The sequence below is a fragment of the Bidens hawaiensis genome, unplaced genomic scaffold (assembly GCF_021521415.1).
Source record: "Bidens hawaiensis isolate Kalapana, Puna unplaced genomic scaffold, B.hawaiensis_p1.1 tig00024819_1, whole genome shotgun sequence".
In the NCBI taxonomy this organism is placed as follows: Eukaryota; Viridiplantae; Streptophyta; class Magnoliopsida; order Asterales; family Asteraceae; genus Bidens; species Bidens hawaiensis.
Genome location: NW_027493930.1, coordinates 98,461 through 242,639, shown reverse-complemented (window position 1 = coordinate 242,639; position 144,179 = coordinate 98,461).

Genomic DNA, 144,179 nt, shown 5'->3' with positions numbered 1-144,179 from the left:
ACCAGACCCTAATAACATCCGAGGATGAAGGGCACCAGACCCTAATAATATCCGAGAAAGAAGGGATCGGACCCTAATAAAGTCCGAGGAAGTAGGGCGAAATTGTCTTTAAAACATAGAGTTAGTTATGTATATATTAAATAAGTTAAAACATGAAAGTATGAAAGTTTGAAAGAATGTATGTATGTATGTATGCATGCATGCATGCATGTATGTATGCATATACGTACGTACGTATGTATGTATGTATGTATGTATGTATGCATGCATGCATGCATGCATGCATGTAGTATGTATGTATGTATGTATATATGTGTGAAAGATAAACACTTTAAGTATGTAATATGTATCTTCGGATACATATATGTGAGAAACCATGTACTGATCGATTACAAATCATTACATTAAGGATCTAGTCTTTGATATGATTACAATTAAGCTTGATTTTAACTGTGTGCACTGTGTGTGTTGTGAGAACAATTGGGCATAGTAATAGTACACAAGTGATAATAATTAGAACTGATAATTACTTCAATATTTTAAAGGGTATTTGTAGAAGATGACCTCTATCGTTACAGAAACCATAACGAATAAGCGTCATTCGCTATCATACGTTAACTCCTATGCATTATAGTAACGAATCAGCACATTCGTTCTTCTTATTTATTAAAATGACTAAGGAATGAACACGAATAAACATATGAGGACTCATTCATTATTAGCTACTGTAACGAATGAGCCTTACATTATAACGAATGTGCTTTACATTTACCAAAATACCCCTATACTTTACAAAAAACACAAAATACATTTAAACAAAGACCGAGACGTAGAAACATATATCAACAATATGTGCGTATGTGAATGCAATTTATGTTGCCTATTTAACTAGAACTCACTCAACTTAGCTAAATTGTATTATGCACACAGATAAATAGGATGAAGAAGCTAACTTGAGGGAGGCACATGGCATGGATTGAGTTGACTAGCATATAGCGAAGAAAACTTATGATGTTTTATGCTAAAACAATTTGGAAGTTTAAGGACAAGATTTTAATATTTTGAAATGAATGTTTGATGTTTTTATATTCCGCAAAAAGTTTTAATTCACTATGATATTTAGAAATTCGTTTATGAGTAAATCCAATGTTCAATGTATAGCACCGGGTTTGGGGCCTTAAATGGTTGTTTAAAAAAAATCATAGTTCGAGAAAAAATATCAAGAAGTCAACTTCTTGGACTCTTCAATATCTTGAGCCTTAAATTACACTCCACTTCATTCTCTCTCTATTTCTCAGCTTTATCTCTTCTTAAATAGATTACAAAACTCTCCCAAATCATCTCATTTTCTCCAGTAGCCTTCATCTATCTTGTCGCGAAATCTCCCCACTGGTCTAACTTAATTGCACCATGATTTAGACCTCCAATCGACTTCATCATCTTGTTTAAGATATTAATAAGCTAATGTTGGTTGAAACCCCAGGTGTAATTTGAGCTAATTAAATGACCTAAGGTCTGTCCAAAAGAATCAAGAGGTTTAGATGCATCATACGAAAGTTTGCATTCTTCTTCTTCTTCTTCTTCTTCAAAACCTTTATGCTAGAGAAAATCTTCTAAACTCTTGCTAGGTGCCTAGGTTTATAGTTCTTTATTCACATCCAAAACACACTCTTGAACAACACCCCCGACGACTGAACATCGACAATTTATGCGATAAAAACACATATAAGCCATAGCCATAATATTTGTTTGAAAACTTCCAGAAGTAATATTCTATAGTAGATATAAGTATAAACTAATCATTTGGAAGAATAATCACCTTGTTTTGGCATACGAGTTAATCAACTAAACCAAACGTTTACGCGATTTAACCCGAAATTGAACAAACCATGTATTTTTTATACCCATATTTTTGAATGACTTGTTTTCATAGTATATAACCTAATTATAATTGTACAAGCCATTCAAGTTATATATTATTTATTATAATTTGTTTTATTGCATTAGATATTTTATATACATATAACAAAATCCAAAATATAAAAATTTAAATATCTATATTTTTGTAGATTATCTAACATATAAAAATATATTTCAAAGAAAATTTGAGAAATATAATCTTTAACTTGTCCTTACACTTTTAACCGATTACTTAGTTAATGTAAAACATTCAAAAAGATAGTTTCTAAACTTTTTTACAAACCTTATGCTTTTCTAGTAACGTAAAGTACAAAATATCATTCCATGTATAAAATGATAATCTACGCGTTAGAATTGTGACTACGTGTTTAAAACGCAAAATTTATAGAAACCGACAAGACTTGCTTTTAAACATTTCATATTATTTAATCCTAATAATGTTTTACATAAATCATTCTATAGAAAACCTTATTTTACTATAAACCATATTTTCTTTTCGCAAGATAAACCCCAAACCTTATTAAATAAGAAAACTCTGTTACGACTCGTGTCGCAATATGCAACCATAATATTAAATAACATAAGAATATGAATAACCATAACCAACTTAGGTCACATGAACATATAATATGGATTATGGTACTTTTAGTGACACATTACATGTATTTAGGAATATCTATGAGTTGGAGCCGTTTCTCGCATAGCATATAAGATTCTTTAGTGTTATTATCTACACGCATACGGATAGAAAAATGTGAGTTCATGCACTACCCTTTTTCATAAATGTTTGGGTGTTGTAACATCCTAAAATGATTCTAGTATTAAATAAAGAAAGTTGCGTTTAGTTATCGAGTGTTAATAATTAATCTATGCTAAATAAAGAAAAGATCATGGATTGAGATTAAATAAGATGGATTAAAGGGTAATGGGCTTTAGGTCCATGGGCCTTGGGGAATATAAATATCCTCCTAAACAACCATAAAACCCTAAACCTCATTTCATTCCATCTAAATCTCTACACACTCCAAAACACACACACCACACACCACCGTATACACGGCCGAGAGAGACGAGAGGGGCTTGAGGCCAAACGAACATTAGTTGGTATTAGATCTTTATTACACGAGATCTAGAGTGCATAAACAAGTTAAACGAGATCCAAACGAGCACTAAAGGTATGTTCTTGACCCTTTAAAGTTTACGTTTTATTAGCGTTTAGCATTGAAACTTAGAACGAGAGTAGATCAGGTATAAACGAAACATAAAGTTGTAAACTTGATGATAAATACGAGTGTAATGAACCCGAAAATGAAAACGGCTCGGTTAATGAACCCTTAACACTAGCATTGAACGTTTTTGAACTTAAAGGTCCAAACTTTACGTGTTTTCGGGTCAAACCATATCCAAAAACGACCATAGGAATGACCGCGGGTTAGTCAAATACCATACCCATGGATTTCTCGGTAAAACGATGATGATTTTGGGGATTAAGGATGAACAGCGGCGGCTGCTGCACAACTTCGCCTACAAGCGAACTTCGCCTGTAAGCAAGTTCGCCTAACTGATAACTTCGCTGATTAACTAAGTTCGCTGGCCAACTTCGCTTGTTGACAAGTTCTCCTATGATTAACTTCGTTGGACCCCAAGTTCGCCCTGACAACTTCGCCTAGCATATGTTCGCCTAGGGTTAACTTCGCCGAACACTAATTTCGCCTATGCTTAAGTTCGCTAACGATAAGTTCGCTTATTGTTAAGTTCGCTTAATGATAAGTTCGCTGGAGTTAGCAAATGAGAAAATAAATTAAAAACCTAATGAAAAATGTGTTAAGACAGTTAATGGAAATAAAATTTTTTCAAGCTGACCTGGCAGCTCGATCCCAGCCAGGGGCTCTGCCCCTTGGACCCTGCTAGGGGCTGCCGCCCCTAGACCCCGCTGCCAAGGGCGCTACCCCCGAACCCCCGTTCGTTGTGGGTTATATAAAGATAGAAATACAACATGAGTAGTAGTAGTTAATTGATACATGTAAATATTATACAGTTAGCCGTGCACAGCTCAAGAAGGAAATAACGATTAACGGAGAGCGTAACAGGATTCAGGTGAGTTTCTAGCCCCACTTCTGTGTTATGTTTTCGGGGCTGTGTGCATACTCGATATGTTTGTTAATACACTTATCCTAAGTGATAAGTGTATGCATTATATGAATGATGTGAAATGTATGAATGATTGCTTGTTAGTACGTGAACGATCTTCGGATATTGCACGTACTGTCAGGTTGTAGTGTTACGTATAAGGTAAGTATAATGTATTTGCTTATATGTATGAATGCGATAAAGTTAACAAATGAAGGAAAGGCATGGTTGTATGGTAACGAATATCTGTGATGTTAGGGACCAGACCCTAATAATATCTGTGATGTTAGGACTAGACCCTAATAATATCTTTGATGTTAGGGACCAGACCCTTATAATATCTGTGATGTCAGGGACCAGACCCTTATAATATCTGTGAGGTTATAGGGCGAAAGGCTCTTTAAAACGTATGATTATGTATGTAAAGAAAGTATGAAGGTAAGAATGAAAGTATATGCACTTATGTGTGTATGAAAGAAAGTTAAGAGGTTAAGTATGAAATGTAAGAAGGTATTTTATGAGTATGTGATTAACTAGAACTCACTCAGCGTAGCTGAATTTTAGTATGCACGCAGGTGAGTAGAATGAGGCAGGTAGCTTGAGGAGGACACATGGCAGAGTTGGACGAAGCTGGCATCTGAAGATTTTGCTATGATGTTTTATTTTAAAAGACTATGTTTTGTTTTTAAATGACTATGAATGCTCGATAAGACAAGAATTATGGTTATGGAATCTAATGGTTTGAATGTTTTTAATGTTCCGCGAATGTTTTAATTAACTCTGATATTTAGAACTGCGTTTATGAGTAAATCCAACACGAAAGTAGGGCTACCGGTAACGGGGTCTTACAGGTGTATACATGTTTCTATATGTTTTTTAAACTAATGGTGTATTATTAATCATGACGAATTTAGTTTTCATAAACAATCTCTAACTTTGTAGCACAATCATTAACTCCCTTAGGGGTCACGCTATATATGGTTAGCATATGCGGAAGCCTCATGCACACAGTGGGCCTACATCACGGACGATCTCCCACTGAATGATATAATATGTATATTGTGACATATATCGGCATAATTTTGTATTTAATGTTGCATGCATACGTAAATTTGACTCATAACCAGTGTTGTAAAAGTTGGATTCCAAGGCCGACTAGTCGGTCCTCGAACCCCTACCTTAGAGACTCTTTCCAAGTTGGCATGGATTAGTCTGAGGCGGTCAAAGTCGATCAAAAGTTGGGAGAGGCGAGCTAGGCGGTTAAAACTCGGGCTTGGAATTTCTAAAAGTCGGTAAAAATTAAGAAAAAAAGTCGGGCTAGGCGGTCAAAAGTCGGGCTAGGCAGGCTAGGGTTCTCTAAAAGTCAGTTAAAAGTCATTCAAAAGTTCTCGAGTTAGCTAGAGTACCATTCTGACATGAATTATGCTTATTTTGACAAATATATAATATCCAAAAATTAATTTTCTTTATATTTACCATGTCCGGGTACTCCTAACTCCCAAGTCAACCGTCTAGGGTCAGCCTAACAACTTTTGCAACCTTGCCCACAACAATAAGGGGTATGGGTAATGGGTTTATATATTTTAGATTTTCACAAGTCGTGGACGCATGGTTAATTGTGAACTTGATTATTTTACACCATAATATATTGATCATTTTTAAATACAGGTTTTCATAACTTAAACTCATGAACTTGCCAACTTTTTAGTTGACCAAATTATTTTTAAGCATGTGTTCATGTACCTCTTCTTAAGATATGTGAATTTAGAGAATTAGACATGAGCTTGTTTGGAAGAGCTTTTAAAAACTTATACCAAACCATAAAGTCTAACCCAAAGAAGCCATGGTGGATAGTAGAGACAATCATCTAATTGGACTGTAGTTGAATTTCTAGCTTTGTACTTGTAATTCACATTCATTTGTAATTTGACCTAGTAGTTTAATATACATTTGTTACCTTATTTTAGCTATGTTTAGGTTATTATTCAGTCGTCACGTTCAGCCCCTTAGTCGAGTTTTGACAAAATGGTTAATCAAATGTAGTATCTTCTCATAATCTGTATTATAATCATCCTTATAATACAACATCAGAAAATAATTATTCTTATATTGAGTTTCATCGGAAGATCGATTATCATCTACAAATGTTATTTTCTTTGTACATTTTAATAACTTTTTATATTTATAATATATGTTATAAATTACAAAGTTCTAATATTTCATTTTCTTTTTGTTTAATGTTGTTTTATGAAGCGTCTTCCGGTTGAAGTTGGACGCCTTGTTAATCTTGGCTGGACATGGTTTGTTAAAGAAAAATCGAAAACCATCCCCTTTTCAAGCACTTCGAGCAAGGAAAATTGAACATCCTACTTTTGATAATAATAAATAAAAGAATTTCGTTTACTTAACAGTGTGTTATTATTTAGTTACGTTAAATAAACAATAAAAGAGTGTGGGCTTGGATAATAAAATGCGGAATAAGGGATGGTGATGGGCCTTAGGTCCATGGGCTTAATGGTATATAAACACCCTTAAACGTCACTAAAACCCTAAAACCCCCATTTAATTTCTCCAGACTCCATAACACACTCATAAAAACACACAAAACACTCTCATCATTTCAGACCTAGATCCGAGCTAAAGAAAGGTTGGATTTCGTGCTCAAGCGTCATCAAACAACAAGAAATTCCTCTAAAATCGTGTGTTGGTCCATATCCGAACCAAACCGAAACCCAAAAAGGTACGTTTTAGATTAAAGGTTAAGTTTTTGAGGTCGGGTTTCCCTAGGATTTGATACTAAGGCAAATAGAGCCTTATTATGAAAGAAAAATGTAAACTTAGACGTAAACAAGTTGTTTGGAATGAAACGAGACAAAACGAGTGACATTTGGACCATGTTAGAATGAGTAAACAGAGTTGTTATGACTTGGAACTCGTTTTATCAGTAAAACATGCATGATTGGATGTAAAGAAGATATTAAAATAGAAATATACGAAAAAATATGTTTGAATCGAGTTTTGGTAGAAAATCGATTAGTTTGGAAAGCGAATCAAACTGGGAGAACAAATCGAATATAAAGAAGGAATCGAATCGAACTAGAAAACGAATTATATCGTAATGGAAAACGAGTTGAATCGAATTGAAACTCAATTCGATTAGTTTGAAATCTCGATTTGATTGGTTTTAAAGCACGATCACATTGGTTTGAAAACTCGATTTGATTGGTTTGAAAACTCGATTTGATTGGTTTGAAAACTCGATTCGAATGGTTTGAAACTCGACTTGATTGGCTTAAACTTTAGCTTGACCCCATCCAGGGGCTTTTCCCCTTGGACCCTAATAGGGGCTTTGCCCCCCCCCCCCCCCCCCCCCCGGACCCCCGCTAGCTAGGGGTTTCACTAACATAGAAGTATGATATTGTTAGAGATAGTTAATTTACTTATACTTATTACACAGTTAGCCATGCACATCTAAGGAGGGGTATAACATTTACCTCAGAGAGAAACATGACACATGTGAGTTTCTAGCCCCATTTTCTTGTTATGTTTTCGGGGCTGTGTATACTATATGATTATTTAGTACACGTATCTTAAGTGGTAAGTGTATGATATGTGAATGTGTTATGAATGATATAGAAAAGGTTAAGAGTATGTATGAAAGTATCTAAATATAAATATAAAGAAAGGCATGTAGGGTTGTATGGTAAGAGGGTGACATACCCAAATAATATCTATGAAAGGAGGTTGGCAGGTCCTAATAATATATGTGAAAGGAGGGTGGTAGACCCTAATAATATCTGTGAAATGAGGGTGGCATACCATAATAATATAAGTGAGGTTATAGGGGGAAATGCTCTTTAAAACGTATAAGTATGTATGTAAAGAAGATAAAATATGAAAGTATGAAATAATGAAAGTATGAAACTAAGAATGAAGGTATATGCTTATGTGCGTACAAAAGAACGTAAAAAAGGTTAAGTATGTAGTATGTGAACTTAATGTATGCTGCCTGATTAGCAAGAATTCACTCAACGTAGCTGACTTTTAGTATTCACACAGGTAAATAGGTTAAAGGAGCTAGTTTGTGGATGGCACATGGTATGGACTGAGCGGATGACATCTAGAGAAGGAAGACATGATGTTTTAGTTTTAAGTTTTAGGTTGTGACAATTTGTGATGTTTTAAGACAAGTATCATATGGTTTGTAAGAAATGGCTGACTTTTAATATATCCGCGAAAAGTTTTAATTCACTCTGATATTTAGAACTGTGTTTATGAGTAAATTCAACGCTAAAGTAGGGCACCGGAACCGTGGCCTTACAAAAATGCTTCCTCGAGCAAGATATCCTATCCGAGTAGTATTATACTTCTAATATCTTCTAAGTGTTTTGGATCGCGCACAATGTTACTCTTAGCATGATTCCGTCTCAGGCATGTCTATAGGAACCGAGTATACTTACAATGTTCAAATTAACCAAAATGAAGATTAATATATTTGAGTAAGAAATTGCTCACTAATATTAACATATTTCAACAAAGTTTGGTGTGCTTGTGAATCATGAAGCTTGCTTGAGAGGAATAAGTGAAAGCTTAAAATATTCTAAGTATTTTGCTTGTGTTTCATTTATCTGTACTGACTTTTTTGTATTTTAATTAGTTTTGTTATTTATATTACCTATCTTCTGCTATTGTTCATTAATTAGAAAATATATGAAACATATAATCATCTAATTTATAATTGTTTAACAACATTATAATAAACGATATAATTAAGAAAATCAATCATTCATGATATTCCTAAAATATTAAAACATTCTTTCCCAATTTATGGTGATATTTATAGTATTAACTAAAAGTATACTAATAACCCATGTTGAGCTTCTAAGATTCTGTTAAACGTATAATCCTTACTAATTTAATTTTTTGTTTCAAACTAACCGAAATTTTAGTCAATTAATTGTTTTTATACTAATTAATGTTACTGTTGGATTTAGTATAATTAATTGACGTTAATTGTTTTTTAAAAACAAATATATATAATTGAAAGATCTAACAATAATATTAAAGCAATACAATGTTCACATGACATTCAACTAGGGCATCCACATATGATGCCACATAGATTTCATGTCACATATTACCTTTTTTATTAATATCAAATCACCCCTAACTACTATATAAATCTTAACATTCAACCCCTTAAATTCATTTCTCTCTCTCTCTCTCTCTCTCTCTCTCTCTCCCCGTCAATATACTATATATTATGCTTCAAGATGAATTCGTTTTCATTTAAGTCGTCCATTGCTTCGATTAGCCGGGCACAACATTCCTGTAAAGTATTTATTCGATATATCAGTCATTTTTATTTAAACTTATAATATTAGTTGTTGCTAACTTTTGAATCATATTTATATAATCAGATGATGATAGCTTTGATGTTGTTGATCTGGACGTGGTTGTTGTTATAATGACGATGACCATGTGAATAACAATTCTCTTGAAGTTCTTATTAAGGATCGTTTGGTAAGATATATTGCCATATCAAAAATTATTCGTTATTTTCAATGTCATTTCAATTTCTTTCCACTTTGTTTTTTGTATTCTTTTTAATTGTAATCTAATTTTACAATAATCTATATGGGTTCTACATCAAACTCCAAGATTCATTTAACATGTTGAAGGTTTTGAGATATACGAAAATATTGTTGATTTATTTTCTTATCAGAATTATTATGATAATTATTCCGATTACATCCATTGATAATTCTTATTGATTTGTTTTTTAATAATTCAGTATATCTAGCATTAACTTATTTTTAATAATTTTAGTTTATAGCTGCCCAACTTGGTAGATTGCATAATTGCATGGAAAAAGTATTTGAATGAGAGTATGTTGATTGTGTTTGTTTTGGTCATTATAAATGTATTTTAGTTATTAATTTTCTATCATTTGTTATTTTATGTAGCTTAGACAATTTATTTAAATTATTTTATTGTTATATGAAGAACAATCTTTATATTTTCTTTGTTATAATTTTTGAATCTTATCTTAAAAGTCTTACCAATTAGTTATTGAACTTCCAAAAAAAAAACGGAACGTTTTTTTATAATAGTATTACATTTATTTATTTTTGTTTTTAAAATCTGACATTGACCAATATTGCAACAATCTTTTGTAGTTTTAGTAATATTAAACCTCAATAAACTTTTCATCTTTAATATTTGACCATTAGTCGTTGAACTTCAAAAATAATGAAATGTTTTTTTATAATAATAATTACATTAATTTAATTCTGTTTTTAAAATTCAAAATTGACCAATATTGCAACAATCTATTGTAGTTATTAGTAGTATTAAATCTCAAAAAACTTTCATTTTTTTATATTTGACCAAATTTTAATGTATAATGGAAATTTTAAGAGAATTGTTATTTATGCTTTTGATTATACTCGAAAACACAAAGTGGATTATACTCGAAGTTCTTATTAAGGAAATTTTAAATAATTTGCTTTTGATTATACTCGAAAGTTGATATGTTTGGTATTAAAAACACATTAATTTATTTGACCAATTTAATATATGGTGTATTACTTATTTCAAATTTATATTTAAAAAATCTTAGATATTTACTATAATTGCTTATTTATTTTAAATATTCATCATCTTTAATTTTAATGATACATTCAATCATTTATACATTATACATTATATTGTTTCTATTTTTAAGAACCGAACTTGACAACTTTTTTTTACTTTTGAATATTCTCCAATCTCAATAAACTTTACATCTTTAATATTTGACAAATTTTTAATTAGGTATAAATGTCAAGAATTACCGTTTCATATAAATTATTTCGGCTAAATTAAAAAATAAATTAATAAACTAAATAGAAAATAAAAACTTTCCATCTTTTATTTTTGGGCAACTTTTAATTAGGCATAAATGCTAAGATTGATGCATAAAAATGAGAAAAAAAATTATTTAATGAAATTTATTATTAAATAAAGTAATGATGCTAAAGTCTTAAAAATAATTTCCTGATAACTAAAAAAGTTAATAGTATATTGTTTAGTTAGTAAACTTCTAAAAAAATGGAAAGTTTTTTATGATAATATTTCCATTTATTTATTTCTGTATTTAAAAACCGAAATTGACCACTCTTGCAACAATCTTTGTAGTTTTTAATAGTATTCAATGTCAAAAAAATTTTCATCTTTTATATTTGATCATTTTTTTATTAGCATAAATGACAAAATTAATGTATACTGAAAATTCAAATAATTTACTTTGTTATACTCAAAAGTTAATAAGTTTTGTATTAAATACACATTTATTTATTTGACCAATTTAATATGTTGTTTATTACTTATTTAAAATTAATATTTAAAAATCTTAGATATTTACTATAATTGCTTATTTATGCTAAATATTTATCATCTTTAATTTTAATGATACATTCAAATCATTTATATATCTATTTATTTAGGTTTTTAAGAACCGAATTTTAAACACTCTTTTGTAGTTTTTAATAGTCTCGGATCTCAATAACCTTTCCGTCTTTTATATTTGAACAATTTATAATTAGGCATAAATGTCAAGCTTTACCTATTTGTCTAAATTATGCTGGCTAAATTAAAAAATATACTACTAAACTAAATAATAAATAAAGACTTTCAATCTTTTATATCTGACCAATTTTTAATTAGACATAAATATCAAGATTAATGTATAAAATTAAAAAAAGAATTATCTAATGAAATTTATATTTAAATAAGGTAATGCTGCTAAAGTGTTGACAATAATTTCGTGATAATTAAAAAAAATTAATAGTATATTGTTTAGTTCGTGAGCTTCCAAAAAAAATGGAAAGTTTTTTATAATAATATTTACATTTATTTATTTCTGTTTTTTACAAAATCAAAATTGACTACTATTGCAACAATCTTTTGTAGTTTTTAATATTATTCAATGTCATAAATCTTTCCATCCTTTATATTGACCATTTTTAGTTAGCATAAATGACAAATTTAATGTATACTGGAAATTTAAATAATTTATTTTTGATTATACTACAAAGTTAATATGTTTTGTATTAGTTACACATTAATTTATTTGACCAATTAATGTGTTGTTCATTACTTATTTCAAGTATATATTTAAAAATCTTGCATATTCATTATAATTGCTTATTTATGCTAAATATTCATAATCTTTAATTTTAATGATACATTACAATCATTTATGCATTTATTTACATTTTTAAGAACCGAATTTGACAACTCTTTTATAGTTTTTAAATGTCTCCAATCTCAACAAAGTTTCCATCTTTTATACTTGAACAATTTTTAATTATGTATAAATGTCCAAATTAATGTGTATATAATGAAACTGAATTTAAATAAAGTAATGATGCTACTGAGTTTGAAACATAATTTATTCCAAATTATTGTCACTTTAATAAATTTTTAATTAGGGAATGACTTATATGTAATAAAATTTAAATTAACCAGTTTAGTTATAATTATTTTTATATTATTTTAATTATAATTAATTAGTGAAATTAGTATAATAAAACTTTATTTAACTTATTACATTTAACTAAAAGGTCTTTGAATTCAAATAAAATAAAAGTTTAATTAAAAAGTAATTTATAAAGAAATATACCTTTATTTATTTATTTATTTATTTATTTATTTATTAATATTTATATGAAACTCATGTTATTTCAATCAATAATTAACAAAGAGATTTATCTGGCTTGGATGTCAGGCGTGTGTTTTCAATAACTAATTATTTGAAATTGAAGAATAAAAAAAATTTATATAACAATTATTGTCTATTTTTTTTCATCCTATATATTTTCATTAATATTTTTGAATATGTTACTTTTATTTAATAATAATATCTGTCATTTGCAATTTGTTTGGATTACTAAATGACAATGATTTGAACATTCACAGACCAATTCACTGAAGTTGTTGTCATCTCTTAATGAAGAGTTTTTGAAAGCGACATTTTTTCTATAATATTTGCGAGATTTGCACAATAATCTTGGTAACTTGCTGGTTATATTTTTTTAAAGTTTCATATTGATCTCATATACCTTATTATATAAAGATTAATTAGTTTATTACTTTGCCAGTCGAAAAGTATCATATTGCTCGGAACATATTTGTGTTGGTTGAATATGTTGTTTATATTTATATGGTTTGTTGATATGTTTTTCCACCAGTATGTAACACAGGCTATATCCTAGTTACCAATATTATTAAATACTAGTTTTATCCCCCGTATTACAGGGGTTGTTTTATATTGTTTGTTCTAATATTTTTTTATTGTATGAAAGTTAATAATATACTTATGGTTTGATGATAAATTGTTTCACAAATAAATGAGATGTTATAACCCGGTTTAAAAACTATATGGTTTTGATGAGACCTAAGACCCGTTTATTCTTTTTACTATAAAATTGGTTTTTTAGTTATAAATAATATTTACGAAAATTAACAATATACTTATGGTTTGATGAGACCCAATACCCGTTTTTTTTACTATCAAACTGGTTTTTTAATTTAAATAATATATATATATTTTTTAAAATAAATAAGATATTAATTTTTATTATATCCTATTTTATAGGATTTTTACATCAATAATTTGATGAGAATAATTTTTAATTTAATGAGATGTTATAACCCGTTTAAGGAATATCTGGGTTTGGTAAGACCCATACCCATGAATTCGGGTCAAATGCATGAGAAGCCTCCATTTAAAAATCAAGCAAATCCGGTGACTCCAAAAAAGGGAGATCGACCACATCACGACACGTAGAATTTTTATGTCTTCGTTTATATATATTATAGATTAAAAGTACAGTAATCAATTAATTTAAATCCTGTATTTAAACTCTATGAATACGGTAATCATTAACATTAATATTTTAAAGTTATGTTACCATAGCTATGTTTTTAATACAATATTATAAATAATTATTAAAATAATTAATTATGTTAATATATAAAGCAATAATATTGACATTCTAAAATAAAATCGGTTTTATTATTTTCAACCTTCTAAAACTACGTTAAAATTTTTATTTTAAACATAGCTTTATAATTTTAAACCATTTTTTGAAATCTATTCCTATTACCAATCGATTGACAAAAATATACTATTTGTACTAGGTAGGGGTGAACAACTTAACCGTAATAACCGTTTAACCGAACCATAACTGACATAACCGAACCGGTTTTAACCGATAATCGACATAACCGGTGGGTCGATTTAATGATTTTTTTAAACCCGTCAAATATGGGTCGGTTTTGACTAAAGATAATTCCAAAACCGCCTTAACCAAACCGACTCATTTATTTAATCAACAATATGTTTAGGATTAACTTCCACCAAACATGTTGGATTATAACATTTTGATGTTTTAATTCAACGTTTGTTATCAAATTAAGTTGAATTGCATTGTTAAATTATATAATGTCATTATTTTTTTTGAATATTTGTTATTAATATTAACGATTATATACTTTGTTAGATTATGTCATTTATTTTTTTGTAATAATTGGTACCAAACTTTTATGCCCAATTACATTTTTTTGGTTACAGTTAACCGACTCACTGTAGCCTACAAAATTGATTAACCATAACCGCCATAACGGGTCGGTTATGGTTATGGTTATCCATTAACCGACATATCGGTTATGGTTATGGGTTTAGCTCAAAACCGCCCCAAACCGATCCATGCACACCCCCTAATACTAGGTATTCAAGTCTTTCAACGTTTAACCGTTTACACCATTGCTTTAGACAACCTTCTCTTCTTAAGTTCATTCATGTAAATTGTTTATTTCATTTATGTTTTTCTTTATAATTATTCTTTTAAAAATCTTTCACAGTTTGAATTTATATATGCATTTAATAATTTTACAAATTAATGGAGGTTCATAAATTCACAATACTTAATGGAATTGATGTATTGAAGACTTCTCCTTGGCTGTCAAGGTTCGAGTGTTACACATTTGGAGTATTAAGGATCGTATTCGTGCGAATGAGGATCGGCAAATTAAAATGGTTCTTATGGATGAGCTGATAATATTTTACTTTCATTATGTTTTTTTATCCGCAATTAGATTGCATGTTAGTCAAATCATTTTTACCACATTTAACTTGACTAACCTTGTTTTAATATAGGGGAATCGTATGCAATCGTGTGTTTTCAAACAAGATATATTCCGTTTTAAGAGATATTTGACGGAAATGCTACATTGATAATTATGAAACCTTACCTCAGATCAAATTCATCTAATTACAGGGTAGTTGATTGTAACAACAAGTTAGTTCTTAATCCTAACACTCATGCCAGTCCCAACAATCAGTTTGATGGTTCTCCATTTGGTTTTAACTTTACCCCTCTTTTGTTTTATCTGCCTTTGTAGTTTTGTGCGGTCGAAGGGTCAGATTGTTTTGAACGTCACATCAAGCGGCATAGCTTCATTATCATTGGAAGGTGGTAGAACAGCTCAATCGAGAATATTTTGTATTCCAATAAATCTAACCAAGCATTCTTAGTGCCAGGTATTGTTTGAATTACTTAATATGTATTATATTTTTTAATTTTTTTTATTGAATGAATAAATATGTGTTTTGTTTTTTTATATTATTCTAGGTTAACGGAAATACTGACGTGTCTGAATTATTGAAAAATACTTCATTCATTATTTGGGATGAAGCTCCGATTATTCATTAACATGCATTTGAGGCGTTGGACAGAATCTTAAAAGATGTTGGGACAGGTCATCCCGGAAATACGGCATAGTCGTTGTTTGGAAGCAAGATTGTTGTTTTTGCTAGTGACTTCAAACAAATATTGCTACTTGTACAAAATTGAACAAGAAGTGATTGTGTCAACGCTACAATAAGTTCTTCATATATATGGTCTGAATGTAAAGTTCTGAAGTTAACATGTTCGTGATATCAAAGAGTATCGAGATTGGTTATTGGGTACTGGTGAACGAAATCTTGGTGGTTCAAATAACCGTGAAGCAATTATACAAATTCCATATAATCTTCTAATTCAACAATCAGTAGATCTAATATCTGATTTAATCAATTTTGTTTGTCCATCAATTTTAGAAAAATGTCACACCCTCAAAATCCACTAACGGAGTTTTACCGTCAGAGGGTGTGAATTAACAGGATCGGAATCATCAGTTATAATCAAACCATAAAAACGTTTAAATCAAAATGTGCGGAAGCGTAAAACCATAGAGAACAATGTGACGTCACGCAGGATGATTTAAAACCAATGATAACAGTTAAAAGTAAGTTTGCATAGTTAAAAGTTTATCAAGCAATGCATGTTCCTAAACCGCGCGCCCGCCTCGGCTACCTGAGAATAACATACTAAAAGTGTCAACACAAGGTTGGTGAGTTCACAAGTTATATATAAAAATAAATCGTTTAGCGTTTGCGTTTAGCGTTTTGCGTTACAGCGTCACAGCGTTACAGCGTTTTGCGTTACAGCGTCACAGCGTTTTGCGTTACAGCGTTTTGCGTTACAGATAGTGTTATGTCAATTATATATCGATAGGTAGCTAGTCTATACAACAAGTATTACTAAGTGTTCGACACCGAAGCTGACTCGTTTATTAAGTGCCTTGTCACCAGGTCATCCAGACCATGGTACGTGTTAGCCAAAATTACACCCGCTCGACCTCCAGTCGAGTTTAGCGTTGGGTGGGGTTTGTCAAACCCAGTAGTACTACTCAACAGTGACTCGCTATTCCAAATATTAACCGGTTCGATGTGTAGGACTTCAATTGTTTCGTTGCCACTTAGCCTTTACAAGTGATATATAATTTATAACAAAATCTTAAATGCGTTGTGGAGTATGTTATCTCCCCCAAGTGAAAAGCGTTTGAAAACAGTTTAAAGAGGGGAAAGTGAAACTCACAGTTTGCGAAGAATTTCCCAAATTAAATCACCAAGATGCGCGTCACAGAAAAACTCTCTCTAGCGTTCTAAAACAACAAAGAGATTTTTCTAAGTGTCGGAATATTATCGAGTCTCTAGACCTGGCACATAATACCTATGCACATAACATGTTTTGTGTTTCGTTTGTGAATCGTGTGTGACTTTAACCAGTGTATTTGTGACACATTACATGTGTAAGCAATCATATACGTGTCATGTATTCATAAAGTACATCACTATCAATTATTCCCCGTAAGGGCATTTTGGTCGACAAATAACAATTAACTAGCCATTATTCCCCATGAGGGCAATTTGGTCAAATCATGGCAATCAATTAGCAATTATTCCCCGCAAGGGTATTTTGGTCAACAAATAACAATTAACTAGCCAGTATCATGTTTCATGCATTTTTACACAACTCAGCAGCTAGTTTCACCGAGACAGAAATCCTACTAGAAAGATTGTACTATTTCACCAATCATAGCATCTCAATTAATTTACCAAAAATAATCACAGAAGAACATATGTCTTAGGTTTCCAGAACATATTTAATTATATTTTTATTCCACATAGTTTTCTCAAAATCTTCAAATCATTACAGCAAACTCATAACAGTCAAATTCATGCGCAACAGAATATTATTTGCAATTACCGTTAAACGAAAGATTCAATAAATGCAAGACCACTTGGGTTAGGTTCCTAACTCAATAAGTCAACGTCCAGAAGTGGAACCAACCCAATTGGTCTCGTAGTTCATGAGATATAACATTTACAAAACAACCTAACAGCAGGTCTAACAGCTCAGCTTTGCACAACGTTTTTGTAAAATCATAAAAGTTAACTTCTACTTGTCCAAAAATTACAAATTTATACTTTATAGAAACTAGACTCAACCTAGTTTACTGTAGTACCAATAATCTCAACCAATTTTCATGTTTACACTTCGTTACAGTCACTTAAACATCATATACACATTCTGTCCAGAAACTGTTTGCATCCAAACTCAACATAATAACAATCTATTTACTATCATGCATTCATATAACACTCTAGACTCCATAAACACCATCCATGCACATCAATTACCCATTACATACATGATTAGGGTTTTTGTTTGAACTCAAATCATAGACACAACAATCAACATGTAACAACATCAATACTAGTTATCAATCATCATTAATTCAACAACAATCATGTTAACACACACCATACAAGAAATCGGCAGCTTAGGGTTTGTTATTAACCCAACAAACATCAAAATCAAGCAACAAGGATGTATAGGATAATCAATTATACCTTCCTAGCACCTAGTTCTTCAATCAAAGGCTTGATTTCTTGGTGTTATGTGTGTGTGAAGGTGACGACAGCCAAGAGGGATGGAGGGGGTGGCTGATCGGTTTTGGGAGAAAAAAAATAAGAGTTAGGGTTTATTATAACATAGTATTTATAGAATACTATGTTACACTTTAGCCCCTCCACTTCTAAGTATTACTTATCTAGCTTAACTAACTTGTTTACATCTTGAGTTAACGTTTATAACCATGTTATCACATAACACATAAGTCTAACACATAATTATCACATAATTACTGTTTTGACGTTTTTCGTTTATTCATCAATCGTTTGCGTCAACTCGTTTGCGTTTCGGTGCAATTCCCGAAAGACTACACCTGTAGTATGTGTTAAGCGTCATTTAAACCCTAGTTTAAATGTAATGAAGTGTGCGTTATAGATTCAATGATCTTAAGTTTGAATTGACGGAGTTGAGTTAACGGAGTTAACCTGAAATTGACGATTGTCACATCATTCCCATGTTAAAGAATTTTCGTCCTGAAAATTTGAGTCAAGTCGTGACGAGTGTCAGAAAAAGTAAGAAAAATTTTCAGTTTGTCATATCATCCCCTAGTAGAAAGAAATTTCGTCCCGAAATTTAATTCATACCTCCGGTGATTTCTGACGGTTTGCCGGGTTTCGCGGTTTTCTGTGTTTGGTTAGCCCTTCAAAAAGGTGAGGATACTTTTTCATCATTTGATCCTCGCGTTCTCACGTGAACTCCGGTCCACGTCTCGAGTTCCTACGAACCTTAACGATTGGAATTTTGCTGTGCCTGAGCGTTTTGGTTTCCCAATCCAAAACCTCGACTGGTTCCTCAATGAAACGTAACTGTTCATCAACTTGCAGTTCCTCCAAAGGGACTACTTGGGTTTCATCAGATAGGCATTTCTTCAAATTGGATACGTGAAAAACATTGTGTACGCCACCGAGTTCCATTGGTAGGTCCAGTCGGTACGCCACTGGACCAACGCGCTCAGTTATCCGGTAAGGACTAACATATCGTGGGTTGAGTTTGTTTCGCTTACCAAAGCGAACCACACCTTTCCAAGGTGAGACTTTGAGTAACACTCGATCGTTCACTTGAAATTCGAGAGGCTTTCGGCGCTTGTCGGCGTAACTCTTTTGGCGATCTCGTGCTGCTGCCATGCGATTTCAGATTTGTACAATCTTTTCCGAAGTTTCGAGTACCAGTTCTGGACCAGTGATTTGGCTGTCACCCACCTCTGCCCAGCAGAGTGGTGATCGACACTTCCGTCCGTATAGCGCTTCAAACGGCGCTGCTTTAATACTTGCGTGGTAGCTGTTATTATACGAAAACTCTACCAAAGGTAAGTGAGGTTCCCAACTTTTTCTGAAATCCAATACGCAGGCACGCAACATATCCTCCAGGGTCTGAATAGTTCGTTCACTTTGCCCATCCGTCTGAGGATGGTATGCTGTGCTCATATCAAGACGGGTGCCTACTTTCAAAAGTGCGAAGTGAAACGAGAATCTCGATCGGAAATGATCGAGACAGGCACTTCGTGTCTAGATACCACTTCTTTCATGTAAGCACGAGTTAGTCTTTCCATTTTGTCCGATTCCTTAATCGCTAAGATGTGTGCAGACTTAGTCAACCGGGTAACGATCACCCAGATGATATCGCATCCCGTCGGTGTCTTCGGTAAACCCGTGATAAAATCCATTGAGATGTGTTCCCATTTCCACATTGGGAGTTCCGGTTGTTGCAGTAGACCAGATGGTTTCTGGTATTTTATTTTGACTCTGGCACAAGTCAAGCATTTGCTCACGTAGGTGGCAATGTCAGCTTTCATGTTCGGCCACCAGTAAAGTGCCTTTAAATCATGATACATTTTATCTGAGCCAGGGTGGATAGAATGTCGGGACTTGTGTGCTTCGTCCATCACTAGAGTTCTCAACTCTCCGTACCGTGGAACCCAAATCCGGTTCTCAAAATATCGGACCCCGTCCGATCTGGTTTCAAGTTGCTTGTTCATGCCCCGCATGAGTTCCGATGGAAGATTATCATCTTTCAAAGCTTCAAGTTGCGCATCGCGAATCTGATCGGGTAAGCTGGCATGAATCGTGAGTTGCAATGCTCTCACCCGTCTGGGTTTATCTGTTTCTTTTCTGCTGAGGGCGTCGGCCACTACATTGGCCTTGCCAGGGTGGTACTTGATGGCACAATCGTAATCTTTGAGCAGCTCGACCCAACGGCGCTGTCGCATGTTCAGCTCCTTCTGATCGTAGATATGTTGGAGACTCTTGTGGTCGGTGTAAATGGTAAACTTGGTACCGTACAAGTAATGCCTCCATATCTTAAGAGCAAACACCACAGCTCCGAGTTCCAAATCATGGGTCGTGTAGTTCTTCTCGTGAACCCGTAGTTGTCGAGAGGCGTAGGCTATAACCTTCTCGAGTTGCATCAGCACACAACCAAGACCTTGTATCGATGCGTCACAGTGTACTTCGAAATTTTCCGTTCCCTCGGGGAGGGCTAGAATAGGGGCGCTACAAAGCTTGGTTTTCAACAGTTGAAAAGCGGATTCTTGCGCGTCACCCCAATTGTACTTAGTGCCTTTGTGAGTCAAAGCGGTGAGGGGTTGAGCAATCTTTGAAAATCCCTCGATGAAACGCCGGTAGTAGCCGGCCAGTCCTAGGAATTGCCGCACCTCAGTCGGAGTCTTAGGTGCTTCCCAGTTTTTGATGGCCCCTACCTTACCGGGATCGACATGGATACCATTCTCGTTGATCACATGTCCTAAAAAGTGAACTTCGCGAAGCCAAATTTCACATTTCGAGAGTTTAGCATACAGTTGTTCCTTCTTCAATAACTCCAGAATTACCCTTAAGTGTTTTTCATGGTCAGCTTCGTTCTTGGAGTAGACGAGAATATCGTCAATGAACACAATCACAAACTTGTCGAGGTACGCCTTGCATACTCGATTCATGAGATCCATAAATACGGCTGGTGCGTTGGTTAGGCCAAAAGGCATAACCGAAAACTCGTAGTGACCATACCGTGTTCTGAAAGCCGTCTTTGAGATATCTTCTTCGCACACTCTCAGTTGGTGGTAACCGGATCGCAGATCTATCTTCGAGTAGTAACTCGATCCTTGAAGCTGGTCAAACAAATCATCGATTCGGGGTAAAGGATAACGGTTCTTGACCGTCACCTTGTTCAACTCCCGGTAGTCGATGCACATGCGGAAAGTCCCGTCCTTCTTTCGGACAAACAAGACAGGGGCTCCCCATGGCGATGAGCTAGGTCGGATAAAACCCTTATCCAACAAATCTTGCAACTGAGTGGACAGTTCCTGAAGCTCCGCCGGTGCGAGCCGATACGGGGCTCGTGCTATGGGTGCTGCACCGGGGGTCAACTCGATTTGGAATTCGACTTGTCGTACAGGAGGGAGTCCAGGCAAATCCTCCGGGAAAACTTCCGGAAAATCTCGCACAACCGGTATATCTTCAATTCGCTTCTCCTCCGCGGGTTTCTCAACAATCTGCGCCAAAACTGCCGGATGACCCTTTCGCAGGTACTTCTGCGCCTTCATGAGGGTAATGATGCTGGTGGTCATGCCGCTTCTCTCACCTCGGACCGAAATAATCTCGCCGGAAGGGGTAGTAACGTGAACTATCTTGTCGTGACATATAATCTCCAATCGATTCTCGGATAACCAGTCCATGCCGACAACGACATCGAAACTACTAAGCGTAAAAGGAATAAGGTCGATATCAAAAATATGACCCGACAGTTTTAACTTACATCCCGCAAGTACATGAGTCGTTACTGTAGTCTTACCGTCAGCTAATTCAACAGGAAACTTAGCATCTAACGGAGTTGGAGTTAAGTCTAAGAGTTGGCTAAAGGCTTTCGACACAAAACTCTTATCAGCTCCAGTGTCAAACAATACAGAAGCAAAACAATCGTTTACAGGGAACTTACCAGTCACCACGTGCGGATTATTGCGGGCTTGACCCGACCCAATCACAAAAGCTCTTCCCTTGCCATTGCTTCCACCATTACTGCCACTTCCATTACCCCCATTGTTGTCGTTCTGTTTCAGCTTGGTACAATCTTTCCGGAAATGACCTTCCTGCCCACATTCGTAACATCCCTTCGTCGTCATAGGTGGTTTAGGAGCACCCTTTGCCGCAAGGTCTACTCTACATACCTTCGCCTGGTGACCCATCTTTCCGCATCTTTGACACTTGACACGGTCACACGGGCCAACATGATGATAGTTGCACCTATTGCACTTCGGATTTTTCCCAGCATATCCGCTCGAATCCTACCCGCTACCGTTGTTATTGTTGTTGTGACTCTGATTGTTAAAGCTCCGAGTGAATTCGGGCTTACAGTAGTGTTGTTGCGGTGGGAGGTTCGAGGATGAGGATATGGTGTTGACAAACTTCCTCTTTCCGCTACTCGGGTTGCTGTTGCTGTTGTTGTAATTACTCGGGTTGTCACGGGCTTTAGTGGTTGAACCCCTAGGTGGTAACGCACCTTGGGTCACAGCCTGATCCGTCAGTTTGTGAGCTAAACGGATCGCTTGTTGAATCGTGGCTGGTCTGGAAGACGTCACCATGCCCTGAATCTGCGGTGCTAACCCTTCAATGTACATTTCAATCCTCTTACTCGGCGGATCCACCATCCGCGGACACATCACAGCCAACTCGTGAGAACGAGTAGTGTAGGCTTCAATTTCTGAGCCCACCATCTTCAGCGACCAAAATTCTGACTATAACTTCGAAATCTCTTCTCTCGGACAGTACTCCTCTCGCATCATGTTCTTGAACTCCTCCCAGTTCATCGCGTTAGCCAGTTCCAATCCAAGAATTTGCACATCTGCACATCGTCTGGGGACACCTCTGAGTGTGCCTCTGACTCAGCCGGTTCTTCCTCCGGTTCTCCTTCGGGTTCCTCCTCGGGATCTTCCTCGGGATCCTCCTCAGGCTCCTCTTCGGGATCTTCTTCAGGTTCCTCTTCAGGCTCTGCCTCAAGTTCGGCTGCGTTCTGAGCAAGTTGCATTTGTAAGACATCGCAACGCTCTCGAGCTATCTCGGTTCGGGTCCTTGCTACTTGGAGTTGCTCTTGCAAGTCTATCATCTCGGTTGCATCTTCCTCATAATCTTCATTTGTTGATCACTAGCCTCTTGCATTTCCTTCATTGCCGCTGCCATGCGGGCAATCTCCTCCTTAGTCTCGGTTCCGTCTTTTTACAGTCCGGAAACGTTCGCTCTCGTATAGCGCATGTAACCCACATCACGCTCCAAACATGAAACAACAGCTGCGAGAACTCGCTTTACAGGTTCGGTTATGGGTGGTAGGGTGTTGGGATAAACAGGGTGGTTCGGGTGAGGTAACGGGGGAACTTGTTCGCGATAGACCATATGCCTGATCATGTTAGGGTACCAATCCCAGCTAACGTCGTTTTCGTATATGCCTTCGGATAGGCGGTACCTCTTCGGTGCGGGAGCTTCGAGTTCCGGGACTACACGGGGTGGCGATGCGGTAGGTAACTGCGGTTCCTTCCCGTGAGCATGCGTCATCGAATCGGATGATGATGAGGGTGGCGTCGACATTCCTACAGGTAAGCCGTGTATGCGCGCGCGTATGAGTGAAAGAGGTAAAGAGATAAGATTACAAGACTACACAAACCTATGCAGTGCGTATCATTATAACTAATGGGTCATCGCGGTTATAGTCTAGTATGCATGCAGCTTCTAGTTCGCTATAACCAATGGCTGTGATACCAATCTGTCACACCCTCAAAATCCACTAACGGAGTTTTACCGTCAGAGGGTGTGAACTAACAGGATCGGAATCATCAGTTATAATCAAACCATAAAAACGTTTAAATGAAAATAAGTGCGGAAGCGTAAAACCATAGAGAACAATGTGACGTCACGCATGACGATTTAAAACCAATGATAACAGTTAAAAGTAAGTTTACATAGTTAAAAGTTTATCAAGCAATGCATGTTCCTAAACCGCGCGCCCGCCTCGGCTACCTGAGAATAACATACTAAAAGTGTCAACACAAGGTTGGTGAGTTCACAAGTTATATATAAAAATAAATCGTTTAGCGTTTGCGTTCAGCGTACAGCGTCACAGCGTTACAGCGTCACAGCGTTACAGCGTTTTGCGTTACAGCGTCACAGCGTTTTGCGTTACAGCGTTTTGCGTTACAGCGTTTTGCGTTACAGATAGTGTTATGTCAATTATATATCGATAGGTAGCTAGTCTATACAACAAGTATTACTAAGTGTTCGACACCGAAGCTGACTCGTTTATTAAGTGCCTTGTCACCAGGTCATCCAGACCATGGTACGTGTTAGCCAAAATTACACCCGCTCGACCTCCAGTCGAGTTTAGCGTTGGGTGGGGTTTGTCAAACCCAGTAGTACTACTCAACAGTGACTCGCTATTCCAAATATTAACCGGTTCGATGTGTAGGACTTCAATTGTTTCGTTGCCACTTAGCCTTTACAAGTGATATATAATTTATAACAAAATCTTAAATGCGTTGTGGAGTATGTTATCTCCCCCAAGTGAAAAGCGTTTGAAAACAGTTTAAAGAGGGGAAAGTGAAACTCACTGTTTGCGAAGAATTTCCCAAATTAAATCACCAAGATGCGCGTCACAGAAAAACTCTCTCTAGCGTTCTAAAACAACAAAGAGATTTTTCTAAGTGTCGGAATATTATCGAGTCTCTAGACCCGGCACATAATACCTATGCACATAACATGTTTCGTGTTTCGTTTGTGAATCGTGTGTGACTTTAACCAGTGTATTTGTGACACATTACATGTGCAAGCAATCATATACGTGTCATGTATTCATAAAGTACATCACTATCAATTATTCCCCGTAAGGGCATTTTGGTCGACAAATAACAATTAACTAGCCATTATTCCCCATGAGGGCAATTTGGTCAAATCATGGCAATCAATTAGCAATTATTTCCCGCAAGGGTATTTTGGTCAACAAATAACAATTAACTAGCCAGTATCATGTTTCATTCATTTTTACACAACTCAGCAGCTAGTTTCACCGAGACAGAAATCCTACTAGAAAGATTGTACTATTTCACCGATCATAGCATCTCAATTAATTTATCAAAAATCATCATAGAAGCACATATGTCTTAGGTTTTCAGAACATATTTAATTATATTTTTATTCCACATAGTTTTCTCAAAATCATCAAATCATTACAGCAAACTCATAACAGTCAAATTCATGCGCAACAGAATATTATTTGCAATTACCGTTAAACGAAAGATTCAATAAATGCAAGACCACTTGGGTTAGGTTCCTAACTCAATAAGTCAACTTCCAGAAGTGGAACCAACCCAATTGGTCTCGTAGTTTATGAGATATAACATTTACAAAACAACCTAACAGCAGGTCTAACAGCTCAGCTTTGCACAACGTTTTTGTAAAATCATAAAAGTTAACTTCTACTTGTCCAAAAATTACAAATTTATACTTTATAGAAACTAGACTCAACCTAGTTTACGGTAGTACCAATAATCTCAACCAATTTTCATGTTTACACTTCGTTACAGTCACTTAAACATCATATACACATTCTGTCCAGAAACTGTTTGCATCCAAACTCAACATAATAACAATCTATGAACTATTATGCATTCATATAACACTCTAGACTCCATAAACACCATCCATGCACATCAATTACCCATTACATACATGATTAGGGTTTTTGTTTGAACTCAAATCATAGACACAACAATCAACATGTAACAACATCAATACTAGTTATCAATCATCATTAATTCAACAACAATCATGTTAACACACGCCATACAAGAAATCGGCAGCTTAGGGTTTGTTATTAACCCAACAAACATCAAAATCAAGCAACAAGGATGTATAGGATAATCAATTATACCTTCCTAGCACCTAGTTCTTCAATCAAAGGCTTGATTTCTTGGTGTTATGTGTGTGTGAAGGTGACGGCAGCCAAGAGGGATGGAGGGGGTGGCTGATCGGTTTTGGGAGAAAAAAAAAATAAGAGTTAGGGTTTATTATAACATAGTATTTATAGAATACTATGTTACACTTTAGCCCCTCCACTTCTAAGTATTACTTATCTAGCTTAACTAACTTGTTTACATCTTGAGTTAACGTTTATAACCATGTTATCACATAACACATAAGTCTAACACATAATTATCACATAATTACTGTTTTGACGTTTTTAGTTTATTCATCAATCGTTTGCGTCAACTCGTTTGCGTTTTGGTGCAATTCCCGAAAGACTACACCTGTAGTAAGTGTTAAGCGTCATTTAAACCCTAGTTTAAATGTAATGAAGTGTGCGTTTTAGATTCAGTGATCTTAAGTTTGAATTGACGGAGTTGAGTTAACGGAGTTAACCTGAAATTGACGATTGTCACAAAAAAGTTCAATGAGGTGAATTACTTTCAAGAACGTGCAATATTGGCTCCTTTAAACGAGGTCGAGCAAGAAATTAAATGTTAGGAATTTTTCATGCTGCATAGATAGAATATCTAAGTTTTGTTGAGGTTAAAAATGTATCTGCAGACTTTGATCCAATGTTATACGCTTTCGATTTTCTAAATGGGATAAAGATTTCTGATTTTCCTAACCATGGATGGGTACTTAAGGTCGGTCATCCGATTATGTTGCTACGGAATATTAACCAGAAAAAAGGTTTGTACAATGGAACTCGCCTACAAATTGTTAGCTTGGGAAAAAGAGTTATTGAAGCTAAGGTTGTTTCTAGTACTAATATCGGATATCGTACATTACTCAGTCGAAGTGCTCTTACTCCATCAGATAAAAAACTTCCTTTCAAGTTAAAGAGAAGGCATTTTCCTATCTCCGACTCGTGAACTTAGCTGATAAAAGGCTATATGATAGCACCCAATTTTTTCGATTCGGCGGTTCGATCTATTATTTATCATTAATGGACGTTGTTAAGATCCATCAATTTAGCAGCACCTTAGGATGGCATAGCCTTAAAATGAAGAGCGAGGGTCAAACGAGGAAAGGCTTACGGTGGATACCTAGGCACCCAAAGACGAGGAAGGGCCTATGCATTAATATTATAGGTTTCTATATCATATACTTTTCCGTATATTTTATGAAGTATTATTTCCAATTCAAAATCAATCGAAAATATATACAAATGTAAATTTTGCTTATTGATTACTTTTATTTATTAGAAAAAATTATTTTTTTATGTTAATTTAAAAATACAGTAAAACAAGATACTAGATGATAGTAGAGGGGCGAATGTATCCAAGTGGATCAAGGCAGTGGATTGTGAATCCACCATGTGCGGGTTCAATTTCCGTCGTTCGCCCAGATTATTATTATTATTTCTTTTTCTTCTTTTGTGTTAAGCTTATTTATTTTTTTAATAAATTATTCGTTACAAAAGGTTTTTTTTAGTGAACGTGTCACAGCTTCCTCATATTTTTTTTGTATTGACGAAGAAAGAAATTTTATTTTCTCTCCTAATTACTACGACGACGAAGAATTAAATTATCACTATATTTATTTCTTTTTCGACTTCTTTTTCCAAGTGCAGGATAACCTCAAGGAGTTGTGGGTTTTTTTCTAGCCATTGGGGCCCTCCCTTCACCACCACCATGTGGATGGACTACAGGGTTCATAACTACTCCTTTTACGACAGGGCGCTTACCTAGGTGTATCATAAGAGATTTTCCTTTTCTATTGATTCATATGGATTGGATCCAAAAAAAATTTTTGATTGGGGTATTCAACTCCAGGTATGAATGAAAAACGACATCTTTATTGGTTTTACTGGTTTTATTTCCTATTTTTTTATGAAGATAATAAATCTTTGTATTGAAGGATCAGAAAAAAAGGGTCCGAATCTCCTGTGGGAATGATTTGGAAGAACCAAAACCAAAAATAGATTGATCCAACATAATGGAGGCAGTCAATCAATATAGATTGATTCAAAATCTGATTCAAATCCAACATAGCACCCATAGGTACATAAGAAATGTATTGAATTGATTCTTTTAAGGAATAGATCCGATCGCAACTTCGAATATGGAATTCAAAGGGTTGCACTTTGTTTTGCAATGACTGTAAATAAAAGTCAAAGACAGTCGTTAGCAAAAGTTGATTTGTACTTTTAAGAGCTGGTGTTTATACACAACCTGCTTTAGGTTGCTTTTTCAAGAGTGAAAACTCGAGACGACATTAAAATAGTACTAATAGACAAACAATTTAACCTTACGAATCAAACAACAATTGTGATATATAAATTTTTTTTGGAAGTTTATTGTGATTGTCGGTCCCGTATATCTCACTTAATCGCTCAAACACTCACTATCGTAACCCACACAAATGTGTTGACAAGAAGGTTACGACATACTGTTTTTGTGAAAAACAAAAGAATATTAAAGGCGGAAACAATAATAGTCTTAATATTGCTCAACGGACAAAAAAGTAAAACACATGAAGAAACTTAAAATATTTCCATTTAGTATTGTGAAGGATACAAAAAAAAAATCAATTAGGGTTCCTAGGTGGAATGTATGGATTTATGGCAACTTTTCCGTACAAGATATAGACAGCCATCAAATCACTATATTCTCTTAGTGTCCGTTATCTCGTCTCGTCTATTTCATAGGCGTGCCCTAAATTTTCCTTTTATAGGTCTGCACTGACACCTGGCATTCCTTCTAGAAACCTTAATAATTGATACTAAACATATTCAAACGTATTACAAAAGTTCCTAAGTGTAAATAGGTCTTCGAGTAAGCTTTGAAGCTTTTGTCTTTGTCGAGCAGACCTTATAACCATAGTGTGCTTAGGAACAGTTCTCTGAGTAAGCTTTACTTCTCCGAGTAAGCTTTACTTAGAATATTTTCCTTAGAAAATATTCATCAGGCAGACTTCAATCCTATTGACCATATCAAACTTTGCTCGATAAGGTCCTACGAGCAAACTTGTTCTTCAGGGATCCCTTAAACCATTTGTTAACTTATTTGAACAAATCCAAGTGTGTTGGTGACACTGTAGCTTGCTCGAGGTTGAACCGTGCTCGTTACAAGTCCTTAAGTAGTTTCTTCATCAAATTCCTTCAATTTTGCTAGGACCACTGTTTATTATGAATAAAATTTGCTCGATCCACCAAGTTACTTGATTTTTAGCTTGGTTTAGTCAATAGTTTGCTCTGAAACAAACCTTGCTTGACTTTGAAGAACAACCTTGCTTGATGAAGTGTAGTTTGCTTGAACTAACACTTAAGAAGAGTTCCAAAAGATAACTTTGCTTGAATAGCAAAATACCTTTCTTGACTAAGTTTAAGCTTGCTCGGATGTCCAAGTGTGCTCGGTTTTCAAACTTAGCCATTCTCCAAGTAGGTTGAGAAGATTCCAATCTTCCTTTAGTCTTTCCTCATCCCAACAATCTCCCCCTAGATTGGAATATCCTCATCTGTAGCAAAACACTTATTGGTTACATACACTTTTCAAATACACATCAAATTCTTCAAAAAGTGAAATTACATAACATAATGAAAAATTTACAAATGATAATTCTGTCACTAGGACATTACAAATCAAACATAAACAAAAAGATCTGTCTTCTGAATGCTGAGAGGGAAGATTCCATCTGATTATATCCTCCAAATCCTCCGCATGAAGAAATTCTAGATCAGTGTCATGTTGAATGATGCCTAGGGCCAGTCCATCAGAATTTATAAGAATAAAAAATTGATCTTGTTGTTCAAATACAATCTTAGAAATTCTGCCATTCCTCAGGATCATCCGCCGTCTCATACTCAAACACTCTTTTAAGTTGGCAAGAGGATTGGAGTATTTGCTATTCTGCTTATATGAAGCTTCAGTAAGCACAATGCCCATCATCCTTCTCTGTCTTTTTGTCCTTTCAAAATTGGAGAGTTCTAACTTCCACTTCTTACTCAACAATGAAAATTCTTTCCTGGAATGATCTTACAAGTGTTTGGAAAGCTCATTCCTTTGTCACCGGGCAAAACTTTATCTATCTTGATAGTCATATAAGCTCAATGTTTCCATCTCTTCCAATTGTTCCTTGTTAAAATCCTGAAAATCATCCTTGAAGACTATATGTCTCAAATAACCGCTATTCATGATAACTTTCAAGGACTTTGTTGTTGCATCAAAATACATTTTCTTGAGTAGGTCCACCTCAGATGGTGGCCTTTGTTGTCTTTGAAGTGTGGCTTTTGTGGTTGGAAGTGGGATACTTACAGTGGAAGACGTTGGTGTATATTTCTGTTTGGGAACATGTCTTCTCACATCCCCAGATTGTTCAAACATACTTATGATTTGTTCTTTAGTCGTTATTACAAGCTTTAAATAATCTCCACCTCCTTTTGCCATTGTAGTAATCATCTCCATCACTTCATCATCAGTTGGACCAACATGGACGGATCTTTGACTTTGAATTGGTTCACCCCTTGGTCCACACTGAAATTCCAACAATCTTCTCTCCCCTGCCTCTAGTTTCTCCCATTCTTCCTTTTCAGTGTAAAATAGTTCTTTTAATTGGCCCTTTCCAAGATTGTCAAACACACCTTCAGCCATGCCCTTAATCATCATCAAACCTTTTAAGGTTTTGATTTTGTTCTCATCTTCCCAGGGCATCAAATTTTTCTTCACACTAGCCTCAACTAGCTCTTCCTTCACAGTCACCAAGGGAGGAGTCTGAGTGGACTTTGATTTTTCTTTTTCTTTATTGTATTTTGCCTTCTCAGACTCATATAGGGAAAGTTTTTCTTTGTTACTCATGTTTTTGATTTTCTCCCCTTCTCCCCTTGCTGTCATTAGCCTATCCAACAATTTTATCTGCTCATCCTCCCAAGCATTATTTTCTTTTTTAGCCAGTGTAATCAACCTTGGTTTACTCTTTGTGACACTCGTCAATTTCAGGTTAACTCCGTTAATCCAAACTCCGTCAATTCAAACTTAAGATCACTAGAACTATAACGCACATCTCATTATATTTAAACTAGGGTTTTAAATGACGCTTGACAATCCCTACACATGTAGTCTTTCGGGATTGCACCGAAACGCACACGAGTCGACTCAAACCATTGGTGAACAAACGACCAACATCAAAACAATAAATATTTGATAATAATGTGTTAAGTTATATGCTACTTGATATTTATACATAGAACACAAAATTCAAGAGTCAAGAGTTATTATTTACACTAGAAATTTAATAACTAGAAGTAGAGGGACCATTGTGTAACATTATTAATATTAAATAATAACAAAACCCTAAACCCCTACCCCCTCCGCATAACCGATCGCCCCCCCCCCCCCCTCTCCCTCTCCTTTGGCTGCCGTCACATCACACACACATACATACAACCTTTTTCAAGTTTTGTTGAAGAATTAAGGTGCTAGTAGGTAATTAACAACTCCTCTATGCATTCTATGTGTTAAATTTTGGTATTGAATGGGTTAATCAAAACCCTAATTCTTGAAAATTGATGATTAAGATGAGTTAGGGTTTGATTATATGCTTGATGATGAATTGCTAATGAAATTGATAACTAGTTGTGTTATTGTTGCTTGTTAATCACTTGTTCTTTGATTTTAAAGTTTCAAGAAAAACCCTAACTATGTGTGTAATGTGAAATTGATATGCATGGTTGGTTAATCTTGTGTCTAGAGTGTTATATGCATGGATTATGATTCATAGATTGTTGTTATGTTGAGTTTTGATGTAAACTGGTACTGGACAGATTGTTAAATTTATGTTTAGACAACTGTAACTAAATGTTAATGTGGTAATTGGTCGAAATTATTAACACTACAGTGTACTAGGTTGAGTCTAGTTTCTGAAGTGCAAGTCTGAATTGTGAGGTCTGCTGTTAGGATGTTTTGAAATTATCATATATCATAAGCTACAAGACCAAATGGGTTAGTTCCACTTCTTAAAGTTAAAATATTGAGTTAAGAATCTAACACAATTGGTCTTGCATTAATTGAATTTACCATTTAACGGTAATAGCAAATATCGTTCTGTTGCGCATGATTTTGACTGCTGTGAGTTTGCTATAATGTTTTGATCATTGTGAGAAAACTATGTGGAATAAAAATACAATAAAAATAGTTCTTGAAACCTAGCTCATGTGTGCTTCTGTGACGATTTTTGGTAAATTAATTGATATGTTATGATCTGTTGAATTGAGTAATCTTTCCAAGTAGAATTCTGTCATGATAAAACTAGCTGCTGAACTATGTGAAAATACATGAAACGTGTTTGTTGATCGATATTTGCTATGTTTTTGACTAAATTGCCCTTGTGGGGAATAATTACTAGTAATGTACAATGTTAGTACTTGATACTTATGTAGTTGTTTACACACGTAACGTGTCACCAATGTGTTTGTCGAGTCACACATAATTCACAAACGAAACACGAAACGTATCTCATACATAGGTATTATGTGCCGAGTCTAGAGACTCAATAATATTCCAATACTTAGAAAATCTCATTCTTGTTTTAGAGCGCTAGTGAGGATTTTCTGTGACGCGCATCTCTCGGTTGACTTGTTTTTGAATTCTTCGCAAACAGTGAGTTTCACGTCCCCTTGTTACTCTTTTAAACGCTTTTATTAGGGGGAGATAACATACTCCAAACGCTTTAGATTTTGTTATTGGTTATATATCACTTGTAAGGATAAGTGGCAAACAAATCAACTAAAGTCCTTCATAACATCAAACCGTTTAGTATTTGTATAATAGCGAGTCACTGTTGAGTAGTACTACTGGGTTTGACAAACCCCACCCAACTCTAAACTCGACGGCAGGTCGAGTGGGTGTAATCTTGGCTAACACAATTTCCATGGTCGTGGTAGACATGGTGGCAAGGCAATTGATAAACAGTTAGCTTCGGTGTCGAACACTTAGTAATACTTGTTTTATAGGCTAGCTACCTATCGATATATAATTGACTTAACATTATCTGGTAACGCAAACGCAAACACGTAAACGAAAACATTTTCTTTATTTATATATGTGAACTCACCAACCCTGTGTTGAAACTTTTAGTATGTTATTCTCAGGTAGCCAAGGCGGGCGCGCGGTATAGGAACATGCATTTCATTGAACACTATCGTTTTTGCAAACTTGTTTTTAAACTGTTATTAATTGGGTTTTTTGTCGTCCTGCGTGACGCAACACTTGGTTTATGATTTACGCTTCCGCACATATTTAAACTTTAATATTTGTGGTTTAAAAACTTTGAATATGGTGTTTGATTATAACTAATGATTCCGATCCTGTTAGTTCACACCCTCTGATGGTAAAACTCCGTTAGTGGATTTTGAGGGTGTGACACTCTTACTTGTACTTGTTTCAGAATGAAATCTCCTTGAGATCTTATTGAATTTTTCTTCAACCTGCTTCTTGCTCATTCTCTCCACATCATCTATGGCAACACCATGATCAATCAAGTATCTGCATTTGCCACCATATTTTTTATAGAGTTTCTCAGTTTTATCTTGTTGATCAACTGATTTCTTTTTCATTCTTTCCCGTTCTTCTTTCTCAATTCTTTCTTTGGTTGACTTGTAGACACTCTCCAGTTCCTCAAATTTCATGTGACTCAGTTGTTTTTATGAGAAACTATGAATTCTCAAGTATGCAAGGAACCTTTGAGTGTCTCTGTTTCTCCTTTCCCTTTTCTTTTTCAAATCCTTCACTTCCTCATCAAGTAACACCTGCAACTCCTCATCAATCATAGGAGCCAGGGTCTCAAATTTGTATCCATGATTCATCAGGCTTAGAATCTTTGGATCTTCCTTCTTAGCTTCATTCAACATGATTTGAATATTTTCCTTGTGAGCATAAGTCATATCCACATGTGGGGAATCAGCTATATCATCTTCATCAGCTTTAGACAAATCAATTAGTGCATAAGTTTTTGGTTCATCCACTTTGGGCTTATTTTCAATATCAACAGGCTTATTTTCAATATCAACATGCTTAACAGTTTGAAGAGGTATAGAATTGATTGGACTCTTTTTCTTCTTTGGCATAGGCTCATCAGAAATTTCATCTTTCTCTTGCCTTTTCCTCTTCCTCACATATTTCTTGGCATACTTTCTCAAGTAATTATCATCCCAACTTTCTTGATTCTTCCTTGTATCATCAAGGATATGCTGATCCCATATCTTAGCCAATGTCTGAGCCACTGTTTTTGCATCATATTTATCAGTAACCAACTACTTATCATCATCTTCTTTTTCAGGCTTACCAGCAGTGGCTTGTTCAGGCTCAGGTAATTTAGATTTTGTTTCATGTGTTTTTGGAGGTTGCTAGAATTGATACAAGACAACAACTAATGAATTGTCAGCTCTTCTGTTTGCTGTAATCTTAGCAATCCCTCTATCACCTCTTGTTCTAATTCTCCCTTGTTGTTTTCATCATGATTTTTCTTCAACTCCATTTCTTCTAAAATAATCCGTTGATCTTTAAGTTCCTTGTCGGATAGGAATCTTGAAATCATCTCCCTTTGCATCCACTCCCCCACAATCTCATCATGTCTTTTAACAGCTTGTTCATCAGATTCATCAACCATCAACACTTATCACTTGATTCAGCATTATTGGTTTTCAAAGGTTGTAGTTGATCTTCATTTTCAGCAACATCTTTTCCTTTTAACCTTCTCTTTTCCTCATCTATAGTCAAGAGTTTTGATGGACCTATTTCCCTCGCCATAGTTGGTTCATCAGGAAATTTATCAATCTCATTAAATAAATCATTAAGTTCCTCATCCACCACAACCTCCTTCTCCTTTTCCAACAATGTTTCAACATTATCAAATTCACCATATAAGACATTCAGATCATCTTTATCATTCACACCCTCCTCCTCCTCCTCCTCCTCCTTATTCACTACCAGATTTTCACCATCCTCTTCCACCAGTTTCTCATGCACATTCTTAGTATCATCATTTTCATCAACATTATAGGCTTTCTCAACACCATCAGACACATCAGCCTTATATCCATCCTTTTCTTTCTCATCCTCACCACTACTTCTATAAATATCAACAAGTGTTTTCAGAACATCCACATCATCATCAGTGGCAGCAGGTGGATTCTCCCCCTGTTTTGGTACAGCTGAGGTCTTCTCAACCTCAGAGACAAGAGATTGAATCCTTTGAAGAGCCTTCTCCGGTGGGATTCCATATCAACATTTATCTTCTTCATCTCCTCATTCTCCTTCTTTAATTCACTATTTTGGGCTTTTAAATCAACATTTTCAACTATTTGATCAAAATTTCGGCTCAGTAAGTGGTGGGAAGAGACATGTGAGATTTAGGTACGGTCAAATATTTGTGGTGAGTTTGAAGGTGAGAAAAGGAATAGATCAGGGATTTGAGTTTGTGGTGTTTCATAGGTTGGGCTTTCAGTTGTTTGTGAATGGGTTGGGGATTGGTATGGTGTATTGGGCGGGTTTATGAGATGGGCTGGTATATGTTCGGGAATATATGGTTTATATTCAGGCTGGCCTAGATGTTGGTTTAAGGTTTGGGTTTGTGTTGGGGATTGAGTTTTGGTTAGTAGTGGGGATTGGGTTTGGTTTAAGGTTTGGATTGGTGGTGATGTTGGTGGGGATGGAATATAAGGGTTATTGGCTTGGTATTGGGGTGGTGCATGGTCTTGTGGTGAGGTGGGTGGTGTAGATATAGGGTTGTCAAGGTTTGGTCTCTCTCCCTAAGCTTGATCTAATATATTTTTTCACCACAGTATGAACCATATCATCCAAATTTTCCTCATTCACAACCATCTGATCACCATCATCATTACATCCAGCCTTATTACCATCATCTCCACTATCTGCATCATCATTAGATTCAGATTCATCATCATAATCACTCTCTTCCTCCTTAGAAGTCACTCTAGGTGATTCTGGCACCGCCATTATTTCTATGTTATTATCAATCAGCTATGGCAAAATGTCAAATTCAACTTCAGGATTGAAGTTGCTTGTAGCTCCCAACCTTGCTATACGACTGTATACATTTGGGTTTTGTAGAGAAAGTGTTGTTCCCAAGGTTGTTAAATTAGGGAACTGAAAATTAAAGATAATCTGTAAAAATCTTGGATAGGCCAAGAATCTTTGTTCCCTTGGCTTCCTCAAATTTTTCACCAAGCCTTCAAAGATAAGTCTCGAGAAATTGAAAGGCTGGTTATAAATCACAACAACTGTTGCATTTGCTATCTCCCTGCTCATCAGGGTCCATATACCCCTTCTGGGTGTAAATCCTTGAATGATATGATGAATCAAAAATCAATATAAAATTGGAAACATTCGCTTCTTAAACTGCCCCTCATGGACATCTCCCTGGTAACCATTGTTTCTTGAAAACTTTTCAACAAGAGGTTGGTAGAAAAATTTATGGGAGCTTCTACATCATCATGCAGCTAAAGACTTGTTCAAATTAGATGTTAGGTAAGAATTATTCATTTTTTTGCCATAGTGGCCTCTATTCGTCTCCCGTTAATATCATCTTCCAATTCGGCGAGTTCCATAAATTTAATTGATGATTTCTGTATATGATTGGGCTCTCAGTGAATGAAAATCGCAGGTTCGATAGCAAAATCCATTTGATCATCAACTCGACAGGTCGATTCTCCTCCATGACCTGGAGGAACGCGCACATATTGTGCTTTTGCTCAAATGGATATACCATATCTGCACAATCACGGACAAAAACACATTCAAAGTGAAGATTAGTCACTAAAGTTCATAAAGTTATCATGTAATCGGTCATATTTTGAAGAAGAAATGAAAGTTATTCTTTAAGAACCTGTTCTTCGACAAATTTATAACCTACATAGAAAACAGAGATGTTAGTGATATTGAAATTAAAGCCCTAAATCCGTACAATGAGTGTCGGAAAACATTCAATTGAGGCTTACCGAGTCGATTTAGTTGGCTGTCAGATTTAGGTTAGACCATTGGTATTCTGGGTAGCAAGCAAGTCGGCAATAATGCAATTAGGAAAAAGGGAAAAAGGTGAAATGAAAATTTTTCTAAGTCCCCCTTTTATAGTGTACCTTTGCAAATTTGAAAGTGAGTTTTAAATGAATTTTGTCGTTTTGTTCATGAACACTGCCAAACTTTAATTTTAAATTTGCTAGTATAAAGCTTGCTCGATAAAGTATATTTACAAAAGCTTGCTCGAACCCAGAGTGTGTTAAGGTATTTTAAAGAAATTATAAATAAACTAAATGAATAAAATGAAGGAAGCTTACTCGAATATACAAGATTTCTCGAGTACTAAATCACAAGTTCAATAATCAAGTATAATTCATCAAACATGCAACCTTACTCGATATCAATAAAGAATCCAAAAATGATATCTTAGAAATATTTCTAATTTGTCAACCTTACTCGAATACCTTATACTTAGTAACCTTACTCGATTAGACTTAGAAAAGTTAAGAAATAGCTCAAGTATACTCGAAAGTAGAGTTTACTCGATAATACTTCAATAGTTCAAAGTATGCTTGAGAAGACTTGTTATCTTTGATATACAAGTGTGCTGATAGCATAAAGTGTACTCGTGGAGTAGAGTTTACTTGTGATTTTTCTGAAATAAACAAGTATGCTCGATAAACAAAGTTTACTCGAAATCACTTGTGATTTTGTCGGTCCCGAATATTCACTCCATAATCAATAACAATGTCATAACCCACACATATTGTGTCGACAAGAAGGTTCATGACGTATTGCTAAATAAGGAAAGATTCTTGTTTGTTAACGTCGGAATCAGAAACAAACAAGTTTTGTTGCTAATAGGTTAATAATGCCAACAGACACGAACAATAACTCAAAAGATTTCCATTTATATAAAGCAATTCATACAAATTATAATCTATTAGGGTTTCTTGTCGGAATGTATAATCAATGAAAACCTATGACAGCCGTCACACTCAGAAAGGAATATTCGATCTTATCTGAAAAGTGTAAAGGCTAATCCGTATTCCGTCTTGTCACCCTCTGGAGGCGTGACCTAAATTATTCCTTTTATAGGCCTACCACCTCCTGACAGCTGTCATTCCTTTTAAAAACCATAATGATTAAAACATATTCAAATTACATATTCAAAACTATACTAAGTGTAAAACAAGTCTTCCGGGTAGGCCTTGTAGCAATAAACTTTTCCGAGTAGACTTTGTGCTCTGCCTTCCTTTAGACTAGGTACCCTTGAAGTGTGCTCAGATACAATTCTCCGGGTAGACTTCACTTAAAGAGTTTCACCAAGGAAACTACTCACCGGGTAGACTTCAATCTTCTTGACTTTATCAGACTTTGCCCGACAAAATCCTACTACCATAATGTTCTTCAAGAATCCCTTCAACTCATTTGTTAGATAACTTATTAAGCAACCATAGTGTGCTCGGTACACTGTAGCTTGCTTTGAGTTGAACCTTGTTCGGAAAGTAATTACAAACTTTCAACCAGCTTGCCCGGATTCCACATTATTAATCAAACCTTGCTCGGTAAGAAAAACTTTGCTAGATGTAGTGTACCCTACTCGGGTTATCACTAAAGAAGACTTCAAGAAGGTAACCCTGCCCGATAGAAAAAATATCGTGCCCGGCTAAGTAAAACCCTGCTCGGATGTCTCAGGTGTGCCCGATTCCATACTTAGCGAATTCTGAGGAGGTTGAGAAGATTCCAATATTCCATATGACCATTTTTAGGTCAAATCTTTGACTCAACAATCTCCCCCTAGATTGGAACACCTCAGCTGTCCCAAAACATCTCTAAGGTTACATACACTTAGTCAAAATACATATTCAAATCAAAATCAAAATACATATTCATTACAAAATCAAATGAATACATAATCAAAAGTTGTCCTTGGACATTACAAAACAAAGCCTATTCTAAAGATCTTTATCTTCTTCTTGCATTGTAGTAGGCTTGTTTTCGATTCACTATTACCGTTCCTGCCCTTTGCCTGAAGATAGAAAAGATTTGGTAATGAATGTGACTTTCTGTAATGTCCAAATCCCTTATATCTCTTAGATCTTCACTGTGCAGGTAGGTCAGGTCTTCATCTCTTCTAAATAATGCCCAAGATTATTCCTTATGAGTTGCGAAGAATATAATGGCCTGTTGTTTCTTTGTATTCAATCTCTACAATAATGCCATTCTTCTGCACAATATAGTTAGGGCGTTTCATTCTTCTTTCCATTCTTATGCATGTGTTCATGTTTGACAAATGGTTCTTATCTTTGACTTTCAGCTGGTAGTTTAATTATGCACTTGCTATCTTTTTCAACTTGGCAGCCCTTCTTGTTTTCTCCTGCTTTGTTAGCCTCCAGATTTTCTTCTCCATTAAAAATGGAAATCCCTTGTCAGCTTCATTCTTCAAGAACTTGGAGAGTTCATTTTGCTGTCTTCCTGCCAGCCTGCTTGTATCATGATAATCATAAAGATCAAGCGTGGCCATTCTCTCCAACTGTTCTTGAGTATAATCACCAAAATCATTTTTCATAATAATGTCTCTCAATTGTTTTCTTTCCAATATCACTTTCAGAGACTGAATCAAAATAGAGTTTTCTTGGAAGATCCACAAGTGATTGTGGTCTTATTGTTCTTTGCAATCCAGCTCCACTTGATTCACCTTTGTGTGTTGTTGGATGTTGCAATGATGCAGATGGCCTGGTTGGTATAGATTTCCTCGGTTTGCTGGGCCTTGTGATACAAAAGGCTTTCAGATACATAGACTCAATCATTTCTTCAGGATAGGATGAGATCTCCAAAGATTTCACCTTTGTCCTTGACAAGTCTTAAATCATATTCAAAATCCTCGGATTTTCAGTAAGACCTGCAGGAACAAATCTTCCATCCACAAAGCTTCTGGGGTTGTCACCTTCCAACAATACTTTCTCCCACTCAGCTTTTTGCAAATAAAACAGTTCTTTCAAATCATCTCTATTCAAAGCATTAAATGTATCCACATCCATTCGCTTTTGATTTACCATTATACCCCTTAGTATCTCGATCATTTCCTCGTTTTCCCATGGAATAATAGGTTCATCAGCAGGTTCAAGTTTCACTTCCTCTGGGACTTGGACATCTTCTCCTTTCTTCTCAGATTGTTCTTTCAATTTCTCCATTAATTTTTTGATTCTTCTTTTCTTTGCAGGAGGTTCATCAAGTCTTTCAGACTGCTCAGTGGAGGGCTCAGGTTGTAATCTCTTCAATTTCTCTTTTCTTTTGAGTTTGTTGTATTAACCCAACACTGATTCTCTTGATAGATTTTCAACTACCTCAGGCTTCAACCCTTTTTCCAATAAGTATCCACACATACCTCCAAACTTCTTTTTCAAATCCTCAAGCTTTTCAGCCTCCTCATTCTCCTTCACAAATTTTTCTTTCATTTCTTCCCTGGTTTTGTTATAGGCTTCTCGGAGCTGTTCAAATTTGAAGTGTGTTAAGTCTTTTTCTGAATACCCGTGTTTCCTCAGATAATCTCTGTATTTTATGGCATCTCTATTCTTTTTTTTCAATTCTCTTCTTGATTTCATCCCTCTCTTTTTCCAACCTTTTCTGCAATTGATCATCATTTAAATCAGCTAAGGTCTCAAAGCTTATCCCAGAGCTTCTTAATTTCACAACCAATGGGTTCTTCTTTTTAGCTTCCAGCAAACTTTGCTCAATGTTTTCCCTTTGTTCATCAGTCATTGTGACTTGTGGGGACACAACATTAGCAGTTTCAGCACCTTTTCCCTGTTCATCTTCATTATCATCATCAGTTTCATCTTCATCAGAATCATCCTCCTCCTTAATTGTTTCATTCACTGCATCAATCTTAGGTTCATCAGGAGTTGGATTCCTAGGGATTGGTACATTAGGCACTCCTTGCACATTTTCATCTAGCCTTAAATTTTGCAAAGGAATTGCCCTTATTGGACTTGCCTCATCATCAGGGGTTTCTACAAAGTATTTGTTCTTTTCATCTCATTTCCCCTTTTTAGCAGATTTTTCTTGTTCAGATTGTTCATTTGCCCTTTTTCTTCTCATGTAGTTCTTAGCAAACCTGTTGACTTTCTCTGCAAATTGTTCATATAGATTGGAAAGTCTTTCTTTCTTTTGATGAATTGTTTCATGAGATTGAGTCACATGTTCCCTTTTTGGCCAGCTATCAGTTGGGTTTTGTTTGATATCATCTTTGACTTGTTCAACCCATTTCTTGGCAGCCATTGAGGCTATAGATTCATCAATTTCTTCTTCAATCATGATCTCTGTATTCACATTTGCTGGCTCAGCAGTTTAGTTGATAATTTTTCTGGTTGACTTTGCGGTTGAAACATGCTTACCACCATGGCCAAAGAGTTGTCCACTTCCTCAACTCTTTTCATATTAATCAATGCTTCAATAACTTCTTGATCATCAGCCTCTTCATCATTAATCATCTTAGCAACATTGGCTTGATCAATCAATGCTTCCTGCTCTGCTAATTCTTCAGGAGACAAGATCCGGGCAAGTACCTCCCTTTCCCTTGTCTCTCTTACCACATTTTCAAACTCTCTCCTTGCAGCAGCAGAAGCTTCTTCCTCTGCATCCAACAATCTTTGTTTTACAAGATTTGCCTTAATGGGTTCTTCTTCATAGACTTTAGCTTTTCCCTTTTCCAACTTTCTTTTCAGATCCTCTTCAGTTTCAGACTCAGACTGCTGATAATCATCAATTTCCTTTTCAAGTGCTTCCAGCTCTAGATCATACTCTACCCTCTTGGAGCTTTCAGGTTGTTCTGTTTCAGTAAGTATTAGTTCCTCAGTAGCAGCAACATCTTCATTGATTACATCAGTCAGTTCTTCAGTTACAATATCAGTCACTACATCAGTAGCTACAACTGTGGCAGCCACATTTTCTTCAACATTTATCTTTTCAATTCCATCCCCTGTCTCCTCTTCATCTCTCACCTCATCATCCTCCTCCTCCATACAACATTCATAACTTCATCATTGACATCGTAATTCTACTCTTCAACATCAGATTTGTCAGCCTCATATTCAACATCCTCCATCCTCCTTTCTTCACTCTCCTCATCATCATCATAAGCATTTAAAATGCATGTCAATCCATCAACATTTCTATCACTTGCCTCCACCATCATTACATCATCCATATTAACCTTAGCATCAGTTGGCACAATAATATTCTCCCCTGTTTTGGGGCAGCTGAGGTCTTCTCAACCTCCTGCTCCAGGGTTTGAATTTTCATCAATGCCCGGGCCAACTTATCTAGCAGAACCACATTATCCTTTGTTACCTCCTCATTTCTCTCCTTTAACCTTGCATTCTCCAACATCAGATCCAAGTTTCTTTCAAATAAATAGGTTCCAGCAGGAGGGGTTATTGGTGGTGAGGTAGAGAAAGGTTCAGGTTCAGATTATTCTTGATTAGTGGTTTGAGGGATTATTGGGTTGGCATCTTCAAAGATGTTTTCACTGGTGGATGGTAGGGGTTGATGTTTGGAATTAAAAGGGTTTTGGTGTGGGTAATGGTAAATGTGGGTGGTGTAGGTGATTCAGGTGGGGTTTGAGTTGTGGTTTGAGTTTGGATAGGGATAGGCTGGGTTGTTGTAATTGGTCGGGGTGGTGATTCAATATGGAATGGGCTAGGAATGAATGTATCTGTTTGGATTGGGTTGTTGGTTGGTGGTGTTTGTGGTGGTGAAGATGTTTGTGTTGATGTTTCAGGCTGGCTTTGGATTAAGGTTTGGGTTGGGGATTGGGTGGTTTGGTCTTGTGGTTGTGGTGACAAAGGTGGTGTTGGTATAGGTTGTTCTGGTAAATATTATGCTCCCCCTGAGGTTGTGCAATGTCCTCAAGGTTGACATTTCCTCCTTTCAAATTTTCCAGAGCATTATCATCATTCCCGTCATCATCTGAACTATCATCATTTCCATCATTCTCACCCTCTCCTCCAGCAACCTCCTCAGCTTCAGATAATACCACATGCAATTGAGGGATCAAAATATCATCAAACATTAACCATGGAAGCTCTTCATATACCTCTTCTGGATCAAATATGCTAGTGCTAGCCAGATTTTCTATTCTTTTAAAAGTGTCAAGATTTTAGAGTACATGTGTGATTCCTGTAGTTGGTAGGTCCTCCAACTCTTGATTGAAAATTATTTGTAGGAACCTCGGATATGCCAAAAACTTTTTCTTGATTGGCTTCTCCAAATTTTGCACCAATCCTTCAAATATCATTCGTGAAAAGTTGAAAGGATAGTCAAATATTACTGCTACAGTGGCGTTTGCCAAATCTCTGCTCATGAGGGTCCATGACCCTTTCCTCGGTGCAAACCCCTGTATTATATGGTGGATCAAGAATCTGTAAATGGTCGGAAACATGCCCTTTTGAAATTGCCCATCTTTTGTATTCCCTTTATACCCCATGCACTTGACAAAAATATTGTACAGTTGAGCTGTTGTAAGATGGATTGGGTTAGGATTGTCATCATTCAACTGTAGACACCCTCGAATCACAGCCTCATCCACCCGTATCTCTTGATTAGCAACTGTAGGTTCCTGGACGGATCGTACACGTGATGTCGCTATCTGCGCAGGTGCGGAATCCCTGCGTAGGTAGATACGAGCGTAGAATACGTATAAAACAAACACACGAGCAATAACCGAAACACGTTATATTGATAACCCGAACACGTGACACGAGGTCACTATTACAGACTCTGACTTGTAAACACGTAACTCTCGAACTAATCAACTGAAACGAACCCTAACCAACCTCACGAACTCTCCTCAACTGTTACGGTGAACAATATATATAAACACGACAACTTCGCCTCAGGCGAAGTTGTCCATAACTTCGCTTGTTCAACAAGTTCGCCTGAGCGAACTTGTTAACAACTTCGCTTGTTCAACAAGTTCGCCTAAGCGAACTTGTTGACAACTTCGCTCGTTACATAAACATAAACATAATCAAAAACATAATTACATTACAGACTCGATTACAAACGTTAGACTATGAACTACTGACATACATGTACCAACAGCAACAGTGGCTTCGATTCTTCTCCCATTTACATCATCGATCAAGGTTGCTGAGTTCCAAAAGTCCAACAAATGGTTTCGGTAAATTGTGGGACTTGCTGTCAGTGCAAATTGAATGTTTGATCTGTGCACCCAACGTATAATCGGGGCAATCTCTTCATTGTCTAGCGTGACCTGTAAGAGAGCGCACATATTGTGCTTTTGCTCAAAGAAATACCTCTGAACATTTTCTTCTACCGTATCTGAAAAACACAATCAAACATATTCAAGTGGAATTAGCTCAAAAGATCATTACTTTAAGAAATTTCAAGTTATAAAATTGAAAAAAGAGAGAAATATCATCAACAACCTGTTCTTCGACAAATTTTTAACCTATAAACAAAACAGAGTGTTAGCAAAAATACATAATCAAATCCCATAATCATCTAATCGTGGTTGGAAAACATGTTATTATTGCTTACCGAGTCGGAATTAAAGGGCTGATTAAAGTTAGGGTTTGGATTAAAGTGAATGTGATAAGTCGGTTAGGTTTTCTTAGAGTAATCAGTGGAAGGAGAGAGAGAGAGAGGGAAAATAATGTAGAAAAAACGTCTATCGCTTCCTCTTATATACCTTTTGAATGTGGGTTTTAAATGCTTTTTGTCGTTTAGTGAGTTATTAGCTGTCAAACAGTAACCTTATCCATTTAACATTTTAAACATTTGAAAACATCCAATTCCATGTATGACATTTTAGCAAACCTTGCTCGGAAATTGTCAGTGTAGGTTTTGCAAAGCCTGCTCGGTATAGTCCACTTAAAGCTTATTCGGTTATAGGTTGGTACAAATTTGAAATTAAAAAGAAGAAAGCTTACTTGAAATACAAGATTGCTTGAGAACCAAATCACAAGAAAAATTAATCAAGTATTAGACATCAAGCATGCAACCTTGTTAGGAATCAACTAAGATGCCCATATAACATACATCTAATTTACCTACCTTGCTCGGATAATTCACTTAATCACTAACCTTACTCGGTCAATTACAATTCACAAGTAACCAGTCAAGTATACTTTGATGCAAAGTATGCCCGAAAAAGAATATAGTGTGCTTGTGGTTTCATAGCACAAAGCGTACTAAAAAAATCTGTGAAATTACCCAAGTATATTAGGGGAACTTTTGAATATTCAAAGTGTGCCCGAAATATAAAGTGTGCCTGGAAAACAAGGTTTGCCCGGAAACACTTGTAATTTCAAAGAAAGAAAAACATATTCACACTAATCACAAAGCTTTCTCGGTAGACTAAGACTAAGTTCACAAAGCTTGATCGGTAGATCATATAGCATATAAGATGCAAAGCTTGCTCGGAACAAGAAATATCTTGTTAAAAACTTGCTAGATCACATATTCATGTTAAGACATCAGGCTTGCTCGGGAAATTGGAGTGTTAAGTATACTCTACCCGGAAAGTGTAAACATTTCAAAGCATGCCCGAAAATCATAAACTTAGTTCAAAGTGACTAAGCTTGCTCGAAAAGGTTATAAAACATCAAACCTTACCCGAAAATACATATTCAACTTTTTTGTGTTCGGGAAGGATAGAAAACATCAAATCTTGCCCAAAAATACTTATTCAACCTTTTTTGAGGCAAATGCAACTCTTTTTGACTTAAACCACTTGTCAATAATATTTTTCATTAAAGATTATTGTTTAGAGCAAATGGTGCATTTAGAGATCAAATTTCAGTCATGTTTCTCTTCAAACCAATTTCTTTCTTTAACCGAAAAGATCTCAAGAATGGGATCATATTGACTAAGTAGCGTTTTCAATTCTTCATTCTCAGGATTATTATGACAGTAGTCAGGTTAACAACAGGTATAAACTTAGCATGAATTTCATCTCTTTGGTGATATGAATTAGGTTCAATTAAGCATAAATTAGAAATTCTCAACACTGTGCTATGAAGCCTCATATCTCTTCTCAAAGCTTATTTGGCTTTACCCAGATCACCCCAATTTGACTCCAACCTCCTGCTATTTGGTCAAAATTTTATTTTTGTATGACATAACTTATTGAATCTTTTTGTATTTTTGATTTTCAAACATATATAGAGGTTGAACAGTGGACTTACATGCCATCCGGACTTACAAGCCTTTCATTCAAGATGAGACAGATTATGTCAACATCTCTATAGGTTCTTAGTTGAAACACTCTTTGTTTGATAAAATATTTAAAACACTTATCAAATTTTTGGTTGATTTATTCTTCCCTTGTTTTTGATATTTTCTCAAAACTTTCACAAACTTGTTCTTTGTCATATTTAAAGATGTTTCATTTTTGGGTTGACCAAATAACAACAGGCTCGTGTATGACTGGGTAGTCACTTTTCTGCCTATCATTTGAAGAGATTTATCTTGAGACATGCAAAGACAACTATGTATCTCCATATAAAGATTAGCATATTAATTATGTTTATATCACCTTAGAGTTTACACATCATGAGAAAGCAACCATACATGTTAATGACTGTACTAAATGTCTTTTTAGCCTATTAAATCCTCATGATTGGCTAAGTAGTCAATGTACTATCATTTCCCATATAAAATTCAGTTTAATATTCAGTCACCCCAATTTTTCTTAATTGGCAGGTAAATGGCTATCCTGTTTGACCGCAAGTGGTCAACAGGACCAAACATATATGTGAATATATGTCCTTTCAAAGTCAGAGTTATTGACATAGTTTTAAGTGAAGGAATATAAAACAAGTTATAAATTCTCCAAATTCTTTTAGTTTTCTGGTTAATGGCTATCCTTTAAATCTATACATATTATAGGACCAAACATACACAAGTGTATGTCCTTCCAACTGGGCAAATGACATAATTTTCAGCAAGAATAACTCCTTGAAGCTTTTCATTAAAAACCTTCTTTTAAGCTTCTATTAAGCTTGAACTGAATAGTCTTATCATGTCTCTGCACCATTAACAACTTGCTCATGTTTTGACCAAAATAAAGTGATTATGCAAAATTCATTGAAAAAGTCATTTTATCATTTAATTTTGACATAAAACTCATTTTGACACAAACAGTTGTATCATATTCAAATCTTAATCATACTTAACATCATCAAGACAAGCAGACAGGACTAACATTCAAGGTCTAGCCTGTCCTAATAACATCAAATGATCAGATAATACACATAATCAAACAATTTATCAGTGAAGTCAGATAAGCTTTACACTAAACAAGAAATTCAAAACATGAGCACTCATCATGACATCATATACACACATCAACTGATAATCATGCATAAACAACAATGATACCAAACTTTGCACACATAGTCAATTAAAGCACATATCAGTTATCATGAAAGTATCATATTCAATCATATGCACACAAACAACATTCAATCAAAACTTTGAACAGATAGTCAGTTTGCACGGTCAAGAACACATCATGAATCAGACTTCATCAGAGTTGATCATACCCAGGGCTTTCAAAAGAAAGTTAAACCTGGTTATGTCAAGTGGTTTTGTGAATATGTCAGCCAAATTCTCACTTGTATCAACTCTGGTTACTTCAATTAAACCTTTTTCACTACAGTCTCTTATGAAGTGATGTCTGATTTAAATGTGTTTGGTTTTGGAATGTTGCATAGGATTCTTAACCATAAAAGATGCAGCAGTGTTATCAATGTAAATAGAGGTTTTTAGAAAGTTCAGACCATAGTCCAGCATCTGATTTTGGATCCAGAGGACTTGTGCACAACAGGCAGATGTAGCAATGTATTAAGATTCTGCAGTTAGATTGAGACAGTTGTCTGCTTCTTGCATTGCCATGACACCAATTTGTCACCCAAAAATTGGTATCCCCCTGAAGTAGACTTCTTGTTTATATTGCAGCCATCATACTCACTGTCTGTGTAGGCTGTCAGATCAAAAGACTGGTTCTTTGGATACCAAATTCCCAAGTCAGGTCTTCCCTTCAAATATTTAAAGATTCTCTTCACAGAATTCATGTGGGAGACCTTGGGGCTTGACTGAAATCTAGCACAAACACAAACTGCAAACATGATTTCTGGCCTTGAAGCAGTTAGATACATCAGTGATCCAATTCTTGCTCTGTATTCATGTTCATCCACTAGCTCCCCCTTTTTGTTAGCTACCATCTTTTCTTTTGAATCCATTGGATTTGTAGCTGTCTTCAAATCATTGCACTTGAACTTGTCAAGTATGTCTTGTACATACTTAGATTTGTAAATGAAAATCCCATCAGCCTTTTGCTGAACTTGTAAGCCTAGGAAGAAGTTCATTTCTCCCATTGAACTTATGTTATACTTGGATTTCATCACCTCTTCAAACTCCATACACATCCTTTCGTTAGTTGACCCAAATATAATGTCATCCACATAGACTTGTAATAAGAGAAAATCTCTTCCTTTCTTTTTATAAAAGAGGGTCTTGTCAATAGCTCCCCTTTGGAAATCATTTTCAAGTAGGTGGTTTGAAAGCTTATCATACCATGCTCTAGGAGCCTGATGCAGTCCATACAAGGCTTTGTTCAGTTTATACACCCTGTTAGGATAGATAGGATCCTCGAAACCTGGTGGTTGAGAAACATAAACCTCCTCTTCAATCTTCCCATTTAGGAAGGCAGATTTGACATCAAGCTGGAATACCCCTGATGTTCTTTGAGGCAGCAGAGGCTAAAAATATCCTTATTGCTTCCAGTCTTGCAACAGGTACAAAGACCTCCTCAAAGTCAATTCCCTCCTCCTGAAGCCATCCCAATGCTACAAGTTTAGCCTTGTTCTTTATAACAATACCCCTTTCATCCCCTTTGTTTCTAAACACCCATTTTGTGCCAATTGCATGTCTATTTCTTGGCCTGTCTACAAGCTCCCAAACTTGTAGGTCTCTAAACAGAGCCAACTCTTCCTGCATTGCTTGTACCCAACTGTTGTCCCTAAGATCTTAAAGAATGTTCTTTGGTTCTATTTGGGATAAAACGCATGAATATAAGCAAATGTTTGCAGTTTCAGAGTGACTTCTTGTGACCCTTTCATGTATATTGCCAGTGATGTGTTCAGCTGGATGATTCTTTTCAACATAGGGGGTTTGAATAATCACATCAGTAGACACAGTTGTGTCAAGATTTGATTCATTGAGTTCTAGATCTTCAATGCTCAAATCAGGTGAAGAATCATCAACTACTGGTGTATCCACATTAAACTGTCCTGAGTTGGATGCACCAATGTTTCCTGATCTCAGTTCTTCAAACAAATCTTGAAATCTTGCACTTGTAGCAGTTGCTTTTTCATTTTGATTGCTTGGATCCTCCTCACTTTGTACTTGATCATTTTGCATTTCTTGATTGTCTTAAACATCATTTGCTTGATCTTGTACATGACTTTCATTGTTTACTTGATTGTCATCTTGAGCTTGATCAACATCTGTCCTAGAGGAGTAATTTATGAATGTGTATTCCTTTTCTTTTCTAGCAATATTTTTCCACAGCTTTTCCAAATCCACTCTCTTCTCATTTTTCACTTCAGTTGCTTTGGTTTTTAGAAAGCTTTCATCATAGTCTTCATGATAAATCTTGAAAGACTTGACTAATTTCTCCAAATCAAAGAGCCATGTTGCTCCATCAATTGTGTTGGGTTGGTTTTCATTGAAAACTACATTTGAGGATTCAATTACAACCAATGATCTTTCACATACACTTTGTAGGCCTTTGAGTGTGTAGAATAGCCTACAAAGAAACAGTCTAAGGACTTAGCTTGAAACTTGTTCAAGTAATCCTTTGTGTTCAACAGAGAACATTTGCAACCAAATGCTTTGAAAAACTTGATGTAGGGTTTTCTGTTATAGAATATTTCATATGGTGTCTTGTTGTGACTTTTGTTTATCAATACCCTGTTCTGAACATAGCATGCTTTGTTAATTGCTTCTGCCCAAAATGTGACAGGTAAATTAGCATCAGAAAGCATGGTTCTTGCTGCTTCAATAAGTGTTCTATTTCTTCTCTCAGCAACACCATTTTGTTCAGGAGTTCTAGGAGCTGAGAATTGTTGAAGTATTCCTTTGTTGTTGCAAAATTCTTCAATCACACCATTCTTGAACTCAGTACCATTGTCACTTCTCATCACCTTAACCCTTTTATTCAATTGATTCTCCACTCTGTTAACACAGTTCTTAATGAACTCAGCAGCCTCATCCTTGGTACTTAGGAAATAAACCCAAGTATATCTTGAATAATCATCAATGATCACAAGACGGTATCTTTTCTTTCCAATGCTTGGTACACTCATAGGACCAAAGAGATCCATGTGAAGCATTTCAAGAACTTGATCAATTGAGTTGATGAGTTTAGTCTTGTGAGAAGACTTGTGTTGCTTTCCCTTCTGGCATGAGACACAGTTGTCATCCAATTTGAACTCTCTTGTGGGTAAGCCAATCACATGCTCACCCTTGACTAGCTTATTCATATTCTTTAGATTGACATGGCAGAATTTCCTATGCCACACCTTTGACTCATTTTTAGTGGCTTTAGAAACAAAACAAGTGCCACCCCTAGAAACAACATCTTTCATGTTTAGTTCATATAAAGCCAACTTACTCAGGCCTTAAGATGAAACATACTCATTATCATGTCATCATCATGATCATGTCGGGTGGAATAACATACTCTGGCCTTAAGATGAAACAGTGAGAATCATCAAAGCCAACTTTGTAACCTTTATCACTCATCTGGGATATGCTTAAAAGATTGTATTGAAGCCCTTCAACATAGAAAACATTGTCAAAAGTAACTTTCCCCTTTGTCAAAATTCCTTTTTCAATAATTTTTCCTACATTCTCATCACTTCCATATGCCACTGGTCCCTCAAACTTCTCTTCATAGTTGACAAGTGACCTCTTGTCACAAGTAATGTTCCTAGAACATCCACTGTCCAAATACCATACTTCATTTAGTGTAGTGGAATGTTCCTGCACAATACAAAGAAAGTGATTAGTTTGATCATGAAGTGCAAGCTACTTCAACTTGCAATTCATCAGATTCAATTTCAATGGAAGCACTAGGAGTGAGTGATATGGGTTTAGGGTCTTCATGAGTAATTTCTATGTGATCTGAATCATCAGATTCATATCCACACTCTCTTGGAGTTTTCACAAATGAAGTTGTGCCCTTATATTCAGAACCTTTAGTGTTACTTTCTTGAATAACATAGTCTTTCTTGCATGAAAAGTCTCTCACATCCATACATGTCTCCTCTTTGTTTTCAACTTTCGGTTTCCATAGGAACCCTTGGGGTTCATAACCATGTTTCAGTAAGAATTTTTCATCTCTAGTTAATTCAACAGGTTTCTTTCTGGGAAGAACACCTTTGTTTCTCTTCTTTTGACTGTTTGAAGAACCTTGAGAATTATCAGACTTAACAGATTTTGTGTCATTGTTGGGAATGATTCTTAAAGGTTGAAAATTATTCTTCTTCACATACTCTATCTTCTTAGGATATTTGCTGATTCTATTTTGCTTATCACTTGGTTTCCTAATTCTCACATCTGTTTTCCTTTCATTGTTAGTCTTCTTCTCAGCTTGGTGATCAGTTTCATTCTTTTTCTCATTACCATTTACCTTCCCCTTTCCCAAGTATTGTTCATATTTCAATTTCTAGAGAACAAAGTCTTGTCCAAACTTTGTCTCATTTGGAACATGGAAAGGTTTAAAGTTAAGTCTATCATTGCATGTGTCAATTTGATGACCATACTCATCACATCTTTTGCGCCACACTTTTCCTTTGAACTTTTCATGGTCAGCTCCTTTCTTAAACCTTTCATTTGGTCTTGGTGGATAAAATCCAAGTGTCATTTGAGTCTTCAGACCATCAAAGTCAATTGAGAAATAAACAAATTCATCAATCTTGATATCATTTCTTTCAACCTTGACAAACATAATTTTCTTCATATTCAATGGTTCTTCATCTAGGCTTCCCTTGTGCCTTGATTGTCTCTTTTCATACTCATCTATGGTTTCCACTTCCCCAATATCAAATACTTCATGACTTGAAAAGACTGGATAAATTGGAATGAAGTTTTCACATACAAGTGTTTCAGCCACTTTCTTCTTGTTGTTCTCTTTAATTCTTTGCAAAACTGCTTTGCTTGGTGGTCTAACTGCATTGTAGCTGACTTTTGATCTTTCACATATATCAAAGGACACATGTTCTTTTCTAAGTATTTCATTCATTTTCTTCATCTTTGGTGTCACTGGTGTTAGTTGTGGCAACTTTTCAATTGAGTATGATTTCTTGTATCTTCTACCTCTTTCAGCAGCTTTAATTTCTTCATCAGTGATTTAATCACTCAAATCACTTGAATCATCAGCATTTAAATATTCAGAGTCAAAGTCATCTTCAGAGACTTGTATACCTATTGACTTGTCTTCTTTCACTTCTTTCTTCACAACATATTCTCCCTCTTCATTATAGATCAACAAACTCCTCTTTGTCTTCAAACCCTTCTCTAAACTGCTTGAGGTAACTATCCCTCTTTTCTTTGTCAACTTTGGGTAAAAAGTTGTTGTTGAATGGAGGTGGAACAACCTTATACTTGTCTTTCTCACTAATTTGGTTCAAAATTCCACATATGTTTCCTGTGGAGACCAAATTTTTTAAGAAATCATTTTCAGTTTCCAGCTTTGTGTTCTTCACCTTTTCTTCAATTAACATCTTCTTTAACCCTTCAATTTTAGTGCAATACCTTTGTTGAGCTTTGTAGCTACTCACACAATCATCTTCTAAACTTCTGATATTCTCTTCACAAACAGCATCACTTGCTTCATACCCATTTATGATGCTTTGTTTTCTGAAACACTCACTCTCTAGCTTGCCTATTTTCATATTCAAAGCAGTATTTGTTTCATGTAAGTCAGTGATAGATGATTGTACCTGAGAAGATGATGTTCCAGCCTCATTCTCAATCTTTGCCATGAATGCAACATTAGCAGCTTTGATGTCATCTTCATGATTACTCCAGTCAAAATCACCATCTTGTTGTGCAGCAAGAGCTACATTCCCTTGATTTCTTGGTTGAGTTTGATTGGGTCTGCTGAGGTTGTTTTGAGCTGCTTGAGGGAATTGGTTTCCTTGGTAGTTTTTATTTTGAGGAACAACTTGTTGATGTATCATTTGGGGTTGTTGAAAGTTGTTAAAATTGGGATTGTTGTTGTTGTTGAAGTTGTTGTTGTTGAAGTGAATGTTTCTGTTCTGATTTTGCTGTTGATTCTGTTGATAATGCATTTGGTTTCTTGGCTGTTGATTTTGAAACTGATTGGCTTGAAAGTTTCTGGGCTGGTTGCATTCTCTTGAAAAATGTCCAGGCTGTTGACAATTGTAACAAATAGCCTTTGACTTGTCAAATCCAATCCTTTCATTTGGCCCAGAGACCAATGATCTACCAGTTCTATTGAATAGCCTCTTGCTTCTCAGTGCTAGCATTGCAGCTTGCAATTTCAAATCCATATCCTCAAGGTCATCAGCATCTATTTGTTCAAAGTCATCTTGGATGACACTTGTGTGGATTAGCTTTTTAGCTACAAATGCATTATATGATTTAGTGAAAATTGAGAATAATGCTTGAGTGTCAATGGCTTGACCAATGTTTCCACCATGGTATGGAACATGTTCACCTGCCATTGAGGAAGTGTCAGTTTCGTCAATGAGTTGGACATTGAATCTTGTCTGATTTCCATGACTTGAGCTACCTCCAACAAATGACCTAGGTGTGTCATTAACATGTTCTGTTGGTTCCTCAATGATGGGAATTTGCTGTTGGTTCTTGGTAGACAAGTTTCCCATGGGTGCAATCAATGCATTGGAAACATTGAAACATGACTTTTCTTCTTTGATCATCTCATTTTCAATCATTTCAATTTCTGCAGCCTGAAGGAAGCACACTACATCATCCACTTTCAAATCATTGAAATTGGGCTTTTGGAGGAAGAATTTGGAGGCAGTGTACCATTCCTTAGGCATTGAGTTGAGCAGCTTGGTATTCAGATCAAAATCAGTCATGCCATAATCAGTTGTTCGAAGGTCATTCACTATTGCCAAGAATCTCTCAAGGATGGACTTCAACCTTTCTCCATCTTTGTACTTAAACCTCTCAAGTTGTTGCTTGAGCCTTTGCTTCTTTATGTTCTTGAGCTTAGTGTTACCCTCAAACATTTCAAGAATTGCATCATACATTGCTTTTGCGGTGGCATGATGTGCAACCTTGGTAAGTATTTCCCAAGACAGTCCTAGCTTTATCATTGCTAAGGCCCTGTCATCAGCTTCCCTCAATCTATCCCTTACAGCACCAGTAGCTGCACCATCCTCAGCTCGTGGTTCATTTTTGATTGTTGCCTACATGTCTACATCGTTGTAGCAAGCAGCCGCTTCAAATAGAACTTTCCATTTGGTGAAGTTTTCCTGTCCATAAAGTCTAGGTATTTTGTTAGTAGACACTTCTTGTTCTTCAAGACCAGCCATTTTTAATGGTTTGAAAAACAGAAACAGAGTAAATATCAAGTTTTCAGTTGAAAATAGGAAAAGAAAACACCGGATTTCTGTAGATCTGGATGGAAAAGATGAAACAGAGCAGCTGACGTCACTCTCTAATGGAACAGTGCTTTGCTTACGTCATTGTTCTTCTTCAAATCTTCAAAAAACAATAATCAATCAGCAATAAATCTTCCAAATCAGCAATCAACAAGCTCTGATACCACTTGTCGGTCCCGAATATTCACTCCATAATCAATAACAATGTCATTACCCATACATATTGTGTCGACAAGAAGGTTGATGACGGATTGCTAAATAAGGAAAGATTCTTGTTTGTTAACGGCGGAATCAGAAACAAACAAGTTTTGTTGCTAATAGGTTAATAATGATAACAGACACGAACACTAACTCAAAAGATTTCCATTTATATAAAGCAGTTCATACAAATGATAATCTATTATGGTTTCTTGTCGGAATGTATAATCAATGAAAACCTAGGATAGCAGTCATACTCAGAAAGGAATATTCGATCTTATCTGAAAAGTGTAAAGGCTAATCCGTATTCTGTCTTGTCACCCTCTGGAGGCGCGTGCCCTAAATTATTCCTTTTATAGGCCTGCCACCTCCTGACATCTGTCATTCATTCTAGAAACCCTAATGATTAAAGCATATTCAAATTACATATCAAAACTATACTAAGTGTAAAACAAGTCTTCCGGGTAGGCCTTGTAGCAGTAAACTTTTCCGAGTAGACTTTGTGCTCTGCCTTCCTTTAGACTAGGTAACCTTGAAGTGTGCTCGGGTGCAGTTCTCCGGGTAGACTTCACTTAAAGAGTTTCACCAAGGAAACTACTCACCGGGTAGACTTCAATCTTCTTGACTTTATCAGACTTTGCCCGACAAAATCTCACTACCATAATGTTCTTCAAGAATCCCTTCAACTCATTTGTTAGATAACTTATTAAGCAACCATAGTGTGCTCGGTACACTGTAGCTTGCTCTGAGTTGAACCTTGCTCGGAAAGTAAGTACAAACTTTCAACAAGCTTGCCCGGATTCCACATTATTAATCAAACCTTGCTCGGTAAGAACAACTTTGCTAGATGTAGTGTACCCTACTCGGGTTATCACTAAAGAAGACTTCAAGAAGGTAACCCTGCCCGATAGACAAAATATCGTGCCCGGCTAAGTAAAACCCTACTCGGATGTCTCAGGTGTGCCCGGTTCCATACTTAACGAATTCTGAGGAGGTTGAGAAGATTCCAATCTTCCTTTTGACCATTTTTAGGTCAAATCTTTGACTCAACAGATTTCATAAAATAAAATTTAATTTAATGAATTATGCTAGACAAACACCCATATCAACTAAAACAAACAAGCTTTCTCGAAACAAGTATTTAAAGCATATTAATACAAGTATCACATAGTCATCAAGTGTGTTTGATAAAGACAACTTTCTAAACCAAGTTTACTCAAAAGTAAATAATTATCAAAGTGTACTCGATAACACATGAATAATTCTCTTAAGTACAAATAAGTAACTAGTATGCTCGAATGAGTTACACTTCAAATAAAAACACCCAAGTTTACTCGAAAGTTTTAAAACACCTAAGATTACTCGAAAATACATTTGCAGACCTATTCAAGGTAAAATGCAACACTTTTTGACTTAAAATTTTCATAAAGCAGTTTTCTCATTGAGATTAAATTTCAATTATTTTCTTCTAAATCTTTTTCTCTTTTTTGAAAAGATCTCAACATGGGATCATATTGATTAAGTCACTTTTAAATACTTCATTCTCAGCATTATTATAAAAGATCAGGCAAGTTAATAGTAGGTCTAGACTTAGCATGAATTTCATTACATGTTGGTGATATTCTTAGAGTTCAATTAGTTTGCAAAATACATAAATGGATAACACTTACTGCACTATGATGCCCCATATCTGTTCTCAGATCTTATTTGGCTTTCCCCAGATCACCCCAAATTGACTTCAACCCCCTGATATTTGATCAAAATTTTTATGATAGAACATTTAATTTTTCTTTATGAATTTTTCTTTATGAATTTTTCTTTACAAAACTTTCGAACATATTGAGGTTGAACGTTGGACTTACATGCTACGCAGTTCGGACTTACATGCCTTTTATTCAAGGTGTTAAGGACTTATTTTGTTGCCCCAGTAGTTCTATAATTAACCCTCATGTTTGCATTTCTTTCAAAATTTGTGAACATATTTCAACTTTTGGTTGATAATAAAAATTTTGTTCACATTTGTTCTTTGTCATATACATAAGATGTTTCATTTGTTGGGTTTTAACAAGATTATCAAAGTCAAATAAACCAATTTATATGAAAAAACGCAGCGGATAAATTAGTTTTAAATCTTGTTATTTAGATTAATATAAAACCCATTTTATATGTAAAACCCAAGCCCCGGATCCATACACAAAATTTCATGCTTACCAAAATCAACATCCATAGGAGGTTTATGTAATACAACCTTTCAAGATGCAAGGATGATGAAGAAGATGATGGATTGAAGAGCTAGCCTTCAATGGAGAAGAGCCTCAAGCTTGTATACCCTTCCAAGACTTCAACAAACACGCTGTATTGCCAGGATTTGTTCTTAGAAAACCTCCTTCTTGTTCTTGTTCTTGTTTTTGTACTTCCTTGGCCGAAAATAGGAAGAGAAAAGTGAGAGTTTACTTGTGTTTTTAAGAGAGAAAGGTGAGATTCAAAATTACCACCCTTGGACTAACTAGATACATTGCATGTCCTTGATAATAACAAAGTTAATAAAGAGAGGAATGTGAGGGGGGAAAAGGGGGCTGGCCTCCTTTTGGGTTCCCACCCAAAATTCAAATCTCAAATGTTATTATTTGTTACATATGTTATGTTTGTTAGAATATAATGCAACATAACATGGCAAGGTAACATGCATTATGTAACATATCTTTCATACTTGTTATTTAACCAACTTAAACAACAACATGAAATGTCTTCTCTCAAAATATAAATTATCCATATAATTTATATATTACTCAAGTGCAAGTATCTAGAAACTCATTTCTAAATATTCTAAAGTGTTGATATTTATTTGTTAGATCATATCATAAATAAATATCAAGGTGTTTGTCTAGCTTGTTATTGGGTATGACCTGACTTGGATCATAACGTACTAGCCACATCAACTCCAATATGTATCTTGGGCTTACCGATTCCAAAAATCTCCCACTTGCACAAGATACATAGAAGATTGATGCAAGTAGCAAATACTGCCTAACAACGGTTTACTACCCCTAATACATATGACGAAATGCCATTTAATAACATCATCCCCTTCAAGTCCCTTACTTGAAATGATTTAGGTGAATCTATCATTTATCCTTTTGCCACATATGTCATGTCAAATCCAAAGACACAGAGTGATCATTCTTTGTTGATTTAACTTAGCAAGCATTAGACATCTCACTCTCAACGAATAAGAGGGACAAATCCCCTATTGACTACATACGTCTCTCACAATCACCTCATACCATACCTAATCTTAGCCTTATGTACCGTCATGTTTCAGAGCAGCGAAGAACTATCTCAAAGCATAATATTTGGTGAATATCAAGACCCAATATTTATCTCAGGTTGGAGGATACTATGATATTCGTCTTTACTCAAATTTAATTATGATCACCAATCACAAGGATTCCATGTAGTAACATTTGAGGGCAGGTCAGTCCAATATTTATATCCCATAAATATCTATGAATCTTGGCTGAAACCCTTGCTCAACGAATAAGAGGGAGAAATCCCATATTGACTACATACGTCTCTCACAATCACCTCATACCATACCTAATCTTAGACGCAAGCAAAACTTAATATATTGAAGAATAATCAAAACATAAATGACACACTTAACACAGTCAGACTTAACATAATGTACATCCAAGACATATTATGTATAGTCTATCCCTTCCTAATAACATCATCACATCAGATTATCCACATATTTCAAAATATCAAGTAAGCACACAAATTTATCATTTCAAATCATATGCAAAAACACTTATCAAGATACTTTCAACATTCACTTAAATCAAACCTAAGTATCATAGACACCCAAGTCACACAAATTGTCATTCAAAGCACATAAGCAAATAACATTCACATAATCAAGCACATAATCACAACTTTCACTCACAAGACCATAAAAAAATAATCAGTTAGCACACAAAGAACACATCATTAATCATATTTCATCAGAGTTGGTCATTCCTAATGCTTTCTGGAGAAAGTGGAATCTAGTTTTATCTATTGTTTTGGTGAAGAAGTCAGCCAAGTTGTCACTAGTATCAACTCTTTTCATTTCAATAAGGCCTTTCTCACTGCAATCTCTAATGAAATGATGTCTGATTTTAATGTGCTTGGCCTTAGAGTGTTGGATTGGGTTTCTAACAATGAACAAAGCATCAATATTGTCAATAAAGATAGGAGTGTTCAAGAAATTCAAACCATAGTCAAGCAGTTGATTCTGAATCCAAAGGACTTGTGCACAACAGGTAGATGCAGCAATGTACTTAGCTTCAGCAGTAGAGTTTGACACAGTATTTTGCTTCTTGCATAGCCATGACACAAAGCCTGTCTCTCAGAAATTGACATCCACCAGATGTAGACTTCCAACTCATGTTGCAACCATCATAGTCACTATCAGTGTATGCAAGCAGATTAAAGGCGTGGTTCTTTGGATACCATATTACCAAATCAGGCTTCCTTTTCAAATGTCTAAAAATCATCTTGACAGCAGTCATGTGAGACACTTTTGGACTTGATTGGAATCTTGCACACACACAAACATCAAACATAATGTATGGCCTTGAAGTAGTCAGTTATGTTAGAGATCCAATCTTTGCTCTATATTCATGTTCATCAACAGGCTACCCGTTTTCATCAGCTATCCTCTTCTTATGGGTGTCCATTGGAATAGAAGCAGTCTTCATGTAGGTTCCCAGCCGGATCTACACAGGAGTATCTCGTAACACGAGGGTGCGGAATCCCCTCGTATACGATATGAGTGTCGAGACGATTAATACGTTGAATCTAAACAAACACACGAGGATATACGATGATACTTGTTATATTGCAAGGTGTAATAACCAAAGAAACAAACACGTGATTCAGAGAATCACCCAAGCCAGTCGTTCGAAAGTTATCTAAACAGTATGCCGAAGTTAGGAATATATATCAAGACAACTTTGCCTAACATGCTAGGCGAAGTTGTCTTAACTTCGCTACCTACTCAAGTTCGCTTAAACACAAAGGCGAACACATAAGAACACGTTCAACACAAAACGAACAATATAAACGATTAAAGACACAAATAAACACGAGATACTGAACTACTGGCATTATGCACCAACAGACTCCCCCTTGGCAGTAGCTTCATATCTCTATCTTCTTTCTCGTGTCTAGTAATCCAAAAATCTCGTACCCATCGTCTTCAAGCATGAATGCCCTATCTTACACAAACAGAGACCACCCTCTGGTACTTCTTTGCTTCATCCTTCCGTGCAGGAATATAAACGAACTTCTTATCATTAAGTACCTGCAAATCAGCTTGAGACAAATTAACCAAGTGCATGGGATCATACACTCTCAGGATCTCCTGTTCATCCTCATCTTCCATCACGGCTTCAGCAGTCTGGCAGTCAACGTACCACCACTTGAGATTCTTCAACACATCCTTGGGCATCAGCTTCATCGAAACCTCCTTCAAACATCGAATTGGCTTGTATTTCATCACCATCCAGGGCTTACCATCAGCCCTCATGCCTCGTTCCTTGTCTTCAACCAACCTCCCTTTCTGAGGCTTCAACAACTCAAACTTTTTCTCTTTCACACTTTCCTTCCACACAATATTTCCAACCCATCTAGCAAAGTTGTCGTCACTTCGATTAATCAATCTCAAATGTGCCAAATCTTTCACCTCACACTCAGGCAAGGTGTTGAGCGATCTCAAAGCCTTCTTAAAGTACTGAACCCCATCATATCGCTTTATCACAAACAATTTTAGCTGCTCATCATACAACCAACAGATAATACCTTTCTTTGATTCAGCATAGCCCTTGATATTGTAACTTTTCTTGAACATTGTTGGTACCGCAGGCCTCTTTGTCTTGAAGAACCACTGAGCACAGCCTTCTTTCCATCTTGGCTGTTCTTCCCACTCAGACTCATCCGACACACTTTCATCTTGACCCAACTTTATGTCATCAACACTTGGAATATCATGCTCTACACCATCATCAACTATCTCTCCTTCTTCTAACTCACTATCAATTTCTATCTGTTCCCCAATCTTTTCAATCTCATCAGCCGTTAACACATCATCAATTAACTCATCATCATCATTTCCCAAAACCCCCTCATTATCTACAACCACCACCTTGTCACCACCTGTACTGCTTGACGGACCAGCAGACTCCCCCTGAGATGTGGAAGTCCCAAGATTTTGTTCAGTTCTTGGCAACTCACCACCTGCATCTTTCGATGCATTGGGATCATTGTCTCTCTCTTGCCACCTCTTTGTTCTCAATTCATCACCCATGCAGCTCGTCTCCCCCTGAGATGCTAAGAACTGTTTAAGAGAATCAAAGAGTTTACCATGTTCAATGAGAAGTGATGATTGTATCTGATTTTCTGCCACAAGACGCTGAATAGCTTGAGTCTGAATGAGATTGATCCGTAACTGTTCAGCAACTACCCGTTCAAGAGCCGCAATCCTTTCATAGTCAGACAGAGTAGTATAAAAGTCAAACCGCATATGGGAAATATCTTGAGCATACGACGGTGGAATTCCCAAACTCGCTGGAATATCAGAGGTAGGCTGAAGAGGAACTGTGGATAGAATAGAGACAGGTAACCCAGCAGTTGCTACCAGCGTGGATTCAACAAATCTAGCAACCACCTCTGACAGAGTAAGTGTAGGAGGCGGTAAAGAAACAATCTCTGGTGCTGTAAACTGGAACGTGGTCGGAGGAACACCAAAAGACAACGACACGTTCACCAAAGGTACACTCGATGTCACCGGAAATATGACAGTCGAAGAAGCAGGTAACATAGTCATACCTGATAACGACGGTGGGGAAAAATGAACAACCCTCGAACTTTCACCAACCTTTGAACTTTCACCAACCCTTGCCTTCTTTGATCTTCGTACCAGACAATATAAATCCTCCTCATAATCTGATTCACTATCATCTGAGTCTTTCTTTCGCTTGCCATGAATCCTTTCTTGTCTGGCAAGAATTTGTTGTGCTTCAACTATATCGTCAGTGGAGGAATCAGAGTCAGTTCTCTCAGAATCCGCCACAGATGTAGCGACCATAGAAACATGTACACCAGACACATCAACTACTGAGGCTTGAGCTTCAGCAACTGGGTCAAGCCTTTCCATATCAAAGAAACCTTGCCCTCCAAAGGCAGCTTCAAGATCAACCTGTTCTTCTGGAGCTGCAACAGGGCCAACAAGAGGTGCTTGTTGTACCATGGATGGTTGACCGATAGGAGGTGGTGGTTGAATCACAGGAGGTGGTTGAGGGATATCTGCCTGTTACGGTGCCGGATCAAGAAACTCAACTTCCGGAGGAGCAACATACGCATGATTCACTAAGTAACCAAACAATGCAGTGTGCCTCGGATGAAGTTCAGGCTTGCTACGAGCACTCGATGACTTACATTGCGCAAAGATTCTCTTAGAAACACTCTCCACATACGAAATAGGACGTCGTTGTGGCATATTGGGAGCCACATGATTTAGAACCATATGTAAAAATCTCGGGTACATCAGAAATCTTTCCCGTGCCACTGCACGTCTCTGACGATCAATTTCATATAATATCATCTGGCTGAAACTATAGGGCTTGTTGTAGGTTAAAGCAGTCATAGCCGATTGCATCGTTGCACCCATACCATCTATACCAGCCTTGCGGCCAGACATGCACACAATCAGAACATGCATTAAAAACCTCCACTGATCCAACAAAAATCCCTTACGCCTCTGAGAATCCTCCAAAGGTCCTGAATACCCCATATGAACAAAAGCACCATTCCTGAAAGTAGCCGAAAAGTCTATGGGATCCTCAATTGTCTCACCCCCAAACTGTAAGGCTTCCCTTATCTGATTTGCTGAGAACTGTACCACCTGATTATTAACAGTGGCATGCATAAATGGAGGCTCAACCTTACAGTCATATTCAACGGTTCTCCAAAAGTCTTCAATATTTGGTAATGAAATAGGAAGAGTAGTAGTAATGGCATGAAAAATACGTGAGCGAACGAGAAATGAAATGATCTCACGATAATCCGCAATTCCACGAGCATCCGGATCCAAGGTGATATACATGTTGTGACCCGGAAAAAACTGTCTCTTATCATCTCCACCTTCATCACCGCCAGCGCCACGAACACCTCCCATAGCAGCTATATCTGCACAACAAACTAGTTAAGTCAGATCTCAACATCAACAGGTCATAACTTCGCCGTTTACCAGGAGCGAAGTTATGCTATGGCGAAGTTGTGAACTTCGCTGGATTAGAAGAATCCAAATACAGAATGTACCAGGGTCAACACCACCCAAACGACATTACACTTTATTGAATATAAAGGACAATAATGACAAGTTTTAAAGTGGGCGAAGTTAAGTTCAACTTCGCCGAACCCTAACTTTGCCCCTGTTCAACAGAGAAATCAACCACTTGATTCATCAACACTCGGTGAGATCAGAGGAAAAACGAAGGAGGATAAGTATGCGATTAAGATGATGGATGACTCATTATTACTAGCACATCCTTCAATCGATCAACCGTGTGTTGATAGGGTTTTCTAAAAGACGAGTCCAAAACCGTTCATTGTGGACCAAAGTACCAATCGATAAAAAGGAATTATAAGACACAATGATGCTACGAACCTTTAACACAGACGAAAAACATATTATAATGATTTTTGATTCAGGTGAGTAAGTTCGTCGAGGGTTTGTGTTTGAAAATTTTGACCAGGTTTGACCACCGATCCATTTATATAGATTCAGAAAACCCAAGGGCGAAGTTAAAACAACTTCGCCCTTTATCCATCTTCACCCTGAAGTTAAGTTCACCCATAGTCAAACCTAAGTCAACTTCGCTTAAAAACAACTTCGCCCATTGGTATGTTAATTAAATTTAAGAATATGAGATCAAAAACAAGTAACCAAGTGTTTATGAAGACAAACCATAAGATAAAATACATAACAACAGTTAGATAATTAAATAAACAGGATCAAATTTCAATCTTGACGAAAACCTGCATGTTTTAGAAAAGATCCGAACAGGAATCATACTGATTAAGTGGCTGTCACACAGATCCATGTTCAACGGTATTATGACATAGAGAAATAGATTGTAGGCAGATATAAAACTTAGTATGGTTTTCATCGCTTCTATGATACGAATTAGGTTCAATTAAGTTCAAAATTTTTAGATGGACATCACATGAGAGATTGTGATGTCTCCTATCTATTCTCAAGGCGTATTTGGCTTTCCCCAAGTCACCCCGAGTTGACTTCGACCCGTAGTGTCTGATTAATCAATGTTCACATGTCGACCTTCCGATTCGTCTTCCCGATCTTTCTTATACTTTGAAATATTCTTTCTTGCCTCTTTCTTGATATTTGTAACAAGATTAGCTTCATTTGGCTTAATGATAATAACTAAAGTTTTTTTTTTTTAATAAAAGACAATAATACAGATGCAAGTCTAAGACAACTGCAATTCCCGAATCTGGATCACTGCAGATACATAACACTATCTTCGCGGGAATCAGAACACTCACGAGCTCGTGTATGACTGGCTAATCAATTTTCTGCCTATCATTCAGAAAGATGTATGTGGAGACATGCACAACTCAGAATGACTCTCCATAGTAAATCGAGAAGATTTAGTTTGTATCACTTCTACTTTTACGCACCATAGAAAGCTACCATAACATACAATGACTGTTCTAGAGTCTTTTAGGCCGAATTACTTCACCGGTTAAGCACACAAAATCAGTTTATCTATCACTTTCCAAGGTTGGATCAATTTTCATTTCAACACCGTATTGAAACTTCTTGCGAAGTTATAGACTGAAAAATTATATCATTTCCCCAAAAAAAATTTAAAATTCAAACGCCCCGATCAAGTCAAAGTCTTTAGGTAAGCGGCTATCGTGAAGATCCAGTGGATCAGCCGGACCGACCACATACGAGTATGTGTCCCTCTAACTAAGTATGAACGACTAACTTTAAGCGAAAGAATAAAAACCCATCATAAACCGCCCCGGTCGCTTTCAGTCATCTGGTTAATGCTATCCTTATAATCTACACGTAGATGTAAGGACCAAACATATCCTTGGGATATGTCTTTCAAACTTGAGCAACCGACATAATTTTAAGCGATAGTGATGTTTTTTTTAAGATAAAAGAGAAAACACTGTTACTCGGGATTGATCATCCCATTAAGCTCAACAAGATTTTGAAAACGGGATCGGTCAAACGCTTTAGTAAAAAGATCGGCAAAATTATCCAATGTATCAACATTTTCAAGCATAATTAATTTCTTTTCAGCACAATCCTGTATAAAATAATGACGAATGTTAATATGTTCAGTATTACCGTGTTTAACGGGATTGTTAGTCACTGAGATAGCAGCAGTGTTATCAATGCAAGAAGGAGTTTGAGTGAAATTCAGACCATAATCGCGCATTTGTTGTTGTATCCATAAAACCTGGGAGCAGCAGTTCGATGCTGCCATGTATTCTGCTTCGCAGGTGGAAATGGCTACAGAGGTCTGCTTCTTGCACTGCCACGACACCAAACTTCTTCCAAGAAACTGACATCCACCGGTTGTTGACTTCCTGTTCTGATTGAAACCTCCATAGTCAGAATCGGTGTATGCTACCAAATCCAGTTCTCCCCCTTTCGAGTACCATAGTCCCAACTTAGGTTTTCCTTTAAGATACCGTAAGATTCGTTTCACTCCCTTCATGTGTGATTCCTTCGGGTTTGCCTGAAAACGAGCACAAAGACAAACTGCAAACATAATGTCAGGTTTAGATGCAGTTAGATACATTAAAGAACTTGTGATTGCCCGATATTGAGTGGGATCCACATCTTCATCACTGTCGGAATCACCACCCAGTTTGTGGTTGACGCAGATTGTGTACTATCATCCATCTTGAAGCGTTTAAGCACATCATGGACATACTTCGTTTGATGAATAAACATGCCATCTTTCTTCTGATCTACCTACAATCCCAAAAAGAAAGTTAATTCTCCCATGGCGCTCATCTCAAACCTTTTCTTCATGACTGCTTCAAACTCCTGACACATAGTAACTCTTGAGGCAGCAAAGATGATATCGTCCACATAAACCTGAACGAGTAGAAAATCACCCCCTTTCCGTTTGACAAACAAGGTACTGTCGATCTTCCCTCTCTCAAACCCATTCTCTAGCAAGTAATCTAACAAAGTTGCATACCAGGCACGAGGTGCCTGATGTAGCCCATATAATGCTTTGCTCAGTTTGTACACATGATCAGGAAAATATGGGTTAGGAAAACCCGGAGGTTGTTCTACATATACCCCCTCATCGACTTTTCCGTTAAGAAGCGCACTCTTCACATCCAACTGGAACACTTTCATCTCTTTGTGTGCAGCAAATGCCAGAAACAGTCGAATTGCCTCCAGTCTAGCCAAAGGAGCAAACACTTCGTTGTAATCGATTCCTTCCTGTTGATTAAACCCGTTGACTACCAATCTTGCCTTGTTGCGAATGATTACCCCCTTCTCATCTCTCTTACACTTGAATACCCACTTTGTACCTATAGCGTTCACTTCTTGTGGTTTTTCAACTAACTGCCGTACTTCCATCTTTTCAAACTGTGCCAGTTCTTCTTGCATGGCTTCAACCCACGAGCTATCCTTCAATGCCATTTGATAATTCTTTGGCTCTATCTGACTGATGAAGCAGGCATACAAGCACTCATTTATAATACCAGTGTCTTTTATGCTTGCATACACACATGTGTTTTCTTCCAGGCTTCTTCTAGTACGCACACCATCAGAATGATTACCGATCACATTTTCTAAAGGGTGATTCTTGTGAATTTTGGTGGTCTGTACTGGACCGACTTCCAGATCATTCTCAATATTTGAAGAGAGTTCATCAGAGTGAGGCTGAGTGTGAAATGGATTGTAGAATTCATCTTCACTCGAGACAGCTAGAGTTTCAACCGCACTTGACAAGGTTGGTTGATTTTCATTATATTGCGGACGTTGTACAATGGCTTCCTCTTCGTCATACAGCATCTGTGAGGCCATTTTCTCATCAATGTCTGCACAAACCAAGTAAGGCACATTAAAATATTTGAATAGCTTATCATAGTCGAAAGCCTCTACTGGTCCCATGCTAGGTCTTGGTGATTTGTAACTAGTAATGTCAGTGTTACAGACCACCTCAACCTTGCTGTTTGATAGATTAAAGACTCTTCTGTTGGGTGTCCCAACAACATAGCCAACTATAATACATTCGTCAGCTTTCTCACCAAATTTAGAGTTAGTCTTTAATATCGAACATGGGGACCCGAAAGGTTCAAGACCTTTCAGATTTGGCTTTCTACCATGCATAAGTTCATAGAAGGTTTTATTTAATCTTTTAACAGTTAAAACACGATTAAGGATATAACAGGCTGTGGCAACAGCCTCAGCCCAGAACACCACGGGAAGTTTCGCATCTGCCAGCATGGTCCTGGTGCCTTCGATTAGAGTTCTATTCTTCTTTTCAGCTACTCCATTTTGTTGTGGGGTATATGGGGCGATGTACTGATGTTCTATCCCTTTCTGCAAACAAAACATCTCCATCTGGTAGTTCTTGAACTCTGTACCATTATCACTCCTGATGTACTTAACCTTCCTCCCAACAATATTTTCCACCTTGGTAATCAAGTTAATTACCAACTGAACTGTCTAATCTTTTGCCTTCAGAAAATAGACCCAAGAGTATCGTGAGTAATCATCGGTTACCACCAAACAATATGAAGTTCCTCCTAGACTTTTTACATTCATAGGACCAAAGAGATCCATGTGAAGCAGGTCCAAGGTGCTGACAATTGAGTTAACCTTCTTGGAGTGATGAGGCTTTTTGTGTTGTTTTCCTTTCTTGCATGACACACATTGGTCTTCAAAATTTAAATTCTTCAAGGGAACCCCAAGTACCAGCCCTTTCTTGACAATGTAATTCATCTTGCGAAGATGAATATGACCCATTCTTCGGTGCCACAATTCTGACTCAGATTATGTTGCTTTTGACAGAAGACATGACTCTTCTGTTGTCATCTCGGTTGATCTCATATCCATTACATACGTGTTCTTTTCTCTTGGAGCTTTCATCACAACCCAGGTCTCTGGTATCTTGAAACCAGGATAAAGTACGAGTGCCTCATCTTTAGTAAAATGAACGGTGTATTCTTTGTCACAAATCTGAGAAACACTCAACAGGTTGTGTTTCAACTCTTCCAAAAAATTAACTTTTTCCAACTTTATTCTTCCATTCGTCACAGTCCCAATACCAGTAATTCTTCCTCCACTTTCTCCTGCGAAACTAATCCTTCCTCCTTGAACAGACTTCCAATCACGTAACAATTTCTTGTTACCAGTCATGTGCCGGGAACAACCACTGTCAACAACCCACATATTGTTTACAGGCCTGTTCGACTGTTCCTGCACAATTAAAGAAATAGATTAAAATCTAGGGACCCAAGACCTTCTGGTCTTGGGTTGATTAAACCTGGTATCCGGCACCCAGTACCTTGGTTGCCCAAAGTTAGTATGAGGAGAGGTTCGATAAGTTCTGAAAGAAAAATTTCTAGATGACTGGCTATGAGGCCATCCAAACCTTTGTGAATTTCTAGCATTAATGGAACTATAATTGTTGGTTTGGTTATTCACTGGGAAAAAACGAGACTGATTTCTTTGAAATCTTGGATTATTCCAATGATTGAAATTTGATGTGTTAGCATTCTTACCAGCATCATATTTAGTATTCGTTTTATTCTCAGCTTTAGTAGGCTTCATATTTCTAGATTTTCTCTGTTTCAGAGGACAATCAGGGACAAGGTGTCCTATCCTGTTGCATCTAAAACAACTTATGTTCGAACTATTCTGGTTGTTTTGAACTTTCGTCTCAAAAGTTGTTGTAGATGTCGAAGTTGCGTTACTATCAGTTTGTCTCGCATATGGTGGGAAACACGGATTTAGGGAAGATTTCTTTTCATCAAACTTATAGTCCTCCCCTCGTTTTAGTAACATGACCTCTTCTTTTATCTCACCTGATTCGGACGACTTGTCCGAATTTGATGAGACAGAACTTGAGACAAAACTTGTGACATTAGAACTTGTCTTACTCATCTCACTCTCATTAACAACATTTTCTTTAGGTGAGACTTTTATTGGAAATGTCTGACCAATTTCAATATTCGCAGATTACTGATTACTAGGATTATATATATAGTTATTATTGTATGGTGGTGGGACTTCTGAGAATCTAATTCCCCCTTTGTTAACCGGGGAACGTTGAACACTTATGATGTGATCTAACATCGCAGAAGAATTTCTAAATTGTTCAATTTTTCTATTCAGTTCCACCACTTTTACCTGGTAATCAGCTATCTGTTTATCTTTTTCAGCGATTAGTTTGGTCTTTTCTTCTAACACTTCATAACTAAGATCAATCACTTGTATTTTTTCAGCTAGGGTGGCTTTAAGACTTCTGATATCCTTTTCACTAGCTTTTATTTTTACCGAGTAACTGTTTTCTTTAGTTTTAGAATAGTGATGTTCTTCTTTTAAATTTTTAAATTGAGTTTCCAAACTAACAAACTGATCAGTTAATGCTTTCAATTGATCAGATAGTTTTTCTCATTGTTCACAATGAGATTCAGAACATACCTCTGAAGTTGATCATTCACTTCTGCCATGTATGCTTGATCTTCCCCCGTCTCTCTGTCACTTCCTCCAGTTTCGATATTTACCATATTTGCCTGTTCGAACACCTCCTCAACTTGTATATTCAAGTTGTATCCACCGTTTTGCTGAGATACCATAGCCTTGTTTTCACTTCCACTACCATTCTGTTGAGGAGGCCTATTTTGACTTCGTTCGACTCTCTCATTTGTACACTCTTTAGCAAAGTGACCATTTTGTTGACAGTTATAACAACGAACTTTTGACTTGTCAAACCCCGGTCTTTCTCTAACAAACTTTCTACCAGCTTTCTTCATAAATCTCTTTACCCTTCTTACTATCATAGCCATCTGCCACTGTAGATCCATTTCTTCTAGATCATCAGCGCCGATCTGATCATAGTCCTCATCCAAAGTTGCAGGGTCGACTATTTTTCGTTTGATGTAATTTTCATAAGAGGCAATGAAAGAGGCATAGCGAGCAAACTGTTGTTCAGATGATTTCACACTCATAAGGCATCTGTGAATAGTTCTTGCTAGAAGCATTGGTTGAGAAATTACCAGCTTTTGTTTGAGGTTTTGAGGTACTACTACTTCCTGCTACAAAACATATATCACCATCCATATTGAGAACCACATGACCATCTGGAGTGGCGTTTGGTTCCCCCTTTGAGTAGTAGGCAGTGGATTATGTTTTTGAACTTGAGTTTGGAGTGACTTTAGCACCATACATTCCCGGATCCTGAACCTGATCAGTAGGTGTCTCCTTTCAAGCCATGTTAAGTTCAAAATTACGTAACTTATTTACCACCGTCTCCAAGTCAATCTTCTCAAAGTCTTTATCTTCTCTCATCAGAACTGTGTACATCTTCCATTTTGGTGGGAGAGCATCAAGAAGCTTTTCCACTATCTCTTCTTCCTTGTATTCAATGGAATAGTTATTTAGCTCGGTCATTAGATGATAATATCGTGTGATGATGTCATCAAGAGATTCATTTTTTAGATACTTGAATGCAGAGAATTGAGTTTTCAGTAGCTTTGTCTTGGAGGTACGTATCCCAACATTTTCTTCATATCGATTCTCTAGTGCTTCCCATAGCTCTTTAGCAGTTTTTTATTTTTTGAAAGTATGAAGAATCTCTTGTGGAAGTGCCATTGTTATAGCTGCATGTGCTTTACTTTCTGCCTCATACATTTTCTTTTCATCATCCTCCATCTTACTATACTTCTTAATCTGTTCAATACCTTCAAACATGGATGTTGGTGGAATTTACCCGTCTTGAATACAGACCCTCATCTTTGCCTCTTAATACTTCACATACTGTTCAAATCTATCTTTCCATGCTACGAAATCAGTACCTTTAAGCAGTTTTGGAGCTTTAGTTGCTGAACCAGCTTCAACCTCCATCTTTACCAGTTCAGTGATGTTTATCAAAGTCATACTTGAATGAAACAAGACTTAGAACTTAAAAAAAAAGAATCTGTGTGTAGTAAGCAGCGAAGTTACTACAACTTCGCTTGTAACTTCGCTTACAGACAACTTCGCAGATTAAAAACTTCGCTACTTAATTAACTTCGCTTACTACACAAGTTCGCTGGCTATATAACTTTGCTAGTCACACAACTTCGCTAGTCACAACTTCGCTGAAACCCTATATCTTCGCTAAAACCCTAGTTTGGGTGACGGCAACTTCGTCAGAAGAACAAAGGAGTTTTGCAGGTTAGGTAGATCGATTTCGAAGGTCGCGAGGGTGATTAAAAGGTGTATTTGATGAGTGATGAGGAGCGACTGACAGAAAAGAGGTATTTCAACGTAAAATAGTTCCGCGAATTGTCTAACGGAACAATCTTAACACCCGTGTGATAATCCCGAACCACACAATCACGAGCAAAATGCTCTGATACCAATTGTTGGTTCCCAGCCGGATCTACACAGGAGTATCTCGTAACACGAGGGTGCGGAATCCCCTCGTATACGATACGTTGAATCTAAACAAACACACGAGGATATACGATAATACTTGTTATATTGCAAGGTGTAATAACCAAAGAAACAAACATGTGATTCAAAGAATCACCCAAGCCAGCCGTTCGAAAGTTATCTAAACATTATGCCGAAGTTAGGAATATATATCAAGACAACTTCGCCTAACATGCTAGGCGAAGTTTTCCTAACTTCGCTACCTACTCAAGTTCGCTTAAACACAAAGGCGAACATATAAGAACACGTTCAACACAAAACGAAAAATATAAATAATCACAGACACAAATAAACACGAGATACTGAACTACTGGCATTATGCACCAACACTTCAAGTCTTGATATTTGAACTTGTTCAAGATGTCTTGCACATACTTTGATTGACAAATGAATATGCCATCCTTCTTTTGTTGAATTTACAATCCTAGAAAGAAATTCATTTCACCCATAGAGCCCATGCAGTACTTGGACTTCATTACTTCCTCGAACTCCAAACACATTTATTCATTTGTAGACCCAAAGATGATATCATCTATATACACTTGTAGAAGGAGAAAATCTCTTCCTTTTTTCTTGTAGAAGAGGGTCTCATCAATGGCTCTCATTTGAAAACCATTCTCATGCAAGTGGTTTTATAACTCATCATACCAAGCTCTTGGAGCTTAATGTAATCCATATAGAGCTTTATTCAACTTGTAGACTCTATTAGGAAAATCAGGTTTCTCAAAACCTGGAGGTTGAGTCACATGCACATCCTCTTCAATCTTTCCATTCAAGAAAGCAGATTTGACATATAGTTGAAATACTCTTATGTTCTTGGAAGCAGCATAACCTAAGAAGATTCTGATTACTTCTAGCCTTGCCACTGGTGCAAACACTTCCTCAAAGTCAATTCCTTCTTCTTGTAAGCATCCTAGTGTAGCTAGTCTTGCTTTATTCGTCATTGCAATCCCTCTTTTATCCCTTTTGTTTTTGAATACCCATTTGGTACTAATAGCATACTTACCTCTTGGCTTATCTACAAGTTCCCACACTTGCAGATTTCTAAATCGAGCCAACTCCTCTTGCATTGTTCAAATCTTGAACAATGTTCTTGGGTTCAACTTGGGATATGAAGCAAGAGTACAAAGAAATGTTTTCATATTCAAATGCACTTCTTGTAACTCTTTCATGAATGTCTCCAATGATATTTTCAGGTGGATGATTTCTTTCAACAAAGGAAGTTTGCACAATTTGAGTTAAAGACATATTTGAATCAAGATTTGTATCATTAAGATCCGGTTCCTCAATGATCAAATCAAATGTTGTGTTGTTCAATTCTGCAATTTCTTCAACATTCTGTTGGGATGTTGAAGCAATATCATTTCCAATGTTCAAACTTTGAAACATGACTTCAAAATCTGTTGTCTTTCATCTTGTTCTTGATCAATATGTTCATCAAGTTGCACTCCATTGTTGGCAAATTGCTCTTGATCAATTGGTTGTCAGTTTGCACAACATCCATGACAGGACTTTCTTGAACAGGTGATTGCTTAAGATTATCATTTTGCTCATCTTCTGATTCGATGTTAGAAGCATGTTTGTCAAAGGAGTATTCAGCATTTTTGTCAGCAACTTTTGACCATAATTTGTCCAAATCAACCTTATTTTCTGATTGTTCATCATGGACACTTGTTCTGTACAAAGTTTCATCAAAGTCTTCAGGATAAATCTTGAAAGACTTGATTAACTTTTCAAGATCAAACAACCAGGATGCTCCATAACTGTATTAAACTGATTTTCATTGAATATCACATCAAAAGATTCAATCACACTGAAGTGATCTTTCACATATACTCTATAAGCTTTTGAGTGTGTGGAGTATCCAACAAAGAATCAATTTAAAGATATTGATTGAAGCTTGTTTAGGTAGTCTTTGGTATTCAACAATGAGCACTTGCATCTAAAAGGCTTTAGAAACTTGATGTAGCTTTTGAACATAATCTCATAGGGAGTTTTGTCTTGACTTTTGTTAAGAAGAACCCTGTTCTGAACATAACAAACAGTATTAATAACTTCTGCCCAAAAAGTAACAGGCAAATAAGTATATGCTAACATTATTCTTACAGCTTCAATGAGTGTAGCTTTTGAACACAATATCATAGGGAGTTTTGTCTTGAATTTTGTTAAGAAGAACCCTGTTCTGAACATAACAAACAATATTAATAACTTATGCCCAAAAAGTAACAAGCAAATAAGTATATGCTAACATTGTTCTTGCAGCTTCAATGAGTGTTCTATTTCTTCTTTCTGCTACCCCATTTTGTTCAGGAGTTCTAGGGGCACTGAATTGTTGAAGGATTCCTTTTGCTTGAAAGAATTCAGCCATGACCCCATTTTTGAACTCAGTCCCATTGTCACTTCTCATTACTTTGACCCTCACATCTAGTTGATTCTCAATCCTAGTCACACATCCTTTAATTAACTCAGGAGCCTCATTCTTGGAGTTCAGAAAATACACCCAAGTATACCTTGAAATATCATCAATAATCACTAAACAATCTATTTTTCCCAATACTAGGAACACTTACAGGACCAAAGAGATCCATATGAAGCATTTCTAGCACCTGTTCAATTGAATTGATGAGCTTTGTTTTGTGTGATGATTAAATACACTTTTCATCCAACTTGAACTCCAATTAAATACACCTTCTTGTTGTTGTGGAGCTAATACAACATTCCCTTGGTTTCTTAGTTGGTTGGCATTGGTTCTGTTAGGATATGCAGGAGCTTGTGGAGGATTTTGTTGGTTTCTTTGAAAGGTTTGTTGTTGTTGATTGTTGTAGTTGTTGTTCAATTGCCTCTACTGACCCTGATTCTGATTTTTATATTAAAACTGATTTCTTGGCTGATTGTTTTGGAATTGTCTAGGTTTATTGCATTCCCTTGCAAAGTGTCCTGGCTGTTGACAGTTATAGCAGATCGCTTTTACTTGTCGAATCCTATTCTGTCATTTGGACCAGAGACAAAGGACATTCCAATTCTATTGAACAGCCTCTTGCTTCTCAAAGCTAGCATTGCAGCCTGCCATTTCAGATCCATGTTTTCTAAGTCATCAGCATCAATTTGTTCAAGATCCTCTTGAACCACACTAGTATGAATCAAATTCTTAGCCACAAAAACATTGTAGGATTCATTAAATATTGAAAATAGGGCTTGATACTCATTTCCTTGATTAACATTTCCACCACCATAAGGAGCATGTCCACTGGTCATAGAGGATGTATCATTGTCATCAATCAATTAGACATTAAATCTTGATTGTCCACATTGATTGTTTGAATTACCAGTAACAAAACCCCTTTGTGTCTCACCACCATATTCACTTGGCTCTTCTATTATGGGAATCTGTTGTTGATTCTTTATAGACAAATCCCCCATTGTTGCAATGAGGGCATTAGACACTTGAAAACTTGGTCTGTCTTCTTTGATAATGTTTTTCTCAATCATCTCATGCTCTACTGCTTGTAAAAAGCAGATAACATCATCTAGCTTCAAAGAAGAGAAATCAGGTTTCTGTTTGATAAACTTGCATGCTGTGTACTATTCACCCGTTAGAGATGATAATAACTTTTTGTTCAAATTGAAATCAGTGATAGTCAGATCAATTATTCTGGTTTCATTTACAATGGCCACGAACCTCTGCAAGACAGACCTCAATCTTTCACCTTCTCTAAACTTGAACCTGTCTAAATGTCGTGTCTGCCTATCCTTCTTAATATCCTTCAGCTCGATGTTACCTTCAAACATTTCTACTATCACATCAAACATTGCTTTTGCTGTAGTGTGATGAGCCACACTAGTCAAGATATCAAATGATAGACCTAATTTCAGCATGGACAATTCTCTGTCGTCTTTCTTTTTCATTTGTCGATATAAAATTTGATTATTGTTATTCCCGTCAGGAACATGTTGTATATTTTTTATGGAGTTCCACATCTCCAAGTCATTGTAGCAAACGACAACTTCAAACAACACCTTCCACTTGATATAGTTTTCCTGTTCAAACAACCTCGGAATCTTGTTAGTAGAAACCTCTTGCTCTTCCATTGATCCAGGCATATTTTTTGGTATTTTAGAATATTTTTGAAAAAAAAAACTTAACAAACTTAAATAAAAACTTAGCAAATTGAAAAAAAAAACAATCAGATTTGTGGACTAAATCCTCAGATCTGATAGATCTGGATGGATAAGAGCATGATATGTAAAAAAGGAAAGAACCTTAATATAGATATGAGAAAAGAATACTTTTAAACCTCCAAAATATTATGGATCGGAGAAAAATGAAAAATAGGGCAGTTGATGTCACAAACCAACGGAGCAGTTGTCAGCTGACGTCATTCTTCATCTTCAAAATCAACCATATTCAGCAATAGTTCTTCACAAAAGCAGCAAAACAAGCTCTGATACCACTTGTCAGTCTCGTATATCTCACTTAATCTCTCAAACACTCACTATCGTAACCCACACAAACGTGTGGACAAGAAGGTTACGACATACTGTTTTTGTGAAAAACAAAATAATATTAAAGGCGGAAACAGTTTTACTCTTAATATTGCTCAACGGACAAAAAAGTAACACACACGAAGACACTCAAAAGATTTCCATTTAGTATTGTGAATGATACAAACAAAAATCAACTAGGGTTCCTAGGTGGAATGTATGGATTTATGGCAGCTTTTCCATACAAGAAAGGCAGCCGTCAAATTACTATATTCTCTCAGTGTCTGTCTTCTCGTCTCGTCTAATAATTGATACTAAACATATTCAAACGTATTACAAAAGTTCCTAAGTGTAAATAGGTCTTCGAGTAAGCTTTGCAGCTTTTGTCTTTATCGAGCAAACCGTGTAACCATAATGTGCTGGGGAACAGTTATCCGAGTAAGCTTTACTTAGAATATTTTCCTTAGAAAATATTCCTCAAGCAGACTTCAATCCTTTTGACCAAATCAAACTTTTCTCGATAAGGTCTTATGGGCAAACTTGTTCTTTAGAGATCCCATCAACCTTTTGTTACTTAACTTATTTGAACAAATCCAAATGTGCCAGTGATACTGTAGCTTGCTCGAGGTTGAACATTGCTCGTTAGAAGTCCTTACGTAATTTCTTCATCAACTTCCTTCAAGTTTGTTGGGACCGCTGTTTATTATGAATAAACCTTGCTCGATCCACCAAAATACTAGGATTTTAGCTTGGTTTAGTCAAAAGTTTGCTCTGAAACAAACCTTGCTTGATGAAGTGTAGTTTGCTCAAACTAACACTTAAGAAGAGTTCTAGAAGATAAATTTGCTCGAAGAGGAAAATACCTTGCTTTGACTAAGTTTAAGCTTGCTCGGATGTCCAAATGTGCTCGGTTTCCATACTTAGCCATTCTCCAAGGAGGTTGGGAAGATTTCAATCTTCCTTTAGTCTTTCCTCATCCCAATAGTGATTAAGCTTATGAGTATGTTATGTATATGTTTTTGTGTTATAATATTAACTAAATACATTTTTAATGTCTTTGGGTATGTTAGTATTATTTTTATTAATAATTTTTAAAGAATAGTTAACTTGTATTGTATTATATATAAATATATATATATACGAAGTATATATATTTCTACCGTGTTTAAAACTTGAAAAGACCTAGTATGCAATATGTTACATACTTTTAAAAAAATATCATATGAATATACAATATTATTTACACTTTAAGTTTAAAACTATTAAAAGCGAATTCTAAATTTATAACAAGAATGCATAATAATTATGGATAAAGTTAAAATACAAAAGAAGACAAAAATGAGAAGAGTGAGAAAGATTTGCTGTCACGTAAAAAAAGTTCCAAAAATATAATACAGAAAATCATAACTCAAAATATAAATATAAATAAAAACGACAAAATTTCGAAAACCAAAATGTTTCCCCCAACATTTACCGTTCCAAAAACAAATGACGAAAAGAATTAATAAAGTATGTGCAACCATAACAAAATCATATCAATAAATAGAAGAGAAGCGCTAAATAGATTTTAATAAGGTAGGTGATTCATCTGCCAACTAATAAGAATTAATATCGATTAAATGAGATAGGTGAAACTATAAAAAATCATATCAAAAATATGAAATCGATCACTTTGAAAATTTCAACTTGCAAACCTCCTCCAATCTACCTGTCAGGACCGGTCTATTAACCACAAAAATCAGTCTCGTAACCAACAGCAGCGTGTTGACAAGACGGTTACGAGCTCAGCTTCTGTGAAGATCCAGTGAACATCAAAGGCGTAATCAATGATATTCAACGTGTTGCTAGACGAACAACAATAAAACAAACACACACAAGTCACTCAAAAGATTTCCATTAATATTATCAAGAATACAATGAAGATCTATTAGGGTTTCTAGGTGTAATGTTTTGTGTGAGGCAACTTTCCGTACAATAATACTTCTTTTACAAGAAAGTGTCAGCCGTCAAGTCACACAATATTCGCTCAGATCTGTTGTCATAAATGTGCCATAAAGTTTCCATAAATAGGCACACCTGACATCTTTTAGAAACTCTAATGATTGAAACATAACATATTCAAACGTATTCAAAAATATTACAAGTGTAAACAGCTCTTCGAGTGGACTTTCATATTTTCCAAGCAGACCTGGTAACCATAAGTGTGCTTGGAACAGTTTTCCAAGCAAGTTTTACTTAGAATATTTTCCTAGAAAATATTCTTCAAGCAGACTTCAATCTTCATGATAATACCAAACTTTGCTCAATAATATCCTACGAGCAAACCTATTCTTCTTTGATCCCTTCAACCTTTTGTTAATTAACTTATTTGAACAAGTTAAGTGTGCTGGTGACAATATAGCTTGCTCGAGGTTTAACCTTGCTCACTGGAATGCCTTAGAATAATTTCTTAAATAACTTCTTTTAAGTGTGCTTGGACCACTATTTATTATATAACCTTGTTCGTTCCACCAAAATACTTGGTTTTCAGCTTGGTTAAGTCAAGGGTTTGCACTGAAACAAACCTTGCTCGACTTGAAAAACAACCTTGCTTGATGAAGTGTAGTTTGCTCGAACTGACACTTAGAAGAATTCTAGAAGATAACTTTGCTCGAAAGTAAAATACTTGCTTGATAAAGTTCAGGCTTGCTGAGTTTGCTCGTTATCCATACTTAGCCATTTATTTGAGGAGGTTGAGAAGATTCCAATATTTCCTTGTCAAATCTTGATCCCAACAATTTCCCCTTAGATTAGAACAAACTCATATGCACCAAAACACCTGTAGTTTACTTACACTTTTCAAAAATACACATCAAATTCTAAAAGCAACAAATTACATTACTTAAAGAAATAAATTACAACTTTCAAAAGCTTTCGCTTGGACATTACACATCAAAATCAAACAAAATAAAAAAAAAACTTTTATCTTCTTGAGCTTTAGCTTCATGCCTTCGAGCAAACTTTATAGCAGCAGCCTTTTGTTGAAATAATGAGATCTCCCTGTGATGTGGATGTTGAGATGGAACATTCCATCTTATAATATCATTCAGGTCTTCCACATAAGTCTGTGTCATGTTCGATAATCCCCATGGCCACTCCTTCTGAATTTCTCAAGATAAATGATTGAGTCTTCTGTTTATAATGTATCTTGGAGATTCTTCCATTATTCTAAACTTCATAATTTAGCCTTGTCCTCTGCTGCCTCACGTTGATACATTCTTTCATTGTGGCCAGAGGATTAGAGGTTTTTCTTGATTGTTTGTAGGACAATTCAATCATCCTGATGTCGCTCATCCTCCTCTGCCTTTTTGTCCTTTCAGCTTCTGTGTATTCCAGCTTTCTTTTCTTGTTATGTAAAGGAAATCCCTTTCTAGATTGTTCTTTCAAGAACTAAGAAAGTTCATTCCTTTGTTCTATTGAAAATCTGTTTCTCTGTTGGTAATCATACAAATTGAGTCTATCCATTTCCTCCAGTTGTTCTCTGTTGAATTCCTAGAAGTCATCTTTAAACACAATTGTCTTCAATTCACCACTATACATTATAACTTTGAGACTTTTTTTCCTTGAGTCAAAGTATAGGTTCTTTGGTGGGTCCACATTTGAAGATGGCATTTATTCTCTCTGCAGCCTTGACCTTGTGGTTGGAATAGCGACACTTACAGTGGAAGACCTTGATGTATATTGTCATTTTGTTTGGGGCCTTCTCACATGCCCTTTAGCTTCACTAATCTTCACAATCTCTTCTTTTCTCATCATTATCAGCTTCAAATAGTCACCTCCTTCTTTAGACAAAATTTTTATCATTTCCATTGTTTCTTTGTCAATTTGTTCATTTGGAGGAGATCTTGGCCTTTGTAAAGATTGTCTTTTTGGACCACACTGTAGAGACATCAGTCTCTTGTTTTCTTCTTCTACTTGCTTGCAGTAGACCTTTTCTATAATACAGTTCTTTATGCTGAGATTTGCCCAAAGTGTCAAATACTCCTGCAGACCTTCCTTTGTTCAATATTACCTGTCTGAGGGTACTGATCTTTTCTTCACCATCCCAGGGCATTAAGTTTGTTCTTACAACAATTTCAAATGGTTCCTCATTCACTTCAGTCAACAGGGAAGGAGTTTGAATTGGTTTATCAATATGTGAGAAAACGTTTACACATGAGCCAAGATCTAGTCGCTAACATCGATACATCAATACGATAAACACGAGATAGTTACTTTAAATACTGTTTATAACATTAAAGGATGAAATACATTATGGTTGATATGCTCAAAAGATTATATTGTAATCCGTCCACATAAAATACATTGTCAAAAGACACTTTGCCATTGGTGAGAAAGCCTTTTCCCACAATTATCTCTCCATTTTCATCACTACCAATGGCAAGTGGTCCGTCAAACTTCTCCTCATAGTTAACCAATGATCTTATATCACAGGTCATATGCCTGGAACATCACTGTCCATGTACCATACATCATTCATTCTTGTGAACTGCACCTGCACAAATCAAAGAAAAATTATCAGTTATGTGATGAATCACAAGCTGTTTCTGCTTGCAAATCATCAGCAACTCTGTCAACAGTTTCATTTGGCTTGGGATCCTCATACACTAGCTCACAAGACTCATCAGTCTCGTAGCCAGTTTTATATAAGTTTCAAACATAGAGAATTATGCTTGTGCATTCTTCAGTGATTGTCTCTCTCTTCATAATAGTCACTTAAGTTGCAGATTTTGGCTTCCAAAGAAAACCATGTGGTTCAAAACCATTCTTCAATAGAAACTTCTCATCTCAATTGAGCTCTTTTGATTTCTTTCTATTGAATATGTTTTTTAAGCTTGATTTCTTTTTCACACTTTGTTGACTTTTCAGAGTCAACGGATTTTTCAGAACACTGAGATATAACAGATTGGCTTCTGTTTTGTTTCTTGATCATTGGACCCTTTTTCTTCTCTTGGAAGTCTCTTTTCTTATCAGTAGCATCATCAAGTTTGACTTGATCATTATCCTTCTTCTTACCCTTACTCAAGTATTCATTGTACCTTTTCTTGTTAAATGTAAAGTCTTGTCCAAATATTGTATGGTCCGGGATGAGTCAGTGTGATGCCATAAACATCACAGACTTTCCACCATACTTGTCCTTTAAACTTCTCACCCTCTTACATCGTTCACTTGGTCTTGGGGGTTCAACTCCAATGGTCATCTGATGAGTAATGAGACCATCAAAGTTGATTGATAAAGGCATGAATTCTTCAATCTTGGTATCCTCCCTCTCCACACTACTTTTCACAAAATTGATCTTCTCCAATTTGATTGGGCTTTCATTTTTATTATGCCTTGGTCTCAACCATCTTCTAGCATAATCTTCCATACTCTCCACATCTCCAACATCAAACAGTTCATGGGGAAAACACTAGATAGATTGGAATAAAAAGATCATCATTCTTGAGGTTTTCATCACTCTTCTTTTTTTTCTTGACATTTGTTCCTTTTTAGGGCACTTTGCTTGTAGGAGTTTCACTGATTTTTTTGTAAAGTTTTTGGTAGCTTGTTTCTCCTTTTTCTTTCCTTTTGATTCACAAATATCAAAGGATTTATGTTCTCTTCTCATTTGCTTATGGTGTTTCTTCATTTTTGGAGTAATCTTTGGTAACAAAGGGATCTTGTCCTTTGAACTTTGTTTTCTCATTCTCTTCTCCTTTAAACTACCATAGCTTGAACATTCATCACTAGAATCACTCAAATCATCTTCACTTGACATATCACTTTCTTGATCTTCCATTGAAACTTGTATTCCAACATATCTATCGACCAACTTTTCTTTTGTTTCATTGACCTTCATTACAAGCTCACCTTCTTGATCAACCTCAACCCTTTAATAATTTTCAACAAATTCTTTTTTATCTTCAAACACACTCCTGAATTGTTCAAGATATGCTCCTCTCTTTTCTTTCTCCACCTTTAGTGAATAATTGTCATTAAAGGGTGGAGGAACAACCTTGTATTTATCATCTTCCTTGATTTTGTTCAACTTTCCACATATGTTGCCAGTGGATACTAAGTTCTTTAGAAACTCAACCTCAACTTGAAGTTGAGTATTCTTCAACTTCTCATCAAGGTACATTTTCTTTAGACCTTCAATCTCAGTATTGTATCTGGACTGAGTTTCATAGCTGACTACGCAGTCTTGTTCCAAACTCTTGATTTTGTTTTCATATGTTAATTCACTCATCTCATACACTATTAAAATACTCTGTTTCTTAAAGCACTCAGATTTCATTTCACCAATTTCTTTTCTTAACACATCATTATTTCGAAAGTTGTGGAATCTAAATGTACCTGTGATGAAGAGGATTCAGCTTGATTTTCAATCTTTGCCATAAATACCACATTAGCCTTCTCTATGTCTTCAGCATGGTTACTCCAGTCAAATCCACTATCTTGTGGTTGTTGAGCCAAAGCAATATTCCCTTGGTTTCTAGGCTGATTGGTATTGTTCCTATTTTGATTGGTAGGAGGTTGTGGAGGGATTTGTTGGTTTTTGTGAAATGGTTGTTGTTCAAGAACAATTTGTTGATTTTGTTGGAAGGTGCTGTTGTTGTGAATTGTCTCTGATGACCTTGATTTTGATTTTGATTTTGATTTTGGAACTGATTTCTTTGTTGATTGTTATTTTGAAACTATCTTGGCTGGTCACACTCTCTAGAAAAATGACATGGTACTTGGAAATTGTAGTAGATTGCCTTGGACTTGTCAAAGCAAATTCCGTCATTTGGATCAAAAGCCATTGATCTTCATGTTCTGTTGAATAGCCTCTTTCTTCTCAAAGCCAACATGGCAGCTTGCCATTTGAGATCCATATCCTCTAAATCATCAACATCAATTTGTTCTAATTCTTCTTGCACTACAAATTCTTGGCCACAAATGCATTGTAAGAATCAGTGAACATTGAGAACAACGCTTGATAATCATTTCCTTGACTAGTATTTCCTGCAACATAAGGAGCATGTCCACTAGCCATTAAGGATGTATCTTCATCATCCATAAATTGAACATTAAACCTTGCCTGTCTGCTTTGATTTCCAGACTGACCAGCCACAAACACCCTTGGAGTTTCACCATTAAATTCATTCGGTTTTTCAATAATGGAAACTTGTTGATTCTGTGTTTACAGGTTCCCCATTGGTGCAATTAGAGCATTTGCAACTTGAAAACTTAATTTTTCTTCCTTGATCATGTGATTTTCAATCATCTCATGCTCAGCAGCTTAGAGAAAGTAGATAACATCATTTAGCTTGAAGTTTGGGAAATTTGCCTTCTCTATAATGAATTTGCTTGTAGTGTACCATTCACCAGATAGAGATGATAGCAGCTTCTTGTTTAGATCAAAATTAGTGATTTCATGGTATGTGGTTCTTATCTCATTAACTATTGCAACAAACCTTTGCAACACAGATTTTAACCTCTCTCCTTCTTTAAACTTAAACCTATCAAGTTGTTGCTTCAATATGTCTTTCATGATGTCTTTCAGCTCAGTATTTCCTTCAAACATTTCAACCACTGCATCAAACTTGTCAAAATCTTCCATGACAGACCCAGCTTCAACATGGACAGTGCTTTATCATCCTTCTTCCCCATTTGCCTTTCCAATGTTTGATTGTTGTTAGCACCTTCAGCTAGAACATTTGGACCATTCTTAAAGGAACTCCACATGTCCACATCATTGTAACAAACAACGGCTTCAAACAAGACTTTCCATCTGATGTAATTTTTCTAGCCTAACAACCTTGGAATCTTGTTAGTAGACACCTCTTGGTCATCCATATATTCAGAAATGTTTTTGGTATTTTTGAAAAATTTTAGAAATAAAAATTACTTTAAACTTGACAAATTTTAGAAAAACAACCAGATTTGAGAATGAAATCCTTAGATCTGATGAAACTTGATGGATAGGACTAAGATCTAGACCCAAATAAGCAATAAACAAGGTAAATCTAAGAATAGAAAACTTTTAATCCTTAACAGATTGTAGATCTGAAAGTTTGAAGAACAAGGCTGCTGACGTCACTAACCAATGGGAAAGTGCTTAGCTAACGTCATCATTATCCTTCTTCAAAATCAGCAAGTAATCAACAATAACATCACAATCAGAAACAATAGTTCTTCACATCTGATACCACTTGTTAGGACCAATCTATCAACCATAAAATCAGTCTCGTAACCAACAACAGCGTGTTGACAAGACGGTTACAAGGTCTGCTCCTGTGAAGATCCAGTGAACATCAAAGGCAGAATCAATGATATTCAAAGTGTTGCTAGATTAACAGAAATAAAACAAACACACACAAGTCACTCAAAGATTTCCATTAAAATATGTGTTGCAAAGATTACAATGAAGATCTGTTAGGGTTTCTAGGTGTAATCTTTTGTGTGAGGGAACTTTCCGTACAATAATATTCCTTTTAAAATAAATTGTCAGCCGTCAAATCACACAATCTTCCCTCAGGCCTGTTGTCATAAATGTGCCCTAACGTTTCCTTAAATAGGCACACATGATATCTTCTAGAAACCCTAATGATTGATACATAACATATTTAAACGAATTAAAAAATATTACAAGTGTAAACAGGTCTTCGAGTAGGTTTTCATCTTTGCCGAGCAAACCTGGTAACCATAAGTGTGCTTGGAACAGTTTTCCAAACAAGCTTTGCTTAGAATATTTTCCTAAGAAAATATTCTTTAAGCATACTTCAATCTTCATGATAATATCAAACTTTGCTCGATAATATCTTACGAGCAAACCTGTTCTTCTTTGATCCCATCAATATTTTGTTACTTAACTTATTTGAACAAGTTAAGTGTCTGGTGACACTGTACCTTGCTCGTTAGAAGTCCTTAGAATAATTTCTTCAACAACTTATTTCAAGTGTGCTTGGACCACTGTTTATTATATAACCTTGCTCGTTCCACCAAAATACTTGGTTTACAACTTATTTCAAGGGTTTGCACTAAAACAAACCTTGCTCGACTTGAAGAACAACCTTGCTTGATGAAGCGTAGTTTGCTTGAGCTGAAACTTAGAAGAATTCTAGAAGATAACTTTGCTCGAAAGTAAAATACCTTGCTTGATTAAGTTCTAGGATTGCTCGAAATGCTGAGTTTTCTAGTTCATACTTAGCCATTTCTTTGAGGAGGTTGAGAAGGTTCCAATATTTCCTTGTCAAATCTTGATCCCAACACTACCCGGCCACTTTCAAAATTCTCCATTTATTTCATCCTGCAAAATACTCCCCTTACCAAATTATGCATAACATTATGTTACGTCCTCCTCCAAAGTCACCTCACCATATATTCTTGTAACATCTCGTTTTCCATTTGGTTAATAAAATAGTAACATTAATTGTTATGAGTTAAGAGTTGGGCCTGTGTTGGGTTAAATAAATATGGTAAATGGACTTGGGTTAATAAGAAAAGAAGATAGTCCATGGGCTTATGCCCATGACCCATAATATATAAACCATTTTCCTTCCTTATTTCATTCATTCACCCTTTCCATACGCCACCCAAAACACACACTTAAGCTCTCTCTCTCTCTTTCTCTCTTTCTCTCTTTCTTTGACCAAAACCAAGAAGGAAAACCGAGCATCGATCCTAGGTAATGATGTTATGATATCTTATGGATCCAAACCCGGTAGATCTAGTAGCGAAACGACGAGCCGACACCCTCAACCGTTAAAGTCACGAGATCCTGATGGAATCGGGTATAAACTGGTCAACAGACGAGCTTATGGGTCACCCTAGCTCGGATCTGGATCGAACGGGACAGAAAACAATGAAAAACGGTGTAAAATACGTTTTTCCAGCCACCGCCCGATTTTTCGGCACGGCGGCACCGGAAAGACGACGCCAGAAAGGCAACGCGGATTTTAAGGATGTCAGAGAATGTTTATGACCTAACCCTAGGCGTGTGTAACGAATTCGTTATGTAATTCTTTATGTGATTCGTTACGGAAGACTAATGAATGAGCCCTCATTCGTTAGGCTCATTCGATATGCCAATTCGTTAAGGGAGAATAATGAATTGGCTACATTCGTTAAGTCATTTGTTAAGCAATTCGTTACGAGGAAATGACGAATGAACCCTCATTCGTTAGAAGGTTCAATTCGTTATAAAGGTTCAATTCGTTATGAAGGTCAATTCATTATGAAGGTCCATAAGTGGTCATTCCTTATGATATAACGAATGAGTACTCCATTCGTTATAGAGCACCATTCGTTAAAAGAACTGAACAACGAAACTGAATTTGAGAACTTGATAACGAATTAGACTTTGAAAGAATGATAGAAAGGTCCTAGACTTAGGATAAAGTGGATTAGTTACAAAGAAGCCCTCGAACGTTTTGAGTTATCAAATAAAATAATAAATTAAGAATTCTAATGAAATTTGTATTAAGGCAGCTCAACCCCAGCTAGGGGCTCTGCCCCTTGGACCCTGCTAGGGGCTACCTCCCCTAGAACCCCCTGTCAGGGGCGCTGCCCCCGAACCCCCGTTCATTGAGGGTTATAATTATACTAGAAACAAGATATGGGTAACGATAGTTAATTGATACGTGTAATTGCTATACAATTAGTCGCACACAACTAAAGAAAGGAATAACCATTAACGGTGAACGTAACCAAGTTCAGGTGAGTTTCTAGCCCCACTTCCATTTTTATGTTTTCGGGGCAGTGTGCATACTCAATGTGCGTTACTACACTTACCTTAAATGGTAAGTATATGCTATGATGATTAATGTGGAGTTTGCATGGATGGTATGAATGAATGCTTATCGGTACATGAACGATCTTCGGATATTGCACGTATCGACAGGGAAAGTAATGTGTAGTATACCTAGTATGAAATATGTAATGAAATGAGTATGTACCAAAGTATGAGTATATAAAGAAGGTATGTATTATCTTAGAGCAGATGGAAGGTATGGTTAAAAAGGGAACAGGCCCTAATAATATTTGCGAATGCAGGGAACAAACCCTAATAATATCTGCGAATGTAGGGAACAGACCCTAATAATATATGTGAATGTAGGGAATATGCCCTAATAATATATGTGTAGGTTATAGGGCGGAATGCTATTTAAAACGTATATGTATGAATGAAAGTATGTATGCAAGTATGAAAGAAAGAATGAAAGTATGAATGAAAGAAAGATAACTTGCTAAGTATGTAATATTTGTCTAAGGATACATATATATATATATATATGTAAGTATGTGAATGTATTGTATGTTGTCTGATTAACTAGAACTCGCTCAGCGTGGCTGACTTTTAGTATGCACGCAGGTGAATAGATTGAAGCAGTTGGCTTGACAGAAGGACACATGTTAGGACTGAACGGACTGGCATCCAAAGAAGTTTTGTCATGATGTTTTAAATAAAATATCAATGTTATGTTCTTAAGGCAAGTATCGAATGATTGTAATGAATGTTTGAAGTTTTATTTATTCAACGAAAGTTTTAATTAAATCTGATATTTAGAACTGTGTTTATGAGTAAATCCAACGCTAAAGTAGGGCACCGGGACCGGGGCCTTACAGTTCTTGAACTTTTGTTGGAATTGGTGTTCTAGGAAATATATTACCTTTGAAAGGCCTCTTGTCTTATTCTATTTTTAAGATCGATTAAGGCATTGAGACTTTGGAGATAATGGGTTGGCCGACTGGTCTCGTTGTCCTGGATCTCTAGTAGATATGGATTTATATATGCTTTCAATGGTGTCCAAAGGTTTGACTTTAGGGGCTATTTAGCTAAGCTTTTGAAATTACTTAAGTTTAGCTCAACACCTTCTAAGACTGATGATCGTGTGTCATTTGGAATGCTAAACAGGATATGTTGGTGTAATTGTGTTGATAAGCGTGTAACCGACATCCCTAAATGTTATTTAATGTTAGAGAATCCTATCCAACTAAGGTATGCATCGGTGTAAGCATATTGGTATATGCTAGCCGAGATACCAAAATATAATCTCAGATTGTTCATCGTAGGCGACACGGCTAAATGCTAATATGAATTGGTAAAATCATGTAGACACATACCCAATCATATAGACATATACTAGCTACGCAAAATTCCAAAGACTATATTTGTTTAGAGATTCTTGTTGTACTAAATCCTTTGTACTATTCAACTAATTAATTTAGTTAGTGTTAGAAATATTGTTTATTTATGTTGAATAATTATGTTGTATATGACCAAATAATAAAATAATTAAACACATTGAACATTGTTTGTTTTTTGACTTCAGTCAACTAATATCACAAGTATCGTAATTAATATTGTTTGTTTAATTAGATTGTAACAATCACTAAAAACTATCAAAAGCAAGTATAAATATTATAAACAAATTGACATAATTATAATTGATAATAACATTAATAAAGGTAGAATATTTACAAGTAAAAAAATATATAGAGCAAACAAATAATATTAGTCCAAATCATCTAACAGTTCAGGTAGAGTGAAGGAGAAATGTGTATCTAAACCTAAGGCATGTCTAATACGAAGAACACTTGGCAGAAAATCATGATTTTGATTAATCATTTCAATTCTTCATTGATTATCTGGAAATCATGGCTATGGCACTTGTGAAAAAATGATTCACATGATGAATCTGAGATATAGAACTATCCCTCATTCATGTTCAATGTTGTTACGCATATCTCGTACCAGATGCTTGAAGTAGTTGTAGGTTTTTTGTGTCACAATAGCATGAAATATTTGTTACACTTCTTGTGGCACACATGTAACATCCTACTTTTGATTATAATAAATAAAGGAATTTCGTTTATTTAATAGTGTGTTATTATTTAGTTAAGTTAGATAAAAATAATAGAGTGCGGGATTGGTCAATAATATATGGAATAAGGGATGGTTATGGGCCTTAGGTCCATGAGCTTAAGGGCATATAAACCTCTTAAACCTCCCTAAAACCCTAAAACCCTCATTTCCATCTTCTAGACTCCATAACACACTCAAAAACACACACAAACACTCTCATCGTTTCAGATCTAGAGCCAAGCTGAAGAAAGGTTGGGTTCATGTTCAACATCATTAAACAACAAGATAAAAACGTCCAGATTCACATACTGAATCCAAGCCGAAGCAAAACCAAACTAAAAAGGTCGGTTTGTCCTAAGATTTGATACTAAGGAATATCGGACATTATTATGCAAGAAAAATATATGCTTGAAAGTAAACGTGATGTTTGGAATGAAACAGGACAAACGGGTAACGTTGGACCGGGTTAGTGCAAGAAAACGATGTGGTTATACACCAAGGCTTGTTTCTTATGACAGACGGGCATTAACAAGTCAAAATGCAAGGCTGGAAAATGTAGGGGTATAAAATCATATTCGTACAAAAGTAATTGAATTGAATGAGCCAAAAAAGTAATCAAATCGCATGAGAAAAGTAATCGAATCGAATGGACCAAAAAGTAATCGAATTGCATGAGAAAAGCAATCAAATGGGAAAATTAATCGAATCGAATGGGTAATTCGATTAGATTAGAATTTCCATTCCAATGGGTAATCAAATATTTTCATAACAATCCAACCATACTTTCTTTCTTTTATTAACTGTATCACATTCATACATGTAAGCATACATATCATATATACATTATACATATCATTACAACCTGGTAGTACATGCAATATCCAAAGATCGTTCACGTATCAACAAGAAATCATTCCTACGTCACACATCATCACATAAGGCATACACTTATAACTTAGGATAAGTGTATTAACAAACATGTCGAGTATGCACATAGCCCCGAAAACATAATAAGAAATGGGGCTAGAAACTCACCTGGATCCTATTACGTTCGCCGTTAATCGTTATCCCCTTCCTTAATTGTGCACGGCTAACTGTTTTATACATATATATATATATATTTGTTAATTAACCGTATAATTAATTAAGTCGGTATTTTAGTTAACCAACGTATTTTCTAAGTTGGGCTTGCTTGTTAATGCTTAAGGTAGTGGGCTGGTCTGTTTTTAAATTGATATGGGCTTGGCATCTTGTAGACGGAGCTAAGTCAGGCCTCAACTGTCCATGGAGGTGTCTGGGCCCAACTGAGTTCAGGCCCAAACCCAACAGGAACTGGGTCAGACGAGAACTCTTGGCAGAGAACATATGTTGACCGAGAACCAATATTTGACCGAAATCCCTTTTTAACCGAAAACCCATATTTAACCGAAAACACAGGGTTACCAAGAACACATATTCTTGACCAAGAACTCTCAGTCTTGGCCGAGAACCCTCAGCCTGGACCGAAAACCCTCAGGTCGGGTATGTTCAGCTCATCTTTCTATCTTTATCACTTTTACCTAGTTCTGTTAACTGTTTATGGTTCATATCATGAACTTTTAACCACTTTTCTCCACCATTCATAACCGTTTTACACCCATCATCATTACGACTTCAAGATCTAGCCCGTTCTAGTCATAAAGTTTAAACCTTCATAGTGTTAAAACGTTCTAGCTAGATCTAGGGTTTCCTTTATGAACTGTACATAACCATAAGTTCGTTAAGTCCATTTTAATCCTCAAGTTTTCAACTTTATGGTATAGCTATACTCGATTAATATCCTACTAAGTTTCATGCAAAACCGACTTCGTTTACCCGTCCTTTTCACAAACCGAACACTACTCGTTTTACCCGAAACAAACCAACTAACCCGTTTATTATCAAGTTCATTACTTTATCAATAATCATGACCCGATCTATCATCCTACCAATTTTCATGTAAATTCGTTCATGAAAAGTAAGCATTTTTAACAAAAACGTATCTTTGAGGTTTTTTATGAAATCATTCGAGATGCTCAAAACCATATCAAATGAACTCCGATTTGAGTGATTCAAGCGGCCACGGAACCGTATCATCCCGATCTACAAATTCATCAGCTCACCTTCTCCGGAAACCGCCGCTACAGCCACCGGAACAGCTGAACATTTGCCGGAATCTTCACTTTTGAGCTGCAATGGTTTTGCTGATAACAATCGGACTTCCCTACCTCTGATCGAAGATCTAATCGGTCTAAAATCTTCATTTATATACAATGAACACTCAGTTAAAATTTGAGGCCGATCCGATGGCCGGGAATCTTTGTGTCTTTGTGGGTGGTTTTCTCAAAAACGGGAATTGGGTTAAGTGTGTGTTTTGATGGTGTAGCCTATGGTGTGGAGATGTATGAAAATGGAAAGGATTAGGGCTTTAAGGAGTATTTATACTCCCTTAAGCCCATGGACCTTAAGCCAATCTTTCCTTTTTGGTCCATAATTAATTACATCTAATTAACCTGCTTCTCCTTCCATCTTTATTATTTTACTATTTTTCTATTAACTCAAGTAAACTTTTCCATCTTAAATATATAATATATTAACTATTTATTATTAGAAATTTCGGGATGTTACAATTGTAAAGCCCCAGTCCCGGTACCCTACTTTAGCGTTGGATTTACTTATAAACACAATTTTAAATATCAGAGTTAATTAAATCTTTTTGCGGAAATAATAAAGTCAACCATATATTACATAACACTCTAAAACTTGTCTTAGCATCATTCAAGTTTGTCTTTCCAAATAAAACATAATTAAATAAAACATCATAACATTCTTCTCAAGATACCAGTATCTTCAGTCCAATTTCATGTGTCTTCATTCAAGCTAGCTAACTTAGCCTATTTACCTGCGTGCATACTAAAAGTCAGCTACGCTGAGTGAGTTCTAGTTAATCTGGTAACATACTTTACATTCACACATACATACCTGAAGGTACTTATTACATACTTAACCTTTTTATCATTTTTCCATATGTTCATACATTTATTCTTTCATACTTTCTTTCTTTAACATACACAACACTTGCATAACCATCCTTACATTATTAAGAGCATCTCGCCCTACATACCTCAAATATTATTAAGGTTCGGTGCCCTTCATCCTCGGATATTATTAGGGTCTGGTGTTCGCCATCCTCGAATATTATTAGGGTTCGGTGCTTTTCATCCTCGGATATTATTAGGGTCAAGTGCCATTCATTCCATACAACCATAGAATCATACATTTATTTCATTACTTTTATATTTATATGATCTCCTACATACTCCTAACATTTCTACAACATTCATAGATCATTCATAACATATTCACATATAATACAGTTACCACTTAAGGTAAGTGTATTCACTAATCACATCGAGTATGCACATAGGCCCGAAAACATAACAAGTAAATGGGGCTAGAAACTCACCTGGGTCTGATTCCTTTCAGAGTTAATGGAAACTCATGTCCTTAACTGGGCGCGGCTAAATGTATAACAATTACAAGTATCAACTGACTAGCCATATCCATATAATATTTCTAGTTTTTAATAAAACCCTCAACGAACGGGAGTCCGGAGCAGCGCCCCTGGCAGCGGGGGTCTAGGGGCAACAGCCCCTAAAAGGGTCAAAGGGGCAGAAACTCTGGCTGGGGTCGAGCTGCTAGGTCAGTATGGAAAAAAATTATTTTCATTAACAATCCTTTATAAAAATTTCATCAGAAAACTTAAGTTTGAACAAATCAAATGGAATTCTAATCGAATGAAATTTTAAAGAATGAATGAAATTCTAATCGAATGAAGGAAATTCTAATCGAATGGAATTCTAATCGAATGAAGGAAATTCTAATCGAATAACCATTCGATTCGATTACTTTTTCTATTTGATTCGATTACTTGCCAGCTCGATTCGATTACTTTTTCAACTCGATTCGATTACTTTCTCAAGTCGATTCGATTACTTTCTCAAGTCGATTCGATTACTTTTTCAAATCGATTCGATTACTTGCCAACTCGATTCAATTACTATTTCAGCTCGATTCGATTACTTTCTCAACTCGATTCGATTACTTTTTCTACTGAATCATGTTTCTTAAGGAATCGATTCATATATGTTTTCCATTCATATCACTTTCCAGCCTTTCTTTTCGACATGTTTTGCCTGTATTGCATAAGAAACGAGCATTGGTTTATAACCACATCGTTTTCTTGCGTTGACCCGGTCCAAACGTTACCCGTTTGTCCCATTTCACTCCAAACACCTCATTTACGTTTAAGTTCACATTTTTCTTACATAATAAGGCCCGATTTGCCTTAGTGTCAAATCTTATGGCAAACCGACCTCAAAAACAAAGCCTTTATATCTAATGTACCTTTCTGGTACACTTCTAGCTACGGTTTGACTCAACACGTGATTATGGGCTTTTTCTTGTTTGTATGATTAATATATACCACAAACCCTTCTTAGTTCGGATTCAAATCTGATCCAAAATGGAAAGGAGTGTGTGTGTGTGTTTTGAGTGTGTAGGGAGGCAAGGTTGGCGGAAATGAGGGTTTTAGAAAGGGTTAAGGGGTTTATATACCTTAAGCCTATGGACCTATGGCCCATTACCATCCTTTATTTCATGTTTATTGACCAAGCTCACACTATATTATTTTTATCTAACTTAATTGAATATTAACACACTAATTATAAAGAAGAAATTTCTTTATTTTTTATAAAAGTAGGATGTGACATATATCGCAAACATAAATTTATATAGGATATCAAATGTTTAAGAACATTTACAAAACATGAATTGTTCAAAATACATAATAGAACTTTCAAAAGGCTCAAAAACATACTCGAAAACGTCAACATAATAAAACTTTCAAAAACGTCAACAAAAAGGTGGTGAGTTCAATTATCAACTTGAATAAAATATACTCGGAAACGTCAACACAAAGGTGGTGAGTTCAAAGGTTTATGGTTGTAATGTAAAATCATTTTCTAAAGAAAACATCTAAAAGTTCTAAGTGTTCCTAATACAAAAGCGCCCTTGTTGAAAATGTTTGTGGAAATATTGTGTCCATAAACAAAAATACGTTTCGCTAAGAATATCAGAGATATTCTAGATACTATATTTATAAATTAACCGATGGAGATGCTGATCCCATTTTTCGTGGCTAAACATTAAAGTGATGAAATTTTTAGTTTTATTTGAGTTTTTGTTTTGATTACTATTTACTTTATGTTTTTTGTTTGAAGTACTTGGTTTTTGTTTGTTTTTGGAACTTGGTTGACGAATTTTATGTTTATTGTTTGAATTATTATTGTTATATCTTTGCTAGTTGTCATGTTTTGGTCTAGTATATTTGTACATGGGTCCAGATTTACGCAGTTGTGGCAAATTGATTCTGCTTGTGACGACAATTCTTGCACCACTTCAACCATGGAAGTTTTATGCCCTTCTCTACTTTATTTTATTTAGTACATTAAGGACAATGTATAATTTAAGTGTGGGCACAAGGGTATAAAACCTATTAATTTGCAAATGTCATGGAACTTCTCAAAATTTTAAACATTTTCACTATACTATTTGCCAGCCGATAATCATTACTAGTAGATGAATTAGTCCATGCAATTTTTCAAGATAGCGTGTTAAAACTTAATTTTAATTTTGAAAGTTTTAGTGAGAATTTTCCCTTGCAAGTTTGTTTTATAAAAGATAAAAGTAGAGGGAATACTAGGCAGAGTGAGAGAATTCTAATAGTTTAGCATGCATGCTCACATCGTCAGCCCATCCATTCTGTAACATTTGTTATTTTTCAAACCCGAAACCCGACCGATTTTAAATTTCGTTCGGATTTTGTATTTAATGTGTTCATCTTTGTAATCCATTCCCGTTTTTTAACGGGTTACTTAAACTATCAATTATGTGCATTTTTAAACCATACAATTAACTTTTGCAACTCCTAACCCACAATCAAACCTTAGGGACTAGTTTGCAACATTTCCAAACTTTCTTTCCCCTTTCCTTTTTCCCTCCCGTCACCAATAGAATCCCCCCCCCCCTTCGCGAATTAATCCACAAATCAACGCGTATAATCGGGGATTTGGCTAGATATCGGTTTCTTCATTGACACGCTATGGATCCATGTGGCAATAACACGTATTTGACAGTTGTAACAAATCAACTTGAACCAATTTTGTTAACTTTATTTACGGACTGATCTAAACCTCAAAAGCATATAAATACCCATCCATAATTTTAAGGCCCCGGTCCCGTTGCCCTACTTTAGCATTGGATTTACTCATAAACACAGTTCTAAATATTATAGTGCAATTAAACTTTTCGCGGAAAAATAAAAGTCAATCATTTCTTACAAATAAAGCATCTTATCTCCCTTCTTTAGACGCCATCAATTCCGTCTATATCATGTGCCATCATCAAGCTAGCACTTTTAACCTATTTACCTTGCTCAACATTAACATATGAATTGTGATTTTAATCTATATATATCTCAGCTAAAACTTATGTATTGTCACCAACATTCGTGTTGATAAACTCTAATTTTATACATGCTACAGGTATAAGTAATTAACATTGTTTAAGATCGAAGAATATTAGTTTTACCTTAGGATATTATTCAAAATAAAAAAGCATGATGTAATTGTTTCTTATTATTGAATTTGTGAACTTGTTTAATGTTAATGAAATTAAATAACTATTGTCGTTTTAATTAGTGTCTTTTGAGCAACTGTCCAATCAATGGGTTACGTCCCGACATGTTCCGTCGCATTTGATCGGGGTATGACACATTCTGTATTAGGAGAGTGTTTGAGCCTTTCACCCTAATATGAAAAGACATATATTTTTCTTTCGTATTGATTCAAGAGATTCCGATATAATTTAGTTTTGCAGAACTTGTATATGTTATGCATTATCTGGAAAGAACTGTTTATATACATAACTATAATAAAGGCACTTAGGATTAACACTTGCCAAAACCCAGTGTTATGTGTTTACCCGACCTAAATATTCATTTGTTAGCCCATCTTGAGCCTTGTTTAGCCATTCGTTTGTTTAAATCATCAACCTCATGTTAGACCTCGTGAAAATTTGGTGATATTGGTTTGTTTATGTTATTGGCAGTATAACCTATTTTATAAAGAAAACAAAAAAAAGTATGAAAATCCCAAAAATAAATAAGTGTGGGGATCAAAGACCCCAAAATTTCCACAAAGTTATGAAAGTGGTATAAAGTTTTGTTTGTTTTTGCTCCGTAGTCAATAAAGATCCAAAATCCGTATTAACCCTTTTTATCCACTTATAAAGCCTAACAATTTCCATACCCTTTCCTAAGCCCAAAACCCGTAAGACCTTTATTTGTGTATTTATATGTGTTTTGGTAAGATCGTGATTTCTATGCATGCATATGTGAAGGCAAAACTATGTTGAAGGAGATCTTAATAGAATGCACTAACACATCTTTTGCAAGTCCATATATTAAACCGAGAGAAGAGAACATTGTGAGGGTTGTGATAGTTCCCTGTCTTCAAAATGTAACATCATAAACTGTTTGGGTTGTCAACCTTTCATATGTTAGTCTTGGGAGTTAAGTTTTGAATCCATGTTTTGAAAATTGCACCGGACTAAGACTCGATCGTAATGCGACTGTTGGTTGATCAAATTAATTTTCATGAGAAGTTGCTTAGGGACAAGTGACGTGTGTGAATATATATATATATATATATATAGTTCCCCACAAATCGGGTTCAATAAATAGGTTTCCACCTACAACTAACCCACACACGAAATACAAGTGTACCTATCGTTTGTATTAAAGTGTCGGTAAGAACCGAGTATCAATCCATTGACACAGTAATTTTCTATTACTAAATCTTTCTAAGTGACCAACCAGACAAGTAAAACTCAGTTTGAAGTTATAATTAACTAAACTAGCATACAATGAAACAAAGCATGTAAACAACACAAGAAAAAATCAATCCAACAACTACCTAGACATGAATCCACTCCACTAACATGATAAAATAGTAATGATATGGTAAAAAATCATGAATCTAAAAATAAATACTAGATTGATAATCAAGCAACCTAATAGTAGCAAATGATCAGCATGATGTGTTTTAAATCAAAAAATAAACATGGACTAATTTTCTTTGTCAATACAACAAAGTCTCATAATTAAAGAAAATCTAGCATGAACATAAATTCTAACCACTTAATATTACATTAAACTAGCCAAACTCATAAACTAAACATCAACTTATAATCCTTTAACTAGTAACTCATCACTAAGTCAAGAATCATAACAACACTCATCAATTTTCAAACATCAAGTGCTAGGTTCCATACTTGAATTGAAACAAGTAAATTTTTTTACTAGTCATTCCTAATATTGAATTGTAAACAAAGCAAGCATGAGCATTCAAAGTTTACAAAAAAAAAACACCTAAAACATAGTTTTTCAACATGAATGTCTAAGCATTTGTAATACTAACAAGGCCATTCAAATCTAACAAGCATGAAAACCATCAATATTGTAAAGCCTCGGTGCCCTACTTTGCGTTGGATTTACTGATAAACACAGTTCTAAATATCATAGTTGATTAAAACTTTTCGCGGAATATAAAACTTCGACGATATATTACATAATCACTCAAATCTTTTCATAACAATCAAACTATTTTCTTTAACAGAATATAAAAAGTCATATTTAAACATCATAACATTCTTCTAAAGATGCCAGACCCTTTAGTCCAATGCCATGTATCTTCATTCAAGCGAGCTGCCTTAGCCTATTCACCTGCGTGCATACTAAAAGTTAGCTACGCTGAGTGGGTTATAGTTAATCAGGCAACATACAATACGTTCATATACTACATACTTAACATGCTTTGCTTTCTTTCGTACATACATAAGTATATACATTCATTCTTACTTTCATTCTTTCATACTTTGTCTTACTTTACATGCATACTTATCCGTTTTAAAGAGTCTTTCGCCCTATAACCTCACATATATTATTAGGGTCTGACACCTTTAAAGAGTCTTTCGCCCAATAACATCATAGATATTATTAGGTTCTGCCACCCTCCTTTCATAGAAATTATTAGGGTATGCTACCCTTTTTTCACCGTTATTATTAGAGTCCGTCACCCTCCTTTCACATATATTATTAGGGTCTACCACTCTCTTACCATCCAACCATGCATACGTTTCTTTATATTTATAAACTTTTATACATACTCTTAATCGTTTCGATAGCATTCATACATCATTCATACATCATTCATAAAACAATCATATAATGTAACAACTCGGATTTTCAACTTATTATATTGTTAACCGATACCTGACCCGCTTCTATATTAAGGAAATTTTTATACATAAAAATAATCGCATCTATCGAGTATTTATTATTTTATTAATAATTGTTTATTATATTTAATTAATTACTAAAACTACTTTGATTTATATTCAATATATACCCCCGAACAATACTTTAACCTTTTGATGTATACATATCTGAAATTTAGGGACCAAACTGCAATTATGCTTATCCAAACTATTTAACCTGTTTATCCAACCCATATTCATGATCCAGAATCAAACCCGTGGCCCTGTTAACTTTCTTGTACCACAATTTTCAATGTTAATATAGTAATTGTAACACCCCGGCCCGGAAGGGGCTGACGTGTCACAATAACATAGTTTCTGAACAAAAGACATATTTTTATATATTTTATTGTCAAAGGTTTAACACATTAAATAAAGAAAACTTAAGGTTAATTTACACACTAGCACGGTTGAAAATATATTTTATTAGGATCCTGATATTTTATTCCTCGCTCTTAATCCCGCCCAAAGTAACCTGTGGACTTGTATATATAAAAATAAAAATAACGGAATTAACCGAATGCTCAATACGGAATAATAAGCTCAAAACAATTAATGATTTAACGAAACATAATATAGATTGAACTTATAGTTGATGATACGATGTAAAGTAACCTTATTAAAATAAATAAAACATATCATATGGATGTACCCATGAGTGAACATAAAACGTGACAATATACAGGTAGCTGCTCCTGCATATTAATCATATGAGATGGGGAGTTGGCATACCCGCTATCCATCTCCTTAATATTAATCCTATGATCAATCCATACGCCTCCAAATATCCATATGTACCACACTTGTACTTAAGAGACGCCGTAAACTGATCTCACCGTCACGGTTGGTGCACATGTTGTCGATGCCGCAACAACATGCTCGTGGGACACTCCACGAGAGGCGGCACTCAGGGTATCGGAATACATGTCTTATCACATAACTCATAGCAAATATACTATCGTAACATATATCGGAACATGCGATTATGAGTATAATCAAATATAATAATATCGCATGACATGAAAGTTAAATTCAATGCTTAATCAGAATTGGAATCCAATGGACATCCAAGTGAATTGATAATTTAAAGACGTGAGGAATTAAAAAATATATATTAACTCAATGAGTTTATAGCAATTGAATATGAAAGTAATGGAGAGTGGTGGTAAGGATCAGTATCTTTAATATTCCAAAACAATGATAGCTTGTTTATGAGTGCTTTGATCATCTACATACAAGTTATATTCTAGTTAGTATTTATATGTATATAGTGTTATATGTATTATGTAAATTTATTTATAAACATTTGATGTTTAGATCAACGTTTATGATGTTTCATTAAATTCATCATAAAGATAACATGTCTCATTTAATTTTAATAATAATAAAATTATAGTTTGTAGAAATAAATCGATGTTAGCTTTCTGACTCTCTTTCTTTTCTTCTTATATTTTGTTTGTAATCACAATATATATATATATATATATAATTGAATTTGAAACTACTCGGGCAGTCGGGCTCTGACAAGAATTATGGGTTTAAACATAAAAGAAAAAGATATTAACTTATAGTGTCAAAACCTGGATTTGGATTCCAAAACCACATATATACTATTTATGTTGGGTTTTAAGGTTTTATTTTTTATTAACTAGGCTTCTACTAGTTTAGTATAAAAATAATATGAACTAAAATATACCTTATGTTACTTCGTCTCCCTTAATACGTTGCCGGAAAAAGCGCAGGTTGGCCGGAAAAGTTTCCGAGTTCAACGAGAGGTTTCTTAGGGACGGTAGTGATAAAAAGAAAGTTTGTCGGTTGACGCCGATACCGCTGTGATGTCGCGTGGTTGTTCAAAGGTGGTGGGGGTTGGCTATGGAGTGAAGATGGTGAATCAAGGGTATTGTTTTCGTTAGTTGGCGTTCATACCGGTTTGCCGCGAAAAGGGTTGTTTGGCTGGAAAACTGGTTTGAGTTCTATCCGATGCTTTTGAATATTTAGACCTCATGAATTTCTCCCATACTCATTGATATAAGTACTAGAGGTATCTCTTTATGTGGGTGGGTTTGCTTCGATTCGCCGGAAACGTGAACTGTCACCGGATTTTGGTGTCGGACGGTGTGAGACGACATACGTTTATAGTCATTTTTCTTTGTAGTTAAGGTAAAGAAATGGATGGATGATAAGTTTGAATCGTAAGCCATGTTCACAAAATATTCTCTCTTCTGGATATACCCAATTTTTCTTGTTCCTATCTTAACTTTACCTCCAATATTCTCTCTATTGTTTCTGTATATTTTTAGTTATTTATTTATTTTTATTTTTCTTTGAGCTTCATAATATCATATTTGACTTGGTGTTTTCTTTTTAGAATTAAAATGTATATTTTAAATTGATTTATATTTATGGTTATTGAGACATGTACAACTTTATGAAAAATGATGCACGTTTAAGAACTTACCCACAATTATGTTTTATATTTAATTATTTAGAAACTTGCGTTATAAAATTTATTATTATTGTTATTATTATTTTATTCCAAAATAATAATAATAAAAAAATGGTTATTGCAGTAATTGAATCAAGAATCTCGTTCACCATTCCTTATGTGGCCTACCAACGTAACTAATTAGGAAACGATGATCATTGTGATACGAATTGCTTGTTATACCTCATTGTCTCAACCCGTTAATCAATCTATACTATAACGATCATATTAACACAATTAGACGCAGCCGCACCATCTCACACACATCGCCTACTGTAACCCCATATCTAATTATATTATCGTTGATGTTTGATGCGTGTTCTTGATCTGTTCTTGGTCGGCACTGTTCCAACAAAATTAACCATTTTCTAAGAATAGATTAAGGTAATCAGTTATATGGTTGGAATCGTCGTTCTTCCCTCGTCGTTAACCCTATGGTTAATCGGCCAATCAATTAATGGATTGGTCGATTGATCTTGCTAGGGTTTTTTCATAATCTGGGTTTTCTGTTTGTCTGTTTATAACTGCCTTGGTAGCACAGTTGGTTGTAGGTGTATTTCTGTTGAATCAGCTATCGGAGCAAGTTCGAGTTTTGGCAGCCAGTTTTAACCTCCTTTATTTTTGGAAATTTGTTTTAAGCTTGTATATTATATTAGTCATTTAAATTTTATTATTTATATTATATACATAATAATTAATCAGTATTTTCTTTAAGATCAACATATTAACAAGTCATTTTCCGAATCTTTGTTATATATATATATATGTATGTATGTGTGTGTATGTATGTGTGTGTATACATACATATGAATATGTATTAAGTATTAAATTGATAAATGTTTAATATTTAAAAGGGTTTTATTTTAATATATATATTTAAAATTTATTGTTAATGAACATATTAAAAGATAGATATAAGTTCAAGTGTTTTATAAAAAAGATTAAATTTTATATAAATATTATTATTATTTATTTACAATATTAATTTAAAATAAATCTTTATTAATAATATATATATATAGATAGATATATTAAGCGTATTTTTATTTTCAAATAAACATTTAAAACAAGTCACTTTATATAATGTATCCAAAAATATATAAATATTTATTTAAGTATTTTATTTATAATTATAATTTTACATAATTAAAATATACTATTTATTAAAGTAATAAATCAAAATAATAAAATTAATAATAAATTAAAGTAATAAATAACTTTCGCAAGAACACACTCGATCATCAAATTCCCGAATCTCTATCTAGTATTAGATTCGTTATTCAATTCGTATTTATTTTCCGCAATTATTGTAATTAGGATTTCTCGTCGGTAATTCCCGAAGAGCGTGATTTATCGCTTTCTTATTGAATCATTCTCGCTTTGCTTACTTTATAAGGTGAGTATTTCACTAATCTTTTTACTTATTTTAAATATTTTGGGGACATATGTGTACCTTATTTATTTACCTATTATATAGTATTCAATTGCAACTATTTAATCCTTGTGTGTGTATCAGTTTAATGTCAAACTTGTTATATGTTTATTTGCTTAATTTTACCGCATTCGGAGAGGTCCATCATGGTAAGAGTATGATCATACGACTGTTGTAGTGGCCGGCGTCCAATCGCATGACAATGGTTTCACCGACAACTTATTATTGGTAACCAATGCCCGACTCGCATGGCAACGATTTAGCCCATTCTTTGTTATATGTTTGAATTGTTTATATGTTATGGCTCAATTGTTTATCTCACAGAAATAGTTTGCGTTTTCTTTTATATATTATGTTGTATTCAAATTAACTGGTGTTTTACTCACTTAACATGTGTTGTTGACAAAATCATTTCTATATAAAAATGAAGGTTATCGTGTGAATTATGTGTTGTTGACAAAATCATTTCTATATTCAAATGAAGGTTATCGTGTGAATTGATATTAGGACTTGTTGAAACATTTATGATTGTTATGCTAGAAGAGATATAATCAAGACTTAGATTCGTATTTATTGTTTTGTTTAAGGAGTTTTAATTTATTATTTGATTTTATTTGAATATTTAATTAAATTAAATAAATATTGTTACCTTTAATTATTGCATGATAGTACCTTGAGAACTATGAGCAATCAGCTCATGCCCCGGCATTTCCGCCTTAGGTTCGGGTATGACACATAACTTACACTTACCAATACATGTGTCATGTGCCACTTAGAGTTAACGGTAATACCATTCCTTAGATGTGCATGGTTAACTGTGTAATAATTATAAGTATCAATTAACTACCTATACTAAGTCGTACTTCTATGTTATTCTAACCCCTAGCTATAGGGGTCCAGGGACAGTGCCCCTGGCAGTAGAGTCTAGGGGCAGCATCCCCTAGCAGGGTCCAAGGGGCAGAACCCCTAGCTAGGGTCGAGCTAATCGAATGAAAATTATAATCGAATGAAAAATTAATTTTCATTAATGGTTCTTTAGAAAAAAATTCATCAGAATACTTAAGTTTGAACTAATCGAATGGAAATTCTAGTCGAACGAAAATTCTAATCAAATAGAAATTCTGATTGAATGACTGATTCTAATCGAATTGAAATTCTAATCGACTGGCTGATTCTAATCAAATGACAAATTCTAATCAAATGACAGATTCTAATCGAATGGCAGATTCTAAACGAATGACGGATTCTAATCGAATCGAATTCAATTCGATTACTTTGTCCATTCGATTCGATTTGATTACTTTGCCCATTGGATTCGATTACTTTGCCCATTCGATTTGATTACTTTGTACATTTGATTCGATTACTTTTCCACTCGATTCGATTACTTTTTGTTCGAATCTGATTTTCATTCTCTTCACTTTCCAATCGTTCTTTTTAACTTGTTTTGCCCGTCTTGCATAAGGAACGAGCTTTGGACTTTAACCATATTGTTTCCTAGCACTAACCCGGTCCAAAGGTTACCCGTTTGTCCCGTTTCAATCCACACATATCGTTTACGTTCAAGTTTATATTTTTCTTACATAATAAGGCACGATTTGCCTTAGTATCAAATCCTATGGAATATCGGCCTCAAAAACTTAACCTTTATATCTAAAATGTACCTTATGGTTTGGTTTTGCTTTGGCTTGGATTCAATACGATGTTTTATATCTTGTTGTTTAATGATGTTGAAGACGCACCCAACCTTTCTTCATCTCGTATCTAGGTCCGAAATGATGAGAGTGTTTGTGTGTGTTTTTTAGTGTGTTATGAAGGCAAGGTTGATAGAAATGAGGGTTTTAGAGAAGTTTAAGGGGTTTATATACCCTTAAGCGCATGGACCTAAGGCCCATCCCCTTCCCTTATTCCATCTTTTATTGACCAAGGACACACTTTATCATTTTTATCGAACTTAACTAAATAATAACACACTATTAAGTAAACGAAACACTTTTATTTATTATTATCAAAAGTAGGATGTTACAAATATCAACTCATAAGTTCAACCATAATCTTGAAAGAACACCAATTTACCAAAATCATGCATAGATAATATATCACATTAGCAAGAGTTTCAACATTGTCTAGATAGCAAAAGTATTTAACCCATAAGGCTGGATACACCTAAAATAGAACTAGAAACAAGCATACAAAACATGCTCAATACAAAGAAATGCAAATTAAAATTAGCGAAAGATTGAAGATTGGAGTGATGAATCTTGTGGATGAAACTTTTCTTAAAACACCTTTGAATTTCTGCATTAACTAAAAGAGAATCGCCAAGGCTCCACACACACAAATAAAGAGAAATGAATGTTTATAAGCTGTATGGACAAAGTGCATGGTCGTGCACATAAAGTGCATGGCCATGAACCACTATAGTAAGTCAGTGCTTTTCTTTCGGTCGACCAGATTTGCAGTTTCTCTGAAAAGATTAACACGACCCTGCAAGGAAAAGGCACGGTCGTGCAAGGCTATAGAACTAGCTCGTGCAAGATCTTCTTGGCTTGGGACTGGTACGGTCATCCTCGGACATGTGCACGGTCATGCATGGTCTTGACTCGACACTGGCTCGTGCACCGTATCTTTGGCTACATGTTGCATGGTTGTGTCGGGCATATGGCACAGTCATGCCTTGCCACTTGGCTTGGCACTAGTCTGTGCATGGGCTAATTAGCTCGCACCTGTTGTGCCACTCCTTAGCACGGTCATGCATATCTAGGAAATCCAGCTTTTATCCTAGAGCACCATCTTTGCATCCTTTTCTTCGATGGGCTGACGCCCTGACTTGCAAATTCACTAATAACTCAAATAAGTACCAAATTCAATGAATTTGCATGGATTTTAATAAATATGGGGTTTAATTTGATGCTTAAAGATGTGTTATATGTGTTACATCAACAAGCAATGCTTAAGTGTGGGTATATTTGATGTGCCCGCATGAACACATGGTTTTCTATATGATTATACCCATATTTAAAGATGTTTTGGTATGAATATGTCTTAATTGTGTTATTGTTTCACCTTATCAGCTATTCCAGGTCCTGGAGTAGAAAAGAAGGATTATGAGGGGAAAAAATGTGCAAAAAATGAAGATTAGAAGGAGGCAACACATTGAAGCTTCACGGTCCGTACTACAACAAACTCCAATGGACCATGCTATAATAAGAGACTTCTTGAAGAACAAATTACATTAATAGGCTCCCGATGGACCTGTATGGCCCGTATACCAAAATCCCATCATCGGATATGTAAGGTCCCGAAACCTAAAATGAAGTATTTATGCGAAGAAAGACGAAGAGGAAAAGCTTAATGATTGCTGGAGACGGTAAACCAAAGGCCCGAATCAACCAAGGGATGCATAAATAGAGGGCATGATCACTTTTCAAGTAACCCGAACCTTATGTTTGTGTTTTCTATTTGTTTATTTGTTTTGAATCTTTTTATGACCAACTAACCGTCTTGGACCGGTTAAACTATGATGAATCTTAGTTAATATGTTATGTTAATGGATGTTTTTCTATTATTGTGTGATTAAATAGTTGGTTGATATTAACTTACGATGTGTATGACTGGATGTTATATATTGATCGTGTGATGTGTTTGTGTTGTTTGAATCTATCTTTCAATGAAGTTATGCTAGCTAGATCGATTCATTCTATATCTGGGTTATTTATAGATCGTTAACTTGGGCTTGAAACTTAACAAGTAAACGATAAAAATATCAGCTAATTGATAAAACGTGTGAGCTACCTACGGGAAAGATTTAAATAAAAGGATCATGGAAACTAATTAGTATTTGCTAATAACTAATATTGCTAGGTCATATATCGCTTGCTATCCGATCGAATGATCGATTTGGTATCGTAGATCAATAATATGACATGTTAAGAGGCCCTAAGTCACAAGGATTTGGTATCGTAGATCAACAAAATACTAGCTTTGTCTCTTCGGTTGATCTGTGTGTGACTATAGCATAGGTCTTCTAAATATATATGATTATCCTTACTTGGATCTAATCTTACTTGGCTCATCCCCAACATTTTATACGACTAAGAGGATTCTAAGTTTAACTGGTCTATCATAAATGTCTGATTCTCGTCTATATCTTATAAAGTAACTTAGTTTATTATATTGTCTTTCTTGTTCTCAAAACTATTTTATAAAAACAATATATAAAAAAACTTAGTAGGTTATTTGTAGGGTTGGTCTTGGTTAGAAACTCTATATTGTGTCCACGGATTGATATCTGGTATCTTTCCACTTCTATACTACACATACGATAGGCGTGCTTGCATGTTTACGTGTTTAGTTTAGTATTAGTTGGTCTTATACCATTTAAAACTAGTATGTGCTTGTTATTAATGATATATTACTATTTGAGAACGCCATTTACTCTATGGGCTTGTAAGGCCCCTTTCCCGATGCCCTACTTTAGCGTTAGATTTACTCAAAAACACGGTTCTAAATATCATAGTTAATTAAAACTTGCGCGAAATTAAAAATTCAACCATATATATTACATAACATTCAAATCTTGTCTTAAATAAACATCTTTTGTCTTTTAAGGTAAAACATAAGTCTTTAAAACATCATAACATTATTCCTTGAGATGAAAGGCCCCGTTACCGGTGCCCTACGACTTCACAGAGATTTCTTCAAAGAGATTTGAGTTAATGATCAACTTATACGACTTCACTGTTGCAATGACTTCTTAATTCTTCCGTCAGCAACCACATTAGCCTTACCAGGATAGTACTTGACATCACAGTCATAATCCTTTACCAACTCCAACCATCTCCTCTGTCTCATGTTCAACTCTTTTTGCTCAAAGAAGTACTTCAAACTCTTATGATCGGTGTAAATAGTGCACTTTGTACCATATAGGTAATGTCTCCATATCTTTAGAGCATGTACAACTGCTTCTAGCTCTAAGTCATGTGTCGGGTAGGTACTCTCGTGAACCTTCAATTGTCAGGACGCAGACTCTATCACTTTTCCACGTTGAATTAACACGCAACCTAACCCACGATGCGAAGCATCGATACAAACAACCAAATCCTTGTCACCATCGGGTAGAGCAAGGATTGGAGCTTGTGTGAGTCTTTTCTTCAATTCCTCAAAAGGCTCCTTCTGAAACTTACCCCAACTAAACACTATAGACTTTCGGGTCATTCCGGTCAACAGGGCGGCTATCTTGGAGAAGCCTTCGATGAATCTCCTATTATAGCCAGCCAACCCTAAGAAACTGCGTATATCAGTCGGATTCTGTGGAGTCTTCCAGTTTGTTATCGCTTCAATCTTAGATGGGTCCACAGTAATCCCTTCAGGATTGATTACGTGACCTAGAAACTGCACCTCACGCAACCAGAATGCTCACTTTGAAAACTTAGCATATAGTTTCTCTTCCTTTAAAATCTCCAATACTTCACTTAGATGTTCAGCATGGTCAGACTCGCTCTTTAAATAAATCAATATATCATCAATGAAGACGATAACTGATTTGTACAACAGTTCATCATGTCCATAAATGCTGCTGGAGCATTCGTCAGACCAAATGACATCACGAGGAACTCGTAGTGTCCATACCGCGTTCGAAATGTTGTCTTAGGTATATCTGTCTCTTTCACCTTCAGCTGATAATAACCTGATCTAAGGTATATTCGTGGGAACAAACTCGAACCTTTTAGTTGATCAAACAAATCATCAGTCCGTGGCAATAGAGAGCTATTCTTCACTGTAAGCTTGTTCAACTCACGATAGTCTATACACATTCTCACACTTACATCGTTCTTCTTAACAAACAACACTGGTGCGCCCCACGGAGAAACACTTGGTCTTATAAAACCCTTGTCGAGGAGTTCTTGCAGTTGGGACATCAATTCTTTCATCTCAGACGGTACCAGATGGTAAGGTTCTTTCGCGACGGTTGTGCTCCTGGTATTAAGTCTATCTGGAATTCTACCTATCGCTGGCGGTAACCCCGGAAGATCCTCAGGGAACACATCTGGGTGGTCGCGTACAACAGGAACATCTTTCACTTATTTCATCTAAGTCGTAGCTTTGACAACATACGCCAAGTTGGCACCACATCCTCGTCGTAACAAACCTTCAGCTTTGATGATCGAACTGACATTAAGCCCTGAACTTTCTTTATCACCATAAACCGTCACTGTACCACCATCCAAGGACTTTAACCTTATCAACCTACTATTACACACTAATGGAGCCTCAAACTCAGATAGCCAATCCATTCCCAAAACTACATCGAACCCTCCTAAGGTCATAGCGTACAGGGTAACAGGGAACTCACGCCCCTCTAACTCTATCTTACAATCCTTAATCTCCTAACCGAGGTTTCATTAGTGGTTTCTACGGTAAAAGTTTCAGGCACACGACAACATTTCATTTTTGCTAACTTACTAAATGACTTGGCTACAAAACTTCTATTTGCACCTGAATCAAACAACACAGAAGATGCAATACTGTTTCCTACAAACATACCTGTGATAACGTCTGGGATCTGCTTGGCTTGCTCCTGAGTCAGCACGTAGGCCCTGGGGCCTAGCTTTCTCGGCATCTTTCTTTCCACTTCCTACAGCTCCACCATCGGTGAAATCCCTTGACATGTGACCTGTCTTGCCGCATTTGTAACACGCGGGCTTTGCACTACATTCATGAGCATAATGCCCCGCCTTTCTACACTTATAACAGACATTCGATCCAACTCTACACTCCCCAGCATGGATTTTGGCACACTTGTGACATGTATCAAAACCAATACCCCACCTACATTCACTATCATGCATCTTACTGCAAATATTGCATGACTTCTTCTCCCACACTTTCTGTCTTTTGTCCCTAGAGTTCCACAACTGAGTACTGGGTCGTTTAGCCTGATTGACCCATTTCTTATCATTCTTTTCTTCCACCACCACAACATCTTTCACAGCCAAGTCATCATAGACCATCTCAGCGAGTTCCACCGCAGAGTCGAACGTAGTAGTTTTATTTGCCCTAACTAACGTGCGGACATGTTGCCGCAATCCATTTATGTAACACTTGATCCTCTTAGCTTCAGTGTTAACCATATCAAGTACCAACCTAGACATTTGGTTGAATTCAGTAGTATACTCGCGGTGTGTCATTTTACCCACATTCAAGTTCAAAAACTTAATTTATGCCCTCTCTACCTCAGCATTAGCACAAAAACATTTCATGACCATCTCCTTCAAGTCATCCCATCTTAAAGCCTGAATCTCCTATAACCTCTTTCTCTGGTCTATTGACTCCCACCTGTACATAGCTTCGTCTCCGAATGATTGGGTAGCATAACCCACTGCTTGGTCAGGACAACACTCGCTAATTCGGATAGTCTTATCCATGGCGGTTATCCATTGGAGAGTAGCGATTGCATCCCCCAAACCAGTCAACTTTGGTGGGTTGCAACCTGTGAACGACTTGTAGTTACACCCACCTCGGACTCTCTTTCTCTCATCAACTTTCATAGATCGAACCTCACTTGACTCACCTTCCCCATCATCATCTTTCTTACCGTCATCCCCTGCCCTCTCAGCGGTTCTAGCATGGCTTGTAGCAGATTTTTAGGTTGCAGGTTCTTCACTGCGGCAACTACAACTTGAGCAATGGCGGCTTGAATCGCAGGATCACGTTGATACCTCTCATTGTTGCTCAGATTCTGTCCAGCTACACTTCCTTCTCCCCTTGTGTTAGTAACTGATTCTATAGAAGGTTCTCGAACGATACGTGGCCTGCCACGACGTCCCGTACGACCTTCTTGTCCCGCAACTTTTCTAGCTCTAGCCATTTGTATTCTATAAGGAAACACAAACGTCATCACTCAAGGAACTATTTAGTAAGGCTAACAGGTAATAACATTGGCCAGCTGTGATTATCGGATCATTTTACTCTCCGTGTCCTATTCACTTCCCTTTGTGAATTCACTTGTGCTAAGTTCTACTTTCAAATAGTTAATCAATCAAACAATCAATTAACCCTATCCCTAACATACACATATTCTTTCTTTAGGAAATAAGCTAACATCATTGCACATTAATTAATCATATACTTTACCTTTACTTAGCTTGCTCGAGTGACACATGGCTATCTTGAACTGGCATCTTCTTTCTATTCTTTCTGAAATCCCATTCTCTGTTCGAGTCTAAGAATGTATGATGCTTAATTTTCTCGAACTTATGCTCTGATACCAACTTGTAATGCCTCGTTCCCGATGCCCTACTTTAGCGTTGGATTTACTCATAAACACAGTTCTAAATATCAGAGTTAACTAAAACTTGCGCGGAATTAAAACTTCAATCATATATATTACATAACATTCAAATCTTTTCTTAAATAAACATCTTTTGCCTTTTAAGGTAAAACATAAGTTTTTAAAACATCATAACATTTTTCCTTGAGATGCCAATGTTTTCAATTCCATGCCATGTGTCCACGTCAAGCGAACTGCCTCATTCTACCCACTTGCGTGCATACTAAAAGTCAGCTACGCTGAGTAAGTTCTAGTTAATCACGCAATATAAAATACTTTCATCGATTTACTTATATGTATAAGAAGGCACACATACTTCATTTTTTTCATACGCACATACATACTTTCGCTTATACTTTTTACTTTCGTACTTTCGTTTATTACATACTTACTTACCTTCATACTTTCTTTCTTACACATTCATACCTTACGTTTTAAAGAGCATTACACCCTCCTTTCCTCGAGTATTATGAGGGCCCGGTTCCCTCTTGCCTCGAATATTATTAGAGTTCGGTTCCCTCTTGCCTCGAATACTATTAGGGTCCGGTTCCCTCTTGCCTCGAATATTACTAGGGTCCGGTTCCCTTTCTTCCATGCAACCATACCATACCTTTCTTTGTCATTATAATGTTAACCTTCATGCATACTTTGAATATTTACATTTGCATACATAAATTATTCATACATAGTTATATCACATTACATACCTTGACAATACGTGCAATATCCGGAGATCATTCACGTACCGACAAGCATTCATTCATATCATAGATATTACTATCACATATATCATTAGAGCATACACTTACCACTTAAGGTAAGTGTATTAACATTCACATTTAGTATGCACACATCCCCGAAAACATAAAAAGGAAATGGGGCTAGAAACTCACCTATCTACTATTTCTATCTGAGTTAATAGTGATTCCTTTCTTTAACTGGGCTCGGCTAACTGTATATCAATTATATATATCAATTAACTAACCCTAAACACCTTATTTAAGTTTCATCAGAACTGTTTAAGTCTGGTTTATTCGAATAGGGCTTGTATTCGAATCCCCTTGTATTCGAATACACTTGTATTCGAATGGTCCCCTTGTATTTGAATACCCTTTGTATTCTAATGAACCATTGTATTCGAATACCCTTGCATTCTAATGAACCATTGTATTCGAATGGGCCACTCTATTCGAATGCCCTTGTATTCGAATACCCTGTATTCAAATGAACCATTGTATTCGAATGGGCCACTCTATTCGAATACCCTTGTATTCGAATGAACCATTATATGCGAATGGGCCGTTATATTCGAATGGAAGGAACTGGTATTCAATTTAAACTTGTATTTCCTTCTTTGCAGCCTTTCTTCCTTTCTTTTCTTTCTTTTCGAACGTTGAATCTTGGGAATGCTTGTATTCGAATTCCCATCCCATTCAAATACACCCACTGTAGGTCATCAATATCTTTATTATCATTATTACTATATATATATATATATATATTAATATCCAATCTCCTATCATACATAGTACTATATCACATTTTAAGCATTTCCATTTTTGACTAAGATCTAGTCCGTTTATCTATAAAGCTTGAAACTTTATTGGTTTTAAACGTATTTAAGCTAGATCTAGGGTTTCTAAGGTAACCGTATCTACAAACGAGTTCATTTAGTCCATTTTAAATATCAAGTTTACATTTTTATGGTATTACAATACCCGATTTGCCTTCGTACCAAGTTTTAGGGCAAACTGTACCTAAAAACACAACCTTTATACATAAAATGTACCTCTTTTGAAGTTTTTAGGCTACAGGTTGGCTTCACTATGCAACTCTAGACTCGTATCTCGCTTATTTAGACAAGATCTATCGCGAGCTAGGCTCGGTTCTTGGTCTTGAACCTTAGCCAAAATGCTAGAGAGTGTTTGTGTGTGTTTTTTAGTGTGTAGGGAGGCTAGAAGACAAGAATGGGTGTTTTAGGGTTTTAGGGAGGTTTAAGGAGTATTTATACTCTCTTAAGACCATAGACCTAAGGCCCATCACCATCCCTTATTCCATCTTTCATTAACCTAGTCCATACTCTTTTATTTTATTTAACTTAATTAAATATTAACACGCTTTTAAACAAACACAATTCTTTTTATTCATTATTATCAAAAGTAGGATGTTACAGGGCTTTAGCCCATTCCTCTCCTAAGATTTGTATACGACATTTCTTTTTAAGCCTTTTGTAAGCGGATTCACAATGTTATCCTTTGACTTCACGTAATCCATAATGATAACTACCGTTGAGCGAAGTTGTCTTATAGTATCGTGTATATGGCGTATGTGTCTAGACTTTCCCTTATACATTTCACTTTGAGCTCTATCGGTAGTCATAGAATTTTTTGGCCATCCTGGTATATATTCCAAAAACTGGCACAACCATTCTGCCAGTTCACCAGCTTTGTCTAATGAAATAAATTGAGATTCCATTATGGAACTATCTATAAGTGTTTGCTTATAAGATATCCAAGATATAGAAGCTCCACCAAGGCTAAATACATAACCACTTATGGATTCAGAATCTTTCATGTTATATATCCAGCTAGCATCACAGTATCCTTTTACAATAACTAGATCTTGGCATTAATGCAGTCCACAATTCCTTATGTATCATAAATACCTTAGTAATATTTTCATGCTTTTCCAATGCTTAGAGCTAGGATTACTAGTATATATACTTAGCCTGCTTACAACATATGCTAAGTCCAGTCGAGTACATAAAATAAGATACATAAGACTGTTAATTATCCTTGAATACTCAAACTGAGCAATTCCCTCACCTCTATTCTTTGACAAATGTTGGGTAGTATCAACCCGTGTTTGAGATATACTCGTTTCTCCCGCATTGAACTTCCTAAGGATTTAATCAACATAATGAAATTGACTTAACACAAATTATAATGATCTTTACTTTAAGAATGTCGTCGTTATACGGATGTCGAATCTCATCTACAACATACCTTTAGTAGATCTGATAATCTTATCATCACTCCCAGTGATAAACGTATGATCTATATAAAGGCACAATATCACATAACCTCTAGATGTGTCTTTCATATAGGCACACTTGTCGCACTCATTTATTTTAAAACCATAGTTTAACATAACTTGGTCAAATTGCTGGGGCGATTATTTTGTTTTGGAGCTTGCTTATAACCATATAGGGACTTTATGAGTTTGAAAACTTTACCCTCCTGGTAAGGAGCTGAAAAAACTTCAGGTTGTTCCAAGTATATCTCATTATCCAATTCCCCACATAGACATGTAGTTTTTACATCTACTTGATGTGTTTCTAAATTTCTCAAAGCTGCAAATGTAACCACCAACCTATTCAAGGTTATGCGAGTTACATGTGAGCATGTATTAAATCGTCTAGACCTTCCTTTTGTCTAAACCATTTGATTACTAACCTTGCCTTGTACATGTCAATGGAACAATCAATTTTCATCTTCCTAATATTCAACAATATCCAAGTGGTTTACAACCCGGTGGAAGATCCACTAGCTCTCGAGTATGATTCTACAGAAAAAAATTAATTTTATTTTTGTTTGTTTCTTTCCATTGTTGTCCTTTTCAAGAGGTGACCCCATCTCAATAGGTTTGAGGCTTAACATCAACCATGTATAAAATCAAGTCTTAAGGATTTCTCAGTCCTTTGCCTTTTGTTTCTTCTTCCTCGGATTGTTCTTGAGTTTAATCTTGAAAATCTTATCAACATGTGTTGATGAACTAGCATGCGTTGATGAACTAGCATGCATGTTTTCCAAACATGGAAACACATCTTCAAAGAATGTTGCATTACTTTATTTTATTATAGTATTTTTGTGTATTTCAGGATTCTTAGATTCATGTACAAGAAACTGATATGCACTACTATGATAAGCATAATCTATGAATACATAATATACAGTTTTGGGTCCTATCTTTTTAACCTTTGATATTGGCACCACCATCTTTTCTAGGCAGCCCACACTTTTAAGTATTTATATGATGGTATTTTCCTATCCATAACTCATAAGGAGTTATATTTTTTTTTTCTTGAAAGATATTTTATTTAAAATATAGGTTAGCTAACAAAACGCCCCCCCCCCCCTCCCCACACACACACACATGCCGGCTCAATAGGGAACTTAACAATAAGGCATTCATCATTTATTTTATCGTATGATTCTGTCGTTCTGAAATGCCCTTCGATTGTGAGGAGTTTGGTGTGGTACATTCATGTATGATCCCTCTTTGCGCGCATATATCTGCAAATCTTGCAACATATTGACCATCTCTATCGCTTCTCACAGTTTTAAGTTTCTGATTCAGTTGGTTTTCAACTACATTTTTATACAAGACAAACTTGTTTACGGCTTCAAATTTACTTTCAAGTAGCCAGTAGGTATACTTAACAGAATCTTGTACAGTCATCAATAAAAGTGATGAAGTACTTATTTCCTCCTCTTGTGGGAATTGATTTAAAATCACACATATTGGTGTTAAACACATGTTTTACAGTTAGTTTGTGAGTCAAAAGTGATAAACGAAATGTAATTAAACTTAATCAATCAACACATATTAAAGTTAATACGACCAAGATGACCAAGCCACACATTGGGAGACTGAATCATATAAGCAGAAGTAGTAGCATTTGCACTAATGTCTTTGGTAACTGCCATTACATTTTTTAAAACATATCATTAAGGGCAGAGCCCTTTCCAATAAACATACAATGATTGGTTAACACATATTTATCACATTCAAAAACCAAATGGAAGCCAAACTTATTAAGCAACCATCCCGACACAAGACTTTTGTGCAACTCGGGAACACAAAGAACATTGTGTAAAGTAAGCTTCTTCCCAGGAGTCCATTTCAGTATCACCTCACCTTCGCCCTTGACATCAGTTGTAGTCTGATTTTCCTTGTAAAATTTTCCCATGTAATTACTCTATGATGTAATTACATAATTACTCTACTTGATTCTCACAATTTGCACGTTAATTTCATTTGTACGTTAAATTTCCCCTATGTTTTACAGTGTGGCATGTGAAAATCTTTTCAAGCAACTTTCCTTCCACTAAGCTTTTCCTTTCATTATGTTTATAATTTTATTTATGAAAATTTGTTGTTATGGATTTAGACTGATGCGCGTCCATATACCAATTATGGAGGATGAATTTGGTTCCATTTACAATTTTACCTCCTCCTCTTCTTCTTCTTCTTCTTCTTCTTCGAGAATCAAGCAAAGCAACCACATTCAGTGGAAACGTTATATCGGAGCAATTCCAATTGGTTATGATTGACCCTAAACCAAAGGATTCTTTATTGTCTGAAATATAATAGGGTACCATTCACACAAGCGCACCCTAACTTTACCCAAAAATTCTTAATCATCTTTTCTTGGTGATCTTACCCGTCAGATTCTGAAATTTATGTTGCACCGATCGTTTTTCTATGTTTTTGTAGTAGCAGGTTATCAAGTATGAGAGTGTTAATCACAAGTTCCATCCATATTTTAATCATAGAGATAACAATGTTTGAACCATCAACTTCAGGTGAGGAGGTTTGGGTCGGTTATGGTTAATAATGGCACTAGGTTACGATTAAGAAAAAGAGAAAAAGAAACTCGTAGCGTGGATAAGAATGCTTGACTTACAAGACCCGAACTCAATTACCTAACTGTAACATCATGTTTCTGAATATAAATAAAATACCTTAGATCATACTCAGTGATGATTAATTATTTGCTTGATAGGTATAACAAAGCTTTATGATATAAGATGATTAGACGGATATCTAAAACTGATAGACGATTAAGTAATGAGTAAATTGGTTATATAAGGTATGAGATATTGAGACAAGTTATTAGTATTATGAATGTCGTATAATGATAATAAAATAAATTATTTGATCATGTTCCGTTTTCAATGAAACTTAGGACGAAACGTGGAGAAAAATAAGCATGTTTCAACGACGTATTTGTAATATTATTAAACATTATTTAATGAAAGTTATAAAAGAAAAACGACATTTAAGCAAAATTAATTATAACTGTAATATAATAATAATCTGATAAAAACTCTTTCAAAAAAAAAACCCTAGAGTCCAGGTATGCGTGAGGGATGAATCTTTCTTATTAAGACTTTTATGTTGTTCAGTAAAGAATAGAATTTAGTAACTAAATCGACGTAAACGAGTCGGTTAGTTTTGCATATATATCTAGAGATTCCTTTTTTTTAATATTTTAAAAATTCCATTCAAAGTTTTTCTCGTTAGAAGACGCACAACAAAAAGGTATATTATTTTTTAATATTTTAATTTCCTACTTTTAGTTATTTAAATATTATTTTATTAAAGATAATTTATAAATACGGAAGTGATCCATAGGATTAAACATATAATCTTTAAATACTATTAAAGCAATACAATGTGGACACATGGCCTTCAACTAGTTTGTCCACATGTGCAATCCAGTCATCAAATTACTATTTTCAGAAGCTCTAATATTGTGTCATGTTTACGAAACACCAAAAAACTTATTTAAACCATAATATTTTTCACCAAAATCATTTTAATCTCTCTCTCTCTCTTTCTCTCTCTCTCTCTCTCTCTCTCTCTCTCTCTCTCGGCTTACTAACTCAACCATCCACCATCTTCTATATTCCGGTAATATAGATCAGGATTAATCGTTTTCTGGTAAGGTTATATATTATACTCTAATGGCTAACAATGTTATTTGATTTTCCGGCAAGGTAATATATTTTTCCAGTAAGGTTTTCCGATATGGTTTTATATTTATTTTAATTGTTATATGATTTTGTAATAATCTCTTTAGGTTGTATATCAAAATCCAAGATTGAATTGATATTTTGAAGTTATTACGGTTTTCAGGTAAGGTTTTCCAGTAAGATTTTTGTTTTCCGTTTTTGTTTGTATTTAATCTCTATCTCTCTTTCCCTATCTCTCTCGGCTTAGTAATTCCACCATCCACAATCTTCTATATTCCGGTAATGTAGATCGAGATTAATCGTTTTCTGGTAAGGTTATATATTATACTCTAATGGCCAACAATGTTATATGATTTCCGGCAAGGTTATATCTTTTTCCGACAACATCATATTTTCTTCCGGTTATTGAATATCTAACATTTTTATCTTTGTTTTCATTGTTAACTGTTTTTTTTAAATCAGTTTAGGTTCTAAATCAAAAACGGCGATGAAGCTAATATTTCTACGTTTTTACGTTTTTCCGGTAAGTTTTTCCGTTCATGTGTTATACCTATAACAATGGTTGTTTTATATTTATTTGAAGTTTTATATTTTTCCTGTTTTTTTCTTTCACATGTTGTTCTTCTAGGTTCTAAATAAAAAGTTTCATACATGGACATTATTATTATTCTTTTTCCCGTAAGGCCAATAATAAATTGTAAATTAGTGGTTAGACATTCCTAACATGTAGCATTACCGCGACTAATTTTTTTTACTTCTAAAACGATTACAATTTCGAATTTTAAATTCCAAATTTAAGTTAAAGTTGAAATTTGTAAATGGTTGGTCAATATTCCATAACGTCTAAACTTACCATCATTACAATTTATTATTTTCTAAAACTATTTGATTAAAAAAGTTTAAATTTTCAAATTTAAATTAAAGTTGATTTTTTTTATTTAATTGCTGGTCAAACGTTTAAGTTGGTAAAACATTTTTAAATTGCCTGGTCAAACATTAAAGTTGATTTTAACTTTGAGTTGAACTTTTTAAATGGGTGATTAAACAAACATTCATAATTTCTAAAATTACCATCACTAAAATTTATTATATCTAAAACGATGCAATTTAAAATTTATAAATTTCCAAATTTAAATTAAAGTTGAATTTTATGAATTACTAGGTAAATTTTTCATAACATGTAACATTACCATGATTAAAATTTATTATTTGTAAAACGAATATTAATATTTAATTTTCCCATTTTAGGTTCTGTTCCCAAGCTGATATAGCTAATTTCATGGGTTGAAGATTTGTTGATAAGATATCTTATTTTTTGTTTAATATTGATGTATATTTTTGTTATTATTCATGTATTTATATATTTTTCACAATTCATGTAATTTATTTGATTTTTATATAATCAATCATTTATAGTTGTTGGTTTTGTCCATTTATATATTTTAATCAGTACCGATGTATTAAAGAAAATTTTGTTTTTGTATCTTATATTTATCTATTTATTAATGATAATCTCTATAATTTATAATAATTATTATAATTTTAGTAATTTTGTTATTATTAATTCATTACCTTTTCTAATTAGTTGTTACATCTTATTTTGACAGAAATAATAACATTTACACCTTACCATTTTTATATTACAATATATTTGACTTAAAACATTATTGTATTATATATTGTAAGATACATTATATTTTCTATATATAACCAATTATGTTATATACGGAAAACCCAATAAATAAGTTATAAAGTTTTCATGATTTTAATTACAAGATATTTAAACTTCTTTTAAATTCGGAAATTGACCAATCTTTCAACAAATTTTTAAAGGTTTTAATACTCTCCATAATTTTAAACTCATTTCAAAATCTTTCCATAATTTTTTTAGGTTTTCAAAGTAACCGATTTGATTTTCATATTTGTAGTTATTTCTAAATTAATTAGTCATATTAGTAAAATTAGAACATATTTGATTTTAATATTTGTGATTTGGCATTAACTAGAATAAGTTATCTTTTTAATATTCAAAAAACTGATTGTCAAACTAAAAATACTTGCCATAATTGTAATGTAATCTTACTTTAATTTACGTGAATATTAATTATTAATTAATAATAAAATAATAACCATGTTATTTTAGAACACAATATTCAAATTGAAATAATTTCTAATAATCAATACTTAATATATCATAAATTAAATAACTGTTTTATCATCATTTATAAATATTATTCGTCACATTTGATTTAGTGAATATTATTAAACATGACAACTTTTCATAATTTATTAATATTATTATTCCATGAATCAAGATATTTCAAATTATATCTATCTTTACATAGAAGACCAAATTCAAACTTAAAACTACAAAATTTAAACTCCTTTTTAATTAACATATTTAAACTCTTTTTAAATTCGAAAATTGACCAATCTTTCAACAAATTTTTAAAGGTTTTAATACTCTCCATAATTTTAAACTCATTTCAAAATCTTTTCATAACTTTTTGAAGTTTTCAAATTAACTAATTTAATTTTCATTTTGGTAACTATTTCTAAATTAATTAGTCATATTAGTAAAATTAAAACTGTTTTGATTTTAATTTTTGTGATTTGGCATTAACTATAATAAGTTATCATTTTAATATTCCAAATACTGATTGTCAAACTAAAAATACTTACCATAATTGTAATGTAATCTTACTTTAATTTACGTGAATATTAATTATTAACTAATACTAAAATAATAATCGCGTTATTTTAGAACACAATATTTAAATTGACATAATTTCTAATAATTAATACTTAATATATCATAAATTAAATAACCGTTTTATCATCATTTATAAATATTATTCGGCACATAAGATTTAGTGAATATTATTAAAAATGACAACTTTCATAAAATATTAATGTCACTTTTTATTTCAAAAATTAAATTAATCACATATTAATTTCTTATCGTTATTATTTATAGTAGATTCAATTGATTATGAGATTCCACACCCAAAACATAAGTTTCTTTTTATATTCACCGTTTTAAATTTGGTTATGTATGTTCAATATTTTTTTTTTTGAATTTGTGTTCACAAAATATTAATGTCACTAAATTTCTCAATAATATATAATAAACACGTATTATATTTTTATCCATTTTAACTAAAAAGTTTTTTATACATAATATAAATCTTTTAATTATAACTTCCAAACAATTTGATAGTCTAATTCTTCATAATGTTTTCAAAGAATATTAAATATTTTTGATAATTTATTTCCTATACGTTTATATTTTGTTTTCATTGATTTTGAATCATATTTTTTCACCTTTAATTATTTTCACAGTCAACATAAAATTTTTTAATCTTTCCAAAGTTATTTGAAAATTCATTTATTGTAAAATGTTTTCAAGTTTTCCAATTTTAACAAAATATTAATGTCAGTGATCATTTAAAAGTTTGTTTCAAGATTGGTCAAAAATCAAACAAAATTTCATAACTTTTAAAGTTGACTAATTTCAATTTTTTTTTTATATTTTGTAACTATTTTGAAAATATTTCAAAACAGGTTGTTTTAGAAGAGTATAAAATTTGTTAGGTATAAAATGACGGCCAAAAAAAGTTTTTAGAATTGAATCTGCTAGCAACACCTGGATTCTTAATTCTCTTATAAGTGTCTGGATTTTGCAGCAGGTGGGTTATGCCAATAGTGGGTAGATCTTGCAATTCTCTGTTGAAGATTATCTGTAAGAACCTTGGGTATTGCAAAAACCTATCATTCTCTGCCTTCTTCAAGTTTGAAACTAATCCCTCAAAGATCAACTTTGAGAAATTAAATGGCAACTCATAAATGATTCCAACAGTGGCATTTGCTAGATCATGACTCATCAAGGTCTATGATCCTTTCCTTGGAGCAAAACCTGTATCACATGGTGTATGAGGAATCTATAGAGCATTGGAAACATCCCCTTTTGAAACTGCCCATCATGTACAGTTCCCTGATAACCCATTGTCTCTTCAAAGATCCTCATCAGGTGATCATTGTTGAAATTAATATGATTATGATCATCATCATTCAACTGTAAGCATCTTTTGATCATCCTTTCTGTCACATGTATCTCATGTCCAGCAACAGATGCTTCAATTCTTTTCCCATTGATATCTTCAACAAGTTTCGCAGATCTCAAGAAATCCAGTGAATGATTTCTCTAGATGACAGGATTTTCAGTGAAGGCAAAGCTGACATTTGACCGATCCATCCATGTAATCATTCTTTCATCAGCTCGTTGTCAGGTGTGACTTGTAAAAGTGCACACATATTGTGCTTCTTCTCGAAGAAGTATGTGGGTTGTTCTTCTTCTGCCATATCTGAACATCACAATCAAACATATTCAAAGTGAAATTAGTCATAAAGTTCATTACTTTAGATAATTTCAAGGTATAAAAATGAAGAAGAATGAGAGAGAAAATCATCAAGAACCTGTTCTTCGACAAATTTGTAACCTAAACACATAAACAGAGAATTAGCAATCAAATACATAATCAAAGCCCATTATAGTCTAATCGTGATCGGAAGACATATTATTAATGCTTACCGAGTCAGAATTAGAGGGCTAATTCAAGTTAGGGTTTGGATTAAAGATGAATGTGATAAGTCGGTTTAGGTTTCTTTGCGAGTAAGCAGTTGCAGTGGAAGGAGAGAGAGGTAAAAGTAATGTTGAAAATTTTGCCTAACTCCCTCTTATATACCTTTTGAAAGTGGGTTTTAAATGCTTTTTGTCGCTTAGTAAGTTATTAGCTGTCACACAGTAACATTATCCACTTGATATATTAAAACATTTCTTTACCCTTTTAGTAAACCTTACTCGGAAAATTTTAACACATAACTAAAGTCTACTCGGTATACTTCCACTTACACAAAGCTTACCCGAATAATGAAAACATCAAACCTTGCTTGGTCAAACCAATTAATTTAAAGTCAAGACACTTTTGAAGAAAGCTTACCCGAAATACCAAATTTCTTGAGAAATTAATCACAAGGAAAATAATCAAGTATGAAATATCAAATAATCAATCTTACTAAGAATCAATTAAGATCCCCTTATATATTTCTTGAATTCAAATTAATTGACTTAAACTAGCATACACCCTAAAGGAATAATGATCATAATCAATCAATTTTACTAAGAAACATATTCACTCAAGTATACTTGGAAGCATAGTGTGCCCGAGCAACCTTTCTGATGTATAGTGTTCCCGAACAACAGTCTTATGCAAAGTATACCCGAAAAAACCTTCCTTGAATACAAAGTGTGCACGGAAGAGAACTTCTAGCAGACAGTGTACTCGGAAAGTCAAGTTTTGAAATTACCAAGTATATTAAGGAAACACAAGTGTACCCGAAATATAAAGTGTGCCCGGAAAGCAAAGTTTGCCCAAAAACACTTGTAATTTCAAAGAAATCGTAAGCACAGATATCACAGAGCATGCAAGTAATGAAATTAAACACATAAACAGTTAAGTGAGCTATAGTTTGAATTTCAAATAGCTTGCTCGAAGCGCCTAAGTTAGCAATAAGCTTACTAGGATACACATATTCACTCATCAGGTATGCTTGATAGCTAGACTAGACAGTTTAGTCTACCCGAGGGATTTCAAGATGTCAAACCATACCCGAACATGACAAACTTAAATAATAATATCTAAGTGTGCCCGGAAAGATTAACTAACCTTTTCTAACAACATATTCACATAAATCAAAAAGCTTACTCGGTGTACTAATCCTATATTCACAAAGTTTGCTTGAACTAACAATCAGCATTTAAAATGCAAAGCTTGCCCGAAACAAGAATTTCTTGTTAAAAGCTAGCTATAACACATAATCATTTCAAGACTTCAAGCTTGCTCGGGAAATAAGTATAACAGTGTACTCTACCCGGAAAGTGTAAACAGTTCAAAGCATGCCCGAAAGTCATAAACTTAGTCAAAAATGACTAAGCTTGCCCGGAAAGGTCATAAATCATCAAACCTTACCCAAAATAACATATTCAACTGTTTTGTGCCCGGAAAGGTTATAAAACATCAAACCTTACACGAACTTACATATTCAACCTATTAAAGGCAAAATTCAACACTTTTTGACTTAAACCACTTGTCTGTTTACATTTCTCATTAAAGATCATAGTTTAAGAGCAAATTGTGCATTTAGAGATCAAATTTCAGTTATATTTTACTTCAAAACAGTTTCTTCCATTTTCTGAAAAGATCTCAAGAATGGGATCATATTGACTAAGTAGCTTTCTCAATACTTCATTCTCAGCATTATTATGACAACATAGATAGGTTAACAACAGGTATAAACTTAACATGAATTTCATTTCTTTGGTGATATGATTAAGGCTCATTTAGAAGCATAATGCATTAATGGTCAACACTGTGCTATGATACCTCATATCTCTTCTCAAAGCTTATTTGGCTTTTCCCAGATCCAATTTGACTCCAACCTCCTGTAGTTGGTCAAAAATTGTTTTTGTATGACAGAACTTATTGGGTCTTTTTGTATTTTTGATATTCAAACATATATTGAGGTTGAACGTTGGACTTACAGTTCAAATAACATGTCTTTCATTCAAGATGAGACAGATTTTGTCATCATCTTTGTAGTTCTTGTTGTAACCTCTTGTTTAATAAAATATTTAAAACACTTATCAACTTTTGGTTGATTTATTCATTCTTCCCCTTGTTTTTGATATTTTCTCAAATTTTCTAACATATGTTCTTTGTCATATTTAAAGATGTTTCATTTTTGGTTGACCAAATAACAACAGGCTTGTGTATGACTGGGTAATCACTTTTCTGCCTATCATTTGGAGAGATTTATCTTGAGACATGCAAAGACAACTATGTATCTCCACATAAAGATTAGCATATTTATTATGTTTATATCTCCTTAGATTTTACATCATCATGGGAAAGCAACCATACATGTTAATGACTATACTATGGTCCTTTTAGCCTATTAATTCTATATGATTGGCTAAGTAGTCAATGTACTATCATTTCCCATATTAACAGTTTAATATTCAATCACCCCAATATCTCTTAATTGGTAGGTTAATGGCTATCCTGTTTGACCAAAAGTGGTCAACAGGACCAAACATACATGTGAATATATGTCCTTTCAAAGTTAGAGTTATTGACATAGTTTTAAGTGAAGGAATAAGAAACAAGTTATAATTGCCCCAAATGCATTCAGTTTTCAGGTCAATGGCTATCCTTTGAATCTGTAGAGATTTAAGGACCAAACATACACAAGTGCATGTCCTTCCAACTGGGCAAATGACATAATTTTAAGCAAAAATAACTACTTGAGACTTTTCTTTAAAAAATTCTTCTTTTAAGCTTCTTCAAAGCTTGAACTGAATAATCTTATCATATCTCTACACCATTAATCAACTTGCTCATGTTTTGACCAAAATAAAGTATTTATGCAAAATTCATTAGAGAATTCATTTTATCACTTAATTTTGACATAAGACTCATTTTGACACAAACAGTTGTAACACATAATCAAATCTTAATCAAACATGATATCATCAAGACAAGTAGACAGTACAAACATTCAACCTCTACCGTATCTTAATAACATCAAAAGATCAGATAACTCACATATTCAAGCAATTTAGCAGTGATGTCAGATAAGCTTTCACTTCCAAATAATTCATAACAATAATACTTATCCTAACATCACAAATGCACATCAACTGATAATCAAACAGGCATATCAATCAAATCAATAATGTCAAAAGCTTTGCAATTATTATTAGTTAAAGAACCTATCAGTTCACATATTCAGTAACATAATCATTATCATACTCAAGTAACATAACTAAGCATATTCACTAAACATTTATTATGACCTCTAACAGGATAATCAGTTAATATATAGAGGCTCACAACTAGGCACACATCCTTAATCAGATTTCATCAGAGTTGATCATTCCCAGGGCTTTCAGAAGAAAGTTGAACCTTTTTCTAACAAGTGGTTTGGTGAATAGGTCAGCCAAATTGTCACTTGTATCAACTCTTTGCATTTCAATCAAACCTTTTTCACTGCAGTCTTTGATGAAGTGATGTCTGATTTCAATGTGCTTAGTCTTAGAATGTTGAACTGGATTCTTAACAGTAAATATGCAGCAGTATTGTCAATAAGGATAGGGGTGTTCAGAAAATTCAAACCATAGTCCAGCATCTGATTTTGAATCCATAGACCTTGTGCACAGCAGGCAGATGCAGCAACATATTCAGCTTCTGCAGTAGATATTGAAACAGTAGTCTGCTTCTTTCATTGCCATGACACTAGCCTTTCACCCAAAAATTGACATCCTCCTGAGGTTGACTTTCTGCTCATGTTATAGCCATCATAATCACTGTCAGTATATGCAATCAGATCAAAAGATTGGTTCTTTGGGTACCAAATCCCTAAATCTGGTCTTCCCTTCAAATATCTGAATATTCTTTTAACAGCATTCATGTGGGAGACTTTTGGACTTGATTGGAATCTTGCACATACACATACAGCAAACATGATATCTGGTCTTGTTCCAGTCAGATACATCATAGATCCAATTTTGGCTCTATATTCATGTTCATCCACAGGCTCCCCCTTTTCATCTGCAATCATCTTTTCTTTGGTGTCCATTGGAGTTGAAACAGTCTTGTACTCATGATAGTTGAACTTGTTCAAGATGTCCTGCACATATTTGTTTTGGTGAATGAATATCCCTTCAGCTTTCTGTTGAACTTGTAATCCAAGAAAGAAGTTCATTTCTCCCATAGAACTCATGCTGTACTTGGAATTCATTACCCCTTCAAACTCCATGCACATTTGTTCATTTGTAGATCCAAAGATGATGTCATCCACATACACTTGTAACAGAAGAAAGTCTGATCCCTTTCTTTTGTAGAAGAGTGTCTTGTCAATGGCTCCTCTTGTAAAGCCATTTTCAAGAAGATGATTTGACAGCTCATCATACCATGCTCTAGGAGCCTGATGCAATCCATAAAGGGCTTTGTTTAGCTTATACACCCTGTTAGTATACATTGGATCCTCAAAACCTAGAGGTTGAGCTACATACACCTCTTCATCAATCTTTCCATTTAGAAATGCAGACTTAACATCAAGCTGGAACACTTTAATTTTCTTTGAGGCAGCATATGCAAGAAAGATCCTGATAGCTTCAAGTCTTGCAACAGGTGCAAAGACTTCCTCAAAGTCTATTCCTTCTTCTTGAAGACATCCTAGTGCTACAAGTCTAGCTTTATTCTTAATCACCAAACCCCTTTCATCCCTTTTGTTTCTAAAAACCCATTTGGTACCTATTGCATATCTGTCTCTTGGCCTAAACAAGATCCCACACATGTAGGTCTCTGAACTGTGCCAGTTCCTCTTGCATTGCTTCCACCCAACTATTGTCTTTCAATGCTTGAGCAATGTTCTTTGGCTCAATTTGGGATAGAAAGTAAGAGTAAAGACAGATGTTTGCAATTTCAGACTGACTTCTGGTAACTCTTTCATGCAAATCTCCAATGATGTTTTCAGAAGGATGATTCTTTTCCACATAAGGAGTTTGTATAATCATATTTGTAGACAGATTTGTGTCAAGATTTGTTTCATTGAGATCTGATTCTTCAATGATCAAATCAGTTTCTGCATCATGAAATTCTGGTGCTTCATCATTATGTTGTCCTGAAGTAGATGCACCATTGTTTTCTATATTTAATCTTTGGAACAAATCTTGAAATCTTGCAGTAGATGCAGCTTCTTCTTCACTGGCTTGGTTGCTTGTGTCACTCTCATTCTAAACTTGATCATTCTGTACATCTTGATTGTCTTATTGTTCTCAGTATAATCATGTTCAAAATTGTGATTGTTTTCTTGATCAGGTTCACCAATGTCACATGAGGAATTCTTCACAAAAGTATACTCCTTTTCTTTTCTAGCAACCTTCTTCCATAATTCTTCCAAGTCCAATGATTTCTTCTTTGTCTTTTCAATTTCACTGATCTTGTAGAAAGATTCATCAAAGTCTTCAGGATAAATCTTGAAGGACCTTATCAATTTCTCATGATCAAACAGCTATGCTGCACCATTAACTGTATTGAATTGATTCTCATTAAAGATGATGTCAGATGATTCTATAACACTAAAATGATCTTTCACATATACTCTGTAAGCTTTTGAGTGTGTAGAGTATCCAACAAAGAAACAGTCTAGAGATTTTGTTTGAAACTTGTTCAAATAGTCTCTAGTGTTCAAAAGAAAACATTTTTATCCAAAGGGCTTGAAAAACTTGATATAAGGCTTTCTGTTATGAAATATTTCATATGGAGTTTTGTTATGCCTTTTGTTACAAAGTACCCTGTTTTGAACATTGCATGCTGTATTTATGGCTTTAGCCCAAAAAGTGACAGGTAAATTTGCATCTGCTAACATGGTTCTTGCAGCTTCAATCAAGGTTCTATTTCTTCTTTCTGCAACACCATTTTGTTCAGGAGTTCTAGGAGCTGAGAATTGTTGTAGTATTCTTTTCTCTGCACAAAATTCTTGCATAAATCCATTCTTGAACTCAGTACCATTGTCACTTCTCATCATTTTAACTTTCTTATTCAACTTGTTCAACCTTGGTTTCAACCTTAGTCTTTCTTTTCAGAGTACCATTGTCAATTCTTGCATACATAGTCTTTCTTTTCAAAGTAGTCTCTTACATCGGGAATTGTCTCAACCTTGGTTTCAACCTTAGGTTTCCAAAGGAATCCTTTTGGTTCAAATCCATGTTTCATCAGAAACTTTTCATCACCAGTGAGTTATGTTGGTTTCTTTCTTGGAAATCCACCTCTTCTTCTTGTATTCTCACTGCTTGATGATCCTTGAGAGCTATTAGAATTGACAGATTGAGTATCCCTTTTTGGGATTATTCTCAAGGGTTGAGATCCCTTTTTAACATTTTTCACATGCTTCACTGGAGATTTACCCCTTTTAACAGGTTTGTCCACATGTTTCTTAGCTTTCATTGAATGCTTTTGGTTCTCATTTTCCAGAACTTCCTCTTCACAAACCTTTCCCATACCCAAGTATTTTTCATACTTCATTTTGTAGGCTACAAAGTCTTGTCCATACTTTGTTTCATCTGGAACATGAAAAGGCTTGAATTTGAGTCTTTCATTACAGGAGTCTGTATGATGACCATATTCATCACACTTCTTGCACCAAACCTTTCCTTTGAATATTTCATGTTCTTTTGGTTTCTTGAATCTTTCACTTGGTCTTGGTGAATCAACTCCAATTGTCTTTTTAGATTTTAAACTATCAAAATCAATTGAGAAGGGAACAAATTCAGCTATCCTTATGTCATTTCTTTCCACTTTTCCCTTAACAAAGACAATTTCCCTTAAGCTCAATGGTTCTTCCTCTATGCTTTCCCTTTGTCTTGATTTCCTCTTTTCATATTCCCCCATTGTTTCTACTTCTCCAATGTCAAAGTCTTCAACACTTGAGAAAATAGGGTAAACAGGAATAAAATTTTCACATGCAACTGTTTCAACTTCTTTCACTTTTTTTATTCTGTTTAATTCTTTCCAATAGAGCTTTTCTTGGAGGTCTCACTGCATTATAAATTGGTTTTGATCCTTCACAGATATCAAACGACACATGTCCTCTCTTGGTTATTTCATTTTGTTTCTTCATTCTTGATGTGACAGGTGGATACTTTGGAAGTTTGTCAATGGATTCTGGTTTCTTGAATCTTCTTCCTCTTTCAGCAGCTTTAATTTCCTCCTCAGTAATTTGATCACTTAAATCACTCAAGTCATCTTGATTCAAATCAATTGATTCAAGGTCATCTTCAGAGACTTGAACCCCAATTGACTTTTCTTCTTTCAACTCTTTCCTCACAACAAATTCTCCTTCTTCACTCACCTCAACATTCTTATACTAATCCACAAGTTCTTCTTTGTCTTGAAAGACATCTTTGAATTGTTGTAGATATGCATTTCTTTTATCTTTATCAACTTTTGGCATAAAGTTTTTGTTGAATGGTGGTGGTAATGCGTTGTATTTGTCTTCTTTCTTGACTTGATTCAGAATTCCACAGATGTTTCCAGTGGATACCAAGTTCTTCAAGAATTCATTTTCAGTTTGCAGTTTTGTGTTCAGTACCTTTTCTTCTATAATCATTTTCTTCAACCCATCAATCTCAGTTGTAAATCTTTTCTGAGCTCTGTAACTGTTCATGCAGTCATCTTCCAAAATTTTTATCCTTTCTTCACTTATCAGTTCACTAGCTTCATATGCATTGATGATACTTTGTTTCTTAAAACACTCACTTTCCAGCTTGCTTACCTTCATTTTCAAATCATTGATAACTTCAGTTAAATCAATAGTAGGAGCAGAATGTACCTGAGAAGTTGATCCAGTTTCTTTCTCTATTACGGCCATGAATGCTACATTTGCCCTCTTGATATCATCTGCAATGTCTTCTTCATGATTGCTCCAATCAAAGTTACCTTCATGCTGTGTTGTTACAGCAACATTTCCTTGATTTCTGACTTGGTTCTGGTTGGCTGGAATAGTGTTGTTTGGAACATTTTGAAGATTTTGATTGTTGTTTCTCTGAAAGGCTTGATTCTGAGGCACTCCTTGATCAAGATTGTTCATCTGAGGTTGGAAGTTTTTGAAGTTGGGATTATAGTTATTGTTGTGATTATTATTAAAGTTGTTGTTGAAGTTGTTGGTGTTGGGTCTCTGCTGATATTGAGGCTGTAGTTGATATTGATGCTGCTGATTTCTTGGTTGGTTCTGAAATTGGTTCATTTGGAAATTTCTTGGCAGATTACACTCTCTTGCAAAATGACCAGGCTGTTGGCAATTGTAGCAAATGGCTTTTGACTTGTCAAAACCAATTCTTTCATTTGGTCCTGATAGGAGTGACCTACCAGTCCTGTTGTAAAGCCTCTTGCTTCTGAGAGCCAACATAGCTGCTTGCCACTTCAAATCCATGTCCTCCAAATCATCAGCATCTATCTGCTCAAGATCATCTTGTACTACACTTGTGTGAATTAAGTTCTTTGCAACAAATGCATTATATGATTCAGTGAACATTGACAGCAATGCCAGTGTATCACTGCTTTGACTATGTCCACCACTAGTGTGAGGAATATTCCCACTTGCCATAGAGGCAGAATCAGTGTCATCAATCAGCTGCACATTGAATCTTTGCTGGTTTCCTTGATTGCTTGTGCTACCACCAACAAATGATTTTGGAGTATCAGAATTAATTTCAACAGGTTCTTCAATGATAGGAATCTGCTGTTGATTCTTGGTAGTCAAATTACCCATAGGTGCAATCAATGCATTTGAAACATTGAAGCAGGGTCTTTCCTCCTTAATCATTTCATTCTCTATCATTGTAACACCCCGTAACTGCAGCGGAAACGTAAACGGGATGCAACAGACACCTCTGATATCAACCACATTGCTTATAAAGAAAACTGAATACATTAATATACTTCAAAATTACATTGTCTCGTATTTCATTACCGTCTAGGTGATACACACATCATACAATACGATACATAATTCTATTTATTATAATGTATCCTAACATTCCGCACGCAAATCTTACACACATCAAGCACTTAGCACGTAAGCAATCACTTCATCTTAGTTGTACCTGAAAAGCATGTGAGAAAACGGGTCAACTACGAATAGTTGGTGAGTTTCACAATTCGAGTAAACCATGATAAATCATTATCATAAAATAATACTATTATTGATGTAATTATGCTGAGCCCACAAGTGAAACCTCTGACTATCTCACACAACCCCCGTGGCATATCCCCCGCCCACGGAACTGCCCCAAACCGCTATGTCTAACATTACATAGCAAAATATATATAACACCCAAAATAGACATGTGCAACTGGCTGGGAAACATCAGCAAATCCATGCCGGACCAGTTGGGTTTGTCAGACCAATAGTACTATCCACACTCTACCGGCTTTCAGTTAATCACTCGTGTTCCGGGGCCTTAGAATGTTAGCAACTCAGACAATTACCATCTTAGTACATTTCCGTACGATTCCCGTACAATAAAATATATATAAATCCACGCAAATCCATGCGTTCAGTATGTACTTAAACATTTCAGTAAAAACATGCTTCCGCCCCGAGAAAATATTCGAAAACAGTTCAGAAAAAGGGGCTCGTGAAACTCACCTTAGCACATGCAAGCAGGTAACAACAATCATTATCAGTTAATACGTCCAATCTGAATATGATCCCTACGATCGTTACTATACACTCATTATTAATATAACTTTAACCAAGTTAACCGGTACATCTGGGGACACTGTTAACCCAGCATTGTACCCGTCCTGGGGGCAAGGTTAACCCAGAAACACTTCTCCGGACTCAGATTGTGATATCGTTTAGAGTTCCATGGTCACAACTACTATTAGTCGTTTTTCTCGTTTTGCTTGCCTAGCACGGTTATCCGTTTTTACGTTTCAAAAATGAGTTTGGTCACACACGACCCGAGAGTAGTGGTTGACTGATAATTTAATTAAAGATGTGAAATTTGAGCTCGGTTTAGACGCCCCGATTGGCCGCGGGACCCGTTTCCGTCTTTAGCGTACCGGAAACTGTTAAATCGGACAAAAATTACTCAAATCATCCGAATTATTTTCGGATGATTTATTTTTTACTTGTTTAACTCATTTATATGAAAATAGTTCATTTTTAGGGTTTTTATACACCAGTCAGCTCGCTTAAGCGAACTTCACTGGTTTACGCGTTTTAACTTTAAAAGTTTGATAATTAGCACAAATAATTATCCGTTTAATCTCGGATCTTGAAATTTTGGACAAACCACTTTTTGACAGTGGGGAATTTTATAAAAATATTTCCAGAATTAATTTTTATATTTAAAATTTATTTATCTATTTTTAAACACCATTTAAACACTAAATATGTCGTAAATACCAAACGACCTTAGAAAAATCCCAAATTTCTCCTGGATGTCCCCTTCCATCCACATAGTCCCCGGTAATTTTTCCAGAATCAAAATCTTCTATTACATGCCATTTTCACTAAAACCAAGCTAGAAAACCCTAGAACTCGTTTAACCGAAAAGCCTACTTAGACTTCTCAAACTGACCTAAATTTTTGTGTGTGACTTATACATGATATAAAAAGCTTATCTGCAATTTTCCAGAATTTTTCATGATATTTAACTATTTTTCACCATTTTTGGCCAAAACCGAGCATTAAATTCACCAAATATTCATCCTTTGTCCAAAAATTACCAAAAATTCACAGAACTCATATTTTCATATATAGAACATCTCTGTAAAATTTCATGACCCAACTCTAAACACACCACAATCTGTCCAAAAACTCCAAAACCGAACATAAACCGAATATACCTTTCGTTTTCCGCCACTACAAGCTACAAACTCGTCTTTCCGCCTTATTTACCACTAAATACAGAACCTACAACCAACATACCACAATACCAAGCAAGTTACACTCACGATCAAGCCATTTCTTTCATGGTTTCGGTTATGATTCCAAAAACAAAGATTTAACCGTAAAAATTCGTTTTTGATTCGTTTAACTCCTTTCTTGGACCAAGATCCCTTGTATAACCCGTATACATCACTTGATCATGCAAGAATCGGTTTTCATCTTTGAAACCTCATTTTCTTGCAAATAAACTCAAGAAACGAAGATGGAAACGTGATTAACTCGATTCTTTACCTTATTTTCTTGCTACAAAATCTCGGTTTTGGATCATGATCTTGAGTGGAAGAGATGGATGATTCAAATGGTGGTTGTAAAAAAGAAATGAATGGGGTATACCCCCTTGGTATTTCCGATCGGTCCAAGTGGGGGGTGGGGTGGGACCCACTTCTCCATTTTTAGCCACACAATTGGATTCTCGAAATCCGGATAATGTTTTGGATAATCTGGTTCAGTTCGTTTTTTGGTTAAATGTTTAATTCGGCTTAAAACGAGGCTAAAACGGTCGTTTTTTCGGCTTAAAAATGAAATTTATATAAAACCGATTTAAAAACTTCAAAAACCTAAACCATGACTTTTATTAACTTAAAACATCATATCATTAATTATCGCGCATCTTTTTCGGCTTGATCGATCATCTCTTGCTCGGTTTGGTATTAAAGGTTTCGTTTAATGTACCGACGTACCATTAAATCGAAATTCTTTTTCTGTGCTTTAATTCACTTATCCCGAAGCTTTAATACTTCGTAAACATCACTAAATATCATATATCTCGTCTATAATTGAACCCTCGATTCGTTCGGGTTTCAATAACTATCGATCGATTAATCGCATATTCAATACGATGAATTATATATTCACGTACAATCAATACAGTGAACCATGTATTCTCGTATATTTACCATGGTAAATCATGTACCCGACATTAAATATGACGTAACTATCGTCTACCGGTTAGGGTATACCGGGTTTCGTCGGAATCGTTACAATCATCTCTATTTCAGCAGCTTGAAGAAAGCACACTACATCATCCACTTTTAGCTCATTGAAGTTGTGCTTTGTAAGGATGAACTTGCAAGCAATGTACCATTTCTTTGGCATAGAGTTGAGCAGCTTTGTATTCAGATCAAAGTCTGTCATAACATAGTCAATGGTCCTGAGATCATTCACTATTCCCAAAAACCTTTCAAGGATATACTTCAACCTTTCTCCATCTTTGTACTTAAATCTTTCTAGCTGCTGCTTTAGTCTCTGCTTCTTGATGTTTTTAAGCTCAACATTTCCTTCAAAAATTTCAAGTATTGCATCATACATTGTCTTGGCATTGGGATGATGTGTAACCTTGGTGAGTATTTCCCAAGACAGACCTAGCTTCAACATAGCTAAAGCCTTGTCATCAACCTTTCTCATTCTTTCTCTTACAGCAGCAGTTGCAGCTGCATTTGCCCCTTCTGCAACTTCTCCTTGTGGACCATTCTTGATGGAGTTCCACATATCAACATCATTATAACAAACGGCTGCTTCAAACAAGACCTTCCATTTTGTGAAATTTTCCTGTCCATACAACCTAGGAATCTTGTTAGTAGACACATCTTGTTCCTCATAACCAGACATTTTTGTAAAAAAAAAGTAATTTCTTTATAAAAACAGAGTTTCAAAAATATTCAAATCTGAAAATCTATTGTACAGATCTGAGGTGTCTGATTTGATAAGAACAAGATTTAGATACAAAGATTAAAACTTTAAATAGAACAAGGAAGAGAAAACACCAAAAGATTGTAGATCTGGAAGAAAAATGAAGACCAGCGCTGCTGACGTCACTTTTCAATGTAACAGTGGTCTTTCTTCTTCAAATCTTCAATCAGCAACAATCTTTCCAAAATAGCAGAAATCAGCTCTCATACCACTTGTCTGGTCCCTCGATTTCAGCTGGATCTTACTTAATAATGTCATAACTCACACAAATAGATGTGTCGACAAGGGAGTTAATGACGGGTTGCTAAATTTAGAAAGATGACCGTTTGTTAAAGGCGGAATCAATAACAAACATACGGTTGCTTAATCAATATTCAAGGTAACCAACACAAACAAGGTTCACTCAAAAGATTTCCATTCATATAATATTCATCATACAAATTGGATAATCGATTTAGAGTTTCTTGATGGAACGTTTATTCGTACGTATCCTAGGACAGCCGTCACACACACAATATTCCTTTCTTAATTAATGTGTCTGTCTGTCGTGTTCTTATCCGTCTTCCATCTTAGGCGGCGTGCCCTAAAACATTCTATTTATAGCCTGCCACTAGGACAGCTGTCATTTCTTCTAGAAACCCCAAAAGTAAATACATATTCAAATTACATAATCATATAATATTCTAAGTGTAAAACAAGTCTTCTGAGTAGGCTTTGCATTAATCTTCATTCTCCGAGTACGCTTTGTACTCTGCCATCCTTCAGCACTTGGTAACATAGAAGTGTGCTAGGATCAGTTTTCGGGTAGACTTTACTTGATGAGTATTTTAACAAGTAAAATACTCACCGAGTAGACTTCAATCTTCTTGACTTTGCCAGACTTTGCCCGACAAACTCTTACGAGCAACCTTGTTCTTCAGTGGTCCATTTCAACTCCTTGCTATAACATAACTTATTAGCAAAGTGTACTCGGGAGTACTGTTTCTTTGCTTGAGTTGAACCTTGCTCGATATTACTTAAAGATATTCATTTCAATCATCAAGCATGTTCGGACCACTATTATTAATGAATACCTTGCCCGGTCTTCCAATCACTTGGCTTCATGAGCTTGGTTAGCCAAAAGCTTACTCGTGAGTGAACTTTACTTGGCTTTGAAGAACAGACTTGTTTGACAAAGTGAACCTTGCCCGGATTTACATAAACTAGTGAACCTTGCCCGGCAATGCACTAATTTGCAAACCCTGCTCGGATATCCACTAAAGAAGACTACTTTAAGATAACCTTGCCTGATAGACAAAATATCGTACCCGGCTAAGTAAAAGCTTGCTCGGGTGTCTAAGGTGTGCCCGGATCCATATTTAAAACATTCTGAGGAGGTTGAGAAGATTCCAATCTTCCATGTACTTCATTTTGGTCAAATCTTAGACTCAACAATCTCCCACTTTGGTCAATTGTTTGACTCAACACCACATAATCCGACTGATATATGAAGCTTCCTAGGGTTAGCTGGCTACTATAGGAGATTCATCGAAGGTTTCTCCAAGATTGCCGCACCGTTGACCGGTATGACCCGAAAGTCGATAGTATTCATTAGGGGTAAGTTTCAAGAAGAGGCTTTTCAAGAGTTAAAGAACAGACTCACGCAAGCTCCAATCCTTGCTTTACCCGATGTTAACGAGGACTTGGTTGTTTGTACTGATGATTCACATCGTGGGTTAGGTTGCGTGTTGATACAACGAGGAAAGGTGATAGCTTATGCGTCTAGACTGTTGAAAGTCCATAAGAGTACTTATTCGACGCACGATTTAGAGATAGCAGCAGTAGTGCATGCTTTAAAGATATGGAGGCATTATCAGCATGGTACTAAGTGTACCATCTACACAGATCATAAGAGTTTAAAGTACTTCTTCGAGCAGAAAGAATTGAACATGAAGCAGAGAAGGTGGTTAGAATTGATAAAAGATTACGACTGCGACATTAAGTACTACCCCGGAAAAGCTAATGTGGTCGCCGACGCTCTAAGTCGTAAGAATGAGGAAGTCATTGCGACAATAAAGTCATACCAGCTGATTATGAATTCAAGCCTTTTCGAAGAAATCATCAAAGTGCAGTCAGAGGTGTTGGTAGATGAAGGGTTAGTCAAGAAGGAAAGAATTTACGGCCAACAAGAAGATTTGATGGAAAACACCCATGGTGTTAAGACTAGGTTCGACCGTATGTGGATTCCACGCCATGGAGATCTCAGAGGTCGAATCTTATATGAAGCTCATAAGTCGAGATATTCGATTCATCCAGGAGCTACTAAGATGTACCAAGATTTGAAAAGAGACTATTGGTGGCCAGGAATGAAGAATGATGTAGTAGATTATGTCAGTAAGTGCTTAACTTGTTTACAAGTCAAGGCAGAGCACTAGAAGCCTTATGGGAAGATGCAAGCACTTGAGATACCTGAATGGAAATGGGAACACATCACCATGGATTTCATAACTAAGCTACCTCGTACAGCTAAGTATCATGATACCATCTGGGTGATAGTGGACCGTTTGACCAAAAGTGCTCACTTTCTGCCCATACGAGAGGCCATCTCGTCAGAAACGTTAGCAAGTTTGTTCATCAAAGAGGTTGTATCTAAGCATGGAGTGCCACTGTCGATTGTTTCTGATAGAGATACTCGATTTACTTCGAGGTTTTGGAAGAAGTTCCATTAAGTAATGGGAACGAGGTTGAATATCAGTACGGCGTATCATCCTAAAACAGATGGACAGTCTGAAAGGACGATCCAAACCCTTGAGGATATGCTACGTTCTTGCGTTCTAGATTTTGGTGGAAGTTGGGACGATCACCTGCATATAGCAGAGTTCTCCTATAACAACAGTTACCATTCAAGTATTGGTATGCCACCATTTGAAATGCTTTATGGTAGACAATGTAGAACCCCGGTGTGTTGGGGGGAGATTGGTCAGAAGGAAATGGGAAGCCTAGAAGTGGTTCAAGAAATGTCTTCAAAGTTCGATCAGATCAAAGCAAGAATGAAAGCCGCTCAAGACAGACAGAAGTCGTATGCGGATAAGCGGCGACGACCGATTGAGTTTAATGTCGGTGACAATGTGATGCTTAAGGTCTCGCATTGGAAAGGAATTATCCGTTTTAGAAAGAGGGGGAAGTTGAGTCCAAGGTACATTGGACCATTTAAGATTTTAGATCGTGTGGGTGAAGTAGCTTATAAGTTGGATTTACCCAATAAGTTAGAAGGAATTCATTCAACCTTCCATGTTTCTCACCTAAGGAAATGCCTAGCTGATGACACGTCTCATGTGCCATTAATGGACATTGAGGTTGATGAACAGTTGAACTATATTGAACAACCGATCGAAATAATTGACCACAAGGAGAAGCAGCTTCGTCACAAGGTTATACATTTAGTGAAAGTGATATGGAAGCATCGCAAGGGTTCAGATGCTACTTGGGAAGCTGAGGATGAGATGCGCAAGTTTTACCCGAATTTGTTTATGTAATAGTTAGGTTTCGGGGACGAAACCTCTTTAAGGAGGGAAGACTTGTAACATCCTAAATATTCTAATATTAAATAAAGAGAGTTGCGTTAAATTGTCGTGTGTTAAATAATTAATTAGTGTTAAATAAACGAGAATGATGGACTTGGATAATTAAAAAGGATTAAAGGGTAATGGGCCTTAGGTCCATGGGCTTTAAGGGGATATAAATACCCCTTAAACCATCCTAAAACCCTAAATCCTCATACTTTCCACCTTATTCTCTACACACTCAAAACACACACACCACACACCACCATATACGCGGCCGAGAGAGACGAGAGGGACTTGAGGCCAATAGAACGTTAGTTGGTATTAGATCTTTATTACACGAGCCATATACAAGATCTAGAGTGCGTAAACAAGTTAAACGAGATCCACACGAGCACTAAAGGTATGTTCTTGACCCTTTAAAGTTTACGTTTTTATAAACGTTTAGCCTTGAAACTTAGAACGAGAATAGATCGGGTATAAACGAAACATAAAGTTGTAAACTTGATACTAAAACGAAGCTAATGAACCCATAAACCTATGCGGCTCGATTAAATAAACCCTTAAAACTAGTATCGAACGTTCTGAGCTTAAAGGTCCAAACTTTATGCGTTTTCGGGCCAAATCTTATCCAAAAATGACCATAGGATTGATCGCGGGTTGGTTAAATATCATATCCAAAGATTTCACGAAGAAACGGAGGTGATTTTGGGGACTTAGGGTCGAACAGCGGCGGCTGCTGAACAACTTCGCCTACAAGCCAACTTCGCCTGCAAGCAAGTTCGCCTACTGACCAACTTCGCTGCTGGTCAAGTTCCCTACAGTAAGTTCTCCTGCTACCAAGTTCGCTTAAGGATTAAGTTCGTTTAATGCCAAGTTCGCCTAATGATAAGTTCGCCAAGCTAACTTCGCTGAATGTTAAGTTCGCTTAACTTAGGTTCGTTTAAGTTAAGTTCGCCTAACATGTATGTTCTCTTACATTTAAGGTAACGAATTGGATAGCGAATCAGACTTAATTCGTTATGAGGAATAAGTTAACGATTTAGAAAATAAACTAAAATCCTAATGGAAAATGTGTTAAGACAGCTCGACCCCAGCCAGGGGATCTGCCCCTTGGACCCTGCTAGGGGTTGCCGCCCCTAGACCCCGCTGTCAGGGGCGCTGCCCCCGGATCCCCGTTTGTTGTGGGTTATATAAAGATAGAAACACGATATGAGTAGTAATAGTTAATTAATAAGTGTAATTGATATACAGTTAGCTGTGCTCAACTAAGGAAAGGGATTACTATTAACGGTGAACGCAACCGTATCCAAGTGAGTTTCTAGCCCCATTCCTTGTTATGTTTTCGGGGCTGTGTGCATACTCGATGTGATTAGTTAATACACTTACCTTAAGTGGTAAGTGTATGCCTATTATGTTATATGTGAAAGTTATGAATGAATGCTTGACGGTACGTGAACGATCTTCGGATATTGCATGTATTGTTAAGGGATAGTTTAAAGAGGTGACTGTTTATATATGTTGTATGTATGATGTATGTATGTTATAGATTAACGAGTACGTAAGAAAGTATGTAATTTCTATGAAAAGAAAGAAAAGTATGATATGAAGGAATTGACGATAAATGGTGGCAGACCCTAATAATATCTGTGAGGTTATAGGGTGAGAGGCTCTTTAAGGGTGATAGACCCTAATAATATATGTGAGGTTATAAGGCGAAAGGCTCTTTAAAATGTATGATTATGTTTGTAAAGAAATATAAAGTATGCAATATGAAAGAAAGAAAGTATGAAAGTAAGAACGAAGGTATATACTTACGTATGTACAAAAGAAAGTAAAAGAGGTTAGTATGTAATATAAGAACGTATTGTATGTTACTTGTATTAACTAGAACTCACTCAGCGTAGCTGACTTTTAGTATGCACGCAGGTGAGTAGAATGAGGCAGCTCGCTTGAGGAGACACGTTGCATTGAATAAGAGGCTGGCATCGAAAGACTCAATACGTTTAAGTTTAATGTTTTGTTTATTTTGAAAGACGAGATGTTGTTTCAAGACAAGTTATGGTTTGTTATGAAATGTTTTATAAAAGTTTTTAAATTCCGCGAATGTTTAAATTAAATCTGATATTTAGAACTGCGTTTATGAGTAAATCCAACGTCCAATGTGAGGCACCGGTAACGGGTCCTTACAATATATATATATATATATATTAAGAAAACACCGAGAGATTGTCAAGAACACTCGGTAATAATATCATTTCTTATTTTATGCAGAATTTTCAAAAACACAGGACATTTTAAAACTCTTTTACCCTTTTTATTTAAATTTTCTTTTCAACATCTCTTTAATTTTATTTATGCTATTTATTAGTACATTTAAAATATCAATTCCTTATCCCCACACTTAAATTTCACATTGTCCTCAATGTGAGACAGGCTAAAGACATAAATAAAGGAAATTTGAACAGACTCGCCTGGTAAATAGCAGTGAACGTGTGTCATGAGTCATGTTCCGTGCCCATCAATACGATATCGTCACGTTAAATCATGAAGCAATTGGCATCCCCACACTTCCTTCAAACCCTAGCGCATCAACCATCTCATAGCCAACCACAAAATAACCTGCAAGAGAAGAAACACCTGAAATAGCGACAAAATAAAAAGCAAAATAAAATAATAAAAATGAAACATATTACCGGGTTGCCTCCCGGGAAACGCTAAGTTTACATAATAGTTTTTAGTCGGACTTGCTCTTGAAACTCAATCAGGAGGCTTCTCCTTTATCCTCTTCCGATCAATACTCCTTAACACTCTCCTCTTACAATTGGTCAGGAAGAAACCAACTCCACCGCTCTCATGGCCCAAACCTAGGACTTGAAATTGGTCCACCAACTCATAACCAAAATCACCCCTAAACTTGTCTTCCCACGAGGGAACACATTCCTCTGACTGCTTTTCCATCCCCGCATTTTCAAATTCGATAATCGACTCACTAAGTTGTGACTGACTCAATAAACCAAGCCGAATTTCATCTAAAGCTTGTTAGATCGGAAATTGGGCATTTGGATTTGTATCAAGGATGATGTGTAACCAATTAAACACTACCTCATCTAGATATGGTATTTTCTCAATGAATTCACTAGATGAGTTTTCATAAACCAGAATATTCCCCCTTAAATCAAACATCAAACGTAACCGGGGTTTCACTCGATTTTTCTCTTTGCAATCCAGGATCCTCTTTATCTCCATCTACCAAATGGTGTAACGTTTTTGTTCTTTGAATCCATTATCGTAAGTCTCCATTAGTGCAAACATAAATAAAAACGGATCACGGGCACCAGATCGTAGTAGACGAAAATTTATTAAAACTAATTAAACTAAAAACTATACAATTAATAATAAGATAAAATATAAACTAAACTAACTATATTAATCTAGATATATGCAAAAAAAAACTTGAGTTTTTTAGTTTTATCGCTATTTAAGGATTGGATCGAAATTGATGCGCGTATACGAGTTTTAACGAGTAAAATAAGCGAATAACGAAAAACAATGACCTGTAGGCCTGGCTGCGTAGCGCGACAAGAAAGGCGCACCTGGTCGTGCTGCACGTCCAGACTTCGGGTCATCATTTCTCGTTATTCGCTTATTTTACTCGTTAAAACTCGTATACGTGCATCGTCTTTGACCCAATCCTCAGGTGAATGATATCCTTCACTTTAAGACATTTTTTCCATGCTCTCTTAACCCATGCTACTATATCAAACATAAACATGTAAACACCATTGAAAACGGATAAAAAAATGCTAAAACGCAATGAAAATTATGACAAAACAAGCTCGAATTCGTGTGTATTTCATAGAACATCAAACGCCATGGACACGCCAACTTTTCATTTTCACAATCTATTTTTTTACGGTATTTTTTTGGAGCATAATCATCTGTGGTGATGCACGAGATGCTTCAACTACTCATGTTTCCATTCATTTATTCGTTATTTAGTTTGGTTAGTTAAAACGCCATGTAACGCTCATTGGCAGACAAACTCAATTATATTGTTGATATGTTATTTGATATGGATTGTTCGATTGCTCTTGATTCATGTGTTTAATTGTAATTGGGACTGTTTTAGTGTTAATTTTGATTACCGATTGATTTTGATTGAATTTGAGCCTGATTTGGATTGATTATGGCTCAATTGGATTGAATCTGAGGTTGTTAAGATATTGGATAGATTTGGTAAGAAGGAATTGGGTTTTGGATTAAGTTTGAGGTAATCTGTATTGTTTTGGTTTGGCCGAGAAACAGGGGATTGGTCTTTGGTCAGATTGAGTATGATTTACGAGTAATTGTGGTACGAGATCGATACGATTGGTTTAGTGTGTGGTTTACAAGTATTTTGGTAGTTTATTTGTGCGATTTGGTTACAAATTGAGGTAGTATTACGGATTTTGTTCTGGGTTTGTGTTCATATGATTTCCAAATTTCTGGAAATCACGTTTGAAGATTTGAAGATCTTCAAACAAATTTGAAGAATCGTTGATTTTTGGTTAATTCGTTAAACAGTATTCACTAGATTCGCTACTGATTCGTTAATTTTTAAGCTGTTTCGCTATGAGGTTTGGTTGATTCTTTAACCAATTCGTTATACTCTCTGATTCGTTAACCAATTCGTTATACTCTCTGATTCGTGTGAAACGCGTCTACCTTGGAAATTGTGCTATAACAACTTTTGCAACGTGGCATTTGTTGTCAGAGTTTGTTACAAACCGTTGTAAAAACCTGATTCTCTATAAGTTGATTCGCTATCAACTGTAGCTTGTTCGTTATCTAATTCGCTAGGCCTGTCTTAAGTGATTCATTAAAATTAACTTTCTGATTCGCTAAGCCAATACTTAGTAATTCGTTTAGCCAACACGTTAGTTGACTTATTCGTTGACCATCTGATTCGTTGATCAATTCGTTAACTTCAAATCTGATTCGCTACCTGATCAATCTTAACTTTGTTAAGGTGTGATTCGTCATTTAATGTTCACAGTTCGCTACATTTACTGTTCACAGTTCGTTACCTAATTTTAACTCTTGACGTTTGAGAAAATTGATTATTTAGCAAACATGGCTGGTATTTATGCACTCGCTTCTCAAAAGATGTTGATGCAACAAATGTTGCAATTTGATACTGAGATCGGTTCACATTTGAAATGTCCCCGTTTAATGAAATTTAGCGATTTTGCTAAATGGGAACCTCGTTTCCGAGCTCATCTAGGGTCAGTTCATCCTGAGTGTTCACACTGTTTGAATGAGGTTTACAATGTTCCTATGATTGGAGATGAGACTATTGGTTTTACACCTAAAGCCATCTCACAATACTCGGTTGAAGAAAAGAAAGCATTGGAAACAGAGACAAAAGCTTATTCTACTCTTACTATGGCTTTGCCAGAAAATATTTTTCACCAAGTAGGGAGTATAAAGATTTGTGCCTCGTTATTCCAACATATCCGAATGAGAAGTATGGGAAACACCGCTGAAAGCAAA